Source organism: Cryptomeria japonica, chromosome 11 (genome assembly GCF_030272615.1).
Source record: "Cryptomeria japonica chromosome 11, Sugi_1.0, whole genome shotgun sequence".
Taxonomy (NCBI): domain Eukaryota; kingdom Viridiplantae; phylum Streptophyta; class Pinopsida; order Cupressales; family Cupressaceae; genus Cryptomeria; species Cryptomeria japonica.
Window position 1 is genome coordinate 509,350,670 of NC_081415.1, and position 144,179 is coordinate 509,494,848.

At 36.2% G+C, this 144,179-nt stretch overlaps 1 protein-coding gene across 4 annotated transcripts; it reads right to left on the minus strand.

Annotated features, from left to right (window-relative positions):
* Nucleotides 1-31,350: 31,350 nt before the first annotated feature.
* LOC131034297 (plant-specific TFIIB-related protein PTF2) lies at nt 31,351-115,158 on the minus strand. 4 transcript variants are annotated; one of them, XM_057965856.2, is made up of 14 exons: nt 114,756-115,158; nt 92,920-93,120; nt 92,316-92,390; nt 91,362-91,421; nt 75,647-75,748; nt 65,417-65,458; nt 65,178-65,258; nt 63,410-63,499; nt 55,669-56,267; nt 54,600-54,831; nt 32,836-32,955; nt 32,475-32,662; nt 31,652-31,850; nt 31,351-31,563 (listed from the first exon to the last, which is right to left on the minus strand). In XM_057965856.2, exons 1-12 carry the CDS (start codon nt 115,020-115,022, stop codon nt 32,594-32,596), a joined length of 1,938 nt encoding a protein of 645 aa, XP_057821839.2. In that variant the 5' UTR covers nt 115,023-115,158; the 3' UTR covers nt 31,351-31,563; nt 31,652-31,850; nt 32,475-32,593. The 4 variants fall into 4 exon arrangements, with proteins under 4 accessions (XP_057821839.2, XP_057821784.2, XP_057821910.2 ...); XM_057965801.2 differs by having other exon boundaries at nt 31,351-31,850; XM_057965927.2 differs by lacking the exon at nt 75,647-75,748 and having other exon boundaries at nt 31,351-31,850.
* Nucleotides 115,159-144,179: the final 29,021 nt, after the last annotated feature.

Consider the following 144,179-nt stretch of genomic DNA (forward strand, 5'->3'; position numbering starts at 1 on the left):
TATCCTTATAAGGATCCTAGACACTACCACATATAACAGTCCTAGATAGTGATGAAAACCTTGTTTGGAGGTAGAGTTTGGTGTTTGAAACATTATTTTGAGGTCATTTAAAGAGGGATGGGATTTCCTTATCATGTTCTTGTAATTTAGAAACCATGTTATGACTCCAATAGGTTGTTGGGAGAATAGATTAATGTTTTGTGCTCTCATTGAGAAGTGAGACCAAATAATTTTTTCTTTATCCTAAAACTCCTATTTTCCCTTACCTCTGCATCAGTACCATTGGTGCCACGAGAATCCCCCTCACCCTCTTGACCACTATAGTTGTTGTCGTAATTGCACTCACCAAGCTAGCTAATATGTATCGACTACGATGCCTTCTCCTAACCCACCATGCTATGTATGCATCAGTCAACACTAGATCTACCACTCCTTCTCTAGGATCCCATGCCATGGCCGCCAGTTGTGTCCACTCGACAATCAATCCCTCTTTTTCTAATGATTGCCCAAACTATGCCATTATCTCCTTAGTCACCCGCTAAAACTTGTGCTCTAGCTTGAGGACATCCTGCACAAAACCAAATTGACACTAGACCCTATTTGGTCTAAATCACTCTCTGACATACTCTCATCCACTGATAATAACATAGGGGTAATTACATATGGAATATGATGCGGATCCTTGACCCAAACTGCCATGCCCATGTAGGGCTTCCATGTGATACTGTCGGCATCTATCTTGTCCAAAATGGCCCTCCAATGGTCTATGTCCTTTGTCTCATCATAATAGTGTCCATCGCGGTAGTTATGTACAATCGGTTTCTCCGTACTCCTATCTAACCTACCTATTGGTTGAGTAATGATTATCTATTCCCCGACCCAAACTTCTTGTAGTGTGACATAACCAAAATTGCGACCTCAGTGATAACATATGTCATGCAACTCCCAAAATAACTCTTCCAAAACTAAGGTACCCCAAGGCATCAATCAACTTGCATTGACTACATCTATGACGACTTGGATCATCCCCAAAATACTGATAGTTTGCCTTTGTCTAGTAAAATGAAGTCGTTGACTAGTGCACATAACATAGAAATAAATATGCCTATCAGGTGGTGCCTGTCTCGAAGCCTGATATAGTGGTATTTGTCCATGGCATAGCTCCACACTAGCTCCAACCAGCCTCTATCTCACATCATTTGGGGGTTCTCTTTCAATGATGACCCATACTCCTCTAATCAATAGTCTCAAAATTTGGTATATGTCCTCCCCGATGACAATTATCTCTCTTGTAGGCAGGTGAAAAGTGGTAGTGTCATTCCTCCATCTCTCAATCAATGTTGTCACCATCACCATATGCGTCATAATATGGGGTATTTGTGCCAAGTATTCCAATCCAATGGCATCAATCCTCACCCACTCTATAGCCTTGAATTGCTCCACTACCCATAACATCACAAATTGCCTCCACTGCACCCAAGAAAATCACCATGTTAGCGTTTCCTCCCTTTTATTTTCTTCAATTCCCCATTTCTCCCATAGCAATTATTCACATCATTTTTTCCAACGTTCCTGCCATTCCTCTCTTGTCCTTTCAATTTTCAATAGGATTGTATTCCCGCTAGATTTCATTTTTTGCCCTCCCTTGACCTGCAAGAATGCAATCTTTCCAAACTTTAACCTGCGAGACTCTATTCCCGCATTCAACCCATGCACTCCCACCAATGTAGGAGTGTGCTTCTAACCCTTTCATTTGCTAACCTAAATCTTCCCAACCCTACTCCCTTACGCAAGCAATGGGAATTCATTCTCAGCGCTTCGACATGCACGAACCTGCAAGAATGTTATTTTTCCCCTTCTAAGGCTCATAAATGCGAAAAATTAAATACAAAGCTAGGGTTTCTTCAGACTCACCTAGTGATCCAATTGTCAGTGTCGTCTGACACTGGCCACAAAGTTAGCATAGTGCCTCAGAGCCTATCTTGTTGCTATCTCATCCGCTAATGTCAAAGCTCTAGAACGCACTATAAAGCTCTAAGATCTCTCATTTTCTCTCCAATTCTCTCTAGCACACGATAAAATTGAATAGTAAATTTTCAAATTTTCTAATATAGGTCCTTTTAAAACCCTATTTTCACTGTCACAATCCCTTTAGAACCATTTTCTTTGCCACTTCTTTCTACGGGCTCCTTTTTGAGTAACATTTTTGCTTCTTGCCTTCGTTCTGCATTGTCTTTCTTCCTGTCCTCTAGGCAAGTTTTCTTTTGAGCAGCCACCTAGTCCTCTGTTTTCTATGCACCCTGTCGAGGGGGAATCCTCTCGCTTATCCTCCGTCTTCTTTTCCCTTCATTGTCATCAATCCTATCTAGGTCATCTTGTCGTTCTTTTTCTTCTAGTCTTTAGCGTCTCATTTTCTTTGCATTAACGCTATTCTAGCACCATTGCAAAGAGGGGGAAAATGTAGACACTTACCTTTGGTTAATTAATTTAATCAAATTTATTTCCCTTAGCTACCTATATTAATTAAATACTCAATATTATTTAATTATTTATGGCATCCCCTTTGGCTAAATTAATTTAATTAATCGAACCATGTCCAATTAATTGATTAATCTTTTAATCAATTAATTACCCTATCCTTCTTCTACTATATTAAATAATTTGATTATTTTATTTAGTTCATGTCACCCTTCTTGCTTGAAAATTTTGTAAACTTGTGAGGTTTACAAAATGGCGGTTTCAGCCACAATATGTGAGATTGAATCTCTCCTAATTATAAGGGAAGGCTCCCCCTTTGCTTATTACTCTAACTTTCTTAGAACAAAATTCTACTTACTAATCCTATTCTAAGTTTGGGTGTTACGCCATCTTATTCTCTTTCTTCTAGAATAGATATTTATCCTTTTCTCTCTTTCAAAAAGGATATTACAATTTAGAGAAATAATGATTTAAACAACTTTTAAGTTCCTAAGAAATCACCTAGGATAATATATATGAAATTTACAAATAAAGAAGCAAAGTTTCTATGAAAGCACAAAGTCTTCCGTTGCTTCTTGAGATGAGAAAGTAATGATGAAGCTCATAGTCTTCAACACACTATTATCTTATCAACTTTTTTTCAATAACTTTTGTAGCCCAAAGAAATCTTTCTCTAAAATACCAAAATAAAGCTCAAAGTCTTTATAATGCTATTTTGCATACAAATTTATAAGTTGAAACTTAAGTTCATATAATTGCCACAAGATAAAAAAAAGTAAAGCTCAAAGTCCTTATGATGCTATCCTCCAACAAGTTCTATTCTACTAATTTCAAAATGTAGCACAAAGTCTACACAACCAAATTTATTCTAGTATTTCACAATATTCATGCAAGACTACTTTGACTCAATCAATTTAGTTACCATAACAAGAATGACATAATAACACTCTCACCATAGAACACAATGAACTCAACACAAAGTTTGAGCACCAAAGATGCTATCTTTATTGATTGAATTAGCAAAATCACAAATGAACTTAAAGTTTCACTTTGCTTTACACTTCAATAGAGTCTAGTTGCATAAAGATAAAAGATGAAGATTACAAAGATCACCCTCATATATATAGGAGAGGGACTATGAGAAAAATCAGGAAAAAAACAACTAACTGCGACTAAGTCAAAAGTAGAGTTTGATTTGATTTAGGACTTGTGCAATCCTACATGCAAAACTGTGTATATAAAATGACAATTGAAGTGTCAAATGCCAACTACAAAAATGTACCTATAGCTAGAAAGCATGAAAAATGATTATGTGTTTGGATCTCCATCTTGAGCATCATCATCTCCATTTTTCTTCAAGAAATATTCAAACTTTAAGAGGGTAGTTTGTACTTTTGAGTCCTCTAGTTCATCATCATGGTCTAAGATGACTTAAGCTCGTGTGATTGAATATGCCAAACTGGAGTAGTTTTCTTTGGATTTCTTCAAGATAGATCCTAGAGTATCCAAGATAACTTTTCTATCAATTTGTCAATTGATGAGAGAGTGAATTTTTACTCTCAACCTCGGCCTAAACAAGTGAGTTGAACTCTTGTATGGATGGATCTAGGGGTATCAATTTGTGAATTTGATCAAGTAAATCACAAGGAAGTTTACAAATTTGTCAATGATTCTTTTTATTGTCTTCTCACCTAGGCCTTTTTCTTCCTCTAGATCTTCAATTAGCCACTCTAGAACCTTCATGCAACACTTTAGCAACTCCTTGTACTAAACATACATTGTCCTAGAGGGAATCACATCATTGTCAACCAAAAAATCTAGAGAGAAATCTCTGAGTTTTGTCCAGGCATCAAAATTCTTTTCACATGTAGTCATTTCCTCCAAGAATACATTTAATGTTGTATTCAATTTAGATTGAACACTTTGCATATTGTTAATCAACTTAGAAGTAGAACTCAAAAAGGTGGGTTCCTTGATTAAGCATCTTGTCCATCCATTCACCTATTGGTCTTCCTTGTGAGGTAACCCGCTCAACTTGTTTTATAACATGCTCATCAACCAATGAAGTCATTAGCTCAATTACTTCTGCAGTAGAATATTTTTCCTACTGTTTTCCTTTACTTGTTCCTACAATGAACTTGTATTTGGGAGCTTTAGCCAAAGCAACATGATCTTTCATGTTCTTTTCTCTTAGTTCTAACCTTTTTCCAATAGGTCCAACAATATCATCCTTTGACCCAGTAGTAAATGGTTTCAAGTGGATTCCTTTTTGCATCAACCAAACATTTGTCTTTGCAAGAATCCTTTGAAATCTGGTTCTTATGGAAACCACCTCCTTTCGAGACCATCATATAAGAGGAAGATGAGTCTTGACAATCTTCCTGCTTTCATACATAGGATTTGGGATATTACTGTGATCAACCAAGTCATCGGGAACTTCTGCCAAGTTGAGATTGGTTATTTGTTCTTTGGTGAGGCGATAAAAATCAAGTTTATTGACATCTTCCTTAGTTCTGCAATTTTTCCAGATGTCCTCAATTCTATGAACATGAGTATAACTCCTTTTCAAAAAAAATTTCATACCTCTATAGTAAAAAACACTCCTAAACTTGAATTGTTTCATTGTCACTCTTCTCATTTCATCTTCCATACCTATTTCTTTGAAAACTAAATTGATAGAGTACCTTACAATAGATAATGAAAATGTAAAACCTATTTTATGAGAGACTAATTATTTCTAATGTACCACCACCATTTGCCTTGCCAACTCCATTAGAAAAATCTTGTTAGATGGATACCCTGGGAGCATGAAAGGTTGATCATCATAACATACTATCCTTAGATAGGCGAAGGTGGGAAACTACAAGAACACACATCCATATTGATTCACAAATTCTAAGGCTTCATTATAAACTATTCTTTTGAAGGCCCTTGTCAAATATGCACATATAGGAGCCAAAGAAGACATCATTAACTCTTCTAAAATGATGTAAACTTTCCTTAAGAGTTAAGTGGGAATAGTGTTTCCCAACTAGGACTTGTCGTCTGTCTCCTTTTGAAGATAAACCTATGAAATTCATCATAGTGGCAACAACATACACCATGTAGGAAGTCATATATAACTTCAAAGTGGTAGATAACTTAATGAGCTTCTCACACAAGGCATCACTGATCTTATTACCATTGAAGATCTTCTTTTTGTTTTGTGTAATGATGCGAATATACTGGTACATCCACTCAAAATATCTATTGGAAGTAGGAAGTCACTTTACTCTATTGAGAAGAGTAATCAAGTTATTCACTTCCTCCTTAAGTCACTTTGAGGGAAGGTGTTGGGCCATCCAGCAATTGTAGGCCTAAAAGTCTTCAACCAATTATTATTAATGTTCCTTCTACACTTATCTAAATGTTTCTCATAATAGGCCTCAACAGATTTTATATCTATATCTGCATATTGCCCTATACTTGGACACTTGAACAAAGAATCAAAGAAATCCTCATTCAACATGATCACCTTCTTGCCATATGCATATTTCATACTTCGACTTACAGGATCAAAATGATTAGTCACTACAAGCACAAACTTTGGATTCTGAGTTGGCATACGAAACGTTGCAACCACATGAATACTACTATTAATGGAGGGTTCCATTAAATAGTAGTATGGAGGATTCTCAACTTGCCCCAGAAACTCATCAATATCCACGTGGCTTATTTTAGTGTCTCTAATATTTGTAATGTTTAATGCCACTATAGATGGTGGAAAGAGTGGATAGGGGTCTTGTTTCTTAAACTTCATCATCTTCTTTCCTGGAGATGGTTCTGACATCTATAAATAGTTTGAACTGCACCAAAGTTCAAAAAGGTCCTCTAGAATTAGATGAAAATATCACCATTGAAAAACATCTTCAATACTGATAAATCTTCAACATTGTTACATTTTGATACTTAGAAAATTTTTTGTATCAAATGTAAATTGGGTCTATAGACCCGACCTACACTTGAAAAACTAGGGAAAAACATATAATTAAGTGCAAATCAAGTTCACAGGCTTGATTTACACCCAAAGTGAGAAGGTATGGATAATTGTGTAAATCTATGGAAAATATAATTCATGTGGTTTGGGTCAATAGGCCTGAACAACGCATGGAAAGAGATGTGATTGGGTGTAGTTTAGGTCTATGGACCCGAACCACACCATTTTGTGATTCAAACTTGGGAAAATTTTTACTAGTGTAGTTTGGGTCCATAGATCTGAACTCCACTAGTAAACACAAACTATGGTATTGTTTGGGTCTATGGACCTGAACTACACCAGTGATTTGGTGATCATGTAATTTGGGTCCATTGGCTCAAACTACGCCTTAACATAGTGTGATGGAAATCGATGTGGATAGGGTCTATCAACCCATACTATACAAAAAAACAATGACATGTCATGTAGGTCGGATCGATAAACCCTATCTACATGATACAATAGTAAACACAAATAATAATGGAACAAAAAATGGTTCAAGTTTATGGACCCGAACCACACCATAATGCAATGCATTAAGGTGTGATTCAAAGTCATGTGCTATGATCATACCTTAACAAGGATCATTTACAAGGTGCAAAAAGAAAGGGAAAGTTCGTCGCCACAAACCTGAACTTAAAATCAAACCCTATACTTAAAGCAGAAACCGAAACAAAGAAAAAATTAAAAGGAAAGAAAAGTGACATACTTGGATGAAACAACAACTTAAGAACAAATGAGAATGAAGAAAATCAATGAGATTTGCCTCCCAATCCGAATGATAAGGTGAAAAAGAAACAAAAATGCTTATAAGATGGATTCTAAGGGGAAAACGAGTCCTATTAAAACTTAAACTTGGAAACATAAATGACCAATACGTGCATATCAAATGAGTGTATTTCGAGTTCACAAGCCTGATTTACACATAAAGGTGTATTTTGGGTATGTGAACTCGAAATGCACTTATATTGACTAATAGGTGTATGGTCAGGTTTAAAACCCGAAAATGCACCTAAATGATAAAAATAAAAAAAATAACTTTAAAATGATGCCAGAGATGAATAATCGCTCTGAATAAAAAATGAGCTTAGAGTTTATGGGCCACAATTTGGACAAAGATTGTTGGGGCCATCCCAAAATTTCATTTGTGCTAAAATTGGCATAACAGTTGGCTCTGACTGGGGAACTATTTTTCTGATCAGTCCTTGAAATGATTGAAAAGTAGTGGAATCCCAAAACTCTAAGTGCCTTAATTTGTTCCATTGGGCCACAAAGTCAAGAAAAGATAAAAGACACAAAATAAAAGACAATACAAATATTTACAAGGGTTATTTCACAACTTCATTGAGTGAACAATTTGAGATGTTGTCCAGTATGAGGTAGCGTGAACGTGGTCCTAGCATCATATGCAAGGAGATAATTGTTATTGCCACAAACTTGATGAATTGAGAATGGATCAGTCCAAAGGGAATCAAACTTCCCATGCATGCCTTTAGGTTCTTGTTGCTTGTGCCAAAGAAGGACAAGATCACCAACCTTGAATTCTCTTTGCTTTTCTCTCTTGTCAAAGAGAGGCTTAACTTGCTTTTGATGTTCCTCACTCTGATCCACCACCTGTGCACATTGTTCCTCCAATTGAGTAAGGAACATGATCCTTTTATCAATGGAACTTTCATAGGTCATGTCTTCAATAGCCTTTGGCAACCTTAAGACAGACAATTCAATAGTAATTGGAATTTCAGCATTCAACCCATACAATAGCTGAAATAGAGACATACCAATGGCCCACTTAGGTGTAATATAGTCTACCCACAAAGCATTATACAATGCCTTGTGTCATAATCATTGATTTTCATCAACCAATTTCTTGATAATGGAGACTAGGTTCTTATTGCTAGATTTTGTCTAACCATTGCCTTGCGGGTAATAATCAGATGAATGAGCAAGAGTAATGCCATATTAAAAAAAAAATGAGTTACTTCCTAACAAGAAAAAGTGGCGTCTTTATTTGCTACAATTTTCTGTGGGACACCAAACTTGTAGATAATATTCTCTTTGAGGAAATAACATACCACCTCTGAAGTAGCATGCTTCACCAAAATAGCCTCCACCCACTTGGTGAAGTAATCTATTGCGGTGAGAACATATGTATGACCAACACTTCAGGAGGGATTGATGGCACCAATGAAATCAATTCCCTATTTCTTGAAAGGTTCTTCAATTACAACTGGCTTCAAAGAAAGGGCCGCCAACTTTTGCTTTTCGACAAACTATTGACAAAAATTGCACTTTCACACCCACTTGTACGCATCCTGAAAAAGTGTGGGCCAATAATATCTAGCCATAAGAATCTTGTGAGTTGTTACAAGCACTAAGACAATGTCCACCATAGGAAAAGTTGTGGAAAAACTCCAACAATTTCCCCTGTTGTGCTTTATCAACACACCTTAAAAAAGTACCATTAATATTCCTTTTATACAAACAATTATCCCAAAGGACAAAATTTGCAACCTTAAGCTTAATGTTCCTCTTTTTTTTTTTTTTTAATTCAAATGATGAGGGAATTCTCTATATGTGAGAAAATATGCAATATTGGAGTGCCATTAATTAGTGGTGCTAACAAAGAGAACTTGAGGAAAAGATACATAAGTTTCACCTTCTTCTTCATTAGGTCTATTTTCAGCCATAAGCTGACATAAACCCTTTCTGCAAACAAGATTTGTGGGCTTGATCTATAGATCATACTCTTGGATATTGGCAATCCAATTACCTCTCTTGGCACCAAATTCTTGTTGAGTCAGAATTGACTTGACAACTGTATCAAGGACCAAAACAACAGTATGAGAGTTAAGGATGTAGAACCTGAAATACTTTGCTATCTTAACCACAAAAAAATCATGATTTTCCATTTGTGAGTACTTTTGTTCATGAAACTTCAATGGATAAATCATGAAAGCAATAGGGGATTCAATCCCCTCTTCATTTTTCTACATCAAAATGGTGGACATGATATGCTCTGAAGCATAACTATACGTTGAAGGTTGGTTTTACTTTAGGACTCCAATAGAAAGTGGATTTACCTTTCATCATATCTATGATACAATGAGTCTTTTCTGTAAAGTCAAGAATAAACCTGCACAGGAAATTCACTTTCCCAAAGAAAGAATGAACAATTGATTTGCTAGTAGGTAAATAAAGATTTTGAATTGACTTGACCCTTTTGCATCAATCTTAATTCATTCTTTGGAAACAATGTGCCTAAGGTGTTTTCCTTCTATTACCCCAAAGACTGACTTCTTGGGATTGAGGGAAATACCATCCTTCTAGTTTCTCTCCAATATTTATTACAAATGATAAAGATGATTCTCACGATCCTTGGAGAAAACCATGAGATTGCCCAAGTACACAACAATAAATCTACCAAGGATCCCTCAAAAGTCTAAGTCCATGGCCCTCTAGAAAGCAGCCACTACATTAATTATCCAAAAAGACATTCTACAATATGCAAATGTACTCCATGGAGTTGCAAATGTAGTTTTGTGTTGATCTACTTAGATAATTGTGGGTGGGCCCTACTATTCTATGGCCCCCTACTATTCCCAAGGGTCGGGACTCACCTCAATTTGATTATAACCAAAGAAACCATCCAACATGGACATCATCTGGAATCATGTGACTGTTCGTAGTACTTGATCCATTACTGACAAAGGGTAATTATCCTTAAGTGAGAATTGTCTGAGATTCATGAAATCTACACAAATATAAATTTCTCCATTCTTCTTAGACACTAGAACTATGTTTGCTATCCATGTTGAATGGTGGATATGAAAGATAATTCATGCATTTAACATCTTTTGAATCTTATAAAGAATTAAACTTGAAATATTTAGGTTATACTGTCATTGCTTCTGCCTAAATGGCCCTGCACCTATCTTGATGGGAATGCCATGTTGCAACTCCTTCGATTGAAAGATTTGAGGTCATCATATGAATATGCCAATACATCAATGTACTAATGTAATAATTAATTGAACTAGTCTCTTTCTTCTAGAGTGCAACTGTTACCAATATTCATAAATTTTGAATCATCTTCTGATCCAATATTATATTTATTGTATCCCATAGAAGATTCATCCACCTGTTGTTGCCTTTTAATGTAGTGATCATTTTTATCAAACAAATTTTCAAGTGAAACCAAACCTCTAGGGATTTTATTCCCCTTCAGTTGCAAGAATTCTTCACCCTACTCAAAACTTTGATTTGATGTTGAATCATAAGAAGAAAAATTACTACCTTCAAAGTAAAAACTATTAAAGTCATCTTTAACTTCAAAAAAATTAATGATGTGTTTATCATCATTAAAAATCTGCCAATGATCCCAATTATTAGGAACGCTTGGCCCTGAGACTAACTCAATAGTATATTTATCTTAGCTGAAATCCTTATGGGGAATTAGGAGAGAGGTGAATGTTGCAAGAGAATCAGCCCTATCATTTAATTCCATGGGAAATACTAAGATATTGAATGCATCGAATGTTTCAATGCTATCCCATACCAAATTTTAGTAATGCTTGAGCCCGTCATTCCTTGTTTGATATATTTTCCTTACCTGACACACCACTAGCTCAACATCACCTTGTGCATGTAGATACTTTATACCTTCCTTGTTTGCAACTTCAATTCCTAACAACAAAGATTCATATTTTGTTATGTTGTTAGTATGTTATCCTCAATTTCAGCTTGCTCAGACAGTGGGATAACGCCTACAAATTTTATCCAATTTGTAGCTTATATGCTTTATGTATGTTTTTCAAGGTAATTTGTGTCACTTACCATGTGTGATTTTCCATCTTGGAAGCTTCATTTAAATTATATTGGTCTTTTGTGTGTCTTGTAAATTCTAAGTGTCTAGGTGCGATTTGGGTTTATAAACCCGAATTACACCATTTAGTCTTCCCAGTGTAAATCGGGTCTACAAACCCGAATTGCACCTCCTCCTTGCACCACTCATCTATTCATGCACATAAGTGCACTACGGGTTTATAAACCCAAAATACACCTATTAATTATACGTGACCATTAATCATACCACAGTTTTATCGATTGTATTCGTTTTACCCAAAATCATGGAGTAGTGGGTTTTCAAACCTGAGCTCTATTGAAACAAGGGTGTTTAGGTTTTACAAACCCTAAATCACTATTATTATCATTGCCTTACACCTTTCAGTGTTTCTAAAGTTGGTAGACCCTAACTACACCATGTTATTGGTGTTGTTCTAGCCTACAAACCCAAATGTCACCCATACATTGCCTCACGAACAACACCTTTTGGTGATGTTTGGGTCCATAGATTCGAACCAAACCTAATGTTTGGTGTAGTTCCGTCCTATGGGCCAAACAAAACCAAATGTTTTTGTCATTTCTTATGGCATTTTTCAATGTTGGTCATGCCTTCAGACCTAGCCTATACCATGGTCTTATCAATTTCGGTGTTGATTGGGTTTGTGGACCCAAACTACACCCATATCAATAAACTTTGTTAAAGTGTAGTTCGGACCTAAGTCCTATTTACACAATAATACCTATACTTATAAAGTGTAGTTTGGGTCTATAGACCTGATCTACACTATATCACTTTTTCATGTTCAAGTGTAAATCGGGTCTATTGACTTGAATTACACTAAATGCACACACATGTAAATAGGGTTAGTAGACCCCATTTACACTTGTTCTCCCATGATACAATGGGGGTCTTGGAAACCCTAATGATACCAAATTTGGCATATGTAATGCATGGTCCTCTTCAATACAAATGATCAGGATGGTTGATGAATTTATCCTTACAAGTGTTTATGTTTTCCTAATGCCACAGTGTTATTCTAAAGTCATAATCATCTCCACGGAAAAGAAAATGAACTTCAAGGAGCAAGACTCATATCCGGTCTTCCCCACTATCCTCAATGGCATCAAACATTGTGAACCGTAGATGATTCTGAAATACAGGCTACCTTGCAAGAATATAAAGAATTTCTGAAGAAGGATGATGATGATAAAAATGTGTCTCTGGACACTTAGTCATTTTTATTCATCTCTAGTGTAATGGCATTTTGTAATATCAATCAATACTTCAAGTGTCATTTTGTATATACAGTTTTGCATGTAACAACAACACAAGTCCAAAGTCAAATTCCTATGTTGTTGACTTAGTAATAATTAGTTGAGTTTTTCCTAATTTTTCTCATTGCTCCTCATTGTTAAAGATGAGGATCCTTTTTTTATGCAACAAAACTCTACCAAAGTGAAAATCAAAGTGAGACTTTGTATTCAAATTGTGATTTTGCAAGCTCAATCAAAATAAGGAGACAAATTTTGGCTTTCACAATTTGTGTTGGAATCATCTTTGTTTATGACATAGATGTTCTTATGTCATTTATGTTATATTCTTGAAGAGGTTCAGTTGAGCAGTGTGAGTTGTGATATATTGAAGAGTGGTTTGAATTTACTAAGTAGATTTTGTGTTACTTTGTGAATTTGAAAGTATGATTTGTGTGTGGATAAACATTCAAAGACTTTGTGCTTTGCTTTGTTACTCTTGGAGAAAATTATAAAATTGCATTCAAGTAGCAACATAAAGACTTTGTACTTCATTTGTTATTTGAGAAGTTTTACTTAAAAAGAGTCATTTGTGAAAGGTTGATAGGATAGTGGTAAAAAAAAGACTTTGATCTTCATTGCTACTTTCCCATCCCATAAGTTATTTTTAGAAAAAGAAGCAACAAGAAGCTTTGTACTCTTATGGACACTTTGTTTCTTAATTAGTATAGATTGTCAAATTACTACAAGTGAGAATTGTTTTCAATCTAAGAAAATAAACCCATTCTAGATAGAGAACTAGGAAAATACTTTGAAAAAAGAGAGTTGAAGTAAATGTAACATCATGGATTAGTGTAAAGTTAACAGGCTGAATAATATTAAATATAGTTTGTAATAGAAAGGGGGAGCCTTCCCTTATAAATAGGAGAGACCGTATCTTGCCTTCTGAGAGATATTGTCTTGCATACTACGATGAAACTCACATTTTGTAAACCTCCCCGAGTTTACAAAATTTTCACCCAACATAGTATTAGCAAAATGCAACTTTAAAGAGTAAGAAAAACCTTCTCCTTGGAGAGAAATATGAAAAATGTCTGCTCCAGATCTGATAGAAGCACAATTGTCTTCAAACTCAAGTATCTAAACATCATTATTACTATCTTCAGTGTTCTTATCTGAAGAAATTTCAACTTGATCAACAGTAGAACCTTGAACTTCTAGATCAATCATTTCAAAGGATTCAATAGATTCAGAAATTTGACCTCTGCTATCATCATTGCACGATGACTAAAGATATTCATTTGCATCTGCAAAATTTTTACTATCTAAAACATTTGAAGATTCGGAGCCTTTGGGTACCTCATAAACTTCTGACCAGTCTTGAGCAAATTTTGAGACCTCATCAATATGTAAACAATAATTTTCCATTCCAACAGACTCAAAGAGGATTTGAGAATGAGGATCATCAGTCTTTAACATTGTATACTTAGTCTCTTTCTCAGGAATAAGTTTCTACATGACCCCTTTAACAAGAATCTTAGCTTGAGACATATCCATGTTAAGCTCACCTCCTACATCTTTGCAGAAATTGGATCCTAATAACATCCTGTAGGAGGCAGGAACATCTACGACCAAGACTCTCATCTCGATCCATTTATCTGGAAAAGATGCGAATGCAAACTGTACATATTTAATTTGCCCACAAGAAACACTTGTTTATTTTCCATAGAATAAAAATTACCAAAAGGTTTGGTTAGAGTTAATCTTAAGGCAATGTTGGATGGCATAACATTATTTGATGCTCCAGAATCAATTACACAATTACTCAACTTAAAACCATTAATCAATATGGAAATATAGAAAGGATCTACTTTTCTTGGAATGGATGAAGGAATAGTAATGAGGTTATTTGGAAGATTATTGGGCTCAAAAGAAGAAGTAGAAGGTATACTCTAGGAATAATTGGTAATAGGACGAGTATCCTTATTTTTAACAAATCTAACCAACCTATTGAACTTGTTTGGGTTGCCTTGTAGGTATTCTACCTTAGACATTTAATATTAGCATGGTAATTTATGTCAAAAGCTTGATTAGTAGTGCTTGACGAAGTTAATTCAGTCAACAAGGAAGAATTCTTGGACTTATTCAAGTCTTTCTAGATCTTACTAGCAAAAATAAGACCATCTTCAAATTCAATTGCTAGAGTTTGTGCATGTGCCAAATCTCTCATAGGTGCTCTTCTTAACAAGAAATTCACTTTTGGTAGTCAAGAGTTAGCATAGAAACATTTAAGATTCTCACCAGTTGGTTGAGAAATGGTCGGAATGCAATTCTTCAACTTATTAAAATTTACGATGAAATCATGCATACTCATGAGGTTCCTTCTTCATTTGTGTAAGTTGAGCCAAGAGAGCATGCGCATCTTCAACTAGCTTGAACGTTGCCTCAAATTGAGTTTTGAGCGTGTCCCAATTTGTGATGGTTTGAGGTGCCAAGTGATAGAACCAATTGATAGAATCACCTTGTAATGTCTCAATGAATAACCTCATTGAAACATCTTCATGTTCAACACCAAGAACACCGCATGTAATGTAAAAGACAACAATATGCTCATCTGGGTGTTGTTTTCCATCTCCATAGAACTTTGGAATATTCTTCCTGGAACCTTGTGGAAGTGGATGGAGTGGAAGAGGCATATTAAGAGGGCCAAATATTTGCCCCCATGGACCTCGAGTACCTTTACCACCTGGAGAAACCATGATTACTGGTTGCGCTAGTTGAAATGGTAGGATTACAAACCTCTGTACCTATGTTAACACCAAGAGTCTTGAAGCACTAGAAATTTCACTTGGCATAGGAGACCTCAAATTAGGTGGTGGAAAACTTATTGTACGTCGAAGAAGAGTTCTTTCTCTAGTTGAAAGATAATCAAAGTTATTCTTTGACAATATTTCAAACACAAGATTAACAACAGCATGATTATGTCTGCCATGAGTATAATTCAGATCAGCTAGGTTAGAAGTTTTTGGAACAAGTATGAACAAAAGATTTTAATAGAACAAATAATAAGAAAACCAGTTTGCTGCAACCAATATCTTGAAGTGCTTGATTGTATGTTCTCCCCAACAGAGTTGTCAAAAACCATTACTTTAAAATTTTGTAAAGTTGTAAGGTTTACAAAATGGTGGTTTTAGCCACAAAATGTAAGATTGAATCTCTCCTAATTATAAGGGAATGCTCCCCCTTTGATTATTACTTAACTTTGTTAAAACAAATTCTATTTACTAATCCTATTCTAAGCTTGGATGTTACACCATCTCATCCTCTTTCTTCAGAATATATGTTTATCCTTTTCTCTCTTTTCGGAAAAGATATTACAATTTAGAGCAATAATGATTTAAACAACTTCTAAGTTACTATGAAATCACTTAGGAGCATCTATATGAAATTTACAAATAAAGAAACAAAGTTTCTATGAAAGCACAAAGTCTTCTGTTGCTTTCTGGGATGAGAAAATAATGATGAAGCTCATAGTATTTAGCACACTATTATCTTATCAACCTTTTTCCAGTAACTATCGTCAAACTCAAGTATCCAAACATCATTATTACTATCTTCATTGTTCTTATTTGAAGAACTTTGAACTTGATCAATGGTAGAACCTTGAACTTCCAGATCAATCATTTCAAAAGATTCATTAGATTTTGAATTGGACCTCCACTATCATCATTGCCTAATGAAAAAATATCTTCATCTGCATCTGCAAACTTTTCACTCTCTGAAACATTTAAAGATTCAGAGCCTTCAGATACCTCAAAAATTTCTAATCAGTCTTGAGCAAATTCTGAGACCTCATCAATAAGTAAATAGTAATTTCCCATTCTAGTAGACTTGAAGAGGATTTGAGAATGAGGATCATCAGTCTTTACCATTGTATACTTAGTCTCTAACAAGAATCTTAGCAACCTCTAGATTTTGCCTCAATTCTTGTGCCCCTAGTCAATTTGACCAAAAAAATTAATTACTACAATTTTGATGAAATAATAGTCGATCTTCAGGTTTTTTAGATGCTACAGATGTGATGACAAACTCCATTTGAGCCCAATGTGCACTGAAAAATTAACCTATATTAAATTCATTTAAGCATACATACAAGAACTTGACAAAAAAACTATGATACAATGTAGGAGTAAATATTGCACTCTGATACCATGTAGAAGTTGATGATCAACCACATGAACCAAGATTCATCTACAAGCAAAATGTATCTGTCACACAAAATAGATCAAGCAAAGATTATATGCTCTATAACAACCTAAGAGTTCTATATTATTATACATGCAACATTGGAGATACAATCACAATGAATGAATGAATCCTTATAAACTATGATTGAATCTCTAAGTGCAAAATCTAATGCTAGAATTAGAACTAAAGCAATGCAAAGTGGGAGCTAAATTAAGCTCAACTACATCTAGAAAAGCAAACTCTAGATAAGAAAAAAAACCTAAGTTTAGATTGTTCAAGTGAAAAAAAAATTAAGAACCAAAATAATTAATAATTAGATAATTGTCCTAATTACTCCAATAGTGGCATCTTCATGCTTAGGCGTGGATTTTAGAAACTTGACATTTGTTGCATTGTAAGCTCTATAAATACAAGTGTTTACTAAAGGAGTTGTGTGTGAGGAGAGAGATTCATAGGGGTTATGCTACCGAATTTTCTCTAGGAATCAAATAAAAGGTAAATCTCCATGTAAAAGCCTAGAGCTTGAATAATGTATTGTAACTATGTTGTTGATGAATAATACATTGCCTCTATGTTTTTGGAGAGGATTTTTTACTTGAAAGGATTTTCCCACGTAAATCTATATTCTTGTTTTTTTGTCTCATCTTTCATGTTTAATGATTTTATGCTTTAAATGCATATGCATGCCAGTGAAACTACTTGGTTTGAAAAGATCTATTAATTACAATTACTTTCCTTTAGGGATTAATTGTGGGAAATTAATTATGCTTGATTTTACAAACAAACATAAGATACTAGATGCACACACTAATCTTAGATGGATTTTTGGGAAGCCCCATTTCCCTTAATTTAATATTAGAGCTTCATTCTAGGATTTGCATGTGGATCCATGTGAGTTGCATGAACTTGCATGAACTCGCATGTTCTTGCATGTTAATGCATATAAGGATTCCTGGTGTTTTGGGTGCTAGGTATTTTTTCATTGAAGGTTTCTTAGTCTATCAAGCTTGAGAGAATCTAAAGGAGTCAATTGATGATTGATCATTTGGTGAATGGAAGTCTTAAAATTGTTCTTGTTATATTTGTTGGTACAATTATTGTAGTCATTGAAAATTGTTCAACACTTGCTACTAAAATTTTCACTGATTATTCCTATTAATTAATTAAATAATTTTATTATTTAATTAAGCTAACACTAATCCTTTGATTCAAATTCAAAAATTGACTTTCCCTCCATCATAAATTAATTTTTTTTTAATGATCTAATTATCTTAATTTCTTCCGACTTTAATTTACTATTTTTCATTATTTAATCAATTTTCTTTTTCACAAATAATTAAGTAATCTTATTATTTAATTATTATAATTTTTTTCTTAATTAAATCATTTTTCTTCCACTTTCTAAATATTAAATCATCATCTTAATTTTTTAATTATCTAGCTAAATGTTCTATAATTAAAATCAATTCTTTAATTTTTTTAATTTTTTTTTTTTAAATTAAATTCTTCTAAAAATAAATAATTTTTTTATTTTATTTATTTATCTCATGCACAATTAAATAATTTTTAATTACTTAAAGCTAATTTATTCTTCACTTCCACCTCTCAACTACCACTCACTTCAAGTTCAATTGATCAATCAATTATCTATCTCCATCATGCAATGAGTGATCTATGAATTAATTATTCTCATAAAATATTAACCATTGATCTTCCATCTTTTTCATCAGATATCCACCTGTAAAGGGGAAAATTAGGTGACTTGGCAATTTGCAACAATGAAGGAGAAATCACCAAATCACCTATTTTCGCTTGGGAGAGATGATGCCTTTACATTCAAAAGATGGAGTAAATCCACTAGATTCAGTCACTAATCAAATTAAGACCGAATACTAATTAGATTGATTCAAATGGAATATGTTTGAGCCTCTTTTGTAAGTTGACTAGTTGAATTAAAACTAAGTGTTGGAAATGAAGAGAAATATGAGAAAACAATGAGCTACAGATTCGGGATTTCATTGTGCACCTGGATCTGAGAATTTTGAGATGATTTGGAGTTGCTCTGTGAAATCTACCAAAAGTAGCAGGGGCCATGTGTCCGGACCAGGATGCACATCCTCTTGGCCCTCTGAACTTTTTGTGTGTCGAAAAGGGTTCTTCTATCTTTGCAAATAAAGCTTAATTCCAAATGTACAACTCCGCACCTGCTTCCTGCACACAAAAGAAAAGGGAAATGTGTTGGGAATAGGGGCTTGCCTTTAGGTCAAACCCCAGTTTTGGAATTAACCAAGTGGTTGAAATAATGTAATTAAAATGACTGAAAGTAGAAATCTTCCTCTTTGAGGGGATGTTGAATTGACTGAAAATGAAATGCTTATACCTCCTTGTGAAGTTTTGCTTGTCTCCACATGGAATTATGACTTCATGAATTAGAATGATGATCTCCTCTTCAATGCTTGAAATCTTGACTCTATTGCTACTCCAAAGCTTGAAGGAAGACTAAAAATGTTGAATTGCTCTTGAATGTTTGAATTTATGAAGACCTCTTGAATTTTCCTCTTCTTCCTTTCTCTTTTTCTCCATCAAATGAAAGGGGAAATCCCTCTTATATACTTGCCAGTAGGATGAATTAATTAATTATCCGACCTAAGCCAACATAGAGGGGTGTTTCCCGCCCAAATTTGAGATGGGCCAAGGGGTCCAATTTAGGTCACCTTTAGGGAGGACCATGGTGCCACACCTTGGTCCTGCCCTATTTTGGGGCAAGATCAAGGTGGAAATGTGGTGCACCTTTGATTTGAATGGTGTTTTTGACATGTGTGAGCATAATTAGATCTTCGATCAAGCCAAGGGGCACAAACACTAAGGCGAAGACCCAAATATGATAAAAAATTGTGAGGGGTGCAATTTTAGGATGCTACATTTATCCCCCACTTTAGTGGGAGTATCAGCTTACGTAAATGCTCGCGGTAAAGTACAAGGAATTCAAATTGAAAGACTTTCACCATGTTAAAGAGGCAAGATACATCGAGCTCCTAATGGACTTTAGGATCTTATGACTTCAATGATAAGGTAAAAGGGAAGATCAAGAGAGAGAAAGAGAGAACCATGACTACAACTAGTAAGGTTCTCTTACTATGAGTCATGAAAAAAACACCAAAAATTACAAAGCAAAGACAAAGTCCGCTAAGTAACTTTAAGTATCAAGAGAGAGAATCATGAGCGAAGTGTATGTCCCCACATTAAAGCAATTGCACATGCCTTGTCGGGAGAAATTGTTTTAAGGTTGGATATACCCCAAAAGACAAGCACATTATTGCAATAATTTAGCCCCCAAGAGAGGATAAATCAAAGGATAATGAACATGAAGCACAAAACACAAGGTGGTTTCACCTAAATTTGGAGTCAGTATTCTTTTTTATGATAACCCATGTGTATATGTGTGTGTGTGTGTGTGTGTGTGTGTGTGTGTGTGTGTGTGTGTGTGTGTGTGTGTGTGTGTGTGTGTGCATATAATTTTCCCATCCCCCAAAGAAAGGAAACCACCATGGAAGAAGGGAACAAATGTGTCTTTTGATTCAACATGGAACAAACCAAAAGAGATCTCAATGATTTGCATCGTCTTCAAGTAGACAACACTAGGGGTTAAAAATAGAAGAATAGGGGAACAAATAAAAGAATGTCACAAATAAGCAAGAGAGGAGAGAGAAAGAGAATTTATGGTGCTAATGAAGCTAATCAAGTACGTCATCCTCCCCTTGAATTTGTTGATCATTATTTTGGGAAGGTGGGCAACACGCAAGAGGAGCCACATTGAGCACAATAGATGGAGCTATCATAAGCTCCAAACAAGGACCATGCTCTAATGATGAGTCAGTTTGTTTGTTGCTTTTGAAAATTTTGTAGATAAATCATTGTCAACATCAACATATTCATATTCATCATCAAAAATATCAGGATCAACATTTTCACCTATTTCTTCACCAAGATTAATAAGAATGGGAGCTCTAATAGGAATAGAACTCAAGAACCATCATTTGTTTTAAGCATTTTGCGTCTTGGAGAATCAAGTTGAACATCTTGTTTAGGAGAAAATGGAATCATGTCAATAGTTGGTGTTTCGAGAGAAGAAATGATTTGAGAAGCAACTTCATGAGCTTTGGAACGACGCCTTCGTCGGTGTTCTCTTGCACAATGGTTTTGTCTAGTTTTTGTTGAAGGTTTACGTTCATCAAGTATAGGATTTGTCTCTTCTTTTAGGGAAGGATGAATGGGCTGAGGTCTTTTAGGTTGGACAATAGGAGAGGATGATCGTTTCTCTCTATAAGATGAAGGAGGAGGAACCACACCATATAAAGGATGAATGGGAGGTGTAGGAAGGAGACCGGGTCCAAAATGAGGAGGAGGGATAGGTCTAACCCTTAGGAGGAATAGATTGATGTTTAGGAGGAAGAGCTTTTCCACCTTTGGGAGGAAGAGTGGACTCATTCATAGGAGAAGGAAAAGATTCTTCCTTAGGAAAAAGAATATCACTTTCCTTAGGAGGAAAGATAATCTTATCCTTAGAAGGAGAAGTACTAGATTTCTCCTTAGGAAGAAGATTATTTATTTCCTTAGGAGGAAGAATAATCTTATCCTCAAGAAGGGGTGTATGGTCATCAAGAGGAAGGATAATTATTGGATTTCTAGGTTTAATCAAGGATAAAATTATTTCATTTTTCCAATTTTGATGTGATCTAAAGAGAGCATCACTTCTAGGTTGAAGAGGCTGGAATTGTTCAGACCAAAAGTAATCAAGACAAACATCTCCATTCCCTACTACAGTTTGATACATGCTATGATTGACAATTATGATTTTATCATTATGCGGAAATTTCAAACACTTATGAACAGTAGAAGTGACCGCTTTCATGGAAGAGAGCCAATGATGTCCTAACTTCACATGAAATTGATCAGATGTAGGAATGATAGCAAATTGAACATCTAAGCATTTAGTGTTGACATCAATAGGAAGTGTGATAGAACCAATAGCATAACAAGAAAAGCCATCAAAGACTCTAACCACGATATCAGTATCATCATGTATCACTTGATGCAATTGCAAAGTATAAATAAATTCTTCATTTATCACATTAACCATGCAAGCAGGATCAATAAGCACCCCTCTAGCAGGTATACCTTTGATTTTTGCACTTATGTGTAATGGGCCATCAGGTGCTTTAATGGTCTCACTAGGATCAAATGTGATGCAAAAGTCCTTAGGAGGTTCTTGTTGATCTACAAGGTCCACCACATTGTTAGATTCAAGGACGACATCATCGGGAGAGAAAGAAAGATGGTCAGTCTCAATCACATTAGTGGAATGGGATGGTAAACGATCAACGAAAACCTGAAGGTTTTGATTAGGAGGAGCTACAAATTTGTTTCCTTTATCATTCACACCCGCCACATATATGGTATTGTTATCAATCAATTCTTGAATCTTACTTCTCAATGAAAAACATTTTTTAGTATCATAACTAGGCTGATGATGGTATTGACAAAACGATTTAGAATCGAAGTAAGGTAAAGTTGTCTTAGATGGATCAATTGGTTTGATTTGGGAAAGTTTTAACACATTCCTTTGTATAAACTGAGACATAATGCTATGTAAAGATTCAATTAAAGGAGTGAATTATTTTTCTCTTTTAAAGTATTTAGACAAAGGAGGCACACTTGTAGTGGCTACCAGTTGATTGATTGTTGTTGTTGTCATCGAATTTGATGAATCCTTTGTTTGGTTTTAACTTCACAAATGGTTGTTGAGTACTATCACCCTTATCACTCGGAGACATGGAAGAAGATTGCTTCATTTGACTTATAGTCAGTTGATAATTGTGAAGTACTGCCCACAACTGTGGAAAGGAAGTAAAATCAATTAAGAGAAGTTTATCCCTAATATCTTTTTGTAAATTAGCAATAAAAATATTTTGAATATCTTGGTCAGGCATAGGAAAAGAAATATGAGAATACAAATGCTTATATCAACCAATAAATCAGTCACTTTTTCTTTAACGCCTTGTTTACAATGCATCAAATCAATCAAAGTAACTTTAGGACCAATGTTATTGTGAAATTGTTGAATAAAAGCATTAGCCAATTGTTGAAAAAAAGTAATAGAATAAGGAGGCAAAGAAAAATACCATTGTAAATCTCTATCCATTAATGTTCTAGTAAACAATTTCACTAACAATCTTTGATCATGAGCAAAGTCACTGCACAAAGTTTGGAATGTTTTCACATGAGTTAAGGGATCACCTTTTCCATTATAAAGTTCCAATTGAGGGACTTCTACATGTTTAGGAGGGACAACTCTAACAATGTCATTAGATAATGGGCTTGCTACATCAAATGTGGGCACATTATACTTCGATTGATTCATAGAAGCTATTTGTTGTTGTAAGGAAGACATCATTTGGGCTAGACTATTGATTGTAGCTTTGGTAGAAGGATTGAAATTAGACATGTTGGATTGAGAGGGAGGAGTAACATTGTTGAATGAAGGAAGAGATTGAGAATAAGGAGGTGGGACACTATGATAAGTATGTAATGGAGAAGGTTGGGTAACATATGGAAGACTCATAGGAGGAATGAAGGAATTGTGATTGGAGTTGCCCCCTTGACTAACATTTATATGTGGTGAGTGTGATTGGGTAACAAGGGGAACACTCATGATAGGAGGAATGAAAAAAGGGGTATTGCCCCCATGACTAACATTTGTAGGTATGACATTTTGTGTAGAGATAGCCATGACGTTTGATGTGAAGGTAGGAACACTAGTCATGGGAGTTGTCAAAGGAATAGAATGGTTAACGTGAGTAGGAGGTTGTGTATAACCTAGGTTTTCAGCACAACTCTTCATAGGCATGATGTTAGAATCAACAATATGAGCAATACCATGCAATATACCAACACCATGTTTATCACTTTGAATTATTCGTTTCAATCCTTCAATCAATGGAAGAGCCTCACTTTTCAGGTATTCATGACTCATCCATTGTTGAAGAAGGTCAAATTGACTGTCCATCTTTGCCAATTGGTCAACGAATACCCTAGTTAATGATTCCTCCACATCTTGAGAATTATCAAGAGGATAAATGGGGATATCTGTAGGATTGGAAGAAACACTAATATCACCATTGAAAAAGCTAGCCAAATTAGGCTCCATTTCCTTGATAATTAAACCTTGGGCAGCCTTAATTCTACAACTTCTTCTTAAAGGGATACTATAGGTAGGACTAATAGTTCTAAAATTCATGCATTAAGGGAGGGCAATTGGAAATTTGAATTTTGAAATCTAAGTTGCAAAATAACTGAATAATGCAAAATTCTAGGAAAATGATTACCCAATTAGATGAACAAATTAATTGAAAGAGGAATAATGCAATCTCCTAGGAAATTGAAAATTATCCAAAGGTGACTGAATTTAAAATTAGGGCCTAGTGAAAACGACTTCTTAATTTTAAAATTGAAAATTGAGAGGGAAAATTAAATTGAAAATTAGGGTTGTGCAAAACTAACCTCTTAATTTTAAAAAAATTGAAATCTTGAAATATTGCAGAAATCAATTTAATTTTAAAAATCAGGGTGTATTTAATTAACCACTTAATTTTAAAATTTAAATTGAAAATGTTGAAATTTAGATTTGTTTTCGACCTTAGGGTGACCTAAAATCAATAAAATTTCATAAATCTCTGGAATTGGACAGCAAAATACAGTCGAAATAGGCTTCTAAAATTTGTGGAGAAAAACTCAGGACCAGGTAGCTAGCTACCTGGTCCGACCAACATTTTAACAAATTTTTTGGGAAGCAAGATATTGTGATTTTAATGCAAATTCCAGAAGGATATGGAAATTAGAGATGTCTAGATATGTGAAATAAGGCCTTGAAAGTTGAAATAGGACACACTAAGGATGTTTAATAAAATGATTAATTGAAAGAAAGAAATAAAAAAGGGCCCTCTTAAGGTTAAGGGCCAACATTTATGAGCTTTAGATCTAATTAAATTGATAAAATGCGTAAAGGTAAATTTGAAATTGCACAAGATTAATTTAAATTTAAAAATTAGGGTTTGTTGCATAAACTGCTTAATTTTGAAAGTTTAAATTTGAAAATTTGAATTTTGAAATTGAAGCAACAATTCAAATTTGAAAATTAATTCAAGATCTACATAATCCACAAGTTCAATTTTAAAATGAAAAACTAGGGTTTTTTATTTAACCACTTAATTTAAAAAATTAAACATGTAAATGAAAACTTGAATTGTAAAATTGAAGAGTTCTCAGATCTAAAACAATCAATCCAATTTAGACAAATCACAAGCTCAATTTTGAATCTGAAAAATTAGGGTTTTTGTGAATTCAACCTCTAAATTTTTTTAAATCGCAAGGAAATTAAACTTGTAATTGAAAAGTTGAATTTAAATAACATACACTCAAATATGGAAACACAAATTAGAATTAAGGGTGTAAGGAGTCGGGTTCACCAAAATGCAATGGGGAAAATTAGGTGACTTGGCAATTTGCAACAATGAAGGAGAAATCACCAAATCACCTATTTTTGTTTGGAAGAGATGATGCCTTTACATTCAAAAGAGGGAGTAAATCCACTAGATTCAGTCACTAATCATATTAGGATTGAATACTAAGTAGATTGATTGAAATGAAATATGTTTGACCTATTTTGTAAGTTGAGTAGGTGAATTAAAACTAAGTGCTGAAAATGAAGACATATATGAGAAAATAGTGAGTTACAGATTCGGGATTTCGTCATGCACTTGGATCCGAGAAGTTTGAGATGATTCGGAGCTGCTCTACAAAATCTACCAAAAGTAGCAAGGACCGTGTGTCCGGACCAGGACACCCACCCTCTTGGTTCTCTGAACTTTCCGGGTGTCGAAAAAGGTTCTTTTGTCTCTACAAATAAAGCTTAATTCCAGAGGTACAATTGCACACCTTCTTCCTGCACATAGAAGGAAAGGGAAATGTGTTGGGAATAGGGGCTTACCTTTAGGTCAAACCCCACTTTTGGAATTAACCAAGTGGTTGAAATAATGTAATTGAAATGACTGAAAGTAGAAATCCTCCTCTTTGAGGGGATGTTGAATTGACTGAAAATGAAATACTTATACCTCCTTGTGAAGCTTTGTTTACCTCCACATGGAATTATGACTTCATGAATTAGAATGTTGATCTCCTGTTGAATGCTTGAAATCTTGACTCTATTGCTGCTCCAAAGCTTGAAGGAAGATTGAAAATGTCCAATTGCTCTTGAATGCTTGAATGCTTGAAGACCTCTTGAATTATCTTCTTCTTCCTTTCTCTTTTTCTCCATCAAGTGAGAGGGGAAATCCCTCTTATATCCTCGCCTATAGGATGAATTAATTAATTTTCCAACATAAGCCGACATAGAGGGGTGGGTGTCATGCCCTTGTGCTACCTTATTTTGGGGCAAGATCAAGGTGGTAATGTGGTGCACATTTGAGCTAAATGATGTTTTTGACATGTGTGAGCATAATCGGATCTTCGATCAGGCCAAGGGGCACAAACACTAAGGCAAAGACCCAAATGTGATCGAAAATTGCAAGGGGTGTATTTTTAGGACGATACACCACCACTGATCGATATCAAAAATCTATTAAATCAATCTTCTTTCATCAAATCATCATTACCAAGCATTATCATTACTCAGTTAGGAATCTTATCAATCTGCATTCATCAATAATAAACAATCGCATTATTCGAGCTTTCATGCGATCATGTTGCCAAAATAGTGCTAAGATGCAATTCTAAGAGCAACACTACCATACATCATGAAGGCCAAGAAGAGCAATGGAGGTAACATTGGCGCTTTCTTGAAAGGTATAATTGTTTATGTTCATTTGATTTCATGCATTGCATTTATATATTTCTCCAATTGTTTTGACATTGTGAGAAATAGTGTATTTCTAGGGTTTGTGGTTGCTTGTTTATGTTCACATTGATTTTCCATTTCTGATTTCTTACAATTGTAACATGAAATGGTGAATATAGCACCAGTCAAAACATTACAAGCGTTACAATGGCCTTTTGCATGTTTCAAATGGATTTATATCATGCATTTGTGGATGATTAAATATGTTTTGTACATTGTAGTCATTATTTTGGTGCATATGAATGTACAACTATTGTCCTTGTGTTCCCAATTAGCTATTCATTTTGATACACGTGGTCTCAATACCTAATGAATAGGCACCAATTCAAACATGAGCCAATCTCACACCATTTAAATCAAAAAATAAATGAGTACTATAGGAGTAGGTTTTTGTGCATTTGTAACCCGATGGTATAACTAAAGAAACCATCATCAAGGTTATATGCACTATCATATAATTAGTATAGGGATTATATGCAGCCAATTGTTCTTATTTAGTGAGTCTTTGAGACTAAGGCATGAAGTTGGGTTTGGTAGCAAATGTTTATCACTTGTATGTTTTGTGTGAGTTCAATACATATTAAGGTTTACCCCTAGGAACACCCTCCTAAGTTTAAGTGAGCTCAAAACATAGGAGATATAATTCACTATCATAAAGTTGACCTTCAACCCTCCACGATTTGTCGATGAGCTGATTTCACTTGCATGACAACAACCTTGACCTTGAAAGCGAGATTTTCTTCAAGTGCGTGCAATGGTTTTGGGACCTAATTGACTCTTTTAACTATCACTCACATTGTCTTGCTCCCATGCACTCATGTCTTTTCCAAACCTGATGAATTAGAAGTGTTCCATTCATTATTGGGAGAATGACAAATCCCCTTTTTGTTGTTACCCCATCATATTATATGAAACATGCCAAACCACCGCAAGCATAAGAATAAATCTAGCATACCACAAACAAAACTCTCATGACACGTCCAATATAGTTGTCAAATGCAAAACTGCTTTGAGAAGAATGCAAGCACTACCTCTTGTTTCTAGCAATCTTGCCATCATACAAAACATGATTAATTTTAGATATATTTATAATGAGTACCCATATGTTTGATGGTCATTTTGTTCATCATCTTTATGGATCAAATAAGAGAAAGAAATTAAATAGATTCAAGCAAAAGAAAATCAAACCAAACAAACCATGTATATTGCTTTAAACACCTTAAGTTCTTTTGACATCTCAAAACATATGTTTAGTTCCTACCTAGAACTATAGCAATCGCATTGTTTTTAATATGTTATTATTGTGTATGTTTTTAACAATTACGTTACAAAAAAATTTCATATGCAAAAAAATATTAATTTTCCTGAAGTTTAGATTCAATTTTTTTTAAATAAACAGGTTTAAAAAATTATTTATTTTTAATTTCACTAGCTAAAATCATTCAAGTTATGAATCATTAAAATAATATAATTGGTTCAAAAAATAATCATTTATTTTTATTTATAGTTATATTAAAAAAAAATCATTAGTTTATATTTAAACATACAAAATATGAATCAGTTATTTTCTTTTATTTTAATAATATTTTATGAACGCAGTTAGCCTTTTTTATCTTATCTGTTGCTTGGTTTGATCTTTGTCAACTCAGGCAAGAAACTTTTAATTTTGCTATTGTATACGATGAAATTTGAAAGATTGAAACTATTGCAAAACCATAAAAGATCCAACCACATAAAATCCTAGTTCCACAAACAAGATTCCACCATACACCAATGAAGAGCCTATAACATGCAAATCACAACAAAAATAGAAAGATTATACCATTCACATGTTTAGTAGAGTTTAATCTCCATTATTTTCTATCTCCATTGATCTTGTTTGATGTATTTGCTCTCACATTTTGTATCGTGCACAAGAGTTCAACAAAAAACGGATTGTGGTTGTGAAGCCACTTAATCACAAGAAGGCTTGATTGCATATGTCATTAAGATTGTAAAAGGATAAGAGTATCTTTTTATTTAGAAGACACCTTAAGAAATAGAGGGATAAGAGTAAGAGGTAAACGGATAAATGGTCAGCTAGGATTAAATAGGTAGAAGAAACAATAAAATATAAAAGGGGTAGAGGAAAATTAAGAGATAAATGACAAATGTTATGGATGGAAAAAGCTAATGAATTAATTAAATAAATGAAGATCTATTTAATTAATAAAAAAAATGGAATCAATTAAATAAATAAAAATTTAAATAAATAAATAAAAATATTTATTTAAATAGAGAAAAACTAGAAGAGGATAAATGAATTAATTAAATAAATAAAATATTTATTTAATTAGGACGAGTGAGCTATGTTGTTAAAACTACTTTATTTTATTAATTTGAATTATATTTTCGCCACCTTTGGGCCAAGCCAGTTGAGCCTTGCCTCATGCTTCACAGGCTGCTTATTTATTTCTTAGATGGCGACCCTAGAGTTCCTGAAACTGTGATGCATATTTTTTTTGAATGTTTGTTTGCTAAGGAGGTGTAGAAGATGTTGGCATTTCTATTAATACAAAAATCATTAATTGGGAATGTGTGGTGATATATATGTCAGGTCTTTCAAAAAAATGCTAATGTCTTTTGGTCTGTGCTCTCATCTATAATATTGTGGTCAATTTGGAAATTTAGAAATAACGATTTTTTTAGTGGCATTGAAAGATTGCTTACGGAGTCTCTTAGAGACTTATATTTCACAATGTCTCTTGGCAGGTTACGATTGTCATGAAGATTTCAAGGAAGAAATTTGAGCAGCTGGTTGGGGATGGACAGGTTAGGAAGTTTTCGTGGGAGCTTTTACACAGCTATACTCGGAAGAGATCCACAGAGGAAAGAAATGTGTTTGAGGTTGGGCTATCCAATTTCATTGCAGAGCTTGATGAGAAGAGGAAGACCCCAGTTGCTGTTGCAGCAGTGAACATTCCAAAGGCCATCCCTCTCCCTGAATTTGCAAGAAAGAAACAGATTTGGATGAAGGACAGCATGGGTGGATTGCATGGATGGATGCTGAAGAGGGCAACACTCTTCTTGAGTAATCCCAGTACTAGATGTTGACATCACTCCTTTTGAGTACTCTCTCTTGTAATCTAATTTTGTTCATGGCAGCCATATGGACTGAGACATTATGTTGAGAAATTCGATTTTGACTACTCAGTTGAGCTTTGAGTATATGCTTTGTAATTACTGATATACTGTGTATAGACAGTTAATCTACTTCTACTCCTCCATTATCTTTAATATAGAAAATATATATATGAATTATTGGTCTAGCTCCTTGTCTAACAAAATAAAAATAAAAATTTATATACGCAGTTCATAACTCAAGAATCTTTTGAAACTGGTGAATTATGCAGCGAATCCTCTGCTTTTTCATGCTGTAACTATCTTGTTTCTCTGGTTTTTCTTGGATGCCAAGACTATCTCTTCCAATTCTCTGACTTAGTGCAACAAAAATCATGTTGTCGCTATTTTTCTGTCATGGTTTCTGAACATTAGCATTGCTAGTGTCTTACTGTTTAATACAAATGTTTTTGGGATCCACTGACAACAAAATAAATGTGCAAACTGTAAATATCCATCACTGCCTCTCTCTGAAGATGGCCTTACCACAGGCTTTAGTGAACAGCCACTACTTGTGCACAATATGCAAGGTCATCTATCATTATCTAAATCACCATTGCTTTGCTTAGAGCTGACTAAGTTCTTTCTAGGTATGGTAGAGTTTTGGTGCATTGATTGAACTTGAGACTGATATGAACACTAGAAACATAACCATTGGCCATTTTGAATAATTTGCACTCCATAGCATTCTTAGCCAGTATCAATTACTATTGTGCCTTAATACACGGCTCCTACAGTGATTAATCTACAACTTTTACTTTTGTATTCATAACATAAAAGTGTGTTGAAAACAAATTAGGCTTAAAGCCATCATGTCACGACTCTTATTTGTCCTTAATTATGTATTGTATATAGTTTTGTGAGCAGGCCATTATTTGTTAGCATTATATGAGCCACACACCCTCACAGTCTTCTTATGCCCATTGATATTCTGTCTTCCCATCCATATTCCCTCTCGGACCATCCTGAGATCATAAATTATTCTTAACTCTCTGTTTCCAGTGCACTCGACAGAAAAAACTTAAGTGCACGTCCTTTAGTGGAGACCCTTCCTTGATATGCATACAGATTTGGATTATCAATTAAATTATTGTTAAGAAAAATGGCCAGTATCGTATACGAGTGATCTAGTAAGAGTGGTATCTTGTCTACTTAGTGGTTTCCCTAAAGTAAAGCTTATCAATGTGACCATGAAATTATTATTTGTTTGCAGAAACACCTCCATCAAAAGACCATTCTACAAAGCAGTTAGAAATTCAGTTTTAACTGTTTCGCATAAGAAACTTTTCTATTATTTGGACCAAGATCATTGACATTTGGCTACTTCAACAATGGATGTGATCGAGTACTTGTCAACACACAATGCAAGTGTTTTTCAATTACCATGTTATTGACAGATAAAATCTAGCAATAAATATTTTGCAGCTCAATTAAAAGGATCATATTGCATCCATTTTGACCACAACATTATGTTGTTCCAAGATTCTCAACACCAAAGAGTAGTATAGTGCAGAGCAAGAGGGATCCACAAATAAAAGTACCAGTGATTCAACAACCAAAATCAGAATTGAATCATCACAATTCCTCCGAAGGCTTTTTCATATATCCTCTTTGCTTCCTGTTTACATGTGATTAGACATGTTGAAAAAAAAATCACAATGAAAGGACTAATACAAGACTCCAAAATGCTATGATGTAAACACTACCTCATGATGTACAATCTAAACATGAAAAGGGATCTTCCCAAGCACTCGTAGTTACTGTAAAGAAAGATATAAGATATATGGCAACGCTCCCATTAGCTATGATGATGGGTTCGCAGTAGATATTCTGGCAATGCTCCCATTATAGCTATGATGATGGGTTTGCACTTGCAGTGGATATTCTGAGCCCAATACAGAATACCTGCATCACAATGGCATAAATGATAAAATGTAGCATTATTCAAATTTCAAAATCCATTTACTAAGTCTAATGAATTGCAAAATGCTTTAATATTACTATGGGTGTAATGATGTGTTATATTTGAAATAGTGTCGAAGACTTGAAACAATGGTATTACAATTAAAACACCATGTTTGTTGTACAGGGAGAAGAAGTAGAACAAAAGAAGATCTCAAATTCATAGGGGCATTAAAGTAGAGAGAGTTTTGTTAGAGATTGAAGGGAGGTGCTCGTCAGAAATAGTCATAGAAAATATTAGGTTTTTTCAGTTTTTACTTATTTGGCCCTTCGAATATGATGTCTATAATAGAGGAATTGATTCCTCATTGCATGTTGCATACTGCTACTTTGTTTGAAAAAATATCAGGATCAAATTTTATACAAATGCCCCAGGAACGCAAATAGATTTTTGTCAGAAATAAATATGAGGCGATGACAGTAATCAAGTTTCTGATGGAAAATCCAAGATTTAACATTAGCATAACCCAAAACTATATGGGCAAGAGGTTAGAAAATATAATAAGTGAATGCCAACAAATGAGTTTTTTAGCAAGTGAAAGAGAGGTTTTCAGTAATGTGACATACCAGCAAACATCTCGAGAAGACAAAACTCCAGCCTCAAAAAATAACCTCGTATAGAGAGGCAACTGCAGCTGCTAAAATATTGAGCTTCTTGTGCAGTATAGATTGCCGATTAACAAGCATCAAAGCCCAGCCATACTTATCCATGGATAAGCATTCCCATCCTTTTGAAGCATGGACATCAAAGCAACCTAACATAATAAGATGATTAACAGCAAGAGTATTAAGTACAATATTCTAAATACACTGAGAAATAAAGAGCACACAAAGGGGATAGGCATTTGCATCATAAAGGATCAGGTAATGTCAATGGAGTGTTAGAGATAAAACCCTATATCAAGGAAAGTATATTTTAAGTATTCACCTCTCCTTTACTACGGAAATACTGCTGCAGATCATCATCAGATATAACTTCATCCGATTTGAATACATGCAGATCTAGCAGAGCACTATAGTGGCCATCTTCAATTTGATTCTCATCTGCCTACATGTGCAACACAAATATGAGAAAATTTAAACTGAATTTAACAAGCAATCAACAAATTATACTTTAAAGGTGCCAAAACAACGAAAAAAAAATTGAAAAAAAAACTGTCTTGGTAAATTGAGCATGCTCAATGTCCATAAACAGCTCAACAAGACAAAATTTACATCTTCTCTGAAAAGGGTAGGCTCCAACAGCTGATCGGATTTGTTTTTTATTTTTTAGAGTAGGTTTTATTAACATGTAAAAATATGCAAACACTGAAGTATTAAAATGCTTTAAATCTAGCAAAACTTATAAATCACACACATATTTAGCAGAGCACAAAGATTAATTGACTTAAGTGATTTAAAAGGAAAATATTATAAAGTCACTTTATAAAAGTCTTTTAAATGTTATATTTGGTTGGAAATTAAAAGTATCTTCAAGAAAGTTATATGGGAAAATATAAAAGGTGATTTGAAAGCTCATTTGCATATGTTGGATTTTCATTTCTATTTTGTGGAGACTTGAAGCTTTCAAGGAGAGAAAACCCTATGATGGACTCCCTTGGGAATTGATTTTGGTACTGAGATATCTACCCAAGCTGATTACAGGTGGAATCAAACAGGTTTCACACAGGATCATAAGCAATTGAAGTTGGGATAAATTTTTGAAGGTTTGCAGGCAAAAAAAATTTTATTATTTCTCCGATTTTGAGTTAAGATTTATCATATTGATTGAATTTTGAAAGCCATTTCCAGTGATTTCCAGGAGAAGAATCTTGGACACCATTGCATGTGAATATGCTAAATCGATATGCCAAAGGATGCTAGGCATAGGTTTTAAAAATGACAGTGCAGAATGTTAGAATTGTTAAGTGGCTAAGAAACCATGTCTAGCGTAAGAATTGGGGGCAGATTCAAGGCATTGGGCGCACTATTTGTTGTTCGACTTCACCTTATTAGGTTGACGTGAGAACAAGTTTGAGTTATTGCTGGACATGGGTCTGTATTTATTTTGCTGTTGGGAATACTTTTACATGGCTGGAGTAAGAATTATAGCAGCAAGGAGAAGGGTGTGGAACTTATAATAGCTGATTATGAGCATCGGGCGATAACTTGAAGACTCAAAAATTAGCTTAAGGCTTGGCGTTAGGGTTTGGTTGAAGTAGAGTTTGCAAATTCTGCAAGTACTCTCTGAGTTCCTGAGTACTCTCTGTTTTTTTTTGCTGGGCGAGTTTTCACCAGTTTAACTTGCATTTTTATAGATGCAAAAAAACATGGGTAAAAATGTCGATGCAAGTAAAACATTGGTTAAAATGCATTTTTCACATGTTTTTGCTATAAAACCATGCATTTCTTCTTTCAAGATGCCAATTTTTAATTTAATACATTTTGTAATTGAATTTAACAAAAATATATGTTTCTTTAAGAGATTTTAATTTTTAGTACTTTCTGAGTTGCCGAGTTTTTGCTGAGTTTTTGTCGAGTTGAAAATTTTGGGCTTGCCAAGCATTCTCCGAGTCTTTGTCTACACGCTATTAGTTGATGGATTGTGACCTCAAACAAATGTTGGCTGTATAATCAAGTCAGAAATTGTATCGCTGTTATTATTTAGTATGAACAAGAAGTTTGTAAACCTCTTAATGATAAATGGTAATCTTTGGAATAGATAGCAAATTTTGATGTATTATTTAAAATACTTTATGAATGATGAACGTATTGAAGACTTGTTCCAAATCATGAGAAACATTTACCAAACATATTGCAATCAGAAAATTCCTTAATCAATGTGCACATGAATTGTTTGATGGAATGCCCATGCTATAAAATTGTGAAAAGTGGCACAATTTTGGCATAGGAAATTGACTCAAGTCAAATAATCCACTGGATCAGTCGCAGATTGAAAAGGAAACTTCTCTTGCAGATTTGTTTGCTGAAAGAGCTACATGCAACCTAAGTCACAGGATATGGCGATTTTCATGGATGAGGTTCGAATTTAATTGAATTTCAAACTTCTATAAAAAAAATCGAATTTCCTCTATAAAGCACTGCTATCCGCCTCTAAACACAACTCAGCTGGTCGTGGGTATTCTTTGTATATTCTTTGTATATGCTTTGTATCAATTGGGTCATGGGTGTCTGCAACTGCTGGGTCGCCCTCGGATTTTGTCCAACAAGGGTCGCTATTCTGATAATTTATTAGAAGTATACATATATTTAAAAATAAACAAAATTATAGAAGGCGAATTTTATCCGAATTTTTTTTCGAATTTTTCCCTTGTCGAATTTCATCTGAATTTCATGGCTGTCGAATTCGAATTCGAATTCGAACCTTGTGACTTAGCATGCAACATGGGTGATAGGGATGATCAACAAAATCCTAGTATTATACAAATTTTAAATTAGCCAGCTAGAGTACAATGATAGTTGCTTTAGTTGATCACTCAGACAATGCAAAATAATAATGGCAATAATGGAAACAACGTCAACCAAAGAGAGGGAATTAAGACTAATATTCTGATTAACAACTCCAAAGCAGCTAACAACTCCAAGACCTCTAATGCTTGATTTCTCAAAAACACCACCAAGGTAAAAAGTAAGAGAGCAAAAAGAGGCTAAAGGTTTTGTAGATTATTTAAGGGTGTATCAATCATTGGGTGATGAATTTCATATAGCCATGTCCTTAGCCAATTTTTGCCAAGAAAAGTACAAGAATAGACCTAGAGGGGAAAAAGGACAAGGGCCTAACAAGGAGCTGCAACAAAGAGTGGGTAAGTTGACCATTCATACTCAGATAAATACTTCCAATTTAACCTTGTGATAGAGACAAAAGCCATTAGCCATACTTCATCTCGATGGAGAAGCTCATGAGTGGTGGTATTGTGCATTGGTGACCTTGGGATATGAAAGTATCACCTCATATTCTGATTTACACAAAGGTTGATAAAAAGGACCTTGTGCTACATTTTTAGAGAGCTCACACAATTGAGAGAGATGAGATCAATTGACTCCTACATATTTGAGTTCAAAAAACTCTCAATCATGGTCACAAGGGTTTTTGAGCACAGGTTAATTATTTTATTTATGGAAGGCTTGACAAAAACACCTTGTGGTTGGTTCAAAGCGTTTGATCCAAATACCTACAGGACACCATCAAGAGGGCTCAGAATATGGAGAGTTCATAAATCTAGGAAAGACCTACACCATGTAGTGTATGAAACTTTTCCAAAGAGTATGACATATTTGTTAGAGATTGAAGGAAATAAGGCACAAGTGCAAAAGTAAATGAATTTGTTAAACACATGAACTCCAAATGCAAGTCAAGAAACAAATGGAGGAAAACAATACGATATAAGTTTTGAGCAAATGAGCATTCTGAAATGGTAAATGAATAATATTAATAAAGGGAAATGAATTACATATAGGCAATTACATTACGATGTTTCCAAAAGAAACAATCAATAACAAAAAATTGGAATAGAAACTATCTAACTAAACTAACTATTAATTAATGACCATTAAATAACAATTAATTACTCTAATACCCTCCTTTAATGGTCATCTTATCAACTACACCAAGTTGCCCCCTAAATTTTACAAACTTGTCCGGGCTCAGAGACTTGGTGAGAATGTTTGCAGTCTGGTCCACAATTGGAACATACTACAAGACCACAATTCCATCGTCAACAAGCTGGTGAATGAAGTGCCAACGAAGCTCTACATGTTTGGTTCGCTTGTGGAAGATTGGATTCTTGGGAAGTTTTAGCATCCCTTGCTTGTCATAGTACAAGGTTGAAGGCCCTGCTTGAGACATTTCCATGATGGAAGCATCCTTCGAAGCAAAATTGCCTCACATGCTAACAGTTCCCCGATACTTTGCTTCTGTCTAGGAAAGAGCTCCTGCTTGCTGCTTCTTATTGGTCCATGTGTCTACACTCGTGCCAAGACCAAAGACACATCCAAAAGTAGACTTTTTGTCGTCAACAAAACTTGTCCAATCTAAGTCTATTAAACTAATCAACCAAAGATCTTTGCTTATGCTGTATAGAATGCCAAAGTTAGGTGTTCCTTTCACATATCTCATTACACACTTCGATGCAACCCAATGTTTTGCTTTAGGGGCTGTCATGAAACGAGATATGTAGCTCACGACATAACTAAGATCAGGTCTAGTGGTTGTAAGGTAGATAAGGCTACCGACTAGTTGTGTGAATGTCGACTCATTCACCACGGGTGAATATGATTGGCTGATAGTTTCAGCCCTTTCTCCATAGGTGTACATGAAGGTTTGCAGTCTTGCATCCTGAACTTCTCCAACAAACTCTTGGCATGCTTCGAATGAGAGATGAAAATGCTGCCACCTATTTGCCAAACCTCTACATTGAGACGAAATTGCAGAAGTCCCAAATCTGTCATATCAAATGCTTGACACGAGTTCTATTTAATTTGTTCAAGCAAGTGTTCTCCACTGCCAGTAATTATGATATCATCAACATAGATGACAAGAAAAATGGTGTCATTACCAGCACACTTGACATACAAATTGGGATCCAAAGGACTTCTCTGAAAGCCTTGTTCAACCAAGTATTAATCAATTTTAATGTACCATGTTGTTGACGTGTATTTTGTACACTATCATACACAGAATAAAATACCTAAAGGCATCTTATCCTCTCTTGAATAAAGTCTCTAACTGCTGAAGATTCGCATGAAGGATCAGTTAGGATGACTCCAATGTTCTGGTTAGTAGGGTCTCTACGTGTGGATAAACTCCAGTGGTATGATGTGATTTGCTGGAATCACAAGGGGACTTACATCTGATGATTGAACTTCTGATCTGCTTTGCTGGAACACAGGCTCTTACTGGCTTAGATTTGAAAAAATGGAAAAGGATGAGGGCGAAGAGAAGATCTAATCCTAATACTAAGAATGTAGGAGCAATGATTTGATTTTTGATGAAACTCTAACTAGGTCTTGTTTTGACATCAATGGACCATCTCCACAAGGCTAGTGCGATCTTCTAAGGGAAGCTTTATGATGTTCAAATCATCACCGCAGGCATAGACACCATCAAGTTGATGCATATCAATGAAGAAGCGACAAATTGAAATTGAGCTTAAGCTGAATGATTCCAGTTGACTACACAAGGCAAGTCTGCAATCAACAAACTGCTAGTAGTATGGATATACGAATTCCACCATTAATCAATCGCATTTCCTCCATTCATCTAATCATCTACCATCTAGGATTGAAGACTCAACAAGAAACCATGCAAATTGCAAGAAACGACACACTTCACCATTACTTCAATGAAAATGGAGTTTGTTTACAATCAATGGCAACAATTTCTTGCCTTGTCCTCCTATTCTACTCTAATTACTATTCTATCAATTTCTAACTACTCTCTATCTACTAACTGCTTTCTATTATTTACAACTCTCTCTCCTTAGCCTTTACAAATGAAATGCCAGGGCTTATATAGTGCCCACAATACAATTTGATGGCTTAGATCAATTCAAGATCAATGGCCAAGATTCAACAATGAAAACCCTAATTAGGGTTTGTTACAACCATTACATAACATTTAATGCTTGACCAATGATAGAATTGTATTGCTTGGACACATGTCCCTTCTAGAAAAATCGACCAATGGATAGCCGAGGTAGGTACATCGGAGTTTGTGCCACCTTCCATGAGTTAAGTACATTGAATCTGGACATGCTGAGGTGGACCTCACTGATTGGAGAAATGATGACTAGGACGCCACCTCATTTGACACTTGTAACTTGGTAGATATTCAACTTGATGTTGTTGAGAAGCTTGCTTTAATTAATTCATCTGGAACTATTTATTTCTTCAACGAGCCCTTGTTCTAACTCCTTGTGTCCTTGATGTGCAGGATGATGATGTACCTCGCCTTGGAACGCTAGATTGAAAGAGGTCGCCCCTGTCCTGGCTTGATCGTCCCGGCGAAGATCGTCCTTGATTCGGCTTGATTTTCCTTGATGAGATCTCCATTTGATGCCTACACAACATTTCAAAATTAGTAACATGATTTTGCAATGAATAACTAGATTAGAGATTAAATTTAGGAAACTTCATAATAAATCCTTGAGTTATCATTTCCTAAACGACGATTGAGCTATTAGAATTCAAGATTTCAAAATTTAAGGCTATGACGATCAAAATTCGAAATTAAAACAAGGGATCTTGTCATACCTTACTTGAGAGTTAACACTAGAATGCAAAATAAAGGAATTCGCCTAGGCAAAAATCAAAATTTGATGGCTTCAACGTGATCTTGAAGGATAATGAACGTCCTCTTTGTCAATTCGCTACCCTTGGGGATATCTTTGATGTGTTCTTCAATGTCCTTGGCAAGCTCGCCTAACTTGAAACTCGAACTCCTTTGATAATGCTTGCATCTTCCCTTTGAAATTCGCTCCTCCTCTTGAATGATAATTTCGCACTTCCTTTGTATACTTCAAATCGCATATGAAAGAGGATGCTTGAATAATGATTTAAAAATGAAATAAACACCTCCTTTTATAAGCGCTCACCTCTCACAATTACCTCTAGGCCGACTTTGATAAAATGAGGCAATTAAAACGATTTTAAATAAATAATAATGGCCGACCTTGACAAAATAAACCCAAGCGCTCAATAATTAATTAACTTTATGCCTTTATAATTAATTTTTTGATTTTTAATAGGCAAAATTAATTAATAAATGTTATGCGTTATTTTTAAATGCCACTTAATTAAATTTTCAAAACCTATCGAATTTAGCATTTAAAATAAATTCAATTGTTTGTTTTGGAGCCAAAATGGGAAGATGAAAAAATACAAACCTCATCGCCCTGGTCCCTGACTGAGGGACAGGAGCGATCCATCATCTTGGTCTTGATTCTCGCAATTTTAACGTTCAAAGTCTTCATCTCCACGTTGAATTTGCCACTTTCGTTGGGTCCTTCGAGCTTGAGTGTCTTGCTTATGTGAACAAATGCCTTTTATGACCATTATCGCCCTGGTCCCTTGGAGAGGGACAGGAGCGATCCTAGTGTTTTCTCCCTGACCTTTGTAACTTCGAACTTCAATCTTCATTGTAAAGGATAAACAATGCTATTCTTTCATTCCACGCTTGTCCTACTTGACTTCCACAAGGCGTATGGATGTTTGAAGGATCATCGCCCTGGTCCCTTGGAGAGGGACAGGAGCGAACTTGAAGCCCTAGTCAAAATGCGTCATCTTTCAACCTTGGTTCCTCGTTCATTGCCTCTTAAATAATGTCCTTGATCTTGTGTGTCCTTGCATTGTCATGATTTTGAAGGAACATGAGTGTTTTAATAAAAATCGCCTTGGTCCTTGTCCAAAGGATAGGAGCGATATAGCCTCTTTGGCTCAATTGATAATCTTTCGACGCTTGAAACCTTTGTATATCATCCCCTTAAGACACCTTAGACCCTTTACCACCTCGCATAATCTTTTCTTAACGTGATTTTTGAGAGATTTGGCCACTATGATAAATATCGCTCTGGTCCCTTGGAGAGGGACAGAAGCGAACTTGAATGTCTTGGACTTGTCCTTGCTTCCATTAATTTGCCACCGTTTTCATCGTGTAAAATAAAGTCCTTTTGATCCCCTTGGATACTTGAAACGTGATCAACTTTCAAAATCTAGGCCTTTATGGAAATTTCGCTCTGGTCCCTGCCTGAGGGACAGGAGCGAACTTAGGTATTTAAGTGCAAATCCTTCATTTTGGCGGTCCTTGTAACTTTGTGCTTGATTGAGATGCTTCGAAACGCCTTTGCCACCCTTCACCTTGACTTGAAGTGGTCCTGAACTTAAGTGGAAGGCAAGATAATCAAAATTTCGCCCTGGTCCCTTGGTGAGGGACAGGAGCGATCTTGCTCTTGTAGGCTTCATCTCACCTTGCTAACTTCAAAATTTATCTTCATTGGTCTTGTTGTACCTCCTTTCATTCACCTTTGGCTTGGAATTCACTGTAACTTGGCAAGAAATTTGTCTAAGGTAAAAATCGCTCTGGTCCCTGACTGAGGGACAGGAGCGAACTTAGGCATTTGGGTCCCTTGTTGACGTTTCATAATCTTCAATTTGTCTTCAATGGGTTCAATTCACCTCCTTTCTTGCCTTCAAACCTAAAACTTGCTTGATCTTCGCCTAAAACATGCCTTATGAAGAACTTCGCTCTGGTCCCTGGGAGAGGGACGAGAGCTACAAATGGATTTCGCCCTGGTCCCTGACTGAGGAACAGGAGCGATTTTTGCATTTTGGGTCATTCTCCTTCACGACGGCACTTCAAGTTATATTCATTTGATAAAACACATCTCCTTGGACCTCTTTAAATCATCAAGTTGTTAAAATCCTGCAAGGACAAAGTAATATTTGATTTTGAGCTCCGGTCCTTCACTGATGGACAGGAGCGATTTTGCTCCCTGAGGCATTTCCGTGTTCGTGAAATTCTTCAATTTATATTCAACGGAAAGATCGCGCCTTTCTTTATCACTTCCAATTCGAAACTCATCTTGATCCTGTAGGGACAGTAAGATTTTTGAAAACGAGCTCCGGTCCTTCACTGAGGGATAGGAGCGATTTTGCTCATACAGGCCAAAATATCAAGATTTCACAAGTTTAATCACTTCACAAGGCAAAAACAAATCATTTCCAATGCCCAGGATCAAAAATCAAAAAACTCAAAATTTGGTCAAAATTACTCAATTGGACAAAATTCTTATTTCATCATCAACACTTAGACAAATTTAGACTCTGCACTCAAAATTCCAATTGAAAATAGACCATTCTAGCGAATTTACTTCATTCAAAATTTGCATCCTACAAAAGGAAGCTCAAAAAAGCTCTCAAGACTGACTGGATTCTGGCCTAAAAACGTCAAAATGAAAAACCTTAAGGCTTGACCCTAATCCAGACAACTGACAAACTAAACCAAAACCCTAAAAAGCAAAGCGAAAACGAGCAAAATGAGCAAAAAACATGGGTCCCCATTTGCAATGGGGCGATGTGTGAAAACGTCACAACACATGCCTTGGGGGCTTGTTTTAGGCCATAAAGAGTCTTTACCAATCTGTATACATGGTGCTCTTTTCCTGTAACCTTCAAACCTTGAGGTTGCGTCATGTAGATCTCTTCCTTCAAATCACCATTGAGGAAGGCACTCTTTATGTCCATCCGATGGACTTTCCAGCCAAACTATGCTACAATGGCTAGAACTAGTCAAATGGTGCTCATCTTTGTTGTGGGAGCAAAGATTTCCTCGTAATCAACTCCTTTTTGTGAGAAGCCTTTAGCCACCAACTGAGCTTTGTATTTATCAAGTGTTCCATCAGCTTTGTACTTCACTTTATAGATCCATTTGCAGCCAATGGGTTTCTTCCTAGGTAGAAGATCTAGCAGAACCCAAGTGTTATTCTTCAAAAGACTATGATGTTCAACTTCCATAGCCTTTTCCCATTCAAGGATTCCTTTTGCCTCTGACAAGTTTGGGGCTCATAAACACTCTGAATATTGGCCATAAGAGCAAAGTTGACTGTGTTCTTCTTTTTGCTCTTGCCTCTAGAAGATCTACCCTCGACTAGCTCATCATCGCAAACATCACCAATAAACTTTTCCAACCACTTAGGACGGAGAGCAGAACCATCTACTTCCAAATTAGGTGTAGCAACATGACTTGGGCTGCCTGGAATTAATTCATCTGGATGCTGATCCAAGTTATCCCGACAAAACTCTAGTGGTACAATATCATGCCTTGATGATTCTGCAACTTCAAGTTCAAAATCATCAAAATCCATCCCTTCAGGTGAAGCTAATGGAAGCCTAACACCTATATCTGTTTTTTGTAGAGGTTGATCTTCAGGTCACTAGACGGGAGAAGTGAGTTGAAAGGGCCCACTACCTTCATCGAAAACCACATCTCTACTGAATGTGAGATGGTCAATGTCCACATCAATCAGCCAATAGGCCTTATGATTATCAATGTAACCTATAAGAATAAACTTCTGACTCTTGGAATCCATTTGTGTTCACTTTGCATCAAGAATCAAAGTACATGCAATCGAACCAAAAACCCTAAGGTGGCTGATTTTTGGTTTCCTCCCAAACCAAACTTCTTCAGAAATCATCTTCTTAATGGCCTATGTGGGAGACCAATTTAGAAGGTATACTGCAGTGTAGACTTCTTCAGCCCAAAATTTCTTAGGCACATTCTTGTTTTCAATCATACACCAATCCATCTTTGTTTATAGTTTGGTTCCTCCACTCAACAACACCATTTTTCTGAGGAATATAGGGTGTGGTAGATTGACGCTTGGTATCATGTTTAGCACAAAAGTTCGTGAATTAAGTGGAATAGAATTCACCCCCGTTATCTAACCTAAGAGTTACAATTTGATGACCTGACTCTTTTTCAGCCAATGCCTTAAAATTTTGAAATTCATTAAAGACATCTGATTTTGCTTTTAGAAAAAACACCCACATTTTTCTACAGAAATCATCTACGAACAAAAGAAAATACCTAGCACCAATGGCCAATGCCATATTCACGGTCCACAATCATCTACATGAACCAGCTGTAATACCTTGGATGCTCTCCAAGCGTGTCCATCAAAGAATGGAGTTTGATGTTGCTTCCTTGCTTGGCAAACTCCGCACACACCATGTGTCTATTGTTGAATCTTAGGTAAGCCTTCTACCAGATTCTCTTGAGCCAATTATGAGAGATATGATATGTTGAGGTTCCCTACCTTTGATGCCAAAGAGTACTTATGAAAGAACTCTTCACAACCAGTAACCTCTTGAGACTAGCCAGTATCAATCAGCTAGTACAATCCATGATCTTCAAGGCCAACAACAATTGTCTTTTTGGACTCCTTATTAGTAGTGTGGCACTTGTGTGCATTGAAGATGACATCCAACTTTGGGCAATGTCACATCATCTAACTAATAGACAACAGATTAAGCTCCATGCCCAAAACATAGTATACGTTGAGGAATATGAGATTCCTCCAACCAGATTTTATTTAAACATTTCTCTTGCTGACAATTGTATACTCTTCACCTCCTCCAAAAATCACTGAATCAAAGCAAGCCGTGTACTTCATGAATCGATCTCTTCTTTGCGTGAAATGTCAAGAAGCTCCAAAATCAATGTACCAAGCAAAGGATTTAACTTAATCTGTTGGTCTTTTGCCCATAAAAGAGTGAAAAGCAAACTCCTTCTACTTAGTGAGCTCTGCAACATGGGCCTTCTGCTGAGACCCTCTTTGGTTGGATTGCTCATCAGCCAACCATTTGCGGCACCGCTTCATGTGGCCAAGCTTACCACAATAGTGACATGTGACAACCTTCTTGGAGCTACTCTCAGGTTTTCTCTCCTTTTGGTTGAAAGGACTTGCCTTTGCCTTTTCCTTTTTCCTTGGCTTTGGAAGTGAAGGCTTGTTCTGCAGTTCATGATTCACTAATGATCTTGAACTATTGTTTCCACCTTTCTTGTTGCAAAAGTTTGTGGCACAATTCAGAAAACTTGAGGTCAACATTTGTGAATGTAATGTTGAGCATCTCAATAAAATATTCACATGAGCATGGTAAACTCTTGATAGTGATTAACAACATATCTTCTTCCTCCCATCTTGCGACCAATAGCTTACAGTCGATCGCATACATCCTTGATCTTCATAAGATACTCCTACAAAGACATTTTATCATCCATCATTATTGAAAACAACAACTTCTTCAGAAAGAACGCTTGGATCTTGTCTGAAGTCTCATGGAGATCCTTTAGATGTGGCCATATCTTTGAAGCTGACATGTCAGACGACACTTGTGGAAGCATATCGCCGGTGACTAACAACTTGATAAGCATTACCACTTTCGGTTGTGCTTATCAAACTTGACCTCGTCTTTTCCTATTGTCGAGGGACGAGCAGCCTTACCCAAAACAATCTAGTCTAAACACCAGTATTTAAAGATTGTGAGCATTCACTGTTTCCACGTATGTAATTTTTGCCGTTGAAGCACTAATTATTTTCAACACGATGTTGGTCAATGATGCCATCCCGCATGCTTTCTGATGCACAACATTTGAGGTAACTAATTGCAGCAACATGCCTTCACAAATTTTGAGGCAAAAAAATCCTAATTTTATCACACAAAATAGTCAAAAACTTTGCACAAACTTTGAGGCATAGATCCCAAGGCACAGATCTTGAGGCACTTGTCAGAAAAAAAACCCTGACTTTTATATAAAAAATCAATGAAAAAATCTTGGAAAATTAAAAATCCTTTTGCAAAAATCGGCAAACCCTTGGTCACAGTTATAGAGACCCAAAAACCTAGGGTCGCAAAAAATAAAAAAACCCTCGTTAGTTGCTCAAAAGAAAACCCTTGTCAATCGTGCAGAAAAAAAAACATCTCATTTGCAGGTAACCAAAAAAACAAAAAAAAAAAAATCATGAGCAACATAGGCCAAAAATTGCGAAATACTTCCAATCGCGATACAAACCAAACACAATGCTGCAATTTGTGCATCCACGGACTTGCATTTTGTAGAAAAATCGAACAGAAAAAAGATCAGAAACCCCATGTCCAAGAAAACACAAATTTCAAAAGAAAAACACGGAAAAGTTAGGCGAATGAAACATGTGATCTTGAAGAAAAAAAAACACGATTTTTCACTACTAGAAACCCTCAAAAGAAAAAAATAAAAGGTGCATTTTTTTATTTTTATTTTACGAAACCCTGTGTGATGCTCCAACAAGCCCTCACAATCAAAAGTGAAAAACCTTGATTGAAGTTTTGATTTGCCTGAAAAACGAATTTGTAGACAAAAAAAAGGAAGAATTTTTTTTTTGGATTTTCCACGAATTTTTATGACTGAAAAAAATTCGCCAAAAACTATTTGGCTTTGATACCATGAAATGGTAAATGCATAATATTAATGAAGAGAAATGAATTACATATGGGCAATAAATTTATGATGTTTCTAAAGGAAACAATCGATAACAAAAACCTAGAATAGAAGCCATCTAACTAAACTAACTATTAACTAATGACCATTAAATAGCAATTAATTACTCTAATACATTCAAGAGAGAAGACTTATATAGAGGGTGAACTACTCATGGCACATCTAATAAAGAAAGGAACTTGCAAGGAACATATAATAAATTGAATCCAAATAAGATTGGTCCTTGTATTATTTTGTTCAAGTTTTCAAGAAAATGTGTGAAATCAGGTTGCAAAAAGGTACGGCTATCTCATCAATATTAAAAAAAATTGGTATTTATTCCTATCACACATAAATTTCAAAATAAAGCATGCAAGAGCATGGAGAGGTGGATTGGGTGATTGACATTCCAAAAAGAGTAGCGATAAAAAATTGCATAGATTTTGGATATGCACATTACAACGAATACCCAATAGAACAAGTACAAAGAATATCTCATTTGTTGCAAGGGTAAGGAAAGAAAAGGAGACTCATGGACTTCGGAAGTTAAAGTAAGCTGACTTGGGTGGCCTATCCAATTTTTAATGTACTCTTAGATTTAACCTATGTATTAAAATTTTTGTTACCTAGGATTCCTAATTAGGAGAATCTTGAGGGTCGAGTAATCTTGCAACACCTAAAAATATGTTTGGCATGTAAGGTCTATGCATGCATTTCTTTGTTTTTATTGTTATGTTTTGTGTGTATGTTTTTTGCAAGCATGTGTTTGTTGGTCTATAGAGAATTCTAGTGTGAAATTGGCCCAACGCATTAAGTTAAAAAGTTCATCATTGTGGTATGATATCCGCCAAATTCAGTTTTCTCCATCACATTTGCATTTCTTTTGGCCAAAATCAATGGTTTAGTGCATATTTCTGGTCACGTTGAAAATGCTGTAAGTTGCTACCGTTGAAACATATCATGATGTTACTAGTTAATGATTGGTTAGATTAAAAGCACATTGAACGTTACAGCAGTTACCTAGGAAGATGAGCCACCTTGAGCATGATAACAATTTTCATCTTGCAAACCATATCAAGTGCTGGGGTAGTGTTTTGCTAGAGTGTATATATACACCTCAAATTAGACGACAAAGGGTTGGCATTGGATATTTGGACGGTATAGTATTGGAGTTTGGCTTCAACAAAATATGTTGCAGGAAAGTAGTTCATGCATAGATCAGCGTGAGGGATTGACGTTTAGAGACAATGGGTTGAAGTTGATGGTCGTCATTCTTTTTGATTAATGTCCCGAGAATTCTTTGAACATCCATATTGTCATGTGCAACAAATGAATAGCATCATTTTGTAATGATATTTTTTGATCAAAATGGTGATAATTCTTTGAAATCTCATGTAATTTTTCCATTGTCTAGCCTACACATCTATTAATTGATTGTTCATTTTACCAAGGCAAAGCAAATCATCAAAGCAAAAATGATATTACTTCCTATTGTATGAACCTGAAGTTCTGTTGCCAACTCCAAAATACTTCATTTTATCATCTGCTCCTCTATTTTCAAACTTCTCAATGATACTTTCGACCACCCTAAGCTCATCTTCAGCATGGAGAACTGATTGTTGGCTTCAAAACCAAGTATAAGCAAGAAAACAAGCTTCTGCATCTTCATGGCTGAATGTGACAATTTTTGCAATATTGCTAGTAAAAAGCTGATGTAATGTCCCCTTCTTGAAATAGGATTTAATAATAAATTAAAATATCAAAAAAATAAAAAATAAAAAATAAATATAATATAATTATAAAATATAAATTTAATTAAGTTTAATGAAAGGTCAAAGGGCATGAAATAAAGAGTTGTGACTATTGGAGGATTCAAGGTATAAAAGGAGTGAATCAATCATCAACTTGGAAAGAAATGGAGGAAAATACAAGTGACTTTAGGAAGTATAAAATAAATAATTATTTTCAAAATACAGCAATTAAGGATGAATAGTTGTGACTATTTCAAAAGGTAGAAATAGTGAAAAGGTGGGTCTCCCTCCCAATTTTAAGATATAAAAGGGAGATCAAATCATTTGGAGGGGTATCAATTCAGATCACAACAGTTCAAAGCAGAAATTCAGAATGACACTCAGCAATAGGAATCCAAGAGATTTCGAAAATAATATTTTATTCTCAAAAGGCAGCAATGAAGGGTGGTGACTCTTTCACCAATAAAATATTAAGGAGAGATCATTACAAGGATTCAATCATCTTTCTATCAATTCAGCAATCATTCAATCATCACTCACCAATACATCAAATCAGTGATTACTAAATAATCACTCATGAATCCATCAACGGAAATCATTCAATCATCCAACAATCATCAATGGAGATTCACCAATTAAGAAAATCATCATCAAATATCAATACATTCAACTAAATATACAATTCAGAAATCAATCAACAATCATTTTAGAATATCGAATTGCAATCATCTACAGTCAATAAAATAACTCAATTGATCAATTCAAGGCAGAATTCCAGAAATTCACTCAGCAGTACATATAATTCAAATATTATTCAAGGGATTGATTTTAAATCCATCAAGACATGTTATTTAGCAATAGTCTAGCAAACATACCAAGTTATCAATTTTGAATTCTAGTTAGTACTTGCGAATCGGACAGGGTCCGAGCCAATGGAGTGAGCTAAGGTTTGGAAGGAAAGGGTCTTTTCCTACCCTTTGGCGAGCTAGGGACGGGATCCTTGGTATTGTCACCGGACAAGGTCTAGGCTCACGGGGTGAGCTAGCATTTAGAGGGATGAGGTCTTTTGTCCTACCTTTGACAAACTAGGGATAGGGTGCTTGATTTTGTCACTGTTGAGATAGGGATGGGGTCTTTTAGCTGACTAGATTTGCAAAGTATTTATGGGGAATTCACAACGTGATCAACTTGGGTATTTGTTGTGCGAATCGCACACCTATCCCCGTCTTGGACAGGGACCCCCCAGTTTGTGCCTTTCTGTCCTACCCTAAAATTTGGCTAAGTCTGGAATATCCTGATCTTGAAATTTGGCTAACTCTGAAAACTGAGGAAACCTCCAAAAACTAGAATTTGCAATGTAACTCCTGGAGGTCTGAAACCACTCTCAAACATCCTAAAAGTATATATGGAATATAACTTCTTTCTTATACTTAAATGTTATATTCCATATGCTCAATTCCGGACCCAGCAGCCAAAAGTTGAAAAGTTAAAAGTTGCCAAACGACCTTCAAGGTCCGAGATTCACTTTAAACATCATTTTTGGACCCTAGGGCCGAAATTTCTAGATATGACAAAATCGCAAAAAGTGTTTCAAGGTCCGAAAAACACTTTCAGTGTCCATTTTCGGACCCTGGGGCGAAATGTTTTAAAAACGCGATTTTGCAAAAACGCCTCCAGCTCCGAAATCACTTAAGTCCTTCTTTTCAGACCCCTGGGTTTAAAAGCGCGAAGTTTTAAAAAGGATGCACTAGGTCCGAAAACTGGCGAAAGTGCCTTCAGGTCCGAATTTCACTTAAAGCACCAATTTCGGACCCTAGGGCCGAAATTCGAAGTTTCTTCTAAATTTAAAAAACACGTTTCAGATCCGAAATTCGCCAAAAGCGCTTCAAGCCCCGAAAAACACTTAAACGCCCAATTTCGGACCCTACCTCCGAAGTTCACATTAAAATCGCGAAATTTCCAAACGCGCTTTTAGGTCCGAAATCTGGGTAAATTCGCCAAAAGACGTTTAGCGTCCAAAACTCCGAAGTTCATTTTAAAATCTCGAAAACTCAGAAATTTGTAAAAACGCCTTCAAACTCCGATTTTGTAAACATGTTTAAGTCCGAAGTTCACTTATATTGCAAAAGGTGGTTTAGCTCCGAAAATGAGAGTTCGCCAAAAACGTGAAAAGCTCCGAAAACACTTTAGATGCTCATTTTCGGACCTTGGGGAGAAAACTAAAACGTGAAGAGTTGCAAAGTGGCCCTTAGGTCCGAATTTGCCTTTAAAATTTGCGAAATATATGCAAGCTCTGAAATTTGCAAAAGGATGGCAAAGGTCCGAAATTCGCCTTGAGTCCTCAAAATCGAACCCATGAGCCAAAAGTGAAAGGTTTTGAAAATTCACAAAAAGTTTAAATACTCCGAATTTGCAAAAACGTCCAAAAGGGTCCGAAGTTTTTGCAAATTTCAAAGGTGCCCTCCGTTCTCCGAAATTTACCAGAAAAGCATGAGAGTTAGAATTTTAAAATCTGCAGAAGTTCTCCAAACCTCCAGAATCGCGCCATAAACCCATTTAAAACGTCCAAGACTCCAAAGGTAAAATCACGCAGAAGTAAAAGACCAAGGATCAGATTTCACAATCGAAGAGAAGGATAAGCATTTTCAAGATACATCTCACAAAGAGCTTCTCAAGTCAGACGTCGTAATTAAATGTAATGTTTGTTAAATTAAATTATTTAACTTTTCAAATTAATTTAATTAAGTGCAATTGGTTGATCGCAGGACGTCATCGAAGAACCAGGAGAAAGACCTGAAACGCAAATCGAGGAAGGATTGCAATTCAAGGCCAGGCGCTGAAGATTGGAAAAGAAAAGATGCAGGAGCGCAAGAGCAACCGAGCATTGGGAACCGTGCCGTTGAACATAGATGAAGCCCACTGGCGAAATTGAAGGCAAAAGGCAAAGAACACTCAGTCTACGCATTCTCAAGAAAAGGAGACACAGATGGATTTAATTCAAGGAATTCAATTCCTAAAAAGCTGAAATTGCTTTATTGTAAACTGCCTATGGCTCCCGTGCAGGATATTTTTGTGGATAACTATTCCCAACCACCAAGAAGATTGGATAGACCTGAATTAAAGCCAAATAGTGGCAAGTAGTTGAGATAGTTGCTGGTTGGATAACTGAGAATTAATTCGGCATGGGTCAAAGCTGTCAGCTTCTGGAAGACAGATCAGGGCCCTTGGATGCAGTCCATCCTGGCCTCTGATTCAAAATTGTAATATCTATAAAAGGCAGAGGCCTTTCTTTTGTAAAGGGTTAGAGATGGTTAGAGATTGTTAGAGATTGTTAGATTGTTAGATAGTGAGATGGTTAGATAGTTAGATTTTAGAGTTAGAATAGGTTAGATCTTACCAATAGCATAGAGATGCTGCAGAAATTGTTGTAATAGGCAGTTGAGATCAATATATAAGCATTGATTTGGTGTTTATTGTCTTGTTTTCATCCTGTTTGCATGGTTTCTTTCAGCATTCTAGATAGATCTTTCTATTTTGGGTGTGCAGGGGTTTGATAGATTCAGGCTCATACCACTGAGGATAGGCTGATTGTGTATCCTTTTGTGTGGTTAACCTGAGCCTTCGATTGTGCTTAGTTCAATTGCAGGTGTCCGTCTGAGCTGTGCCAGAATTGGGTGCTTAGCCGTGCGTCTCCAATCTGAAAATTTTCCAAGTTCCTTTGAAGATTGCACCGTTCCTGCAAGGTTGTGAGCCATTCTGGCCAAGCAGGAATTGGTTATGTTGAATCTGTCTACCCGCATACCCGTGTTGTTAGTTTTAGATCTCCTAAACCTTTCCTTTTGCTCTTTATTGCATAATTCAAGAATCATAGCAGACTAGCTTGTTGCAAATCGTAAGTCCCCTTGTGTTTCCAGCATAAACACATCAAGCCACTGAGAGATCCCGCAGTCAAGACCTGACAAAAGAAACCTTGAGGTAGTCTCCTTTGATCAAACTTAGAAAACAGCATTAGAGACTTCCTTATCTCAAGAGAGAGTAGGATAATCAGTCGGCTATTCTACTCTGCGTTGGCCGTATGGAGTTTGCAGCAATGCGATTTCAGACACGTCAACAGTATTGTGCAATGATGTATTAACTTGAATATATTTATATATATATTGTAGTCCTTGATAAAAATATTATATCTTGAGTGAATTCTATTATTTTAAAGAATATCCCAAAAGAGGGGCATTACAATTGGTATCGGAGCTTTGATCCTACCAGCCTGCAGGGTAATGATAAAACAATGGATGCACTCTACTCTCAACATCAAAATTGGAATACATGGATGACTACAAACCTTCATCACCTATGGCTGCAACATGTTGGTTCTCATGAGTCATGGGTATTGCAGCTCAACATCATTTTCACCTATACGCTAGAGCCACATAAAGGATTCTAGTAAAGTCACGTCACCACCATCCCATGGCCTTAGAAGCTAGACCTTCAGCAAAAAGAAGAGCTTCATAATCACAAGTGCTCACATCAAGACAATAAGCAGCCAGCATACATCATTATTAGATGTGTGGATATACTTTTTAACATCTAAATCTAAGCATGATTTAAACCACAACTCAAACCATCAATGCAAAAGCGAACACTACAAGGCACTTCAAGTGAAGAACCAAGCTCTTCAAATTGTCCCTCTGTTTCAAGCTTATTTTGGCAACTTGTTGCGCTATATCCATTGCTGAAATCAGACTGGTAACACTTTACCTCTTCTTCCTAATTCACTTGAACAATCTTTATATGCATCCTCTTTGTTTTACAATCAGCATGAGAGTGATTGCATGTCTTGTACCAAAGAAATCGGCTCTCATGATCACCATTTCACAATCATCAAGAACAAGTTCTTCCAACTCAAAATTAGTCATTGCACTTTCATTCATACACTTTATGTAGAATAGAATCATTCATTTCATCTGCATGTGTACAAATACATATATAGGGATCCTAGTATCTCTAAGAAAACATCCTAGTTTGGGATGGCTTGACGAGAAGCAATCTTAGGCAGGGCGGACTATTATGTCCCCTTTTTGAAATAGGATTCAATAATAAAATAAAATATAAAAAAATAAAAATAAAATAAAATATAAATTTAATTAAGTTTAATGAATGGTCAAAGGGCATGAAATAAAGAGTTATGGCTATTGGAGGATTAAAGGTATAAAAGGAGTGAATCAATCGCCAACTTGGAAAGGAATGGAAAAAAATATAAGTGACTTTATGAAATATAAAATAAATAATTATTTTCAAAAGACAGCTATTAAGGATGAGTATTTGTGACTCTTTCAAAGGGTAGAAATAGTGAAAAGGTGTGACTCCCTTCCAATTTTAAGATATAAAAAGGAGATCAAATCATTTGGAGGGGCATCAGTTCAGATCACAAAATTCAAAGCAGAAATTCAGAATGACACTCAGCAATAAAGGAATCCAAGAGATTTGGAAAATAATTTATTATTCTCAAAAGGCAGCAGTGAAGGGTGGTGACTCCTTCACCAATAAAATATTAAGGAGAGATCATTCCAAGGATTCAATCATCTCTCTACCAATTCAGCAATCATTCTATCATCACTCACATCAAATCAGCAATTACTAATAATCTCATGAATTCATCAAAAGAAATCATTCAATCATCCAAAAATCATCAATGGAGATTCATCAAATCAGAAATTCATCATCAAATATCAATTCATTCAACTATATATACAAATTCAGAAATCAATCACAATCATTTTAGAATATCAAATTACAATCATCTACAATCAATAAAATAATTCAATTCATCAATTCAAGGCAGAATTCCATAAATGCACTCAGTAATACATATTATTTCAGAAATCCATTCAAGAATTATTCCTAAGAACACTCAAATATTTCTCAAGGAATTGATTGGTAATTCCATTAGTAAATATTATTTAGCAATAGGCAAATACACCAAGTTGTCGATTTTGATTTCTAGTTAGTACTTGTGAACCGGATGGGGTCCTTGGTATTGTCACCAGATGGGGTCTGGGCTCACGGGATGAGCTAGGGTTTGGAGGGACGAGGTCTTTTTCCTACCACTGACAAACTAGGGATGAGGTCCTTGGTTTTGTCACTGTTGAGTTGGGGACAGGGTATTTTAGCTCAGCAGATTTGCAAGGTATTTACAGGTTCATGATTTGATCAACTTGGGTATTGTACAGGGATTTTTTGACTTGAGTATATTTATATAGATTGCAATTTTTTTATAAAACTATTATATCTTGAGTGAATTCTATTATTTTAAAGAATATCCCCAAAATGGAGACATTACAGCTGAAGAGAGGTAGAGAAGGCCATGAAAATGATGGAAGAGATCAAAAGCAGTACAGATGGAAAATGACCATGTTGAAGCATGTTAAGTATTAATCGATTTCTCTTGATAATACTGAAAAACTGAAACTCCTTTTACATCTCTTTGCATAGATTTTAAATTTTCTGTAATTAACTAGAACACAATTCTAAAATTCCTTCTGTTCTATCTCCTTCCATTGTAAATACCATTTTGTTTTAGTAATCACTCGTTTATTGTATCTTAGATTGTCTCATACACATTTCGCACTCTTTCATATCATTATCATTTACCCTGTTGGAATGCTACCACTTGAATATATCCTAATATTAGCTACAAACTGGGGAGCACTCTCATTTATCTAAAAAATTAAATTAACTAACTACACCATTACAAAAAATTTGCAATTTTCTTGCCAGTCCTGGGTGAAACAGAAACAAGAAATTGTCAAAAAGCACAAGAACATCAGGGCATGCCATGAGTAGAGCAATAACAAGAAATCATCAAAAAGCAAAAAATTAACAAGGCATACACATTCTTCTTTATACAACATCACAAAATTTAATAATACATACCTCATGGAGGAGAAGACACTCTATTATGTAGTCTTCCCAATCAATCCCACTTTTCTCATTCTTCCTTTTTCTTTTCTTTGATAATAATGACAAAGCACTTGTTTGTCTCAATTTATCTTTTATTTGTTCTTCATAACTTTGTCCAGCATTATCCTTCCAACACAAATATTTGCTAATTGACTTCTTCACTTCATTTATGCGTAACTTGGCAGCATTTATTTTATCACATCTCCTGCATGTTAAGAATTGTTCAAAATAAGTATTAATTTTGAAAACTGATGAGGAATCAAGAGATTAGATTAATATGCCTGCATTGGGTGGAAGCATAGTTTGTTATTGCAAGTTCAAACATTATGATGGGGAATGGCAAAAACAATCTTGCATACAAACAAGATATCAACATAATGTACTGCAAAGAATATGGATAAAGTATGAATTGAATTCAATAGAATGTAAACTGCCATACATGGTTAGGATGGGCAGTAACAGAAACCAATAATTGAGTGCAGTCTTTTTACAATCATTTTAAGGTTTGGACTCTTGAGTCTTGACAATCTTTTTTATCTCTGAATCAAGAACATTGTTTTTTACAGAATTGTTATATTCTATATTGAGTAAATTTCCCAGTTCTCTACACCTTTTTGCATGTGAAACATATTTCAGAAAATCTGAGAGTTTCTTAACATTCCCAACAGTTTTCTATAGGGAAATCTTGAATCCAGCCTTGATCATAGAAAGGACTTTCCTAAATGTAATTCAAACAAGGAACAACAAAAAGTCATATTTGTTAGGTTCTCGTGATAAGCATTTGATGAAATTGATAAACCCTGCTATTTGTACTAACATTTATGATTTATTGTTAACATGTTGACTCCAAAGGCTTTATACACCTGAAGTATTTTCAATTTTTTGCTAAATGCCACACTAACCATTAGACCACCCCTACTTTCTTGTCTTAGCTTAGTTGTGTTGTATTCAACAAGTCCTTATTTCTTACAAGTTACAAATAAAAGGGAATAGATATCCAATGAAGATCCAGGAGACCTGTTTAAAGTATTATTGCACTGACCTTGCACGGGCCTCTACACTCGCCACAAAAGATGGTGGCAGGGCATCCGAATCTTCTTGTGTATTCAAAAGCTGCTGCATTGAAATCTTTTCCTGTGGAAGAGTAGATCTACCAGGATATTTGACTAGGGTATTATGCTCACATCCTTGACTCTGTACCATAATATTTTGCTGCCTCCTCTTGATATTATCTTCATTGGTAAGCACTTTTTCTCGTGTCAAAGGAAGTTCTTGTAGAAACTGACCATAAATACTAGCTAAGGACTTTGCTGACAATTTAGATTCAAATGTATCTTTGAACATACTAGTGTCATTTGTATCACCAGTACGTAAGCATGGCCGTGAGTGTTGCTCATCCATTTGAGGATTGCCAGTCATGTCTACATGCATTCCATATTGTGCCTTTTCCAAGCTCAACATTGAATGTTTTTCTATAGCTAAATCCTTGGATGTTGTACAAGGCCGAATTGGTGACAATTTGACTTCAAAAGAAAGTGATACAGTTTTGTCAGTCCCAATTCTTGCCCTCTTTGGGCATTCTTTATCCTTAGAAATGCTTTCCTTCCCCCTGGATTTTGCATTCGCCTTTATCTCCATATACTGCAAAAGAAATAAATTAGAAAATGACAAGAATTCTATTTCATTATGTCTAGTTGAAAAATATCTAAGTAGGCCATGTCTAAGATTTAATTAGTGATTGTAGTAAGAAATTGATGTCGCAATTTAGAAAATGATCAAATTTGGCTTGCCTGAAGAAAAAATATATATAATTGAATTGTGAAAACAACTCTTGGAAAACAAATAGCATAAAATTCAAAAAATATTTTCAACTATGCAAACTGAGTGTGATAATCTGATAATCTTATATTTACTGTTTTCTGAACAAATTACTTATGAAACAAAGATTGATATTTACTGTTTTCCTACAAATCTGGACTAGAATGGTTTTGACCACACCCTAAAACTATTAGAAACACTTTTGGCAACATTTCTAAACATCACACCAATTGTAAAAATTGATGAAAATGACTAAAAATTGGTATACGTGAAGCATATTCTTGCAAATAAATTGTGAGATCTATTCATCACTAACTTAGTAGGGAAGTTGAAAACTAAGGAGATTTTCCGATGGAAGGCCCATGGGAACAGAGAACACTAGCACAGATGGAAAGACTTTTAACCACAAATAGCTCACTAACGCCAATAAACCCATCTGCAAGGTTATTCCTTGAGAGGATTTCTAGAATATGGCTCCTTCTTGGAGTCTGTTTGGAAGGTTTCATGATGGAAAAATGAGAAGCCACCTTCTTTACTAGACTAAAAAAAATAATATGTGAGATTCCAAGAACCCCAGGAATCATGTTTCCCAAGAATTGGAGATAAAATATGTCAAAACACTTACAATAGGTTAGTTCTGCACCTGACCTTTGTATTCATGGCAAGATTAAAATAAAGTAGATTTAGTGATAATGCTTGTGATCATATAAGCAGACATCTATAATTTATGATGATGTATTCCAATAAATCTTTTTCAGCAGGGATCCTAACATTTCCTTGAAATTATCACAAGTTTTCAAAATCTTAACCCATATATCATGACATCACTGCTAATATACAATAAATTAGTTTTTCTGTCTATGTACGCATCAAACTCATGGTTTATTTCTCCGTCTTTGGAACTTTTATAAATGGACCATACACCTTGAGCAGTGAAGCTAGCAGTTAAGTTCCAACAGCCATTATGGAAGAGCTGTTAGGTCTGTTGCCAAGGGGCACCAATAATTATTGCTGCTGTTATTTCAAAAATGAACGTAGTTATCTTCAATTAGGAAGACACTTGGTATAATTAGGTTTGAAAGCCTTGTGAATAGGGAACACAACATAATTAAGGGAGCATATATCAAAGACATGAAAAAATCTGCACTCCTACAAATACTATCATATACTGTCAGGGAATCTAATTACATATGAACAAGACAAAGGAAATGTTTATAATAGCTTGACAAGAAAACCACAGTAACTTCCAAACGTATCCTAAATACCTTTTTCCTCTTATCAAATAAGTACTTGGTCCTCCACGAATAGCATATATAAACTGTACTAAAAGTAACATTGTTCAGTGATCTATTACAAGTTGTGATGAATGTACCCTGATATCAATTTTAATCAACACCCCACAACATAGTTAAAGCAGCATTGGTCAGAGGCGAGAAAAACATATGCATTCCTACAAATATTATACTATGTTGTCATGGAATCTGGGATGTACAAAGAATAACCTAATTGCATGTGAAGAAGACAAAATGTTTTTACATATTTCTGTAAGAGCTCTCCAAGAAAACTACATTATCTTCCCGATTTTGTTGTTTATAACTAGGTAAGAGGGTTCGGATTGCCTTAAGGCAACATCCGAACCCTCATAGGACTGGGTCCTATCCATAAGGCAACGAGCCCCCCACATAGGAATGGGTCCTATTCATAAGGCAACGTGCCCCCCACATAGGACTGGGTCCTATCCTAAAAGATAACGTGCCCCAAGGATAAGCCCAGCCCTATCCTAAATACCCCACGCTACAACAAATATTGGCGCCCAAATTAAAGGAGGCCGACTTGCAATAAAACAATGTTAAAGATGCATATAAAGATAAGACACCTTGCAATTCATATCAATAAATGTAATCAGTGAAATAGCTCTGCAATTGAAGGTGTGAAATAAAGGAGAAGATTGGGCGAACCTGTTCGAGAAGATAGAAGGCATTTAGTATCCCTTGATGAAGACTTGATGTATTTAGAAGGGCAAATCTGATATGATAAAAGGGATCAGATCTGCAGAGTCCAGCTAAGTATTGTATTTGTGCAATTAAGAGAGAATATATAATCTGACCTGTGGGTCTTTAATGCTGGGTTTTTCCTCCTTGGAGGTTTTCCCAGGGTATTTGCGTTTGTCTCTTGTTTATTTGTTTCATTTCTGAGTTTACTGAATTATGGTGTAACAAAATATCACAAATCTGATTAACAAACCAAGGGCATAATGAAAAGACAAAATTACTGATCTAGGGCACAAAATTAACATGGTATCAGAGCTAGGTTATACTAACCCTCAAATTTCAGTAAGCTCTTACCTTCAGGTTTCTGTTCATCCTTTATTAAATGACAGGGGAGAAGTTAGAGGACATCATCGGGTCCTCATCAAGGAGTCATTCTTTAATTCATTGTGGAGATTCGAGTGAAGAACCTCCTTTCAGATTTTCAGATCTCTGGAATACAAAGTGCATACTGTGGAGTTATTACCTTATTCAAACCTTCAGAGTTGTTGATTTTCAGAATTGGTCTAAACCCTAGATTGCTAACTGTGCTAAGGCACATCAAGAGGAGATTGCGAATTATGGCTCTTGAAGATAGACTGCAAAGATAGTTTCTTTTGGGAAGCCTTCGGTTTTAGTGTCAAAGTTATCTAAACGCCAACAGGTGCATTTTCCTTAATTCTTTATTAACTTTGTGATGAGAGACTTTATAACTTTGTCAATTTGTTTGCATAGGGTTTCTTTGTCAAGTTGTAATTGTTGATAAAATTAAATGTTAAATTGGCCTTAAGGCCTTCAACATTTAATTATATATTAGTTAAGTCATAAACCAATTATAAGTGAATCGGTTTATTAGAAACCATCAGGACTCTTGAGAGTAAAGAGTCACAACTTCTCAGGAAGTCGTTTAGTATTATATATCAATATGATACGATGTCATTTGAACAAAGATTGATCATTAATTAATAGATGCAGCGAATGTAACAGGAGTTCAATCAAGTTCCTACAGCAATAAAGATAGAGTCGTGGTTCAACCAAATCTGCAGTTCAATCAGAATACGTCTAGGATTAAGAGACAGTCTGTAACACACGGAAGGATCAATAAATCAAATAATTATCTGTGCATACATCCATGATAGATTGAACCACATTCATCATCGGTGGTATACATTCAAGGGAAAGTGAACATTGACTATTCTCTGCTTGCTGTCTAGTCACTTTTCGTGGGAACGTTGGAATAGTAAAACAGCATAAACTGTATACTCCACTGATAAAATTAAAGAAAACTATATTCCTCCGTCTGATCACAAAATCAACAGCAAGTTGATGAGGTTGTTGTCTTTGACCATGAGCATGAGAGGAAAAAGACAACAAGAACATTTGAAGGAGGTCTATGACAGACAATATATGCTATGAACAAATGTTCCCATATAGAAATATAATAAATGCCCCTCTCACCTGCCATACAAAAGAAGATAGTCAAATTTATATCAGTAATACATAAAACAAGATAGATGTTAATTCTGATCCATAAATTTAACAGTAATAATAAGGGTTTCATTTGGGTTTGTGTTTACTTAGTTTTGTAAAACCGTGTTGGTTTGTGTGAAAGGAAAAAAATATTCTCTTTAAATTAACCCGCGTTGGGCCAATCATGTCTTGAGGTTCCCTGTGACAGGTGTTTATCCTTGTAGGTCTGCAAGCAAGTTTTTACCTGTGTTATCCCGAGTTAGCATCCTTATATCATCCCTGTCGCATTTAAGCTCATTAAATGTTGTGACAAATGCAGTGTCAGTTATCTGTTAAAATAACTGCATGACAAGTTTCTTTCAGTTAAATGGTTATGATGATGCTCTTTCCTACATAGTAAAAGTTAGAATGTATTGTTGATTTCCTAGGATTTTCGATAACATTTATTGGCAATCTTGTTGATGGAATTTATACCCATCTTATCTCAACAATTGTGCTATGGGTCCACCTTATTGAAAGATAGATGGACAGGATCCTTGAGATTAATATGAAAGATTGATTGTGCAGGAGGAGCACCTCCTTCTGAGATGGTATACTCTAACCCATGTTGATTGATTACCTTTTATTATGAGTTTGAGCATGTAATTTTGTTCTTGAATCAAGCATTTTCAATTTCATCATAGAGTATGATTTCCTATCCGGGAGTACAGGAAATTAATTGGATCTTTCAGTGGCTTGGAATACTTCTAAAACAGGGCATACTAAATCTTCAAGAGAAATTATTGGGATGAGCATACACTCAAAGGAAGTTCAAGTACCTTGGAAGCTGTGATTAGACACAGCTGCTGCTAAGAGGGAGTTCCAGCTATTTTGGTATATCTTAAGGGGTTATGAGATTCAGGTGTGCAGATTGAAGAAGGCCATGTATGGCCTCTAACAGGACTCTCGTGCTTGGTATGAAAGAATACTTGTTAAGTTTAGAATTTTGTAAAATGATGCTGACTCTACCTTAAGTCATCCAATGATGAAATGCAAATTATAGTTCGATATGTGTAAAGATGAACTTATCATTAGATGTAAGAAAGAACTAGCTTCAGAATTTGAAATGAAGGACTTAAGTTGAATGCATTATTTTCTAGGTCTAGAAGTATGGCAAAGGTCTAACGAAATTTTCTAAGTCAAGGAAAGTATACTATTGATATTTTGAAAAGATTTAGAATGATGGATTGTAAACCCATGTCTACTCCTATGGAATCTAATTTAAAGAAGTTAAGTGTTTTTGCAGCTAACTTTGATTTTGCAGATCCATCAGAGTACAGGCAATTGATTGGATCACTGATGTATCTAGTTAACACTAAACCAGTCATATGTCTTGCAGTGAATGCTCTCAGTCAGTTTATGAGCTCGCCCAAACATGTTTATCGTGTTGCAGCCAAGCACATCCCAAGATACTTGCAAGGCACAATTGATTATGGACTGAAGCTGCTTAAGTTTAGATTAGTCAAGAAGTGTTACGGGCAAGGAAAACTCTTCAAGCATTCACCCACTGCGATCTCTTGGACCTACAGGGACAGTCTTCAGTGGCATTAAGTAGATAAATACATTGTTGCAAGTGTTGCATCAAGAGAAGCAGTGTGGTTTCTCAAAATTCTTGTTGTGCTATTTTGATTTATTATCAAGGTTATATATTGATACCTAACAATTCAGTGTTTTATGGCAGGTCAATCCTGTGTTGCAGATGTTCTCTTGAAGCTTGAGATAGACTTGGAGCTATGAAGAACACCGCCTTGATTGAGAGAGAGTCTCAACCTCTGTGATACATTGTGTTGTATCATCCTCTGCAAGTGATGAAAAGTGGATCCAGTTTATACTTGTGTGCGCGCTGGAAGACTATGTTATGTAGTTCCATTCTATGCTTGTGTGCAAGATGGAAGACTACAATATTCTGATTATGTCTATTCTATTTCTTGCTTGTGTGCAAGATGGAAGATTATGGTGTTACATTCTTCTTTGAGAGAAGATTGAGGCAGTACAAGGTGGATATTATGGAATACTTGCTCTGATACTCTCTCAAGAGTATTTGAAGTTGTCAGCTAAGTTTGGATTACAACTTAAACATTGCATGTATTACTTAGGGCTGGGCCCTAATCTTATAACCTGGTTGTAAGATTATCACTTCATTCGGGATATGGTGCAAAGAGGCACCATTTAGCTAAATTATATTAGCACAGATGAACAGGTTGCAGATATTCTTACCAAACCCTTATCCAGAATGAAGTTCGAATACTTCAAGAGACAGACTTGGTATTGTGGAAAGTGAAACCCTGGTTGAGAGGGAGTTTCAATCTCAGTGACTCTACCTGCAGCATTTTGATCATTCTTTGCTTGTGTGCAAGAATGAGAAGTATCCAATCTATGCTTGTATGCTAGATGGAAAATTGTAATAATGTAAAGACCCACTTGTGTATTACACTTTCTATGCTTGTGTGCTAGAACCATCCTATGCTCGTGTGCTAGGTGGAAGATGTAATTCTATGCTTGTGTGCTAGATCCATTCTATGCTTGTGTGCTAGATGGAACTCTAAAGGTTCAGATTTTGTATTCTCTTCTTCCCTAGTTAAGAGGGAGTGTTGTTTATAACTAAGTAAGAGGGTTCGGATTGCCTTAAGGCAACATCCGAACCCTCATAGGACTGGGTCCTATCCATAAGGCAACGTGCCCCCCACATAGGACTGGGTCCTATCCTAAAAGATAACGTGCCCCAAGGATAAGCCCAGCCCTATCCTAAATACCCCACGCTACAACAAATATTGGCGCCCAAATTAAAGGAGGCCGACTTGCAATAAAACAATGTTAAAGATGCATATAAAGATAAGACACCTTGCAATTCATATCAATAAATGCAATCAGCGAAATAGCTCTGCAATTGAAGGTGTGAAATAAAGGAGAAGATTGGGCGAACCTGTTCGAGAAGATAGAAGGCATTTAGTATCCCTTGATGAAGACTTGATGTATTTAGAAGGGCAAATCTGATATGATAAAAGGGATCAGATCTGAAGAGTCCAGCTAAGTATTGTATTTGTGCAATTAAGAGAGAATATATAATCTGACCTGTGGGTCTTTAATGCTGGGTTTTTCCTCCTTGGAGGTTTTCCCAGGGTATTTGCGTTTGTCTCTTGTTTACTTGTTTCATTTCTGAGTTTACTGAATTATGGTGTAACAAAATATCACAAATCTGATTAACAAACCAAGGGCATAATTAAAAAACATAAAATTACTGATCTAGGGCACAAAATTAACAGATTTATCCTAAGTTGTCCTTCACTCATTTCTGTCAAATAAAGAGATCACAAGCCAGAGTAGTCTGACTTGAACAATGGATTTTTTTATATTTGAATGATTAAATCAATTTAAAAATATAGAAGAAATGCTTTATCCCAGGGATGGAAAGGAGAAGGACCAATATACCTGCAACAGAAAGAATGCATGCCTTACAACAGTTTTTGTTGTGATATCCTTCCCCCAAGGTAAGCTCTGCCCAACTCGAACTAAGGACTCCTAAACAGAATTCAACATTAGAACATTCAAAGTCCTTCTATAATCAGATTTTATTGTCAGTAGCTAGAAAACTAATTATAACAATATGGACATTCAGTAGTTTTCATTATAGATTTACTCTTTCAAACAGTTCGATATTGTACAATTAGAATGCAACAAAAGATTAAACTATAGTTTCAGTTGCAAGATAGACAACACAACTTCTTGTCTTCAAATTTATTAAGTAGTTCTTTCGATGGAGGATCCTTCACTCGCCTGGCATCTTACTTATATGTTGGTTTGGGATGCTTACTTTCTTTGCTCATGCTTTTGTTATATTTTTCTAGTTACTTTCATAGGATATGATATCCTCTTACTCTAGTTCTTCAAATAAAGGATTTTAGAACTCAATGTAGATCCAAAACAATTCTTTGAAGTTGACAGGAGTTACACAAGTAAATATCATTTAAAAAGGTTTGCCACTAAATTCCCTTAGTAGTGGCTGAGATGTAAATAAAATTCATTGTCACAGCAAAATAAACAATCTAATTCCCAAAAAGATGCCTTGTGTTATTGTTTTAATATATCTTTCAAGACAACTCAAACCAGAATAATATGTGAGATAAAACCTCTGTTCAAATTATCAAGGGAAGCTACCTGAGATCTAAGCTAACCCTAGACACTAAGCTTTAAGCAAAATATGCAATTATTAACAACAAACAAAATTCTTTTGGGGCATTTTGCAAAAATAAAATAACAACCTGCTCATCTTTTTCCCTCAGATATGAGCAAAACACTAGTGACTGATTTTGTTTCACAAGAGAGATTTTATAGATTATAAGAAACAAAGAATCTACTCTAAATGAGACCAACAATCTTTTGGTTCCCTTTGGAACCAAGGGGCATTGTTGGGTTCTTCTGATCCAAGAGTGCTTTGAGTGTGTGTATAGGTCTTATAAGTTATATCTTGTTTTAGTTTTATATTACTTTATTATGATTAAACATTATATTTATATTGTATTGTTTGTGGATAGTTGGAGTCAGGAAGTTATTGTTCTTGGGAGGTTACATGTTGGAGTTATAAGGAATGTCTTTATAAGCCCATGATCTTGCCTTGTATTAAAAATCCTCATATAATATAATTTTTTGATTGCTGTGTGTTCATATATTTGTCAAGATGTGAGTGTTTCATATTAGTGTTCAAATCTTGTGCACTTCTAGTTCCAAACACTATCCACCACTAAAAGCCAGATACACAAGCCATATATGTTACGTATCTATCCTATGCATTCAGCAAAATTCTTGTTTTTCCTTGCATCAAAAGAGCAATATACCTCCATAACACAACAATAATTCTGAGATTGCAGTTATAGAATAGATGCTCTGCAATGCAAGGAGATTTGGATGCTGACAGGCATAATTAGGGTCTGTGTATGTCCTCCAGAAATTTTGACTAGGAAAAAGCACCACAAAAATATGCTAAACAAGAAAATCGAACTTTCTTAATATCCAGATCTTTTACTAGCATAGGCACAATCAGTGACCAAGTGAAATGGAATTTTGTGACACTTGTACCAACCAAAGAGTGCACTAAAAGAAAATTGCAGAAATAGGTGTTACACGGGTACAGAATAGTTTGTGGTGCAAGAAAAGTGAAATTAAGGTTGATGTAACTTTTTCATATAGCAAAATTATCAACCTGAATTTCTTTGTATCGTAGCTTGCAAGTGTGCATTGGGACATTTAATTCTTTAGAAATGTCTTCAAGTCCAACATTGACCTGTTGCACACATACAAAAATGGCAAGATATCTGAGCTATTCTTTAAAATTTCAAATATCTCAAATATAATAGGTCACAAATAGAAATGGACAAATCCTCCAGATTATAGCTACGATTCCAGTAAAGAAACTTTTTCTCAACGGGTCAAAACTATCACCTCATTAACCTCAGCAATAAATGCCAATATAGCAGCCACTATCTGCAATGTATTGAAAAAATAACATTAGTAAAAATTTGGAGCTAAGTAAATCAAGCATTATCTTTCTACAAGCATTCCAAAAACAAAGAAAAAAGGAACCTACAATAATATCCTTGAATGACCATTTATAATCAATAGCACTATAGCAACATGGATGATACAGCAAGGGAATGTATGTGTATACCTTCTCACACATCCTTAAAAGAAAGTAGAAATAAATTAAATCTGATATGCATCACTGATCAGAAAATTGTCTTATTTATAAGACGTCAAAAATTTCTAATATTTAGCCAATGCTTATGTAACATTCAAGAACAATCACCAAGAACAACATTCATCATGAAGATACAATCGATATCCCCCCATTAAGGGGCAAAGAGAGAAACTAGGAAGCCTCCCCCCAATCCCACCACACACAATGAATAACCTCCTACAAAAAGGTATCTAAAGGCAAAACATGATCCAATGCTTACAAACAACTTGTATCCCCTTAAGAAGAAACAAAACCAAGTACAAATGCAAGAATCTTCCCATTTAGGATACAAATTGAAAGATGGAAGCATGAGGAAGTATGATGGGGTCTCTGAAAAATTGCTTCGGTGTCCCATTGTCCATGAAAAATGAAGATGTCACAATCCAACCAGGTACATGCACAATCAAAGAAGAAAGTGACAAACTGAAACTCTACAGAAACTAATGTTCAACAAATTCCAAAGACAAATATGGTTTGACAACAAGAGTGCAATGGCTATCATCAAAGATGAGAGTTAACCCCTCAATTGTGTCCTCCAAATATGAAGTACAATGATGGTCCTAATGAATAGGAATGGTTTAAGTTTCAATCAAAGACTCTACACAAGACTCTAAAGAAGAATTGGGAACCTCTAAAGCAACCTTGTCCTCATCTTCTAAAGTTTCAAAGTACTCCAAAGAATCTAACAATCATAGAGAATCCCTTTTGAAAAGTGAAGAGGCACATTACAATCTGAAACAGGATCTTCTGGGAATGGTTGAGCATTAGGATCTCCATATAACTCCCAAATATGATTAGTATTGCAAATGAAGCCTTTCCAAAAAGAAATAACCTCTACAGGTGTTAGGATATCCAAGTAATCAATCACGATGCCATACGGTCAAAAAACTAAATAAATAATACTTGGACTGAATCTAGAAAATGTGCATGGGAACAATAACAGAGCTCCTCAATACCTTTCCAACGTCGCAATAATAGTGAGGATTGAAGATGGTGGCTAAAAGTTATGAGCTCGAGAGCCCAAAAGTGGGAAGTCTACTTCAGTCTACAATAAAAAATTCTTGCAACAAAATCTAGCAAAATGACCTGCACCACTATGAAGAGGAAGGACCCAACTTTCCGACAATATCTCGTTTATGAAAAAACAACTCCTTGGCGAAAAGTTATGCCCATTTGAAAATGGGCCCAATTTGGGCACTAGAGGGCCAAATAGCTAAGCCCTTGGGGGCTAGCGACAAATCTCCAATATGACTGTAGATGCACTATGTGAAAAAATCAAACGTTGCCCACAAGGGCAACAAAGCAACCGATAGGCGATGGCCCGGTGGCTAGAAGCGTCGCTTAGGATCTAACTCCAACTCGAGCAGTTCACAATGGAATCAAGGTGAGCACTACATAGAAGCCGCACAAACAAAACAAACCACAAAATCTACATGCCACCTCAAACAAAAAATCTTGGATTTTTTATAAAAAAAAAGTTGCAACCACATACCATATAAAACAAAGGTCACTAACGAAGTATGATTTGAGCATGTACATATGCAATATTGATGCCAATTACGCAAAAAAAAAATCACAAAAAAAAGTTGAGATGCACAAAATATTCCAGTGAACGAGGAAGGGATTTTTCTTGATGTTGACCGTATGATCCGTAAAGTACAGCCATGTATAGATACGTATGAAAATGCCAACAGTGCAAAAAATATCTAGTGCCCTTCAAAATAATCTCAAATTTTGATGACTTGGCAGGCATTCCTAGGGTTTTTGGGCCTTCTGAACACAATGTAAGGGTATGTTTCATCCCAATTTACTCTGAAAAATCAGCTACCTCTCGAATCTAAGCAACTTCCCAAACTTCAAACACTTATAACTTTGGCAAAATTGTCAAATTCAAACAAAATGAAAGACAATCTTAACTTTCTCAACCATCCTAGATTCAATGGTGAACTCATATCACCTCCAACACGTGCCAAAAATAGCCAACAATAAAAAATCTTTCATTTGGCAATAGCTCTACCCTCAGAACTAAGAAGGGTATTGCATGGCCATGGCTTTGATACCATGTTGAAGCTGCAAACTTCATGATCACTAGCAAAAACAAAGATGCCCTTCACAAGAGAGTATGCAAGATAATAAGCTTGCTTGACTATTAAGATATGAGATATGTCACAAATGTGCAATCACCTTGATTATATAGGCAAGCTGTGATGTAGTATGAGAATCCACCATTGATAAAAACATTAAATGCCTAATGCAAATATTGAATGCCTAGATAACTAAAAGTAAATAAGGGTTACATGATCCCTTTATAACTAGCTTCTAGAATGCCACCTATAACCTTGGTTAACATGTGAATAGGTCCCCACTAATGAACAGTTAGGAAATAACCTTATTCACACTAGCAATTTAGTGGGGTTAAGTACATGAGCAAATATTAAAGCAACTCATTGGCAATACTACCATCTAGTGTTAATATAACATACATGAAATAATAGCTTTTGCCAATAAGACTATCTAAAGCATATAGGATTAGTACATTGGCATCATAATCATCAAAATAAGAAGATTAACATTGCTGATAACAAGTGTTAATGTAAATAAGAATTGTTGTGACACCCCACAAAGGTGACAAATAACATATACCCAACTATGAAATGATAATGTAATACCTTGATGGGATGAATAGGAAGGCTGGTGCAGGTCCAAAAATGCACTGAAAACACACTGCTACAAGTCTAGCCAGCAAAGAAGATACCCATAAATCTCACCAACACACATCTGACAGACACCCAAGATGCAACTTCACTTGTAGCACTCAAAAATCACTTCAAAACTTGCCCAAACATGAATACTGGAAAGATATATCAAATTGTCATAATAGAACAGAACACACACTGAAGAGTGTTGATTACTGAAATTTGTCTAAGTCAGAAAACTTATGAGTTTGTCCAAAACTAGAATTTGCATTGTAACTCCTAAAGATCTAAAACCATCTCAAACATCCTGACAATATACATGAAATATAACTTAAAGTGGAAGAAACTTATATATAAATGTTTACTTCACGTATGGCTACCTTCTTATACTTAAATGTTGATTTCATGATAACTCCAGTATGGCTTAAATTGGAGTGGATTGTCTTCAAACAAGCGAGGCACCTTAAATCAGCAAATAAAGAACACAAAATGGGCAATATTTGGGCTAGGAATCCTCGCGCCTTCCTCCAGGCTGCACATTAATGGGATGTCCAAGCCTCAAACAACAATCTACATTCATTAAATGGCATGGCCTTGCAATGTTGAAACAAGTGACTCTAAACATAAACCCCTACAGTTGCCCTCTCATTTCAACAAACTTGAGCAAAATGTAGAATAATGAAAGCAATCATAAACACATCAAAACTCTCCATCTTTGCAACCTCCAAAACTGAAACTCTAATTTGACGCACAATTTTAATCTTTAGATGGAATTACCAAAAGACCAACTAGAGGGGCTTTCCTCCCTGTTGACGTGTATTTTGTACACAATCAAACACAGAATAAAATACCCAAGGGTACCTTATCCTCTCTTGAATAAAGCCTTTGATTGTTGAAGATATCGCGAAAAAGGATCAATCAGGATGACTCCAAGGTTCTTGTATGTAGGATCTCTACGTGTGGATAAGCTCTCTGTGGTATGATGTGATTTGTTGGAATCACAAGGGGACTTACATTTGATGATTGAACGTCTGATCTGCTTTGAATATTGCTGGAACACAGGCTCTTACTAGCTTTGATTTGAAAAAAGGAAAAAAGATGAGGGCGAGGAAAGGATCTAATCCTAACACTAAGAATGTAAGAGCAATGAATGATCTTTGATGAAATTCTAACTAGGTCTTGTTTTGACATCACAGAAACATCTCCACAAGGTTAGTGCGATCTTCAAAGGAAAGCTTTATGATGTTCAAATCATCACTGCAGGCATAGACACCATCAGGTTGATGCATATCAATGAAGAAGCGACAATTTAAGTTAAGCTTAAGCTGAATGATTCCAATTGACTACACAAGGCAAGTCTGCAATCAACAAACTGCTAGTAGTATGGATATACGAATTCCACCATCAATCAAGCACATTTCTTCCACTCATCTAATAACACGAAATCAAATACGAGAAGTATAGAGACCATGCAAATTGTCGAATCGACCCATAAATTTCACCATTTCTTCAATGAAGTTACAAGTCTTTTACAACAACATCTTGGCAACAATCTTTGCCTTCTCTCTCTACTCTACTCTAATTAGTATTCTAATACTTCCAACTGCTTACTAACTCCCTCTAACTATTGCCTTTTACAAAATGAAATGCCAGGGCTTATATAGTGCCCTCAATACAATTCGATGGCTTAGATCAATTCGAGATCAATGGCCAAGATTTTACAATGAAAACCCTAATTAGGGTTTATTACAACCATTACATAACATTTAATGCTTGACCAATGATAAAATTGTATTGCTTGGACACATGTCCTCTCTAGAAAAATCGACCAATGGATAGCCGGGGTAGGTACATCGGAGTTTGTGCCACCTTCCATGAGTTAGGTACATTGAATCTGGAAATCCTGAGGTGGACCACACTGACTGGAGAAGTGATGACTAGGATGCCACCTCGTCTGACACTTGTAACTTGGTAAATATTCAACTTGATGTTGTTGAGAAGCTAGCTTTAATTAATTCATCTGGTACTATCTGCTTCTTCAACGAACCCTTGTTCTAACTTCTTGTGTCCTTGATGTGCAGGATGATTGATGTACCTCGCCTTGGAATACTGGATTGGAGAAGTCGCCCTTGATGACGTTAGTCCAAAGAAGGCCGTCCTTGTCGATGCTAGACTGGATCGAAGAAGGTCGTCCTTGTCCTTGCTTGATCGTCCTTGATCTGGCTTGATTTTCCTTGAGGAGAGTCTTCCGACTTGTAGATCTTTCGAGCTTGGAGTCGCCATCTTGATACCTACACAACATTTCAAAATTAGTAATATATCTTGAAATCTAAAAATTAAACTTTAAAAGGAAGATTCAAGATTTTAATTAGGAAACTTCATGATAAATCTTGAGTTATCATTTCCTAATTTAGGATTTTCAAAGCAAAATTTAAATCTTCAAAAATGGTGCCAAGGTGATTACGCCATACCTCCACTTGGGAATTAATTCTAAAAAATGATGCAAAAATAGGAGAATTCGCTAGGCAAAATGTAGATCAAGACTCCCTTTAGCAAAATGCGCCCCCTTTAGTCTTCACAAGCATCAACTCCACCACCTCTAGCCTTCAACACCTTCAAAACATCTGGAATTTATCCTCCAATCTAGCAAGAAATACGCCTCTCTAATAGCCTTCAAGATGAATTTCGCCTTCCTTAGTCTCCACACTTGGTAGAAATTTGCTCCACTCCAGCTAGATTTCGCACTTCTTCTTTGCCCTTCCAAATCGCATTTGAAATGATGAGTGAATGATGGATTAAAATCGCTCAACACACCTCTCTTATATAGGCGCTCACCATTTCATTATCCATAGGCCGACTTGGTAAAATAGAACCAAAAATAAACAAAATTAATAAAAGGAGAAGGCCGACTTGCCCCAAAACATTAAAATGATACCTTAAGCGCTCCCATTTTGAATTTTAATTTAATAATTAATTTTGAAATGCCTCAATTAATAAAAAAAAAAACGATTTTCCAAGGCTCAAAATTAATTATTAAATGCCAATGTGTTTTTTATTTAATGCCAATTTCATTTTAATTTTTTTTTAAATATTTCGAAGCCTTTGGAAGAAGACTTTTTCATCGTTGCACAATCTTGCCTTAGCGTGGTTTTGGAGGAACATTATTGGTTTTACAAAAATCGCCCTAGTCCCTTGGAGAGGGACAGGAGCGCCTTCTAGTTCATGGTACAAACTCTTGATCATATCAACCTCGAATTACTTTCTAGACGTAGAACATCACTCCCCACTTCATCTTGAGTCCTGGCAACAAGAAATAGCATTTCAAAATGTTAGGCACTTAGGCATTTTGGAAGATTTCGCTCTGGTCCCTTGGAGAGGGACAGGAGCGATTTTGCAACTATGAGCTTACTTGTGTCTTGCTAGCCTTCGAAATTATCTTCATTGTACCAATCACGCCCCTTTTCATTCATTTCAAACATAAAACTTGCTTTGCCTTTGCCCGAAGTTTGTCTTGTGAGAAAATCGCTCTAGTCCCTTAGAGAGGGACAGGAGCGCCTAGTGCAACTTGGGTTGATTCTCTCCTTTGTGGCCTGTTCAAGTTATATTCAACGGGCAAAACATACTTCTTTTGACCTCTTCAAATCGCGAAATCACTTAAATCTTGCAAGGATAATGCAAATTTGGAATTCAAGCTCCGGTCCTTCAGTGAGGGATGGGAGCACTTTTTCATTTTTAAGCCAATTCGTCCTTTGCTAGTCTTCCAAATTATCTTCAATGGATGAATCTTGCCCTCTTTCATTCATTTCAATCATGCAACTTGCCTTGCCTTTGCAAGAAATTTGTATTTTTAGAAAATAGGGACGGTCCTTCAGTGAGGGACGGGAGCACTTTTGGAAAAGTGGGACGGTCCTTCAGTGAGGGACGGGAGCACTTTTGACATCTTGGCGTACCCTTTTGTTCTTTAAATCTCTCAATTGCGTCCAAGGCATAAAACATCCTTCGTTCTTCCCATCCAAGTCAAGTTTAGCCATAAAATATCAAACAAATAGGAGAAACTTGAAAAAGTGGCACGGTCCTCCAGTGAGGGACGGGAGCACTTTTTGTCATTTGGGTTGATTTACTCCTTTGTAGACTGCTTAAATTATATTCAATGGACAAAACATGCCCTCCTTGATCTCTTCCAATCATAAAATTGTCTTGATCCTGCAAGAACAGTGCAAATTTGAAATTCAAGCTCCGGTCCTTCAGTGAGGCACAGGAGCGAATTTTGTCTTCTAGGCCAAAATGCTTCACTTTTTATCTCGAAATTCCTTTGCTAGGGAAGATTTCACCTTACTTCATGCTATGAATAAAAGTTAATGTCCAAAAAAGGTCTAAAAATTGTGCACATAAAGAAAAGCGCTCTGGTCCTTCAGTGAGGGACAGGAGCGAATTTGACCTTCTAGGCAAAAACTTCATCATTTCATTGTCTTGTCTGGATGCTCTATCATGCTCATTTCGTCCTTCACCATGCCTTTGATGTTCCAATTTGACCAAACAAGGTCAGGAATGACTCAAATAAGCCTTTTCGCCCTGGACCCTTGGTGAGGGACAGGAGCGCTTCGCCTTGGTCCCTTGGAGAGGGACAAGAGCGAAATTCGCTCTGGATCCTCAGTGAAGGACAGGAGCGAAAATTGACTTTTCAAACTCTCTATCAGGATAATTTTTATGGAATATAACATTTAAGTATAAGTTCTTATACTTTAAGTTATATTCCATATATACTTTCAGGATGTTTGAGAGTGGTTTCGGACCTCCAGGGGTTATATTGCAAAATCTAGTTTTTTGAGGTTTTTCAGTTTCCAGACTTAGTCAAATTTTAGGATCAGGACATTCCAGACTTAGCCAAATTTCAGGATCAGGACTTTCAGACTTAGCCAAATTTTCAGGATCAGGACTTCAGACTTAGCCAAATTTTCAGGATCAGGACTTCACTCCAGCAGGACCTGCTATCCTATTGATCTCCCCGACAGCACTCAAAATGCAAAGGCTAACTAACAAAACCCTAAAAGACCCAAAAACAAACCCTAAAAAGCAAAAAAGCAAGGGTCCCCATTTGCAATGGGGCGATGTGTGAAAACGTCACAACACTCCCCAAAACCAGTTCCTCCAAGAGAGTTTTCGTCCTCCAGACATTTTTTTGGAACAACCCTGGTTCATTCCAACAGCATAACAATTTCATTCACAAAAGCTATCTCAATTTTAAATTATAATAATTCCTTTTTTTCCTCACAAAGACATTTTTGGAGAATTTATATTACTTTTCATGAGAAAAGACCCCCAAGCCAAAGCACCCAACTTAGAATACAACATAACACCTTTCCAACAAGTTATTTTAATAAGTTGTCCTTTTAATGTTTCTCAACATCAGACAACATTTGTGAAATATTAATTAATAAATCAATAACTCACCCAAGTTGCGAAAAGCACCCAAACAACATCGGAATTCAATTTTGACCACACCATGATGAAACTAAAATAGTAGGAAGATGATTGGCACCAACTTGGCAACTTACAAAAAATATACATGCTCTCTAAGGAGAACAACCCAAGAGTCAAAAAACATTTTTGAAAGTGTCATTGTAATCCACACTGCTAATTGAACTCACTTCCATAAATAGAAATCTTGAATTATTGAACCTATCTTTGTAGTACCCTTCACATAACCAATTAGCTTACGGGAACTCAAGAAATAGGCTACCTGACACCAAACTAACTAGACTTGAGAAAGGGACATTACATCAAATTTTGGCCTTTGAACAATTGTTTCTAGAGTTTCAAGCCCCCTGGACACAATGGTAGACTCTAAATTGCACCAAAGAACATTGGAATGCATGCTACCTGCAAGCAAAGACCACAAAGAATGCACACAAAAACCCACCTTATTTAGTGTATAGGTGCCCAATATGGATGAGATAAAAGAACACCCTGAACCTTTACGAGACAATGGTGATATAAAAATGCTCCACTATTCACTTGAAATCACCTCCACTCAAAATCACTCCAACCCTCGTGCCCTCAAAAACCAGAAAATAGACTAATTCAAGGACAGCATGGCGCTAATACCATATTAGATTGTTTAATAAACAAATAATAACCAAAACTTAAAGTTTACATGTGAACACTAAAGCAAATGCATGATAAACAAAGAACATAATGTTGTCAAAACAGAAGTTGCAGGTTTAAATACTAAAAACAGTCCTATGAGAGATTTCAAATAGATTCATTTATATTTATCCAAGAGACTCCAATGGTTTATCTTTACACAATCTAATTGTCTTGTCTGTGGACATCTGTGGCAGCAAACTTTGTCTTTTTTTAAGAGTTTTGTGGCAAATTCTAAGATTTCCCAGTGATTTGTATTAACATTCATTCATCTCCAGCAGTAAGTCTTCATCATTCTCAGTAGGGTTTATGTGGGAGAATTTCTCAATCAACTTTTGGCAGGAGTGTCTGTTTTGGCAGTCTTTTCATTTTCAAGAAACCTGCCTTGACTTTCAGTAAGACTTTTATCCATAGTTACACAGAGTCTCCTGACGAGAGGATGTGGGGTCATAGTTCCACAGAGTCTCCTGACGAGAGGATGTGGGGTTGCGAGGATGAGTTTCTTTATTATAGTTTCTTCAACAAGATGCAGCATTGAATACAACTTCAAGCTGCCAGTGTATTCATCTGAGACCTGACCATATGCGGAGTATTCCTTGATGGAGTGTCACTTAATTTCCACTGCTCCCATGAGGCAACAGAAGCATGTCTTCCCAGTCCATTCTTCTCCAGGTGTCATCCATCTACCAGTTTCACCTAAGTTGGTGTAGGTTGGTCCTATTCTGAGTTAGAGGCCTTTTCATTTTCACTTACTGTTTGATCCCAGATAAGCTTTTCGGTTTTCTACACAGGTCAGGTTTAACTATATGAGGTAGTACTTGCATTTCAACCCAAGCTGAATAGAACACATAGCTTTTCTGAACTCCTCTCACATACCCTCTGACTTCATTGTTTGTACATGGACACACATGCAAACTGATGTCCACCTAGCAAAGAATTTTTTTCTCTGCCTCATCCATGTATCTTTCATTGTGCTCAATTCTTCTTCCATTACTGTTTTGGGCCATTGGATAACACGTGCAGCTTATAGTTGGAAGGTGTCTACAATAATGATTAAATAGTAAAAACAGACTAAAAACTTTTGTATATTCTTACTGGAAGGGAGTGACGTCCTGTTGTCAAAAACCACTGAAAAGCACACTGCAATAGGAATCGTCCATGTTTCAACATTTTACTTGTCTTTTCAAGATCAACATCCTGCACAAAGAAAATTGGTTATATATCCTAGCTCTTAATAAATAAACAAATCTTGAAAAATGTCAGACAACAAGTTAGAATCCTTATTTTTTACACCTAGGGACAGTTTCTTATATCATTAAAAAGAAAAGATATTTAACCAATGGATTCAACTCGACAATCTGCAAGAAAATTAAATCCGGATAGCTTAAGTAGTTCAGAATATTAATCATGGAAAATTGAGGATAAACAATATTCTGGAGGCATTCTTTTCAATTATCTTTTGTGCTTACAAATCCATGAGTTAGCTTATAGAAAACTCTGTTCTCATAGATCATGGAACTATGGGCCCCTATTGTATACTTTGGGATAAAAGGGATATCATATCATATTTTGGTATCGTTAAAGGACATAGTGGAGCTATATTTTGGTCTAAATCAAGGAAATTTTTTATGGACCATCAGTTACTTATCTCTGTCTTACTTCAATGGAATTCTTTTATATTCTACGTCATCAACCTTAATTTGTCAGTCCTTTTATTTTGGCAAAAAGTAATGATTACAAAAACAAATTTCCATTAATGCACAATGCATGTTGCCATATGTTCTTCTAAATAATAGTAAATTAAACTTCAGCTTTCTTTTTTTTGGAAAACATATTAGGCAAAAAAGTCAACGCCAAAAAGTGAACAGTTGGAACCTCTAACTCACTCTAAATATAGAAGACAATTTTTAGAGCTAAAAGGAACTCTGTATCTCTTACAGGTTTCTGCTCATTTATTTTGATGACTTTTGTAGACACATTTGAGCTTCAGTACTAAAGTCTAGTAATCAAGTGCTTAAGAGGATAAAAGAGTTTAAATCTTATCTTAAAAATACAAATTAGAAATTTCATCAAAACCAATGTTTCTCCAAGCTCCAAAGAGGTAAATACAACACCAAAATATTACCTGGGCTGTTGACGACAATGGGGAGACAGGTGACAACTATTAAAAAATTATATAAAATTTAATATTTGAACTAAAAGAAACTAAAATCTATTTTTAGTAATACTAATAAGTAATAAATTGATTCAGATTCAAAGATTAATGAAATGTTCACCACTAATTTTTCATTTTAATTTTTGTTTTGCTGATGTAAAGTTTAGCATGCAATGTTTTGCCAATACAAAGGAATTGCAAGCAATTTTCTGATTTGATTGTTTCCCAAACATTCAAAGCACACATATCTCTATGAAAAGCAACTTGAACATCATCCAAACTGAGATACAAGAACAAAACTTACTGTTGTTGATTAAAATGAGAATTCTCTCTCAATTTCTCATTACAAGTCAATGCTTGACAAGAGAGTATAAGCATGAAATACTTTCAAGATAGTAAGTCCACTTGCTGTCTTGGGACTGATACATCTATAAATCACCATCAAAAGGGCTCAAACAAGTAGTCACAGGTCTTCCATGAAGATTTAATCAAATCACCATTCATAAACTACACAAACAGCCTTTGAGAACACTCAGAAAGAGTACCTAGAAATCTGCTACAAGCCAAAGCATCACACGGTGATTTCTTGGAAATTTACAAGTCATCCTATACTTTCCCAAAACAGTCCCAATCAACTCCAAACAACTAACACCATCCAAGCACCTCAATTGCAATTAGTAAGAAACAAACAAAATGCAAATTTGAGCCTCCAAGTTCCCACGTGCCTAGCAAGGAAGTGATGCTTCTCCCTAGGAGGGCAATTTTCAGCATTAATTCATTCCATCATAAAAATGAGCATAATAGGTGCCCGCCAATAATGTAATCAATGAACCAATGCCCAAAATGATATCTTTCTCACCTACTGAGTAATGAACAAAACTGAGTTTTCTAGTTTCTCTAAAAAAGAAAACCAGCACACTGAAAAAGCTTCCAAACACCTCAAAACTCAAACAGCACTCACAAAAAGAACACACCTCTTCATTTTTTTCAATCCCAAATCATCAACTACAAGCTAAAATCATCAAAAACTAAGAGACTTATCACACCAATAAGCTAGGGTGGATGTTTCACCATCGAAACCAGCAAAACTGTAGAGGGTTTTCGTCCTCAACCAGCAAAAGAAGAACTCTCAGAGCTCATTCCAGCAGCATCTCATTGAGTTGTCAATTCTAAATAATCAAAATGAGAGCCAACTCTCATATTTATAGTGGAGGGAAGAATTAGGGCAACCACTTTAAATTTGAAAACCTTTCCTTCACTTTTCACTTATTAAAAGAATATAATATTTCCTCTCCTTGGCGTCCCATTTTGATCAAATGATGTTTTAAAGAAAAAAAAGTCGAATTCCATTGTCAACCTTAGGAGGGAGTTTTGACCGAGGTGGGTGAGGAGAATGTGGTGCAAATAGTTACAAATAATGCAGTAAATTATGTTGATGCAGGTACTGAGAGGAAGAAAGGTATGCAAAAAATGATTACAACACTAAAGTAAGTGGGGGAGATGATGCAAAACTTTCTTACAATCCTTAAGCAGCTATAGAAAGAGAAACACATTCAATAACATGCATAAAATATTACCACCATAATGCATAAATATACGTGAGAAAACCCTTTCAGGAGAAGAAAAACCCCACACTCTAAAAGCATAACCATTTTGTATTTCTAGCAAACAAAACAGTGTATGATACAAATCTCAAAGCCAAGCTCTTTTTCAGTAGTATACAATCAATCAGTTGGATTTTGGATGAATTCCAACATTATCACAGTAGCTGCAAAAAAACTTCAAATGCAAACTACAAACAACTACTACAGTTTATGTATTTTTACATTGCATAAGGAGAGAGCCCAAGATGGATGCCAAGAACCATGTGGCATGAATCTGGCAGTTGTAAGAATCTCCTTGACATCCATGATACTTGCATGCATGCAACCATCTTGCATGAATAGCACCATCATAAGTTGTAACTGCTAATTCCAATGCCCTCCTTGCATGCAAAAGATACCCTCAACATGCAAAGCACTTGCATGCAGCATAGGTGCAAACCTCTCATAATGATCAGTATTCATATAATCTGTCATAACTTCCTCTTACACGATCATAAGTCATCATACATTAGTGTTGTAAGATTTTGTCATAAGTTGTCATAAAATCTATTATATGCTGACACATGGCACCATCATAGCTGCATAGTGTGGTCCACCAAGTAGGACGCCTACGTCCACATATGTTGCTTATGTGTCATTACAATCTCCAAGTAGGAGACCACCTTACTGATAAGTCCCACTAAATGGCATAACATTATTAGACAATAAAATGAATGATTAATTAATAAATTAAAAAAGCCCAGACTTGGAAAGGTTGACACATTAATCTCAACATCCTCCCACTTGTTGAAGATCTTTCAAGATCCAAAAGCAAATCAACCACAAGGTTTGTAGGCCCATGGAATTGGAAAACTATCTAAACTTCTATGTGCTCAAAATTTTTGTCAATGCCTTTGTAATGTCCCCCACACATTTTTTTCAATTTTTACACACAATACATTCACCCATTAGCGTTAGCATGATAAAATGTAGAGAGCAATACAAATTGGCGGTTGGACCAGCCACTTCCACTTTTCAGTGGGATAGAGAAAATTGGAATTTAACAACTGATTGGCGGTGTAACCAACCAATTACGAATCCAAAATGACTGAAGTAAACCAGACAATCACTCAACCACTTATTCAGCGGAAGGGCTGAAAATAATAATAACTATCCACTCAACCGCTTATTCAATGGGAGGACAAAAGTACAATGAAATAAGATAAGCGGCGAAGCCAGCATCTTCCACTTATTCAGTGGATGTTGTGAAACAATTCAGAAATAAGATAGCTGTTAGTACTACTAATCAGCATTACAATACATAAACATGGATTTCCAAATCAAGAGATATCGTTGTCCAAGCTGCAAATAATGTTCAATGCACTTCACAAGCTACAAGAGACTCACTACCCAAAAACAACCCCACTCCAAAAATTTTAAATCTGATATACTTTTCCATGAAACTGAAAAACACAGACCAGCAACATCAAATTACACTAAACTACTCACAACTCCTCCAAAACTCAACAAAAAGGCACGAAACTGAATGCAAATGAATTCTAGGAAGGAGGCGACCTAGCCAAGACCAACAAACAGCTGCAAACTTGCTCAAAAAATTAATGCACGCCTCCCAAGACAACTTCAGACATGGTACAGCCTGGACATTAGGGCAATTTGCAATATAAAATCCAAAGCTTCAAATTACCCTCTGAAAATTGTCATAAGAGATCACCTAGGCCTAAGGGAGATTATTAGAGAGTACCCAGATGCAACAAAAATTCACCCTTAGACTTATTATGAAAAAACCAATTCAGCTCTATAAACGACATGCAACCTGAAAACTCACAAACACCCCAAATTACATTAGAAAACATCAAATGTCACTACAACAATGAACTCCATCTGTTCTTCGCTATAAAGAAGAGTCTCACAATCTCAACTAGTTGCTATTTCTCAAGCAAGAAGCCAAGAACAAGCTAGGAGGTATACATTCCTCGAAGCAATCATTCTGAATTTCGGTAACACTTCGTTGCAAATAATCATGGATACCAAAAACAAGAGCCCAACACTCTTATTTATAACTTTTTGAAGCTCCAAATTCAAATTCAACTCCCTCCAAATTGTCATCAAATGAAATGAAATTACATCCAATTTGGATGCCCGAGCAAAAATAATATTTTACTCTAATTAAAGTCATGTAATTTCTTCAAAGGGGACGCCCACTTAAGACAAAATAATACTTGATTCATCAAATCAACCCCCTCAAGGTAGCAAATATACTTTATGAAATATTCATATAGTGAGTTATGGCGTCCAAGGAAATTAAGTGAGTTATGGCGTTCAAGGAAATTAAGTGAATTATTTCATAAAATTAACATATTTCTTCCTAAGGCTTCCATCATGCCTTATAAATAATTCACTTGTAAAATATTTTCCTCAACCATGAATTCGCCTAACATAAGCTCAGACTTGCCAAAATAGCTCCAAAAATGCTAGAAGACCAACTGCTCAAACTGACTTGCCGGAAATAGCCATCTAAACAACCCTGTTGAATCCTTGCTAAAAATAGCATTGCTAAGAATAGCACTTACTAAAAATAGCATACTGCTAAAAATAGTGTGTCCAAATGCATTTTAACCACATTCTGAGCAGTCATTGCAACTTACTAAAAATAGTAAGTTTGGAAAAGTCCTTGGATCCAGTTGCATGTCATACCATCACAAAGCTCTCTCAAAACCAAAAAAAACCCAAAGAAATGAATTGCCCTCTCCTCCACTTACTAAAAATAGTAAGTTTACTAAACTCCACTACTTGCTATGTAGGTACCATCATTGCGAGGCTTTCTGAAAACCCAATAGGAATCCAGAACCAAAACTGGAAAACTCCAACATGCAAGCCACCAAAAACGCCGAAACATTCCCCTAGAGGTAGGAAACCCTAATTTCTGCTCCCGACTAGCCTATGGGTCTCTAGGATAGGCTAACGGCCAACTGAACTGGTCACTGCTGAGAAGGGGACATTACAACCTTCGCAACTTTTGTCAAAATATCAACCTTCTCCAATTTTACCTTCCCATCCTCCACCATATCACAAACAAAATGACACTAAAGATCAATGTGCTTTTTTCTAGAATGGAAAGTAGGATTCTTTGCTAAGAAGGTGACAGTCTAAATGTCACAATAGATAGTAATTATCCCTACATCAAATCCAATATCAAAATACACCTATCTAATCCCAATGGCTTCCTTACAAGCATGACTAGCTGCCATATACTCTACTTCTATCGTGGACAAAGAGACTTTGCTTACTTATCCAACTAATTGCACCATTAAACATCATGAATACATATCAACTAGTGGATCTTTTATTGTCAATGTCAACCTGCCCAATTCGAATCCTCATATACACGAATGCACACCAAATGCAAAGGTCTAATAGTATAACCATGAAAACACAAGCAATGCTCGAAAGTAATGTACCACTCAAATATTTGAACACCCTTAATTGCATCTCAATACACCCATCCAAGATTAGCCACATATAGACTCAAGACTCCCACTGCATGGGCAATGTCTAGTCTACAGACCATAGCATACATAAGACTATCAATTGCACTCGCATATGCTACAGTAGCCATGTCCTTCACCTCAATAGGAGATTTTGGTCAATCCTCCACAAATAGCTTCATTCCTTGTACAACAAGAACTACCATGGATCTACAAGCTAACTTGCTAAATCTTTCCAGCACTAAATTCACATGCTTACTTTGGCTTAACTAAAGCTTATTGTTAGCCCCATTCCTAGAATCTACTTAGCTACACATGAATCTTTCATTTCAAATAGTGCTAACAACTGAGACTTCAAGTCAAAATTCAAAGATTTACCATTCCCAAAGAACAACATATCATCCACATACAATGCAGTAATGAGAATGTGACCATTATCAATTTTGAAATACACAAGATGGCCAGATTTAGATCTTTGAAATTCAAAACTTGACATATAGGCATCAAACTTTCTATCCACATCCTAGGAGACCATTTCAGACCATACAAAGACTCTTTCAACTTGCAAACCAAATTTTCTTTACCTTTTACCACGATATGCTCTAGCTGTGACATAGATTTCCTCCAAATTACCATGAAGGAATAATGTCTTCACATCCAGCTGCTCAACTTCTAAGTCATAAGCTATAACAAATGATATCAAGAACTGAATGGATGTCAACTTTGCAATCGGAGAGAATAATTTCTCATAATCAATTCCCTCCACCTATGCATACCCTTTTGCAACCACTCATGCTTTATTCTTCTCAACATTGCCATCAGGACCAAACTTTTCTTGAATACCCATTCACAATTAACAAGTTTTCGCCCTTCAAGAAAAGTTATTAGACCCCATGTATTATTTTATTTTAATGAAGCCACCTCTTCATCCATGGGCTTTCACCCAAGAATCTAAATTACTAATACCCTATCACGCATAACCTCTTTGACAATCCTAGTCATCAATGTTAGCAATTAAATCAAAAATACAATTAAAATCTAACAATGAATAACCAGACATTTTTTGTTGTCACCTTATTCTTGTAGACCTCCTCAAAGATTGAGGTTGAGGTTCTTCATCTTCTTCTCAACTTTCAAAGCTGCTAAAGCTCTCCTCACCATCGGATCCAACAAGAGTACTTATTTCATCGATGTAGGTTGAATTTGAACAACATCATTTTTCACCTGTTCTTTCTTTGGCTACAATTCAACTGAGGAAGGTTTCATCTCTCTAAAAAAAAATAGTTTTATACAAAACCTTCTCGGCCACTGGATCCCAAAGCTTGTACCCTTTCACAACAACACGATAGCCAATGAAAATAAACTTAACAGCCCAAAAGACACTCTATCCTCTCTTGAATAAAATCACCACGTATACTAAGATTGCAAAGAAGATCATAAGGCGATTCCAATGTTTTTATCACAAAATAGTGAATTTAATGTTGGATATAGCTCATTTGGTGATGTATACTGGTAATCCGACGAAGACTTGGGAATTTCTTCACAATGAAAACTTTCAGCTATGAAAACTCTTTATTATTTTCTTTGGAATTTTCAATTTTGGACTTCAAAAAAGATCAAAAAGGAAAAGGATTCAGGAATTCTATACTATTCCTAAGAATTTAAGAGGCGGTAATGATTCGGTGAATCTAAACAACGCTTTGGTTCGCCAACTTAAACAATTAAACAAAGTGGGGGCAATCTTCAAGGATTGTGCTTATAATTTTCATACTAAAAATAATACCATCAAAATGAACAATATTATTCAAAAGTAGAAGTTAAACATCCACAAAATATGCTCAGGCTAACTTTGCACAATGAACAAAAATCATTTGTTCATCAAAAGTATGAGCAATGATTTACCAACCAATACTATCAAATCTTGCATTCATTTAACAACTTTATAAAGCAATTTCTATTTTATGTTGAAGAAAATATAAAACCATGCAACCACATGATAACATAGAGATTCAAAGCAATGCAAATGAACTTTATTATCTTAATAATCTTATGCAACAATTTCACCAATCTCTCAAATGAGAGAAGAGGGGTTTATATAGAGTCTTGAAAATGAACGAAAGGCCTAGGTCAAATAGAGATCAACGACCGAGATTGAAACATAGATACCCTGAATAGGGTTTACAAGAGTTATCCAATAAGAGCAAACAAAAGAAATACATGTGGCACAGGGAGCTTTCTTCTAGAAGAATGCATCCTTATCCCTTTTCTATGGTGACATCTTCGATGAACTTGGACACAAGAGGATTAACCTCTTCCATTGAGACATGTTACAGCATGTTTATCTTGAATTCGATCATGTCCAAGTCATCAGCATAGGTGGCAAAAGCATTCTCCCAATCCAATCCTTGTTTCTAAAAGGCATCCTTGATGGAAAAGGTGACTGCATTAGTCAAATTTTTCTTAAGGATCGGTTCTGTGAAAGTGAAAAAATTCTCTTGAGCTTTGATCTTCAGATTTTCCACTTTCATTTCATTTTCTCAAGTCACTTCCTTTCCAAGCACATCAGCGGCCACAAGGAAAATCTTATTCTGAATTTCTTTAATCAGGTCTTCAATTTTGACACCATCAACCTTTACCCTCTGCAAAACTTCATTTCTTGCTATCAATGCCCAATAGCATGTATTTTATCGTCAATATACCCAGCTACAATTGCATGTCCATCTATCAATTCTTGTTTGGGAATTCCTTTTGACACCTTCAAACATGGGATTATTTTATCCTGAATATTTTGAAGATCATCCCACATTTCTACCATATCTTGAACTCTAGATGGCAATGAAGAAGTTTGCCCATGTGCCAATATCAATTCCTCTACAAACATGACAACTTCACTATTAATGTTTGCCATCCATTCCTTAGCTTCTTTAGTTGTCACCTTCATTTCTTCAAAATCTTCAACTATTTCCTGTGGAAGAGACAAAAACGGGGGAATCGCTGCATCTCCATGAGCAATAGGATTGGTCAAGTGCTGGATATAATTCCTTAGCTGCTAATTTTTTTTTTAAATTTCTCTTTCTTTCCTATTTTTATCCAATCTTTTCTTGATTGTCATGACTGAATTATCCAGTTCTTGAACTTCCTACTTCTTAGTAGTTGGGCCCAAGTTGATAGTTGTTATTTCATACTCTTCGGGAGTAATATCTTCTTTTGCCTTATCAACTTTTGGCACAACCACTTGAACTGAATGAATTCCAGTATCGTCTCTCTAGATCAAGGAATACTTCTTGTTTGTTTTCTTTATTGGAACCTTTTCTAATTTGGCTAGGAAATCTATTGTGTCATCTTCTTGTTGAATTTCCACAGGTGCCTTTACTTTCATCCTCTCTTTTAGCCAATCAGGAATTGTGGGTTGCTCAATGCCTTCATCTTCTTGATTGTTCTCATCACCTAGATTATCCTCAACTCCCCGAAGAGCGGAAATCATTCCCTCCCGAAATTCTCCATCCGCGATATCCATTTGATCATTTTCTAATTCTATTATTTCCATATCTGAAGCAAATGGTTTCTCTTGAACCTCCTATTGAATTGATTTCACATTTCTTTATTCACGAATTGGGGAAAGGGTTTTCATCTCACCTAGTGGTTCATTCTCAATAATTGATATACTATTCAAATTTCTAAATGTGGGACTGATGGAAGAATGAGGTTGACCTGATTTTAGATTCTTTCAAGCAGCTCCTTCATTTACAATTCTCTTTCCTTTTGATTTTGCAGAGCACTCAATTGCTTCCTTTCTCTTCCTTGAATTTATGCTTTCTGGTGGCTCAGCGCTTTGGGATGCTTCATCATTATTGGAATAATATGACTCCATAAGGCCCATCAAATTGCAAGTAAGAGGCATATTTCTTCGTTGCAGCTCTTCGACTTGTTGATCAGCCCACCATTGTGTATATTTAACAACTGGCCTCATTAGGATGGCCAAATCTGCTAGCTCAAGATCAGACCATCTCATTGTGGAAAGTGGTTTGTTCTCATCATATCTTGGTTGTGTGTATTCTCCATCATCTTCTAACTAGTCAAGCATGTGGAAAAGTTCAGTTGTCCTAATCAAATTCACAGGTAGTCTTGACCACAATCTCTTTTTGATGTCAAATCCATCCACTGCATTGGCCCAAAAGTCTTCAAGATCCATCCTATGTATTTTCTCCATTCACTAATCCAATATGGTTATGAGGATCAAAATTAGCTCTAGAACGATAGAAGATAAATGGATACCACTACATCTTTATCCTTGCATTTTCTATTGAACAAGATTCTACAATTTTTCCAATAAAAAATGGAAAAGAAATTTTAGTATTGTGTTTTGTTCTCTGGAAGCCTTCATATGTCTCTAACTGTCTCAGAACTTCAAGCAATATCATTTTGTTGGTGGGATAAATTGGAAGTCTGTAAGGACATCCAGTAAATCCCTGAACTCTCAAATATGTGAATATTAGATATTGAATAAACCATGATCCAAATCTGCTTATTAAGTCTTTGGCTTCTTGAGTCAACCTCTAATGAGTTCCTCCTTGCAATATCCTAGTGATATACATCAAGAATGCATCATTTACTTGCTTGAAATGGGACTTCTCATGGAACTGCAGTTGTGACTAACAATCATGTGCCTTGATTTCATTTTCACCATTTCCCACTATACCTCTACAAATTAATCTTGTGTAATTATAATTTCTAGCAATTAGGTAAATAATATAAGAACTCGTGTAGAAAGACTTTGTTCTTCCCAAGTTTCTCAATTTTTCATCTATAGCATTACTGATTATCCTTGCCCAATTGAATATTTTAACTCCTGTAGTAATTTCATCAATGAAATAATACATCCAGGTTTCAAATGGTGTACCTTGAGGATTGCCCATTACTCTATTGAGTAGCAAGATGATATCTCCATAATCTTCTTTAAAATTTGTGTGAAGAAGTTTCTTTGGCATCTTTTTGTAAGTAGGCCTTGATTTCTCCAACCATGACTTGTTGATAGTTGTTCCACAAGGTTCGATTTGTTCTTCATAGAGTCTTGTGGTTTCTTCTTTGGTTTTGAATGTGGTTGTATGGTAGTTGGGAATCCTGAATGCTTATTGGATAGCAAGTTCTTCAAGATATGCCAACACTCTTCCATCAGGTGCAATATTATGCCTGTCCTGGGCATTGTAGTGTATGGCACATTCTACAATTAATTCACTACATTCTACTGCCAGTGGAAATCCAACTGCCTAGACAATGCTATTTCTCATCATCCACCTAGCAATTGTTGTAGGTAGATACCCATCATGTCCATACATTCTTCTCTTGAAGTCCTTGAAATCAACATGGCCAAAGTTGGTGTCTCCAACCTTTCTTGAAGTGATTTTAGATTCTAGTTGTGTTCCTTTGCTGGCAAACTTCATTTGAACTTTTCTTGAAAGTCCTCCTTGAGTGGTCATCTATTGCCTAAAAAAGACAAAGAAATTAAATTAATATCACTCTCAACATGTAAATTCTAAATCTTTTGGATTTTATTTTTGATTTCAAACTCATTTGTCTCAACTTTTCACCTTCAACTTGTCATAAATTTAAAATTTTGTTGAAAAATCAAACTATGTATGAAGAGAATCTGCTCGACACTTGGTAAAATTTTGTAAAAATTATCCTTTGAGACAAAAATGATGAAAAATCAGTCTATTGCTCAAATTCTGGACTGAAACTACAAAATTTGATGGAAAATTTGTCTCTTCTTCTGAAAGAAGATGAAAACCTTTGACTAGTTCTTTCTTCTACTTAGAAATTTTTTCTTGTTCCTCTTCAAATATTTTCTTTTTTCTTGAACTTGATGGAGAGAGCTCTTCAATTTTGAACTTGAGAAGTAATGAAAGTGAAATGAAACGTTGAAGTGAATATAAGGCTAGGAAGTTTAAACTTCTTTCGCATCTTTACGTTTTTTGTGGATTCAACAAATTTGGTCTCTTTCTCATCCTTCCTTGTTTTTCTCTCCTAAAGACGGCGACTTCATCCTTCTAAAAGATCTCTCTTCCTTAGCGCCACTTTATACTTAGCCAATTTTATCTTTATCTTGTCCATGTAAGCTAATGTGTTGGCAAGGAAACTTGCCTAGATTCTCTCTTCTTGGGCGAACTTGGCATGAGTTGAAAAATTTTCTTGGTGTTGGGCGAATTTCTCCTTGACTTTCATACTTGGCCAAACTTTTACCTATCCAACTAGGGAAGACTTGGCCATTGGTTAGGACATTCTTCTTGTCTTGGCAGAATTTACTTGTTGTTGAGCCATTTTGGCTAAGTGTAGAGTGGAGTTTATGAATTGCTAGGACATTTTTCTTGGTGCCTTGGGCGGAGTTCATGTGTTGGCAAGACATTCCTCTCTCCATGATGGGACTTCATGATGCAACAAGACATTTCCTTTTAGACATGATGGACTTCATGATGTCTCAAGACATTTCCTTTCTTGAGATGGTGGACTTCATGTGTTGCCAAGCCATTGTTGCTAAATGTTGGGTAGAGTTCATCATGTCTCAAGACATTGCTTTCTCCATGATGGGAGGAGTTCACCATGTCTCGGGATGTTGCTTTCTCCATGATGGGAGGAGTTCACCATGTCTCAGGATGTTGCTTTCTCCATGATTCAAGACATTTCATCTTTGCCATAAACACTTAGTGGAATTTCTTGCTCATCGTCATGTTCATCTAGAACTTTCTAGATTGATGCTTTGTCTAGAGATTTTTTCTTTCTTTTTCCATCTTGGAGATACAAACTTTTCATTTTGAAGACAGGAACCTTGTTGCCATGACCTAAATGAACCAATCCTAGGTCAGTTTTCAAAACAGCTGAAAAAAGCAAAAGCGAAAAGCAAAAAAGTTGCTTCCCGAATTGGTCCCAAAGTGCCAAAAATGAAAAAACAAAATCCCACAAAAATAGGAAGTTGTCAGAATTGGCCCTAAGCAGTTGTGTTTTTTGTCCTTTGGTTTGCCTTAGCACTTCTGAGATGTCAAAATGCTCATTTGATCATAAATGGTCCAATTAACCTGAGGACTTCAAGAAAACTCTTTGAAAACCCCTAACTCTATACTCGCAAAAATTGGTGGCTTTAAAACCCTAAAAAGCAAAAAAAAAAAGGGTGTCCCCATTTGCAATAGGGCGATGTATGAAAAAAGCTCACAACAAGTACCCATCTACAAATACAATGCAATACAATCTTTCACAATGGAGAAAAGGATAAAACCCAATGGGACAAAACTCTTATTAAAAGAAACATGAAAACAAAATGCTCTCAATGAAGAATGAGAAACACAAAACCCCATGTGAAGAAAATGTCCCTGCCCTATGACGGAAGAAGAGAGACCATGCAACCCCCTCCAATGTAGATTCTTGACACTAAATCCCAAAGATGATCCAATCTCACCAAACAACAATCCTCCCCTTAGGAAGAAACAAAACCATGACAGTATGCAAGATCTCTTCCCATTCCTAAAAGGAATATGCAAGAAGAAGGATGAAGTGTGATGCCTTTGAATCTTGCTCAAGTGTCTTCATGTTCATGTCAAAGTTGCCACCATCTAATCAACAGTTCTAGGCCATGCTAACAAAGATGATAATCTAGAATCTCCTTAAAACGAATGTAGAGCATAATCCAAAGACAAAAATACCTCCTCTGAAGATAGAGAGACCTCCTCCAAATGCTGCTCAAAAGTATCCACACTCATGTCAAACTGTGAGGAATGATCATGTAGAGAATGAATAAGAGGAATCGAGTGTTCCCTCATAACAACAAAAGAAGATGAGTATCATCAATGTCGTCCCCCAATCTGAAATGTAGGACTCCACAAGCAGACTTGCAATGTTTGTCAAGTAGTCATCCCAAGTAGTGACATCTGGAAGACAATGAATATCTTGTTGCACTAAATCACAAGTAGCCATATCTATAGCAACACAAGAATCATCAAATCCAACAATAGATGGTGGAGATGAAATCTCAATGCATGTCACTGGACTACATTTTTCATCCCCCAATGATGTTGTGCCCACACAAGATTCTTAAGTGTGAACATCTAATGTATCAGTTGATGTTGGAATGCATGAAGTCTTTGAAAGAGAAGTGGAAGAAATACTTAGCCAATAATTTAGCATTTCTAATGTATCTTCATCATACCGAATATTATCACAATCATCTAAGGGAATTAACATATCCAAAACAAGACCATTCGGAAGTGAATCACTATTTAGATCTCCAAATATGCTCTAAATTTGCTTTTAGAATGCTAAAAACTTGTCATTCGACATTTTCTAGTGTTTGAGGATTTCAAAGAAAGTCAATGCTCAACTTTGTGTTTTAAACATTAAAAAGAGATACTACAGCCTTTTGGAAAAGAGTACTTGGGGAGGGGTTTAAAGAAACCAAAACTATTTAATATCCCCAAACCCCAAAAATTTTCAATTGGAATTTAAGCCTCGAAAAAGGAAACACATCATTAGAAGTATTGTGAAAGAGACATGATGTGATAGGAGCCTGGCGTGGAATTTTTTTTTAGATAGAAAGCAGCTCAAAAGGTAAAATTTGAGGTTTCCAAAAGCAAACAGGACTCTACAAATCAATGTCTAATTCATTTGTTGGTATTTAAACTTTTAAAAAGGTATCAGTAACTTTTGGGGCAACATAGAAGTGAAATGGTGAAAACTCAGAGTTGTCCTAATGCAATTAGGACTGTATACATTCTGCCGCACAGCCCTTTTGGTGGAGTTTAAAATTAAGAAAAAGGCATTGCCCAATTTTAGGAGTGATGTGGGGTGTTTGGGGAAATGCGTTGGATATAGAAAGGGAAGTTTGTATTATACAAGCAACGCAAAAAGGAGTAAGGAGCTCACAAAATATTTTTTTGAAAAGGTCAAGTGAATTGCAATTAAATTTCAGTTTTCTAGCTATTAAAATTGCAAAAATTGTATCTAGTTCTACATTGAGCATTTGGCCAATAGAGGCTTGGTGTTATGTTAAGTTCTGGTGTTGTCAAAATACAAAAAAGTTTACATCATTATGATTTATCAACATATCAGTTATATTTTGCTGTAAATTTGTTTAATTTATACATATTCTGATTAAATATTTTATTTGGAAAGAATTTATATATTTATATTAATTTATAATTTTGTAAGGCCATTCCAAAAGTTGTACCAAACCTGAGTCAAAAAATAGATTGGCAAATCACAATACACAATGCACATAGTTGTACTGAAATTAACAAACTTAACTCCAAACTCAAAGTTCTCAACTCCTGTCTACACGATGAGTATAGACCAATATACAAAAGGAAGGAGGCTGTTTCCACAATTCAAGAAAAGTTCACTAAAAAGCTTGTGACAATAATCTTTGATCAAAAGTCACTTATAGGTATTTGTTATCAAGAACAGAAAATCTCTGTTTATTTCTAGTGCAGAAATGAAAATGCATTTTAAGTACATTGTTGTAAAGCAAATATAAACCAATTCTAAGTAACATTTGTAATGAGGAAGCAGGCCCAAGTACTTACAGAAAATAGTGAGAAGGAAGTAATTACTCGCTCCAAGAAAATGAATAAATCCACATCTGGCTGCACAAATTTTCAAAATGAAATGACAAAATAAATAGAGGTTAAATATCTTAATCTTCACATTAATGTCATTTGCCAAACAAAACGAAGGTATTCTTTGATGTGGATGTAAAGATGTAAAAGCACACATAAATATATATCAAATTATCCATTTTGTGTTTAGAAAATGGTTACTAACAAAGTCAGTGGATTTAATAGGTTCAATAGTTTAAAGTTTCAACCAATGGGCAGTCAAAAATTCAGTTAAGCGGAATAAAAAACTTAGGTCCCAGAGGTAATGTATCTACTATCTACCTAAGGAAATAAGGCCTCAATCGTCTTTAAGCTCTCCATAATAAGGCTTATTTCTACTAAACCTCCTAAATATATTAGATGTCGTTGAGAAAAAATATATATCAAATGCCAATATCAGGAATTTCCTGATCCTGTTCCTGACAATATATAATTGTAAACAATAAAAAAAGATGACACCGAGATCTTTTCTATCAAGATTCCACTCCTACTAATAGATATTGCTAAAAACATATTGAATTTTTAAACACGGAAGAACAAACCCAACGAGGAGATCACGACACTTCTCTTTTCTGCATTTGTAGATGATTCAGCCAACTCAAGAATTTATCTTGGGAATTTCATTTGTATTTAATATCAAAAATTTGACCACTTTGCCGGATGTCAACAACCCAATGCTGCATTGTTTGGTATACTAGCTCTCATTCCTCACCATTATGTCTGGTCTTCTATTTATGTCGGTTCATTTTGCATTAGAATTATTAACATAGCACTAAAATTATAAAATATTCTTCAGACTTGCTATTCTAATGAATTAGCTGATTTTACTCAATAATCATGTTCCACCAAAATTAACATGTATTATAGAAAATAGTCACTCACCAATTTGATATCTAAAAACTTGAGCACTCTGTTGTACATTCGCCCCAGTTCACTGACATTACAATTAATGATGACCTGCATAAAACACATAAAATCCAAATAAATACTGGATCGAATTGCTAAAAGAGATGTCAAAAGATTCAAATGACTTCTCCAAGTCTTGACTTGAATTCATATAATATAACATAATGGAACTAAATTGTTTATAAGGCCACAAGAAATACCTAAAGAAACCTTCATTTTGATTATCAATTTATGCTGATGTTAAATTTTTATTAACTAATCAAGCTCAATGCATGTTAGTTTCTGATACTGCCAGAAATTTCAATTTAGAAATATAAACAATCATTTTGTTCCAAGGAAGGTTCTGATTAACAATCTTGATTTTTAGCCGACTAAACTGCATACATCACTACATAGGAGAATAAAAAAGTTCATTACAGATCACTCTTATGTGTTTTGTAATTCCTTTTTTAACAGCAAACCAATATCAAAATCAGAGGAATACAAAGAAAAAACATAATAAATCGATTGCCAGAAAACTAAAAGAAATAGCGATTGTGAAGCAACTTCAACATAAAGTTCCAAAATGGCTTTTACATACCGCAACCTCTATTATTGTCAAAGGAAGATGACTTTGTCGAACAATCACATAGATACAAGCACCAATTAGAATTTCAAACCATCTTCCTGCACCCCATTGCCCCTGTGTGAGCTTTTCCACCATATATTTAACCTCATTCACTCTTTCTGCAGGTAATCTCAATAATGATGTGAACTCCATCAATTTCTTCAAAGCAATCGCCTGGAAAGAAAGAATAAACTTAATTAGAAGCATTTCACCATTACTTGTTGCTCAGGAATTTTTACAGAGTTGATTCTAAAAATACCTACCTAAACTAATTATATGATGCAAAGAAAACCGTACATAAGCTGCTTTTGCATTCTAGATTCTGGTTATTCAATGAAGGGATAGGGCCTAGGATTAGTTCATTGCATAGCAGAAAAAATTGTTTGGGGAAAAAAAACAGCAAACCAAAAGTATAAGATTTTTTAAAACAATTGGGAAAACATCGGATTTTAAAAAATAAAAATAAATTGTAGAAAAAGAGACAAAAACTGCTTTTTTTTAACTTAAGCATATTTCCATAGCATAGAGATATAGAGAGCAAATAAAATAGAGTTTAACCCATGAATTGTAGAAAATAGATTTGTGTTGTCTATATTCATATTGCTGATTACATAGGCAAATATTCAGTTAACTTTTTAAGAGGGCAGCCACCAAATATGTAACATCCCACTTGTGCCCTAAATATTTTGATGTTGTTTTATGCACTGATACTTGTTGCTTGATATTGTTGAATGGTAATTCGCAATGCACTTGTTGATGATTTGGCTTTAATCATTATGATATATGAATTGATTACTTCTTTTATCAATAACTGCAATGATAGAGTTATGCCAAAATTTCAGACTAACTACATGAATTTGACCTCGTGTATGCAGGAAGGTCGTCATCCTCTGAGAAGGGAGGGAAACTATCATCAGGTCGGGAGATAATAGAAGAAGGGCCTAATGCCATTTGGAACCCTAACCTATAAGTTGAGACTTGTTGAGTTGTGATAGTATTGTTACCATCAACCCAGTGTTTATCCAGTTAACCCTATTGGTTAGTCTAGGTGATTAGGTGTAACATCCTTGTCTTGGATTATGGTATTCATTTAAAACAACTGAACAATAATTAAGGTATTTTATTCTAACTCTATATGCTCTTTATGATATATGAAAACTTTCATAAAGTCATTTGAATATTATAATTAAAATATAATTTTACGTATACATATCTATATATATAGGTAAATATATGTGCACATACATAGTTAAAAGGGAACACACACACACGTATATAAAACTAAAGGTTTATTTTTAATCTTTCTCACATAAACAATCGCATGGCTTAGTAAAGCATGCCACGAATATGAGAGCTATGCTCCACGAACAAGTCCTTATTATAACGTAGCTCCACTTTGAAAAAAGTTTATCAAGCTCATATTGTGAGCCAATCGGCTTAAAGCTGATGTAAATGATTTAAATCTCTTACTCAAACTTTGATTTAGTTGTTCACTGCCTTCAAGAAGGAAGGACAGGAATATAGCATCGTAGGCAAAATGTAATGAAATAAGAACTCAAATTACTTTGAAATTAGCATAAATGCATACAACCGTCTCATTAAAAGCAAATAGAAGGGAGTTTTGAAATCCGTAGTTATATACGGTGAATGAAGACTCTTTGTAAAAGATGGGAATTCTTTTGGAAGAGAATTTATCGAACTTGAATACTATTTTGCTTTGTCAAAAATTGGAAGTATTGCATTGTGGCTCCAGTTAGCAAGCTAAGCCGTGACAATACCTAGCCGGCTGTAGCTCCTCACTTCATAAGGAGGGACTCTGCCTGAGATTCAGCTAGCGGGCTATTCCAAGTCACGTACTTATTAAACATAGGCTGTTTAAAGAGTTTAAAATCTCATGCATTCAATTGTGAAAGAAAACAGATACGTATCATTCTTTTAAATGAAAGCTTTCATCTCTTTTAGCTGAAAGAGTAGGGTTGGAATTAATGAATAAGAAATGAAGGAAGCCATACGACATGTATAAGTTGGATGCATGCACAATTCAATGCAATAGTGCTTCTAAGGAGTCCAAGAAGAAGGCTCTAGATTCTTCATCCTCGCTATCAGATCGAGCTATGAAGAGGATTGTTGCTTCTACATCTGATGGTCATGCTTCTGGGTACCTGTTGTGACCATTTCACACATCGCCCCATCGCAAATGGGGACCCCCTCTTTTTGCTTGTCTTTTGTTCGTTTTCGCTTTCGTCTTTAGGATTTTGTTAGTCAGTTAGTTGTCTGGATTTAGGGTCAAGCCTTAGGGTTTTTATTTTTGTCTTTTCAGGCCAAAATCCAATCGTTTTTGAGAGCTTTTGAGCTTCCTTTTCTAGGATGCAAATTTTGAATGCAATGAATTCGCCAGAATGGTCTAATGTTCAATTGGAATGTTGATGCAGAGCTTAAATTTGTCTAAGTGTTGAGAGTGAAGTGTGAATTTTTGTCCGATTGAATATTTTGACTAAATTTTGACTTTTTTTATTTTTGATCCTGGGCATTGGAAATGATTTGTTTTTGCCTTGTGAAGTGTTAAAATGTGAAAAATCATGTTATTTTGGCCTGTAGGAGCAAAATCGCTCCTGTCCCTCAGTGAAGGACGGGAGCTCATTTTCAGATATCTCACTATTCCTGCAGAGTCAAGACGAATTTCAAATTGGAAGTGATGGAGAACGGCGAGATCTTTCCATTGAATATAAATTGAAGATTTTCATGAGCACCGAAACGCCTCTAGGAGGAAAATCGCTCCTGTCCCTCAGTGAAGGACCGGAGCTACAAATCAAATTTTGCCTTGTCCTTGCAAGATTTCGTTGACTTGATGATTTGAAGAGGTCCAAAGGAAGATGCTTTACCAAATGAATATAATTTGAAGTGCTAACACAAAGGAGAATGGTCCAAAATGCAAAGTTCGCTCCTATCCCTCTCCAAGGGACCAAGGCGAAGTACCTTATAGCTCCTGTCCCTCAGGAAGGGACCAGAGCGATGTCCTTCATTGGGCAAAATCCAAGCAAAAATCAAGACAAGTTTACGTCCAAAGGCAAGGGAGAGCGTGAGATGAACTCATTGAATACAAATTGAAGATTTTTAAACGTCCACAAGGGTCCCAAAATGCCCAGTTCGCTCCTGTCCCTCAGGAAGGGACCAGAGCGATTTTTTGTTATAATTAATTTTCTTGCCAAGTTGCAGACGATATCATGGCATGGATGAATGGAGTGGAGCATGACGAATCCGTTGAATATAAATTTGGAACCTGACAAAATGAAATGAAGGCCACAAGAGATGGATCGCTCCTGTCCCTCTCCAAGGGACCAGGGCGATACAATGGTTATATTGCCTTTTACTTAAGTTTGAAATCGATCTAAGTCAAGACGAAGGGTGGCAAGAACATCTTAAGGCATCTTCATCGAGCACAAGCACTTAAAGGTCATCACAATGAAGAAATTTGCACCCTAAGACCTAGTTCGCTCCTGTCCCTCAGGAAGGGACCAGGGCGATGTTGGATATATTGGCCATTTCATGCAAGATTTACGTAAGATCAAGGGTTTGCAAGGTCTTAGAGGGTCCATGGTGCCTTTTGAAGGTGATACACAAAGATTTTGAACGTAAAATGATCACCAAAATGAACATAGGGACCATATCGCTCCTGTCCCTCTCCAAGGGACCAGGGCGATTTGCCTTGGACTCTTCGTTTTGTTTCGAGTTCATGCCAAGTCGAATACTCCACAAGATCATACAAGGTTCGAGACATCGTTTGAAGATCACATGCAAGAGTCTTGAACGTCCAAACATCGTCAAACATGCTAAAAAGCTCACATCGCTCCTGTCCTTTGGACAAGGACCAAGGCGATCCCATCAAAAGCACTCATAATCCTTCACAGTCAAGGCAAGGCGAGGATGAACAAGCTAAAGGACGGCGTTTGGAAGACATCACAACGAAGATTGAAGTTTAAAGTTGCCAAGATTAAGGAGAAAGACATGGATCGCTCCTGTCCCTCTCCAAGGGACAAGGGCGATGATCCCTCTAAATGTCCAAACACCACATGCAAACAAATGGAATGAGCATAGAAGGAACGAACAAAGATGTTATTCGCTCTACAATGAAGGATCGAAGATCAAAAATGCGAGGTCTACGTGAAAACATGGAGAACGCTCCTATCCTTTGGACAAGGACCAGGGCGATGAACACCCAAAGGCACTTATGCGCACATGCAAGGCAATCAAATTCGAAGGACCCATCAAAATGATCGATATTTAACGTGGAAGGGAAGGAGATGAATGTTGAAAACATGACAAAATCATGGATCGCTCCTGTCCCTCTCCAAGGGACCAGGGCGATGAGGTACGTCCCTTTCGTTTTCATAATTTTGGCGCCAAATAAACATTTCAAATTTCCCTTAAATGCTAAGTTCGATAAAATTGAAAATCCTATTTAAATTAGCATTTAATATGGCGTTGATCATTTATTAATTATTTTGCCTTTATTAAAAAATCGAAATTTATAAATTAAAACGAAAGGCATTTAATTAATCATTAATTAATTAATAAAAAAATCGAATTGGAGCGCTCATATATGGAGGTCGGCCTTGTTATTTAATTAAAAAATCATTTAAAAATCGTTTGAAATTGTTATATTTTACCAAGTCGGCCTTAGTAAATGGAGAGATGCAAGCGCTATATATATAGGGGGGTGAAAACTATTATTTTCACATCATTATTTTATCCTTCTACATGCGAATTGAGGAAAGCGAAGATAGTGCGAAGTGTGTTTGAAGAGGTGCGAATTCGATCCAAGGTGGCGTAAGCAATCAAAGGTGGTGCGATACTTAAAGACCTTCATTTGAGCGAATTTGCTAAGAGTTGAAGACCACGTTAAAGGCGAATTTGAAGATCACATTGAAGACAAAGGTGGCGAAATTAATATCTTGAGGAGATAACGTTGAAGATCATCTATACCTCAATTTTGCCTAGGCGATCTTTTGTTTTTTTGCATTCTAGAGTTAGCTCTCTATTGAGGTATGGCGATTTGATTTCATTGTTTTATTTGTTCATCGTCATATTTTAAGTTTTGAAATTTTGAATTTTGAATTTCAGTAAGCTCAGTCGTTTTTAGGAAATGATAACTCTAAAGTCTTATCATGAGGTTTCCTAAAAACTTTATCTCTCTAATCAACGTTGTTCATTGCAAAATATGGTTCTCATAATGAAATGGTGTGTAGGTATGGCGACCTCAAAGGCGGGAGCATCCACCAGCCGCTCGGCTCTCATGAAAGAAGATCAGAAGACCGAAGAAGTGGAGACCAAGATCGTGTCGAAGTGGAGCAACATTGGAGATACAAACTTGGGGAACTTTAGCACGAAGAAGTTTCGAGAGGTCCCTTACATTGGCAAGCCATCACCTGTCGCCCGGAGAATAATAGAGAGTGGCATCATCAAGGCGGCCGGTTTTTCTCCAGCTATTCAGTGCCACGAGTTGATGATCGAGTGTGCCCGTCACTACAATCCACAGTCCAGGACAATTGTGTCCAATGAGGGAAACACTTTGGCGTACCTTTCAGAGGAAGCTATAAGTGAAGCTTTCCATCTTCCAGAGCACAGGGACATGATATATAAGAGCATTGAAGGAGCCAGATCAGTGTACGATGATGATCCAGATGCTTGCCTAAGCATAATCAACAAGAACTGGCTACTCAAGAAGTCGTCCCCGTCTAAGCAAGGTACCGAACACACCGCACCGGATTGATTTCCAGGAGGAGTACAGAGATTTGATTACTATGCTCAACCGAGTTACAGGAGCACCTCATGCCTTCTATTTTGAGAAGTGGATGTTTTACTTCATCCAGGTGATTGTTCAAGGAAAGGGTACGATACATTGGGCTAGGATAATTAGCCATTGCTTAGACGTACAGTTGAGGAGACTCAGGGCTACTAAGTCCTTCCACATGAGTTCATACGTCATCTATGCTTTGATCGGGAGTGTTGAGTACGCAGGACTACCACACAGAGGAGTGATTGGAAGAGGACCCAGTGAGGTCAGAGCTTGTGAATCCTACGCCTACTTGCATCATCCGCCAGGGAAAAACTACAAGTTAGTTAATGATACTTTCACGATGAACATCACAAGGACGTTGCAAGGAGGGATTCACAATAGATTATCTCAGGATGCCCAGGAATTCATCAAGAGGTACGGTGCTTGGTTCATTCAGTTTCCCAAGTTCACTTACATTAGAGTGCATGGATGTCCTTTACCTCCATACATGTTGCCGAGGTATCCGACAGACAGAATTGTGTTACTTGAGGTAACAAGGCAGTTGGCAGCATATGTGAAGGCATTCAGACACAGACATCAGAATGGAGTTCAGGTACCTATTATTTTGGGTAATTCAGTTGAGGTATGTCCTAATGTCTTAGCCATGGATGACGCAGAGAAGGAGTTAGCCTTGTATTCTTTTTCATCTTTTGCTTGGAGAAATAGTTTTGATCCACATGGACATTTAGAGGAGACGGTCGGTAGAAGATTTAAGCATGAGCACCAGATTGAAGATTTTATGATGAATCTCTTAGATGATCTTGAAGTGAAATGAAAGATACATTCTAGATTGCCTTTGGATTTCATCAGGAAATGCAGGATTTACAGAGTGGCCGACCAAGCTCAGGACAATGGCAGGCACATCCAGTCTTCCTATGATAGAGAAAGCAAAACAATAAGGTTGGATTGGAATGAGCCCGAGGTCGTGGATTTAGATGATTTGACGGCACCAGTCTTGTCTTGTACTCGCAGATGGGTAGACGTTCAGCATCAGAAGTTGAGAGAACAAGGCATAGCTATGTCTTTTACTTTGGAAGAGAAACCAGCCGAAGGTGGAGCTAGTGTGAGTGAAGGCAATCCTAATCCTAGAAATTCAGGTGAAGGTAACCTTCGATGTGCCAATGAGGGTAATCTCCATCCAAGAGGTTCGAAGAGAAAAGAAAGGTCAAAAAAGAAAGAGTCTTCCAAGAAAAAAGCAAGGTGCCAACAAAGATCAAACACCAGGTACTTCTTCCAGACCGGAGAATAGAACAATTCGAGTGGAAGAGTCCATGGAGTCTATGGTACAGAATGACAGGCAGGAGGAAGGACAGGCACAGCATGTTTCATCAGATGGATCTCTCCAAGACTATGATTTAGATGAAGATAATGAAATGACATCTCCTCCCAGAGAAGAAGAAATAGTACATAAAGAAATTCAAGTTCAAGAAACAAGATCGAATATTCCAGATTGGTTGAAGGAAAGATTAACCAAGGTGATCGTAGTAGAGGACGAGGACAGTGCAATTGATTTAGAGAGCCTTGTTGGACGTTCACATGTGATAACAGAGAAGAAGAAGGCTACAAAGATGTCCAAGATGATTCGAGATGAGACTGGATCCAGAAAACTGCAGATAGCTACACCGGCAGCAGACAAATATGAGGGTGAGATCCTAGCAGAGGATTATGATATACAGACTATTGAGTTAGGACCATCCACAGCAGAGCAGACAATGGATGATGCTACTGACACATTTGAGGCATTGAAGGACAAGCTTAGAGAAGAAGTGGAAAAGAATAGAAAGCTTGAGAGAGAGAGAGGTGCATGGAGGACATATTTCAGTCACATCAATGAACCTTTGGGACGTCAGGATCCAGTTAGATCACCAGTGCAGGCATTGCCCCTTCAATCGATCAATGAAGCAAAAAGATTCAGGAACCTGGTCCAGCGTACATGTAGTTGGATGGATAGATCTCATACAGTGGCCATAGAGTTTGTTACAAGGATGACGAAGATTATTCATCAGGCTATCCAAGTTCCTGAGATAATCCACAGATTGATGGTAACAGTAGCTGCATTTGCCCATACCAAGGACGTTATCATCCCTGTCTTGAAAGTAATAAGACATACATCCAGAAGAATTTTAGCGCAGGAGAGGATCTTGGAGGGTGATTCTCACAGTTTATTTCAGTGGTCAACCTTACTCCATATAAAGAGTGTTCTCTTCGAGGACATCAGTGTTAGATGTGGCCAACTTGAGGAAGTGATCAATCCGATCCAGGACAGAGTATTTGAGGTACTTCGTACCATTCTTGGCAGAGGGATCGAGGTCGAGACAGATGTGGATATGCAAGAATTTGAGGATAGAATCAAGATCATCTTTCGCAAGGACGCAGATGTTACAGATGAGCAGTATGATCAGATGTTTGCCACCATGCTCCTGATTGATAGAACGAAGGAACTTGAACCTACTTGGGACGCAGCTCTTCTAGATGCATTCGATCAGGTCATCCACTTAGAAGAGAGTATCAAGAATCTTCCCGAGATTCCAATCACAGAAATCGAAGGAATCGTGACAAAATTCATTGCATATGCTAAGAAAGAAAATTGGAAAGGGAATAAGATTCTAGATGAAAGGTTGTTACAGATGACATGACATCTTATTTCTCATTGGTTGATACCTCCTAGGTTTTTGTGCCGAATTTAATATTTGGCTATGTATTTAATATTGTTCAGTAAAAAGGAGGTCATTTGTAACAAACCCTAATTAGGGTTTAGGTGTCATGATCTTGTCCGTTGATTTACTTTCAATCTGGACCTTTCATTGTAACTGGGGATGCTATTTATACCCCCATTTTTCATTTCAATAAGAAGGAGATAATAGAGTAATAGTCAGATAATAGTCAATAGTTGATGTAAGAGAGATTAGAGTTAGAAGCAATTTTATTTTGTAGCAAGATTGAGTCTTGAAGAGAGAAATTCAAGCAATTGTTGTACATGATGACTTGGAAATCAATAAAATATTGAAGTTATGGTGTTTTGTTGCAAATTTCTTGAGTTATCTTCATGGTTGTTTGATACACTTGAATCGTGCTCAATCGAAGTAGTTTGTTAATTTGAAAGACTAAGTGTGAGATTTGATATTTGGTAGGATTCGTAATCCAAACCACTAGCTTCTTGCTGATTGTAGGAACGCCTTGTGTGGTCGACTGGAGAACACTTTGAGTCCTTAATCTTCAATTATCATTGTGTCTTGGATATGTACCTTCGTAGTAGTGTCCTTGATCTTTGATGTATTGAGTATCATTTTATTACCTTAGAAGATCGCACTAATTTCAATTAAGTTGTTATCTTATGGCAAAATTGAAATTGGTTGAATCTTGCCAAGTCTCGTCCATACTAAGTCATTCATAGGGTTAGGCTAGATTAGACCTCTTTAAACCCTATCTTTTTTGCTATTTTTTGAAAGTTCCTTTTAGTTTAGTAAAATCTTCGAGCTTTAGAATGCGTAAGACCCCTTGGAGGAAACAGCAAATCACATCATACCACTAAAAAGCTTGTCCACACGTAGAGACCCTACTAAAAGAACCTTGGAGTCTACCTAACTGATCCTTTTTGCAGATCTTCAGCAGTTAGAGACTATTTTCTCAAGAGAGGATAAGATGCCTATTGGTATTTTATTCTGTGTATGATTGTGTATAAAATACACGTCAACAGTACCTAAGGGTACAAATGCTTTGGAGAAGGAAATGTTATGGCACCAAAGACTTGGTCACATTGGTGAGAAGGGTCTCAAAACCTTAAAAAATAAATGCCTCATTAAGGGGCTTGATGATTGTAATCTAGAGTTCAATTTTTGCAAACACTACATTTATGGTAAACAAAACCATGTTCAATTTTACTCTAGTTCTCACAAATCTTTTGGATTGTTGGGCTTGATACATTCTGATGTTTTGGGTCCTATTAATGTTCCTCAAATTTCAAAATCTATGTAATTTGTTTCATTCATTCATGACTACAGTAGAAAGACGTTTATTTTCTCAGAAGTAAATTTGGAGTCTTTAGTCGATTTAAAGAGTTTAAGGCTCTTCTTGAAAATTAGAATAGTAGAAAGATTAATTGTTTGAGAATTGACAATGGTGGTGACTTTTGCTCGACGAATTCGACAAATTCTATAAGGACCGTGGGATTGGAGGCATAAGACAACTACATACACCCCTCAACAGAATGGAATTTTAGAGTGGATGAACAAGACGTTGATCAAGAGGGCTAGAAGTATGCTTAGTGGTGTTGGCCTCGAACAAAAGTTTTCAGCTGAAGCTAAAGCCAATTCCTGCTATTGGTAAACAGATCTCTTACATCGGCACTTGTTGATAAGACACCTATGGAGGTGTGGTCAGGAAAGAAGCCTTCTATGAGACATCTAAGAGTATTTGGTTGCGAAGCTTATGCTCATGTTCCAAGTGAAAAAAGATCTCAGTTGGAGAACAAGGCTGTTAAGTGTATCTTTATCGACTATGTTGTCGGTGTAAAAGGGTACAAGCTTTAAGATCTAGTCACAGAGAAGGTTCTCTATAGTACAAGTGTCAATTTCAAAGAGAAGAAACCTTCCATTGTTGAGCTACAACCAGAAAGAGGAGAAACAAAATAAGGAGGTAGTTTAGACTCCTTCTACCCCTATGAAGAAGAACTATGAGCTCCCAATGGACTTGTTGATGAGGAGAGCTCTAGCAGCTCTGAAAGTTCAAAATAAGATGAAGAACCTCAACCGTAGCCCTTGATGTCTACAAGAATTAGGCAGAAATCAGATAGGTTTGGTTATTCATTGTAAGATTTTGTGATAAACCAGGATTTATCACCTTATGTAAATTGGTTAAATAATGTTAATATACTAAAAGTAGAAATAAATCACTAAATACCATTTATTTATGTTAAATCATTTATTTATGTTGAATCGTTTATTTATGTTGAATCATTTATCTATGTTAAATCATTCATTTTATAAAAGTTAAAATATAAATAAATGATTAGAATATTAATATATTTAATATGTGAAACAATATAGAAAAAAGTATTATTAATTTAAAAGGATTGATGAAGAAGAAATATGGAAGTGAAGCGGTGTCATGGTATAAGGGAAGACACCATGGTAGCCCCCCCTACGGGAAGTGGTGGGACGGGGGTCGCAGCCTGGGCTGCGACCACCGTCACGCCCCTTCCTGCGGAAGGGACCCCGTGGTGGGTCGCGACCCTCCCCTCCACGGGGTATAAAGGACGGCCTCCGTGGAGCACAAAGGGGTAACAAGGGGAAGCAAAAAGGACTACAGGCAAACAGCGGACTCCCATCTGCAAACAACAATTGCAGATTGTGAACGTCAACAACAAGCTGCGATCTGCGTACAGGTAAGAGAGGTTAAGGGTCATAAGATATATATGTGTGTGGACGTGTGTACCACACACACACATATATATTAGTGCATATTTATGAATACATATATCACTAATGTTTATTTATATGAATGTAGCAATAAAGATAGGTACGCATGTAGAAAATGTATGTATATCTAGGATCATTACAAAGGTTAAAGAATATGTAAATATAGACGTAAATTATGGAAAGGAAAATAGTAATGAATTGTAAAATGTAATATAAATGTGATTATATGATGGAGGCTATAGGGAGGAAATTCCCCTAGCCTAATGGAGGGATTATGATAATCCCTGGTAGGCAGTATATACTGAATATCTATATGCATATATGTTATGGCTTGGTTGACAAAGTTCATCCAAGAAGAGACGGATCTGGCCGGTCCTCTCTGGTAGACTTGGATGATGAGATGCATCATCCAAGGCAAGGAATTGATCATATATGATGGTCTTCCTTGGTATGGCTTGGGTGTAAGAAATTACATCCAAGACAGGAATCGAATTAACCTTCGATTTCCTGGATGGTTTGGGTGTAAGAAATTACATCCAAGACAGGAATTGAATTAACCTTCAATTTCTTGGATGGCTTGGGTGTAAGAAATTACATCCAAGACAGGAATCGAATTAACCTTCGATTTCCTGGTATGGCTTGGAACCAAGATGGGTTACAAGAAGGCGAGCTTCACAGCCGCCTAAGGACATGTCCCAGTGCTGCACTCGTATCCTTTTTAAGAATTGAGATTAGTGTTAATTAAGTAATTGAACTTTAATTGCAAATTACATTAGTTGTGTATATATTTTTGTTGTGTTCTAACAATCTGTTTTGTAGGACAATGATCTCTAACTAGTAGGGACATTACAGATTCCAATTGTATTTTTTCCTTAATTGCTAATGCTAGTGAGCCTAGGACTATTAGAGAACCTATGGGTATAGACAAGGCAAATTTCTAGATGGAAGCCATGAATGATAAGATGACATCGTTGAAGGACGTAAGCCCGTGGGATGCAAATGGGTGTTGAAGAAAAAGTTGGGTCTTGATGGCAATGTTGAGAAGCATAAAGCATGGTTGGTCACGAAGGGTTATTCCCAGGTTGAGGGAATAGATTATAATGAGATTTTCTCTCCCATGGCAAAGCTAACATCTATTTGATTCTTGTTATCACTTGCTACAGTTCATGATTGGGAAATCCAGCAAATGGATGTGAAGACAACATTCCTTCATAATGATTTGGAGAAATAAATTTATGTCACATATAGAGAATTTTGTGGTGAAATGTAAAGAAAATCTTGTTTGCAAGTTGAAAGAGTCTTTGTATGGTCTAAAGCAATCTCCTAGGATGTGGTGCCTGTTGTGACATTTTCACATATTGCCCCATTGAAAATATGGACCCCAACTTTTTTGTTGGTTAGCGTTAGTTGTCTTAGTTTAGTCATCTAGCTTAGTAGTAGTTTCTTAAGCTGCTAGCTTCTCGCTTGAGGGAGGATGCAGTGCAACTTCTAGGTCAGGTCTCTCTCTAGGTTGGAATGAAGTCATAGAAACTCTCAAAAGCTTGAGTGATGAATGGAGATCAAAATGCATCAATACGATGATGCTTCATAGGATAGCCTACAAATCACGTCAAGTGGCTAGGCAAGTGGACTTCCTCATGTCATAGCACAGAAGTGGAGGAAAGTCAATGAAAGTGAAGAGCCTAATGAAGATATGTTAAGGCTAAGGGTTGAAGTTAGCAAAACTGACCAAGGAAGGATTCATTCCTCACATCGCCAAGTCCATGGCCAAGCAAGAAGGTGATGATTTTGCCCTTATGATGCATGAATTGAGAAAGGAAGAAGTAGTTATGATATTTGATCCAGCAAGAGGAGAAGTTGATGAAAAAGGGGGAGAAACGAACTTGAAGTGAGTATAATCAGGTCTGAAATCTGGTGCAGGAGCACCTAGGCTACCATCAAGCCTCTATGAGGCAAATTTTGAATCTTTTGTGTTTTGAAGTATGAAAGTTGTAAATAAGGTCTTTTAAGACCAAATGTGACGTAATAAGGTCATTAAGACCAAAGAAGCAATAGTCTGGAAAAAAACATGATTAATCGTGTATGATCAGGGATCGCGAGGGCAGCCAATTTTTTCCCCAAAATAATCGCAATTCGTAATAAAATCGTTGACCATCTGATGGTCAACGATTTTTCGTGTTCAAATCGTGATAGAATCCAGTTATGATTGTCCAAAATCGCAAAAAAAAGAGTCGCTGCAAAGTCCATGAAAAAAAACAAGCGGAACCATAAAAAATTCGTTGGAATAGGGTTTTAAAAAATGATGGTAGCGATTGAAGGTCGACGTTGCAGATGAATTGGTCATTCAAACAATTCAAATACCGCTGCTGCAGAAGTGTTTGACCCCCCAGACCTGCCAGACACGTTCTTCTCCCGACCATTTTCGTGAAACATGGGTATTCTATTAACTTTAGGTTTTGTTTTTAAGTTGTATTATTTAAATAAAATTTCATTTATATTTTGTTTCAAACAAGTTGTTTTTTATTTTGTTTTTTATTTAAACTATAAATTTCAATACGTTATTTATATATTTATATTTTAACGAATACGTTATTTAACAAGATAAAATATTTAAATTAAATATTTAATTATAATATATTTATCATTTAATATATAAAGTTTAATGTATTTAGTATTTATATATTAATAATATTTAAATTAAAAAATTTAACATATTTATATTACATTGTTACTCGATGTATTACATCCTTTTCATTAAATTCATGGTGGAATGTGTTGTTTCTTCTACATATTGCATGGTTTCTTGTTGTATCCTCATGTTAGATAGATGGAAGCTATTGTGGATGATCAATGGTGAAATTCATGTGTTCATACTACTTGTATTTTGCTCATTGCTAAATACTATGTGTGGCCAACTGAACTCTTTAAGCTTAACTTCAATAGCTACTCACCCATTGATATGCAACCCATGGATGGTGTATATGTTGTTGGTGGTGATTTGAATATCATAAGATTACCTTAGAAGACTGCACTAGCTTTGTGGAGTTGTTCTTTGCATGGCAAAGCAAAGTTTAGTAGAATTTCACTAAGTCGTTCATAGCCTCTTATATTCCTAGGATTAGACTAGCTTCCTAAACCCTCAACCTTTTTATTTTTTTGAAAGTTAAGTGAATTTCCATGTTCCAGCAGCATTTGAACATTCAGGTTCATATCACATCACATTCGCTGAGACTATCCAAGAGCACATCAAGACCTGACATTCGGAACCTTGGAGTCATCCCATTTGATCACGCAATTTAGCATTTGGGAGGATTTTATTCAAGACACGATAGAATACTTAGTATTTTATTTTGTGTTGCATGATGTCATAAAAAAGACATCAACAGTACCAAAAGTTTGATACCTATGTGTTGAGTTTGGGATTTCAGATGTCTAAATCTAGTCATTGTATTTATTTCAAAACTAATAATGGTCACATTCTCGTTATTGCATTATATGTGGATGGTATGTTACTCTTTTGGAATGGATATTTGATTTCTGATTTCAAGTCTCAATTGTTCGCACAATTTGAGACAAAAGATCTAGGTGCAGCTAGATTCATTCTAGGAATGGAGATCGGAAGAGATAAAGCTAACAGAAAACTTTGGTTGAGCCAAAGTAAGTATGTGAATTCAATGTTGGAGAAATTCAACATGACAACTTGTAGATCTATGATAGTTATTGTTGCATTGGGAATGAAGTTATCTATGAAGGATTGTCCAAAATCTCATACTGAGGTGGAGTACATGGTCAGTGTACCATTTGTGAGTGTTGTTGGCAATCTTATGTATGTTATGTTTTGTACAGAACTAGACATTGCCCAAGCATTGGAAGTCTTGTGTCAATATATGGCTAATCCTAAACGGGCGCTTTAGGTTGCAATTAAGAGTGTTCAGATATTTGAGGGGTACTCCCAAGTATTCCTTGTGTTATCATGGTTATCCTATTGGAACTCGGTATTTTGTGAGTATTTGTGGATATATGGATTCAAATTGGGCTAGTGGCATTTATAGCAGAAGATCCACCAATGGTTATGTCTTTATGGTGGTACTATTAGTTGGATGAGTAAGCGGCAAGTTGTGGTCGTTTTGTCCACGACGGGCGTAGAGTATATGGCAGTTACTCATACTTGTAAGGAAGCCATTTGGCTTAGGCAATTGCGTTAAGATATTGGGTTTAATGCAAGATTGATTACTATTTGTTGTAATAGTCAGAGTGCTATTTGCTTAGCAAAAATTCCAACTATCCATGCCAAAACAAAGCACATTGATGTTCAGTTTTAGTTTGTTTGATATATGGTAGAGGATGGGAAGGTAAGATTGGAGAAGGTTGACACTTCAACCAGATACAATGACAAAACCAGTGAGCACAAATTAGTTTAGATTGTGTTCAAATTGTATGGGCCTCATGGCCCCTAGCAATTAAATTATGGTGTAGATACTCCCTTTGCTCTTGCAAGGTGTTCAACAAGTGGGAGAATGTTAGGAAAATGGTGTCTCAACCTTGCATTTACATAAAGTTACTATTTATAGTAAGTTTTCATTTGAGTACGAATTAGTTTGAAATTTTCTACAAAGCTTTGAATTGGCTAGATAAGTATGCCGATAAATTTCGTTGCAAGATCACATCAAGATTTGAAGATATTAAGGTTTTTGCATTTGAAAGTTGCGAATGAAAGTTTTGGAGTCAATTTTGAGGGCCTTAGAGGCTCTAAAACAGCCCAAAAGTGGTTGTAATCAATGTAGCGGGCTACAGCTTGATAGAATGCTTTATGAGCTTTCCGACACTTAAAATAGTTCTTCAATCAGACACCTGATTCAAAAGTTATGAACTCCGGTAGTTGGGTCTCCTAAATAGGAAATATAAAAAGGTGTTGGACACATAAATGAGTTGTAAACAGGGGTTACACGTGTTGGTGTGTGTTTTGACACACCATAGGGCATCTTAGATTGGAGATAAGTTGGGTGCCACTTTTTGGGTGGTTTGAGCTCATGGTTTGGTAATACCGTTTGACGGTTTCATGTACTGTATCTCCTATATATTAGGTGTGTGAGATGGAGGTTGTGTGTAAGAGTCTTATAGCTATTGAGTTACCTTCAAATCTTTAGATGGTGATACTCCTGTGAGAAGCTTTCTCTGCAAGTATATTGTATTATGTTGTTGATTTCTAAATAATATATTGAGTGGATTTTGGAGTGTGAGGTTTTTCTCCTGAAAGGATTTTCCCCACGATATATCTTGTGTTTATTGTTAATCTATTTGCATGTTGTATATCTCCTTCTCTAGGTGTTTCTTATTATGTAATAGTTTAAGATTTGAAAGAATATTTTTGTTATCTTCCCCACTATATTAGTGTTAGGAAGCATTTTTCACACCTTAGCTTCCTTTCAAAGACTTGAACTTGGCACGACTTGGCATGCCAAAGAAAACCACCTCCCTTCAACTAATTATAAATTTTCATAATTAGTTTTGATGTCAACTTTGCAATTAGACACAAACACAACAGTAATTTGGGTAAGTATTAAATATACTTGCTTTTTGAAAAGTCAAAGTCAGGAATATTTGGTAATTTGGGAAAAACATTGTAAATATAGTGTTTGTGCCAATCTGCCCCAAAATTTGGCAGCTATTTGCTCATATTTCCTATTAGATATCAAGGATGCCTACACAAAGATAGTTATCTTAGCAATTTCAGCTATAAATTATTGACAATGCAATCCTAGTCCAACAAACCATGGTCTAGTGGTGAGGTAAAGAAAATGCCTAAATGATGACCTAGGTTTAAACCTTGTTGGGCATTCCTCTAATAAATGCGCTGCATTAAGCTAGCCTCACTAGCAGGAAGCTAAAGGCAAGTCCCCTGCAACCACTAATTCTTGAAACATATTGTGAAATCAGGATGTAATAATTATAGGGTGCATTTAATGATGACCTATGTTTGCAACTCTTAAACATTTGTTCAAGCTGATTCAAATCCTTCAACAACAATAATGCAACCAATAGTTTTGACAAACATGTTATAACAAATTCGTTGAAGCTTATTTAGACACAGTCCATACTTCCAACAAGCATGTGGCAAGGTTATGGCATAACAATCATGTTGCCCATTTAAGCATGACTCGTGTTTATCTTAAGAATGTAGATAAGCTTTAATCATATCATTGCGTCCAAAATAGGTAACCAATAATTCCAGCAAGAGGAGATCAGCTATAGGCCTAGTGTGAACCATATTTAGAAATCTTATGGAAATAGTCAAGACTCAAAAGTTAACCATATAACATAGGGACACGTATTCATGATAAAAGGGGACATGAGGCCTTTTTTAGGAGGCAATATGAAATAGCAATCAAAAAAAAATGTGGAGACCTTAAAAAATATAAAAGAAATTTCAAATATTCATAAGATAAAGCATTCACAATATTCATTATATAACCATTTTATGAAACATTAGAGATGAATTCAGAACTTACGTGTCAACATACAAACTCACAAAATTTCTATGTCTAATAATTTGAGTTTTCACTACCAAGATGCATATAAAACAAAAGAAAAAAGCCAAAAGGCAACAACTACAAAATGACAAAAAGTAGACAACTAGATCTAGTATTGCAATGCCTTTGCCTCATCTTCTCCTAAATCAAAATTAGACTTGGAATCAAGTAACTACCAATATGAGAAAAAAATTCATCTAATAATCCCCAACAATCCCCCCTATCCCTCCTCCTCATCAATCTATGTGGCATATACGAGATCAACATCCCACAATAAAGATAAAATTTGTTAATACTCAAGAGTTTATCAATCCTTAAGTCACAAAGCACTATGCACAACCACCATCTTCTCCATGCATCTAGAGGGAAGTCTATTCCTATTGACAGTTGACTAACTAAATGAAGTTATATGTAGACTAACTCTAGGAGAACGAATTACTGCCACATGAGACAAGGTGTTCATAGTGTTGGACCATTGCATTACAATAGGCCTCATATGCTTCTCATATGATCCGAAATCAGGATCACTACAATGAATTGCACGCTTCATCTACTCAAGCATGTCTTCAAGCATCTTGTACATCCCATTAAGGCTAGAAGACTCTATATAAACATATCCAATGATCCATACAACATGGGAAATGAAGGAGCAAACATATTTGCAAACAAAAAATTTAAAAAGGAGTAAGATTCAAACGAGAAAAAATGAATACTAATACGAATAAATAATTTACAAGTTATAAACACTAATAAATTAATAATTTAATGTTATAATCAGCAGTATTTTACCTCACAATGGACCACCAATCATCATCAAGAAACTTTTGTAAAGACCCAAACTAAATGCATAAAAGACAAAACAGACCCAAAAATACTCCAGCAACAAATCATTCATTGTTTTGAATTTAATTCAAATACACACAAAGCATTGACTACACTAGATTGATACAACTCATTGATTGCACCTAGCATGCAAATCCGAATGCCTTAATGATCATTGACATTCTGCAACAAATCTAAACACTCTAATGGTGGATGCCACTCTGTATGATCGTGCTATCACTCTACACCATGAAGCATTTCCAACTGCCTCCATCCCAAAGAAATCAAGACCACAAACTACTTCCTTAGAGTCTCTATCCCCAGGAAATCAAGTTGACATGCTTGAAGGGCTCTATGTCCAAACACCACAAGTTGTGACATCACAAATCTAAGAATAAAGTTGATTCTTTTTTTTATGAAAATTATGAGTTTGTTATTCTTTTCCTCACAATACTTCCTATATACTCTATGATTCCTCAATCATGGGCAAACCAATCTCAATCAATGGCAATTAACTAACACATTCATCCTTATTTAACTAACCCTAACTAATATGCAGCGTCTCATGTTCAACTAGCTCTCACTAACTCATTCACCCTGTCTCCTTATTTAACTAACCTTAACTATTCTTACATCATCGATCCACTCACTCAATGCTACTCTAAGTTGCCTATTCAAAAAGGGACATTGTAATGTTTGCTTCGCACTTCGTAAGCTTTGTTCACCTCTGGTCATATACCTCACTTTGGATTAACCATCATTAATTGTAAAGGCTCCTACACCTCAAGCATCCTCTCTTAAAAAATAAAATAGTTGTCATATCTAGTTTCCACTAGTTTAAGGAACTTTTTCAACAAAAAAATATTAAAGAGAGCAAATGAGGTGTGGTAGTTGCAAATAAACTTTTGTCTCACTTTTTGCCACCACTCCCTTCACCCAAACTATCTTCCCTACAACTTTTAAGGTGTCAAATGCATAAACAAAAGAAAGGGTCCAAAATATGCTCATAAGCACTCTCCACCATCATGTTAGCTAATTTACACACATGTTGAATTGTTGTACAACATTTGAGACCTTAACTTCCTCTACAACATCCATCAAAATCTAAATTGAAAGTTTGCATCCTTCCACTTTCTTGGACAATCAATAGCTCTAAGAAAATAAAAGTCAATTTGCACATGTGAAAATGATATTGATGAGTGGTTGATATCTAATATTGGTCTACTCATCAATGATAATAGAACATTCTATCCTTAACTAAGTTTACCTCATGTCCTATATCAACAAACTAACCTTAGAGTACTTTCTATCAAGTAGATTGGTGTGTAATTTATGTTCTCCAAGGGGGGCATGTGAAGGACCAGCAATATTTGCTTTTTTCAAAATTTGTTTGAGATAAAGCGAACGTGCCACACGAAATGGGATGGCATATGCAAAGAAAATTTTGGCAACTAAAGAATCTACCACTTGCAGTGATTTCACATTCAATATCATTGCAATTGTCTCTATCCTCTTGCTAGTCTTCCTCTCTCCTTTTGTAGAAAGCTCCCTACTAGCAATCATGGATGGCATAGAAGATAATATAGAATTGCATCCCCTTAGATCTTGTTTCACCCTTCATAAAAGATCAATTTATCTCTGCCTTATCAACTATGGTTATCTTTGCAAAAAAGATAATCCCTTATCTAGTAATGCCCAAGAGGTGACTAGACAGTTTAGTGTAGCTCCCTCTGAAATATTTGTTGCACAAATGACAAAAATAAATTTTACTCGACCCTGAATTCATTTTTTTATCTTTGTCTCAAGCAGCTACAAATTGCATAAGAGGTTTAATTGGTTTGAATTGAGTCTTTACATTAATTCTTATAAGGACAGAAGGACCTTCAAACATGTTTATGTGGCTTTCCCACATCACACCCACACCCACTCCCTGAACAACCCAACTCAAAGCTCTTCTTTGTACCATGCTAGATCTAACATTTTCATCTTTACCACTACCCTCACTATAGCTCATTTTGTTGTTTGAGAGAAAAATAGTACAAAGAGCTAATTTAAAATGAAAAAAAACAATTGCTCTTGAAACTTGAAAGTTTTTTTTTTTATCTGCAAATATAAAAACAAAGACACCCTACCTCTGGTGCTGCCTTCTTCTCACCAATAATGCTGATGCCCTCCTTGTCACTAATCATGTTGGATGTCAAATCTGAAATGTTCAAATGTCTGACTAAATTTTTTATTTTCTACCTTTAAGTTCAACTGCCTGCTGCTGCTGCTCTTTTTGGCAGCTGCTTTTTTGTGTTTGAAAGTTTGGTCAATGGGAATAAAATTGGGCTGTTTTTGGCTTATGAAAGTGGTGTGGAGACCCACAAGAGCCCCCAACACTCTGTTTGTTTGTTTTTCTTAATCAAACTTGGGCCATTTTTATTTCCTTTTCTATCCAGGGATGGTTGACCCTCCCCGGACGTTTCCTGACATTTTTGACACATTTGGGTGTGTTTCCTATCAGAGGGCAAGGTTAGGGGATGGATTAGGGATGTTTCCAAGCATCTCCATAACATCCCAGGTACACATCCCCTTACAAATCCTTCCACCACTATAAGGCAATCCATAATTTCAGCAAACATGTGGCAAGGTTAGGTTACAACGACCACAGGTTACATTCAACTGTGCTCTATGTTAAAATCTTACGAGGTCAAGCTTATGCCATACAGAAGAATACTTTTTATGGTCCTTTTTTTGTTGAACTAATTAATTTAACACAAACATTTTAGAAAATTAGATTCAACAATTAGAAAAACTTCCGAGAAAAAAATCATCAAAATTATATTTGAAATATATAAATAGACCCTAAAACACCGCAATATGAATGAGTACGAGTCCGTGACCTTGTCAATGTCCCTGTACCCGCACTTTTTTTGCTAAATTTATATATAAAATATAGCCAAACCCTTATTAATGTATTCAAATCTAATATAATGATACCCCAGTCCCCGCACCGATACCAAAGTAGCATGAAATAGACGTGTTTCTAATTTTTTTGTTAACTGAAAAGATTCACCTGCCATTACTACATTTGCAAAAAAAAAGATCAATTTCCCTGCCAGTATCCTCCCTAGTTTTAATTTAAAAAACAAAATTACTGGACAGATGAGCACCCGAAATAATAAATTATTAAAAAAAAAGGAAACTGAAAAACATTCATACTTGTTTCCTTTCATGATAATCGTATTCTCCGGCGCTGTGAACCCAGCGGCCATTACGCCTGGTTGAATAAAGACGGGAAGCGCGGGCGCCGGTGTCTGTAGCGGACACAAAATTTCCGAAGCCTTCTCCTGTTGCGGCGTCCCACGCCGCCGTGAAAGCTGAATCTTCCTTTACACACCCACACGACTCACAAACCACAATCCCCGTAATGACATCCGTTGTCACTGCTTTCTCTCCGCACCTGTCACATTGCAATGTCTCTTCCATTCTGCACACGTTTTCGACAGATTGCGAGGAGGCTCTTTATCGGGCACTCCCCTTCGGCTATGGACGGAGATTTGAGCTCAATCTCAGTTTGTCCCACATTACCAAAAGATAAAGTTTTCAATGTTTTTTAAGCTCATTTAAGCAACCTCTAAACGTCGGGTTAAATTTATAGGTGGCCGTTAAAGCATTCTCTTAAAATTGGAGGCAAATCGTTTCACCAAAGTTATAGAGATTTTTGCGGTCTCATCTGAATTTTTAGTATTTCTAGGTTTTATCAAATTTTCAATAGCATAAATAAAATTAAAAATTAGTTCATGGATCAAGAACTATTAATGTTACTATGAATGAAAGATTTTAATTAGGTTATGGATTAAGAATTATTTCATGTTATTTTTCTAATTATTATAGATTTTTTTAAATTATTGTTATTTTTCATGAATTTTTTTAAATTGTGAATAAAAAAATTTAATAGTTAAGTATTTTTGGGGTTTTATTATTCTTTTATTGTTAATGAAAACATTTTAATAGCATTCATAACATTAAATTATTTATTAATAGTCATTTAATTTGTAGATCTTGATTAATAAATATTGTAGATGTATGATATCTCATATATAAATACTATTTTTCAAAATGTTATGGAAAATTATTTTGTCATTGAAGAAATATTATGAATTTCTCGGAATGAGGAGAAAAGTGCAGTTAGATTGATGGATAGAAATAATTATTGATTATAATATTGTAATCATGAAATTTGTATATTTATAATATTTAATGCAGGTTTTTTGTTTATTTTAGAATCATTGGTGTCAATCCTTGGCATGTTGTGTTGTCATTGATGTTATGTTAATGATGAGATTTATGAAAGTATAATAATCAGATGTGTTTGTGATATGTCAACAGAGATAATATCATATTAAGATGAGGATTACAAGTATTAAGACGAGGATTACAAGTATTAAGATAAGGATTAGAAGTATTGTGATGAAGTGGATATGTTGTTGATGGTCTTGTGCATGCTACAAGTTGTTTTATCTCTCTTGTTGTTCTTGAGTGAAAAAATGGTGCAACAAGGATGTTTTCATCTCTATGGGTTGGTGAAGTGTGAAAATGTAGAAAAGTGCTTTGAAGAATGTCTGGGAGAATGCTCTACATTGCTTTGTGCTTATAGATATGGTCTTGTTGTTTGGGAGTTAGCTTGTATGTGTTGTGGACATTATACTCCTATCTTTTCAAGTCTATGGTGTTGTTGTGATTTATTTTCATAAATGCAGTATGTTGGCAATTTAGTTGCTTGTCAAGACTAGTCCAGAAAATGCTTCTCAGTTCTCCACGTTATTGTTTATGCTTTAACAACTTGGCAAAACATTCTTGTATTGCTTGTGCACTACTTCGGCTCAATTTTCAAATAATGAAGTGTATCACAAGTATATTTGACAATGCTCCATCTCATGATTGTGTAGTTTTTCCTTCTAATTATACAGAACTAAGTATATGTTTAACCTTGTGCTAGCTTGTTTTGGCACAATATCAAAGAAGTATATGGAAATGTAGTTGAATGTCCAAGGAATGTTTTTATGTGGTTCACATGACAATAGATGATCTTTTTGGTGTTGCATATTATTTGGAATTAGTTTTTAGGTTGATTTTTGGTTGTCTAGCCAACATACCCTATTCTCTTATTTGTGTTATGCATTTGGGGGTATGCGTTAGCATTAGAGGTTATGATGAGTTGTCTTTGGGCTTTGCTATGTATCAATATGAGCCACATTGTGTAAATACTTTTGGATTTTGTATTTTTCGGCCAGCTAGTTAAATGCTACATGTTGTACCCTGATTTTGACTTGAGAAGATGTGCGCCAATATGTTTGATGTTTGGAGTTACGTAGAAAGATTCAATAAGTTATTTTATGTTTGCCCTATCTCCTAGTTTGGATTGATTTCGCCGCAATATGTTGTTGAGGCTGACTTGTTAGGGTCATCACTTGTCTCCTATTTTGGTCAACTTGCTTTAATGTTTTCCTTGCTTATATATATATATATATATATATATATATATATCTGTGTGTCTGTGTGTGTGTGTGTGTGTGTGTGTGTGTGTGTGTGTGTAGAAGGTTGTATCAATTGCAATGCATGTGGAGTGTGGAGATGCAAAGCGTGGTATAGTAAAAGTGTGTGGTGGAGGTTTCGGAGCTAAGTTGGTTGAGGCCATGAATCAAGAGAAGCTACATTCTTAAGATATTTCTAGAGGCTGTGAGATGAAACCTTATTCTATTTAATTCAATTTTTCATGTATCTTGAGCTCTAAGATAGTGGATCTCTTCGACAAGTCCTTGTATCTTGCTATAAGTTAGTGAACCTTTTCAACAAGTCCTTCAAGGAGCAATACGATTCCTTAGGTAGCAAGCCTTAAAACAAATTGTAATCTTATTCTTATTAGGGAGGCTTTTCTCACCTTGTTTTATTGCTTGTTGGGTTTTTCATGTAAATATGGTGTTCTCTCATGAATTGGTGTTCATTGTTGTAATTTTATTGTTGTTAATCTGTTTAAGAGTTTTTTAATTATGCTAAAGGGTTTAAGTTTTGAATATTTGATTCCCCCTCCCTCCCCCCACTTTCAGTATTTGAGTGTGTTCATCAATAATATATTTATATATTGACAAATGATTTAATCTAGTGTGAAGTTAGATCTATTCTCCTAATTTTTACCTATTCTTATACATATACAACCTCATGTATATATTCGCACTTTATCCATATATTTACACATTTTAATACATTTATTCAAACCATTGATTTAAAATGTCTATTTGCATTCATAGCTCTTTATATGTGTTATCCACTTAATTTTATTATTCTCATGTTCAAAATTATTTTCACATATCGGGGGTCAACCTATACCCATAGTTGATCCCTACCTTGTCAAAATTTAAATTTGAATTTAGTCTTGTTGTCCATCCTACTAGCTTCTATGATTCAAACAACAACATGTTTATGTAATTGCATGATATATGCTTCTACTTAAAATCATTAATTTGCACTTGTTTCACATCTTCTTACCTTCAACTATCTCCTATCATCCTAGATGCATTCAAGTCTCATAATGGATAACCAACACTTGATTTTAGTGCACTAAAATAAATTTGCAAATTTATTCTAGGGAATTGCTTATTGTCTGTTAATAGTTTTCCTATTGAGACCAACTTGTGTGATTAAGTAGAATGTGATCTTGATGCACACGTGGCTAGCCAAGATGTTAACCTTACTATGTATGCATGTCAAACCCCCTAATTTTAGAAAAATAATTTTCTTAAATATCGTGAGACATTAGTGTAACATAGAAATCATGTAATATCTTGGATCCATAATGAATCCTTTTAATGGTTTATCCTTCAATTCATCCAACCCTAACCTTGTCACTTTTATGCCCACTATCATTATTAAAATTGGTGTTATTATTACCTCCACTCTTCCAACTTGCATACCCATTGGCTTTGTTCTCTTATATAGCTTATCCCATGTCACATTTTCCCTTTTGTTACCTTCATTCCCTCTAATACTCCAACCGTATATAACCATGTCACTTTTCTATCCACCAATACTACACCCCCCACTCACATAGCTCAATTTATTTTCCCACCTCAACACATGATTAACACTTTTCACAATATATACATCCCATTCACTATTGTTCTATACTTATAACATGTAACTCAATTTAATTCAACCACTATTCAAAGACTTCTAATACCACTCGTGTTCCTAATGCTACATTGGATAAAATACTATAACAAATAGTAAATCTAGAGAATAAAATAAAGGATAGCAAGAAATCCTCCAAATTGAAAGCCTAAATAAATATTGACACAATTGTATATATGTTGCTACAATGATGTATGCCTCATTGATCAAAAATGAAAAACTAGAAAGGAGACCCTAACATTCATTTACATTGGCATGTAATAACATTTTTATGATGACACAATCATAACTAAGTTTCTACCATGAACCCTAAAGGGAATCCTGGTTTTATTCATTATCTTTTGATGTTATGAAATGCTTCGATGATCTTTCTACCACATCCCTAGAGCTCTTGTATAAACATTGGATTAAATATTATTGTTAATGACCTTGATAATGTTGAGAAAGTGTTAGATTAATTGAGTACTCTAGTGCTTAAGCTTACTTAGGTCATATTCCTTTTCAGTGTCTCAAGTCATATGATGAGGACACATGTCATGATATAGTTCTATCAATATAATTTATCATTATTATTTATTGATATATTTAGATGATCAATGTAATTAATCTTTTTAAATTAATTATCTTTTTGCCTCCATAACTTTTTTCTTTTCTCTCACTTTGTGACAACTATTTTATTGCAGGTGATCTTTGGGTGTTGCGAGGTTGAGGGATCAACTCCAACATGGTATTAGAGCTCCAAATTTGCAATTCCTTGTCCACATTTTAGAGATTTGGTTTTTTTTTCAACCTCGTGGAGTCTAACTAATCAAACTATTCTGCTTAGAAGGGCCAAAAAGTCCTAAAAACAATGCCAAAATCTACAAAGTTGAAATTTTCACAAATTTTTTTCTACACACCTTTTTGGATTCTTTATAATGTGTTTTGGGCATCATATTTGTCTGTTAGTGGTAGATATTTAATTCTATACATTTTTTGGAGGGATGGTTCTCAATTTCTACTATTTGTTTAGCGTCATTTCTAAGTTTTTTGGCAAATTGTGGTAGCGGATCTAGTTAGTTTTTGCTATGAGTCTTTATGGTGACGTAGATCTAGCTTTTTTGCATTGGAATGTGTGTTAAACAACATTTGTTTAATAATTGGTGATTTATCATCCCTGTATCAAAGGTAGCATTTATATTGTTCACATGAATATATTTGATCCATTAACTGCACCAATTTCTTTGTTAGGCTCAAGCCCTTCTCCAAGTAATTCTATTGTTTTTCTAGCAGTGAAGCGTGGATTTTTATGAAGTCATTTTTTTTATAAATAGTGACAAGCTTTTTAAAATTTTCAATCAATTACTATGGTTGGCCGATTTATTTAATGTAATATATTACCTTGGAGACCAAGCTATTTAGGCAGGGGCTTTATTGTTTGATTGCTTCTTTTGTTGCGAGGTTGATTTAGCTTTTTTTTGTTATTGGTATGTGTATTAAGTGGCGTTTATTTTAGAATTGTTGATTTTGCATTCTCTAATCAAAGACAACCTTTCTATGGTTCACATGCATGTATCTGTTCCATTAACTAGACTATTTTTTTGTTTGGCTCAAGTCCTTTCGCAAGTACTATTATTTTCATGGTAGAGTGTTGTGAAGTTTATGATGTCATTTTTTATAAATACTGACAATTGTTTTTATTTTTATTGGTTCTTGTGATTTGGTGACTTGTTTGCATGTAATTTATTACCTTGGTGACCAGGCTATTTTAGGCAAGGTCTTTATTGTTCACTGATTTCTCTTTATATATTATGAAGGCCTTTTATGTGGCATTCAACTCTTTTCTAGTGTTGTAGACTTTTTTCATAGCAAAGGTTTCTAGTTGTCGATTGCATGTTATTTGTTGGTGACTTGGACTTCTTTGTTCGCTTTTCAAATCCATTTCCAAGTGATGGTTCTTAATCTACAATGATTTGTTTGTTCAAGTGTTTTGTATGTAATTTTGGAGGACAAACTACATGGTTTTTATTATCATCAACCTATTTTTTTCCGTCCTTTGGTGTGATAATTTGAAGTTTCCCTATTTGTGCATGCTTTCGTTGCTTGGCCATTCTTTTATATATTTTGTTCCTAGTGGGATTATTCTTGTGGTCAGTATTTTCGTTTACTAGTAGACTAAGTATTTTTTTACATGGGTGAGTGAAGTTTTTCATGCAGGGCCAATGAAGTGTTCATACATCAACTTCCAGATATTATTCTTGATGATCTTCTTGGATTGATTTGTAATAGTTTCTTTCTCGTCATCTTGTTTATGTTCTTGGCATATTATTCCTTACGTGCATGGTGCTACTATTTTCCGGACTATATTTTTTTTGGCCACTCCAAATTTCCATGGAAATTTGAAGCATTTTTGGTGGCATTACAAAGTTTTCAATGACCTTGATCCACTTTCTATTTGTTTTTGTAGTGGGATTTTTTATATTTGGTTCACGCTAATTATGTGTGCATGTTTGCTTCTATGAATACTTGATGATAGTTACTCCTTCACTACAAAAATAAATCCCATGGTCAAATGGCAAACCCTTTTCCATTTTTGGGCATATATTTTCTTTTTTGGTGAGGATTTGTATTTTTCAACAAGTTTGATTTTTTCTACTTGCATTGCTTTTCCAATGAAGTAGTCATTTTTTGCTAGCAATGCCCTTGGTTCCTAGTCCCTTTCATCATTCTACAGGGTTTTTTTTTCTTTTTATCATAACTTGGGCACCTGGTGTTAGATTTTCAAATCTAAGATATCATTGAAAATTTGGTTTCACACACTTTTTAGTGTTCTAGGTGGTTTTTTGAGATTTTGTTGTTGGTACATTATACGATCCTTTGCAGTTATTTGTGCCTTCTTTTTCACACCTAAGTTGGTATATTTTAACCATTTCCTTTATTTTTTATGATTCTTATAGATCACTCAAAGCTCTTCATAGCAATACATGAACTTTTTCCATATTTGTCCCAACATATTGTCCTCTTTAGACATCGTAGGCATCTTTTGAATGTACTTCTTTATTTCTAAATGCATTAAGATAAAGTGCCACTTGTATATGGTGAAAATGGATAACAATAATAACAATATTGAAAGGCTAAATGAATTCAACCACAAGACCCTAGCCTAACAATCAATAATGATCCACCATAACATATGAAGATTACCTAAGACAATGCAAATCACATGAAATCACAAAGATTATACCATCACATGTCCAATAGGGTTTTGATCTCCATTCTTCCTATCTCCATTGATCTTGCTTGATATATTTGCTCTCAGATTTTATATGCACAAGAGCTCAACAAAGAACGGAATGTGGTTGCAAGTAGGATCGTAGTGTAGTCAATTAATCAAGTCATTAGGGTTTGATAATGGAGAAAGCATCTCCTTATATAGAAGACACTATATGAAATGGAGGGATAAGATTGAGAGGTGTAAAAGGAGGTCGGCTATGATTAGAGGGTAGGTAGAAGAAATAATAAAATAATGAAAGGGGTAGGTAGTGTATGAATTAAGAGATGAATGACATGTGTCATGGGTAGAAAAGGCTAATGAATTAATTAAATAAATAAAGATTTATTTAATTAATAGAAGAAGTAGGATAATTAAATAAATAAAAAATATTTATTTAATTTAGGAAAAGGATAATTTAAATAAATAAATGTATTTATTTAAATGAGAAATAAGGCTAGAAGAGGATAAATGAATTAATTAAATAAATAAGGATTTATTTAATTAATAGAAGAATTAGGCTTAGATAATTAAATAAATAAAATATTTATTTAATTAGACTGGACAATTTTAGGTGTCTACATTTTGCCCCTCTTTGAGACAATGCGGCTTGTCGCGTTGTTTCAAAGAAGATAAGATGAACTGATACAGAATTGCCCCAGAATGGGAATGATATGCCCCCTCGAGAGATTGGATGAAAATGTCTAAAAAGATCGCAAACAATCTCTCGATAAGAAAGAAAGGCTAGAATGGACTGACCGAATAAAGTAACAAAGTCACGGGATAACGAAGACTGACTCAGGAAATGAAGGCACGGGCTAGGGTAGGCTATAAGATAGACCACGGGGGAAAATACATCCTTATTGTCATCTACACATCCACAAGAGCATATTGCAGAGCGAAAATAGAGCAGGAGCAGTCAGCAGCGATGGCTTTCACTCACAGATTCGACCGCGTTCGCCGTTTCGAGAGGCCAGCAGAGGCAAGAGAGCCGGTAAGTACCACCAAACCTCCTCGTACTTTGACGCATTTAATTTTGTCATTAATGCATGTCGAATAGGGTAATAAATGCGCTTAGACTAGGGTCCAAAAAGTGTCAAAAAACGTTTAGGAGCGTCTGCGTTGGTGCCAGGCGCGTCTGTGCTGGATAGGCGCGTCTGTGTTTGTGCCAGGCGCGTCTATGTCTGGACCCGCGTCTGTGTCAAATGCGGCCGCGTCTGTGCTGTTCAGGCGCGTTTGTGCCAAGAAGGCACGTCTATGTCAAATAGGTGCGTCTATGCAGAGCATATGCACGTCTGTGTCAGGCAGGTGCGTCTATGTTTTTCAGGCGCGTCTGTGCAGTTTTTTAGCACGTTTATGTCATGTAAGCGTGTTTGTATTTGAAAAGTATGAATTTGCATCTTCTAGGTCAAATCGGCAATTCTGTGATGAACATACGTTGTCGATTGGATAAGCTGCTGAGAGGATACACTCAAGCAGGTCCTCTAGGAAGACTAGGATAGATCAAGGCACTTTGTGATGAACAGTGAGTACCAAGATAGAGTACTTTGTGATGAACAGGGAGTACCGAAATATGAGCAGCACTTTGTGATGAACAGGGAGTGCAAATGTGAGTAACACTTTGTGATGAACAGGGAGTATCACACACGTAGTACTTTGTGATGAATAGGGAGTACCACTAGGATAAATAGCAACACTTTGTAATGAACAGTGAGTGTCACTAGGGTAGATAGCCATATGCATTTAGATAGCGAGTAGCATTTTGTGATAAACAGTGAATGCCACTATAACTGACATGAGTGATTTGCTTGACTACAGGCGTATTTGCCTATGCTGGAGTCACGGGAGAGATTCCCATCGACTCAGCGGTTGCGACCTGAGTTGTCGCTCGAGGATAGAGCTGCCATCAAGGAGATGGGTTTGAGACATGTGTTGTATGTGCCTGAGTTTCAGGCGAACATGGGATTGCTGACTGCGCTAGCGGAGAGATGGCACTCTGAGACGTGCACATTTCATCTGCCGATGGGTGAGCTAACAGTCACCCTGGAGGATGTATACAGGATTCTGCGGGTGCCGATCGATGGGGAGCTAATCCCATACGATCGAGATAGAGACAGGGAGGCGTTGAGACGGGTATTTCAGGACCCTGGATTGGAGATGAGGGCAGGACACGTGGCCTGGGACACCATGACAGCCACAGGGTTAGCATTGTCGGCAGTGATCGGAGGAGCTATCAGTGGTTTCCTATGTCCAGATAGGGCGACACAGGGATTGGCTGTGGGCTGGGGGGAGCACTGGAGACGCTGATGACACAGCATACCAGATATGCCTGGGGACCGTGTGTGCTGGCACACTTGTACTACGAGCTGCATCAGTTTGTTTATCATGGATCAGTGGGATTGGGCTACGGAGTGACATTGCTGCAAGTATGGGCCTACGAGCATCTACCGGTTACCCGACCGATACACTTAAGGGGCAGAGGTTATGGACGCAACTTTGTACATTTGTATGACATGATTACATCACAGTCGCGGATTGGCAAGCTAGAGTACTGGCGGCGAGTGATTGATGACATTGATGAGGTCATATGGCGACCTTATCTGGGCTGCGAGCAGTGGGAGGATGACGCAGTTGAGCTACCGTACACCTTTCAGAGCAGGTACCTGATTGGGCGGACGCCCTATGTGCTAGAGAGGCAGTTGGTAGACAGGATCGGCCGACAGTTTGGTCGGATTCAGAGGATGTCGTGGGGCTCAGGCATGTATGCCCGCACAGTCAGAGATCAGGCATAGTTTGGGCCGCTACTGTCATATAATCAGGCAGTGACTCAGCTGGTGGAGATGATACCTCTACCTTGGGACATGTGGCCTGAGATCGAGGATGCCAGGATGGATGCAGAGTATACAACATATTGGGGAGAGCATCCCTTCCCCCGATTGACAGATCCAGGAGAGGCACTGGAGGGAGATGGTGGTGGTGACAAGGATGATGGTGGAGGGGATGGGGGTTGAGGCCCATGGAGGAGGAGAGGAGTAGTTGGAGAGAGGCGAGTTGCTCCTCGGAGGGAGGGTGGAGAGGAGAGACAGGCTTGGGTGGTGAGGGGTCGCGGTGGATTGCCTTTACAGGTGCCAGCAGCACAGGGTCCCAGGCAAGTGCAGATATAGGGACAGGGACAGAGACAGGTACCAGTACAGGTACCAGTATAGGCACAGGGGCAGGCACCCACAGAGGAGGAGCCACAGGCAGGGGCAGAGGGGGTTGACCCAGTGGAGGCTGAGCTGCTGGATCTGAGGGAGATCTGCCAGGGCCAGGCATATGAGATTCAGGATCTGGAGAGGGAGAGGGATCGGCTTAGGACCAGGCTCAGGGATACTGAGCGAGAGCGAGATCAGGCTATCCAGCGCTACACAGAGGCTGAGACAGCACTGAGTGCTGGGAGGCAAGCAGCAGAGGACACAGGGGCCGGATATGCCTATGTCCTGCGGGCAGGAGAGGAGATAGCCTACTGGAGGGACCTCTACTATGGTGCAGTGCCAACAGATCAGTGGGCGAGGAGCTTCCATAGACCGTCACGTACAGCGACAGCTACAGGAGGGAGTCGGAGGAGACAGGCATCGAGTGGTGGGGTCATGGGTCCTCCACCACCACCAGATAGAGGAGACAAGAGGGATGATCCTGGGGCGGGTCCTTCAGGGGCTTAGATTCCACCGAGGCCAGGCGGCTCTGAGGGAGGGAGTTCACCATAGCCTTAGAGGGCTCCCTATGTATCAGTTCTGTACCATTTTTGTATTGTAGACACTTGCGGGTGATTGTAGCCATATGATTTTGACATCATTGTATTATGACACTTTATGATTATATATGAGATGATTCATCTTTGCGGCAGCTATATGCATGTGTACCTATGTGATGAGATGTTCTTATGTGATGCTTTATGCTATGGATGCAAATATTTATGTACTGCAATATTTTTGTTCTTTTATGTTTTAAAATGTTATGCAAATGCAAATGTAAATATATGAAGTGCAGATGAATATGATAATGCAAATGTAAATTGTGCTAACAGGTGTTGTATGCAGGATGTGATGCAGTTGTGATATCTATATGTATGTATGAAATGCTTATATGTGGTAATGTAGGTGAAACTACATGAAATGCAAATGTTTTTGGTGTGTCATTATACTCAGTCATGTGATAGCAGGCTACGCAGACTCGAGAAGGACGATGGAAGTCAATCAAGAAAGGGGGATGGAAGACAGAAGACATGAAAGTGAAAGAGCTTCTTGTGCGTTATCATCATTGAGCTTTATTATGGCAAAATAGGTTATGACAATCGAGGCATATGTTCGACCCAGAAAGTCATTGTACCTGTTTGCATGGAGATAAGACAGTCACAAACAAGGAATGCCCCAGTTAATACTAGACTCACAGTGTCCTCATATCCTTGGACAAGTCATAGCATTACTAAGAGACAATCCACAGACAGCAAAAGAAAATGGGTGACGATACCCCATCCTCGCCTTTCTAGTCAAAGACATCCTGGAGATAGAATCTCTAGTCAAAGACATCCCGAAAAAGCTAAAAGACATGTCACCAAAAAAGATGAAATCAAAAGAAAACCAAGACTCGACACCAACATCCACTGTAGTCCTCAAGTTTAGTGTCTCTTGTCACTTGTATAAGTCTTATTTGATTGTGGTCACAATGTTCACTTTCACAAAAAGGATAGATAGCACTGAACCATAATGTTGTCTGAGTCTGTTGAAAGATTTGATTTATTGAGGCCCATTGTTGTTGTTGTTGTCTCATCTGAAACTGACTGAATCCATGAAACTGATACTTTATTGCGAAGAAGACTGAACTTTATTGTGGATCTGTGATGCAGATGTTGCTTTATTGCGGATTGTGCACGAATAGACTGAAGAAAGCTGGAAGAAACTTTACTCCTTGAAACATGTGATGTTCTCAGTTCCACACCCATCACTAGACGTAGGATTTTGCCTTAGTCACAGATAGGATCTGATTTATTATGGACGGAAAGGGAGGTTTAGGAATGTTTATTATGAATGGCTAACCAATCTTGGGTAGATCGATAACAAGCCATGATGGGAATGGGTAAGTTTATTATGAACGAATAGGCTGTGAGTGTGTGCAAAGTGAAATGATGAAAGAGAATCCTAAAGGAGGGAGGAGCAATGTCTCTACGCATGGCGCTAGTGACCCAGTTTTCACCATGGTACTTGCCCAGGGCGCCACCGAAGTGGTTTTCACCGTTGGACGAAATTATTTCTCTTTACTTTTTTTCAATTTTTTCAATGTTTTTGTGTCGCAAGGCGCCTGTTTGCCAGGTTTTCACCAAGTAACGATTTTTTTGTTTTATAATTTTATTTTATTTTTGTATTTTTGAAATTTTTGATTTTTTTGTATATTAAATTTATTTATTTATTTATTTTTTTGTATTTTTGAATTAGGATACTCTGAAGAGCTATGTGTAAAACCTGCGAAGGTGCATGCTGTTGATAGGATCCTCCAAAGGTTCACCTTCTGTAGTTGAGAGCTGATATGCACCAGATCCATATGCTGCTGTAATAATGTAAGGACCAAGCCAGTTTGGTTCGAACTTGCCCTTCTTCTCTCTGTCTTGTTGATTTTTAGGATTTTCTCTAAGAACCAAGTCACCTACCTCAAATGTGCGAGGCTTGACCTTGTGATTGTAGCTACGACTCATTCGTTGTTCGTAAGCCTTGAGATGATTAAAAACAATTTGTCTTCATTCATCCAATAATTCCAGCTCTTGTAAGCGAGAGACCCTGTAGTCTGCATCACTGATGATGTTTTGCAAAGAGACCCGTAAAGAGGGTAACTCGACCTCGATAGGCAAGATGGCTTCAGAACCATAGACTAGTGAATAAGGTGTAGCTCCTGTAGGTGTACGGACGCTTGTACGGTAGGCCCAAAGTGCTGGATTAAGTTGAATATGCCAATTACGACTAGCATCGTCGACTGTCTTCTTTAGGATTTTAAGGATTGTTTTGTTAGACGCCTCAGCTTGGCCATTACCTTGGGGGTGATATGGTGTGGAGAAATGATGAGAGATATGGAAGCGGTCACAGAGTTCACGAACATCCTGATTTTTGAAGGGACGCCCATTATCAGTGATAATGGAAACTGGAATACCGTATCGGCAAATGATATAGTTAAGGATGAATGTAGCAATCTGTTTTCCAGTAACTTGTGTGAGAGGCACGGCTTCGATCCATTTTGTAAAATACTCTGTGGCAGTGATAATGAATTTATGACCATTGGAAGAAGGAGGGTGAATCTTGCCTATGAGATCGAGTCCCCATTGACAAAAGGGCCAAGGAGACGCAAGTGGTTGAAGTTCCTGTGCTAGCGCATGTATGAGGTCTCCATGAATTTGACATTGTTTACATTTCTTGACAAACTGATATGAGTCTTTCTCCATATTGGGCCAGTAATATCCAGTCCTGATGAGTTTCTTGGCCAAGGTAGGACCACTAGCATGTGGACCACATATCCCTTCATGCACTTCCCGTAACGCAATTTGAGCTTCGTCGCTTTCTAGACATCTAAGAAGAGTGCCATCTAGACCTCGCCGGTATAGGATATCAGCTAAAATGACATATCGAGAGGATTGGCGAATGAAAGTGCGACATTGGTTATTTGATAGATCAGGAGGTAAAGTATTGTCACGTAGGTATGTGAAAATGGAACCATATAACTGGGATTCGGGACCGACAACGCATATCATCTCAGTAGGCATTATCTCATATGAAGGGACCAAAAGGTTATCCACCAAGAACTCATAGCGGGTCTCGTTTGGAGGTAAATCGATTAATGAAGCAATTGTAGCCATGGCATCTGCAGCTCGATTTTGCTCTCTTGGTATCTGCTCAAAGTGTATCTTTGTGAAATGTTGTTTCAGACCATCCACCATTTGTTTATAAGGCATTAACTTTTCATCTTTTGTCTGGTAATCGTCAGTTGCTTGACGGATGACAAGTTGGGAGTCCCCAAAAACACGAAGTTCTTGGATCTTCCATTGAACTGCAATTCGTAATCCTGTTGTTAATGCCTCATATTCCGCTATATTATTAGTGCAAGGAAATGATAAGCAGTATGATTTTGGTATAGAATCCCCTTGAGGAGTTACAAAGAGGATGCCAGCTCCTGCCCCATGCTGTGTGTATGAGCCATCGAAGTACAGTTGCCATGGCTTTGCATGTGACATTGTCAAAATGGATTCATCTGGAAATTCTGAACTTAAAGGAACATCATCTATCATGGGAGCATCTGCTAATTGATCTGCGATGGCTTGTCCTTTTATTGCTTTTCTGTCCACATACTCGATGTCAAATTCACTCAGTATCATTACCTATTTGGCCAGTCGCCCAGTAAGCGTTGCCTTATTGAGAAGGTATTTCAACGGATCTATCCTTACAACTAACTTTGTCTTATGAGTAAGCATGTAATGTCGTAATTTCTGTGAAGCAAAGACCACAGCAAGACATGCGCGCTCAATTGGTGTGTAGTTTAGCTCGTATCCCACCAATGTGCGATTGATATAGTATACTACTTTTTCCTTGCCTTCAGCGATTTGTTGCGCTAAGAGTGCCCCCAGTGCTGTTGGAGTAGCCGATATGTATAGTAACAGTGGTTGATCTAGAACTGTGGCATCAGAACTAGCGGATTTAGAAGATAATCTTTGAGCGTCTGGAAAGCCTGTTGACAGTTGTCATCCCATTTGAATTTGATGTTTTTATGTAGCAGGTGCTGAAAAGGATTACACTTATCTGCCAGTTGTGCTATGAATCTTCAGATGGACTGGAGTCTGCCTTGTAAGGATCGAAGTTGACTGATATTTCTTGGTGGTTGCATTTCCAAGATAGCTTTGACTTTTGCTGGATCCGCTTTGATTCCTCTTTTGGATACAATGAATCCTAGGAGCTTCCCGGAGGTTACTCCAAAGACACATTTCTTAGGGTTTAATCTTACTTTGTATTTTTCCAACCGATCAAAGGCAACTGAAAGTATGTCCAAATGTGTATTTTTGTCTATTGATTTGACCAAGAGATCGTCAACATAATCTTCTACAGTTACATGCATGAGATCATGAAAGATAGTAGTCATGGCTCTTTGATATGTAGCACCTGCATTTTTTAGCCCGAAAGGCATGACATTCCAGCAGAAAGTTCCCCACGGACAAGTAAATGATGTTTTGTGTTGATCCTCGGGTGCAATCCTTATCTGATTATAACCAGAGAATCCATCCATTGATGATAGCATTTCATGACCTGCTGTGAGATCAACAATCAAGTCAATGTTTGGTAATGGGAAGTCATCCTTGGGACAAGCTTTGTTGATGTCTCTAAAATCTATGCAAATTTTGATGCTGCGATCTGGTTTACAGACAGGTACCAAGTTAGAGATCCATTCCGGATAATCAATTGGGCGTATGAATCCGACATCGAGTAATTTCTCAAGTTTTGCTTTGACTAGTAATGCCACTTGTGGATGCACTTTTCTTAATTTCTGTTTTACTAGTTTTGCCCCCGGTTTGACTATCAGATGATGCATTACCAAATCCGGATCTAATCCAGGCATATCAACATATGACCAGGCGAAGTTGATTTGTCGCTCTTTGAAGAAACTTATGAATTTTGACCTTTCAGACTCTGTCAATGATTGAGCTAGGAATATGTTGTGTGGAACCTCTTCTGTACCGATGTTTGTTTTGATAGTCTCCTCTACCAACATGGATGATTTTTCCTCATATGATGCTGGGAGAATGTCGAGCCTTCCATCTTCGGGCGCCTCGGAGAGGTTTTCACCCTCAGATACGTCCTTTCTTTTTACTTTTTTGGGGTCAGATAGCGCCACAACGTGGTTTTCGCCATAAGACCCTTGATTTGTTCTTATTTTCACATTTTTGCGACTGGAAGGTCCAACGCCCTCACCAAAATATGCCACGCTATTGAGTTCTATGGTGTATCCCGCTTTATGGTCTGCAGGGGGAAGATCGTTTCGTATGCCTAAATAGTCAATAAAAGCTTCATCGTTTTGAAATGTATCCAACTGTGCAGGTCCTTCATGATCCCAGTCAATGAGTTGGTGGTGAACAAGGGGAAGGTCATTAATGTCTTCGAAGTTAGCGGGGCTAAGAGTGAAGATGTGGTTATATTCGGGTATGTCAAGGTAATCATCGAGGTCATCGATGACACTCTCCTCATCAGTCTCGATCACGAGCGAATCCAAATTATCATCACTAGTAGCGCATTCCGGAACAGGTGTTCTCATCCTATGTGATTTCAACCTAGAACCTTGAGACAAGGACTGTGTAGACTCCTCATGGGTTGTTTCTTGACCAACTCTGAATTTGTTATAAAACTCCTCCTCTTCTGTGGGTTCACCTGGCTCTCTGAATGTCTCGGTGAGCTCGTAGTCACTGGAAGACTTGTCGGAACCCCATTCCCATTCGTTCGAATCTGTGGAATAGCAATTCCCTTGTTGAATTTTGGCAGCTTTGATTTGTAAGGCTTCTTCTGTCCTTTGGGTGTGGACCTTGGAAGTTAAGAAACCAAGTCCTTTCGAGCGTTCCTTCTTGAGAGTCAATTCAGGTTGCAAAGGTTCAATGATGCCTTCCTTTCGTAACCCTAGAGGGCTTTTTCCATCATACCCGAATTTTTGTAGAATTTTGAAGCCTTTGCCATATTTCTCACATGGTAGATTGACGTGATCTTGTGTTTCCTCTTCATTATCTTTGAAAAGCATTTGGTATAAACCTTCCTCTTCTAGTTCACCCCATCTTTGAAAGATAGTAGGGTCCCATTTGAGCGTCATGATGGAGATTTGCTTGCTAAGATGTGGTCTTCCATATTCTTTTGGGGAACTCATGACTTGTCTTAAGTACATGGTCTGATTTAAAGTGTATTCCCCCATGCCTTTGTCCTGAAACTTGCCTTTAAGCTCACCTTGTTTTGATGTCGAAGGTTTTAATGACTCGGGATCAATGTATGCCGACAAAGGAACCGCCTCACGATTACTAGGAATGATGGTCTCAGTCTTTGATTTTAGGTTATTGCAATATATGAATGGATTAGGATCACCGTTAACTGTTACTTCCACTCCATTATGAGGAAACTTGATGCATTGGTGATATGTAGATGGGACTACCCTCATTTCATGGATCCAAGGACGTCCTAACAATATGTTATAAGTGAGATTTAATTCTAGGACTTGACAGACCACATCCTTTGTAACTGGCCCAACTCTGAGAGGTAAGATGACTGTGCCCTTGGATGAATGCTCTTCGTCATCATATGCCTTGATGGTGATTTTATTTGTAGAATTCACAGCTTTATCAGAATATCCCAATTGTGTGATAGTGCTTAATGTGCAAATGTTTCGACCTGCTCCTCCATCTATCAGGACTCGTTTTATTCGATGTTTGTGTATGAAGGCTTCAATGTGTAAGGGTGCATTATGCGGCTGACTTACAGAGGCGTCATCAGCTTCCATGAATGTAAGTGAATGTGGAATGGAAAGGTATCCCACCATGGCTTGAAACTGGTCCACGTTTAGATCAGTAGGAACAACAGTATCTCTCAAGATTTTGTCAAGAATGGCTTTATGTGCAGGAGATATGCGTAATAGTTCAAGGATTGAAATGAGCACGGGTGTCTTCCCTAACTGTTCTACAAGGTCATACTCAGGTTTGGTTGATGAAGAAGCTGTGTTTTTAGTTGGAGCACCTTGCAAAGTGATTTTGCCTCGACGAGTTGTAACATGACATTCAAAGGTAGGTTCGGAAGAAGATCCAACACCTTTTAAGACAATCTTGGGTCTCTGGGTAGAATTCTCAGATGCTTTGTCCTTAATGATAATGGTAGAGACATAATTGTCCATTGAAATGTGATTAATAGTTGAATCATAATTGTAAGATGCTCTGGTATAGTTGGTTTGATCCTCTATGGCTTTAGCTTTTCCCTTGTCATGTTTTGGGAATGGTTCCTTAAACATCTCATGTTCTTGATTAGACGAATGTCCCTCAATCTCAATGTCACCTCTATCAATGAGATCCTGTATGATGTTCTTCAGTCGATGACAATTTCCTATCTTATGACCCTTGCTCTTATGAAATTCACAATACTCATCATCATTCCACCAATTTGGTTTAACCTTTGGTTCATATGGCGGGAAATCTGGAATTGTGATCACCTTGTTTGCCACTAACTTCTTGAAAACTGACTCAAGTGGTTCTCCCAAAGGAGTGTACTTCCTTCGTGACCTGGAAGTTGTTTGAGTATTCACTTGATTGTTTGTAGAACTTGATCTTGAAAAGATGACTTTGGGTCGCACTGTGTTGGCATCGACAACACCATCATTGACTGTGTTCTTGTTTTTATTCCAAAATCTTGGCTTGTCTTTTCCTTTAAAGTCATCTTTGTTTTCCTTGAATATTTTAATGACTCCTTGTTCAATTAGGACCTTTTCTGTCGCTAAGCCTTTTTCAATGACGTCCTTGAAGGTGGACAAACAAGCTTTCCTTAAGTCATAACCAATGTCTTTGTTAACATTTTGGGTGAACATCTCTACCATTTGTTTTTGTGGAATCTCACAAGAGCATCTGCTGGCTAGATTTCTTCATCTTTGTAAAAATGATGCAAAAGATTCTCCCTCTTTTTGCTTGGTGTTGCACAAAGTAGTGACTGATATGTCTGTCTCTATATTGTAGGAGAAATGTTGAATAAATGCCTCTGCTAGGTCACCCCATGACTTAATACCAGGTGGAAGTTGGGAGAACCATTCCATAGCTTGATCACTTAAGCTTTGTGGGATTAATCTCATCAAATATGTCTCTTCTGCTGCTACCTCAATGCAGGCTGTGAAAAACTGTCTTATGTGCGCCTTAGGATCCCCTTTTCCTCTATACTTGTCAAATTTAGGCGTCACAAAGTGTGTAGGAAAAGGAGGCATTGGAATGCTCTTGTCAAATGGATAAGGACATATGTCTCTCATTGTGTATGTGGGCTTCGGTGTATTTATGTCCTCCATTTTCTTTTGTAAGTCCCTGATTTGTTGCTCCAAATTGCCCTTAGGTGGAGATCGACTTCTTGGACCATACCCCATGCTTGAGGCACCAATTGGAGGAGGAACATGTTGCATATATGGATGATATTGATCATACACATGTTCATATGGAGAAGGTCTATAATGATGCTGTGTATATGGACCACTTGGTATGGATTCATGTTGAGGAACACCATATCTATTTTGTGCATGTATACCATATTCTACAGGCATGTCATGTTCTATTGTGTTGCCCCCAAATTTGACATGAGGTTTCCTTGTGTCCAAATTTTGAGCATGCCTTGGAATATCCCATTGCTTTGGTGGTTGATCCTTGGCATTGGTATGTGATTGAGCATATTTTTCTCCATAAGACTTCCATAATGGTCTGCGAAGGTGAGTATCATATGTTTGACCAGGTGTATGTGGGACCTCTGGTTTTTGAAGCAAAGTTGATGGTGATTCAGGTACCATATGTGGTCCTCTACTTCCTCCACTATTAGGTCTCCTTTGATCCATATTGGAGTGAGGTTGTTGCAAAGGTCTATGTTCCATTATTTGAGACATGTCAAAATCATGAGGTATCTTGGCTCCACTTTGTGCCATCATTTGTAAGAAGTATTGTCTATCCCTCCTCATTATTTCCTCAACCAATCGATTGAAATGGGGATTCATGATGGATTCTTCCACATCTGCTGAATGTACTGAAAAGTTGTCCACATTGTCATTTTGCGTGGCATTGTTGTTTGTAGTGTCCATGTTCTCAACATTTGGAATGTTTCTATAGACATCCATGTCAGGTAATGTAGTATGATCAAAATTGAAAAAGATCTCATTGTCATACTCATAAGAACTCATGTTTGCGGACTCTTGAGCCTCTTTAGTTTCTCTCCTAGATTTTTGAAGACGGGTTTCAACCATGAACTAGGTATTGACCAAGATGTGTGAGACTAGATGAAAAATAGAAAGAGTATGGAAGACCAAGAGTTGAATGGAATGTAAATGAATCTGAAGTGTACTTGCAATGTCCAAAGTGTAAGACCAAGTATGTATGTAGTAGAGTAGGTGTGACTTCCAAAGAGAGGATAGTTTCTCTTGATGAGGTAAGTTGACCTTGACCCTAAGTAAAACCAAATGAGACCCAAAGGTAAGAAACCTTGATGAGGGACCACTTAGCAAAGTGTTGTTGTATGTAGTGTGTTGACAAAGTATAGTGAGGACAAGCAAGTGACCTTTTGACTCAAGTTTAGACAATTGTGAATGTAAAGTGAGGTGTGAAGCAATGATGGACTTTGTGAGACCCAAAGACAGGTTGAATGCTAAATGAAACCCTGGAGAAATGACCTAGGAATCTCAAGAATTCTGAAACTGACTGTGTTTGTTTGCTGGACTGTAACAGTTTTTCAATTCTGGACATAGACGTGCCTGTATACTTCATAGATGCGGTTTTCCGACACAGGCGCTGCTCTGTTTAACACAGACGCGCTTCTAAGATTCTTTTGTTAATGTTTGCTGGACTATAACAGTTTTTCAATTTTGGACACAGACGTGCCTGTATACTTCACAGACGCGGTTTCCAGACGCAGACGCTTCTCTGCTTAACACAGACGCGCCTCTGAGATTTTTTTTGTTTGCCAAATGCAATGTTGACTGTTGGAACACAGATGCGATTATGTCCTTCATAGACGTGACTAGACAACACAGACGCTATTATGCCCGACACAGACGCGTTTCTGCAAATTTTGTGCAATTTTTCCAATCTGTGAAGTTGTTTTGTTGTGATCAAATCTGACTGTTTGACTGATTTTCGTGACAAGAGGACACAGTGTTGATGAAGACCCAATGTTTGCTAGTGTCTAGACTGAAAATGACTCAAAGAAAAGTGTGTTGTTTGACGTAAAAATGTTTTGCATACACTTGAAGACACAAAAGACACAATGTTTTGTTGTTTGGTTTTGAATGTTTTCAATGTTTAACATAAGTCAAGCACAATTCTTATGGCTGGCTAAGACAATAGTTGTTGATCCCACATGGGGTTTTACCCCCGAGGCTATGCTATTCAGAGCGGATACTTAGATGCTTGACCTCACTGGCTCCACCCTCGGCACTCACTTCTCGGGTCAGCCAAGCATCAGTCCCCATGAAAACTCCCCATGGCGAACTTTGTATCTCTACTAAGAACTGTATGTGTGTGGGCCGCTACCAGAGGTCCGACCTCCTGCCCCAACAACTAGAAGGATTTGGGCCTCTAAAACAAAATGGTGCTAGTAAGGGCATCCGCTCGTGTGGCCATACATGCGGCACTTTCAGCTCTATAAATACAAAAGGCTCCCAGCCGGTAGGGGTTACGCCCTACAACTGATCAAATAAATTTGATCAAACGGGTTTATGGGGAGACATAGTGTCGGTATGAACTAATCAGCACACGTTATTCATAGTTTTCACCATGAATACATTTGATTATAGTGGTTCGGATGAAGTGGGTTTTCCTCGCTACCACTTGGGTCGTCCTATTCTCACTAGTAGTCCTAATGACCACACGGGAAGACAGGCCCTTTAAAGATTAAACAAAAAGAGCCTATTGCTCAAGACACAAAAGACAATGATTCAATTTTAGTGCACCAATGGAAGTGTTTGCTAGTCTATGAAAACAAGGCACACAATAAAAATCCAAAAAACCCTTGCCAAGGACCTGCACCAAAGATTTGTTAGTAGTTTGGGTTGTTTGAAATAATCACCCCTTCCTTCAAGCACACAAGTTAGGTAAATTTTTAAAACCCAAAAGACTTTGTGAAAATAGGGGCCTTCAACCAAACGATTTTGCTTCCAAGACAAGCTGCACCAATTTTGTTAGCTAGATCTGAAAATGTTAGTCCAAAAATAGACCAGATCTGAAACCCTAAATGCGAAATCCGAAAATTGAATCAATGAAAAATGTGAAATTTCAAAACTGGTGAACACAGATGCGGTTACCCTCTACACAGACGCGCCTTCATGACATAGACGCGGTTCTGTGAATCACAGACGCTGATAAAAAAACACAGACGCACTTCCCAGACGCAGACGCGGATTAAAGCGACACAGACACGTTTTAGTAACACAGACGCGCCTTTCGGAAACCTGCAAAATAAAATTTTGTCGGAAACACGGACGCGATCTAAGATGTTGCAGACGCGCCAGAAAATAAAAAACGCGATCCGAAAGTTCGCAGACGCGGAAATGTCGAAAATATTGTCGGAAATGTCAGATCTGCAACTTCAAAATACAAAATCTGCAACAAGATGTTAAATGAAAAAAGGGACAACAATTCCACCAGGCGTGCCAAAATGTATATGGTGAAAATGGATAACAATAATAACAATATTGAAAGGCTAAATGAATTCGACCACAAGACCCTAGCCTAACAATCAATAATGATCCACCATAACATATGAAGATTACCTAAGACAATGCAAATCACATGAAATCACAAAGATTATACCATCACATGTCCAATAGGGTGTTGATCTCCATTCTTCCTATCTCCATTGATCTTGCTTGATATATTTGCTCTCAGATTTTATATGCACAAGAGCTCAACAAAGAACAGAATGTGGTTGCAAGTAGGATCGTAGTGTAGTCAATTGATCAAGTCATTAGGGTTTGATAATGGAGAAAGCATCTCCTTATATAGAAGACACTATATGAAATGGAGGGATAAGATTGAGAGGTGTAAAAGGAGGTCGTCTATGATTAGAGGGTAGGTAGAAGAAATAATAAAATAATGAAAGGGGTGGGTAGTGTATGAATTAAGAGATGAATGACATGTGTCATGGGTAGAAAAGGCTAATGAATTAATTAAATAAATAAAGATTTATTTAATTAATAGAAGAAGTAGGATAATTAAATAAATAAAAATATTTATTTAATTTAGGAAAAGGATAATTTAAATAAACAAATGTATTTATTTAAATGAGAAATAAGGCTAGAAGAGGATAAATGAATTAATTAAATAAATAAGGATTTGTTTAATTAATAGAAGAATGAGGCTTAGATAATTAAATAAATAAAATATTTATTTAATTAGACTGGACAATTTTAGGTGTCTACACCACTATTGTTCATGCTTTTTGAATATTTCACACATCTTGTTGTACCCTATTTTGTACATGAATTGTATTGTGAAGTGTCACGTTGTTATGGCTTATTTTGTAAATGCATTGTATTATAAAGTATGATGGAGGGACACTTACTTGAGTTGTGCAGTGCCTTAGTTCACCATCACAACTTTGTATTTAGTGAGTGTCCTTCGATGACAACAATGAATCCTAGTGATTCTTGCCTCATGTGTGTGTGCCTTGGTTTGCACATGTTTAGCTATTTCTTTTACTTCATGCATTACATGGTGAAACATAATGTTAATGGACCTATCATGAATCTCCATTTTCAACAATATGGGGAGGAGAGGGGGGAGGGGAGGGGGGTGGGGGGGGCGGTGTTCTACTAATTCTAATATTTCTACTAATGCTTCCTTGGGTTTTCCTTAGAATGCTCTATGTATATCCTATGTACTAGGAAAATGCAGTAGCTTGTTACCCATGTATTTCAAATGAGATGGGACATTTACCATGTGGACACTCTTGCATTTCTATTTTGTGGAGTTGACCTTCCATCCTCATTTAATCAATTTTTCAGAGTATTGGCACCTATTTTTTTACTTTCAATATATCTTGTTAGTTGAGTAGTGATTTTGGGGTCACTATTGCAAATTCATGTGTCATTGGTATCTTTGATTGTCATGTGTTTTCATTTTGTTTTCCATCTGGTCATTGTTCTAGTGGTGTTTTTGTGGGAACTCAACCAATATTTTTTCATCTTAGTCCTAATCTTCAAACTATTTGCACCTTTGTTTTTAACTTATAGTATTTTGTGGTAGTTGAGTAGTGTCTTTGGGGTCATTTGTACAAATTCATGTGACATCTATATCTTCAATTATTAGGTGTCTACTTTTGTTTTCCATCTAGTCATTGTTGGAGTATTATAATTGGGTGCACTCATGTAAATTTGTTGTCTTCTTCGTCTTGATCATTATATTTTTTAGAGGAGGTTCTATAGCACTATTACAATCATCTTTTGACAATTGTTTACAACTTCTTTGTGCATCATTAATGTTCTTCATGTTACTATTATTTTTAGGGACATTGTTACTATTCAAAGAGGAGTTTTATTTCATATTGTTTACTTCTATTCTTTATTTGTGAGAGATATTTTTATTTTTCATAGGCACATCATTGAGCTTTAGTTATCAGGATGCATCTCTTGCATTTCATGCATTTACATTTTGAGGTTTTACCTACTCTCGATGTTACACTTTAGAGAGGGTGTTAAAGTAATCGAGTACTCTAGTGCTTAAGATTACCTGGGTCATGTTCCTTTCAAGGCCTCAATTCCTATCATGATGACACATGTAATGATTTATTTTTATGATCACCTAAGATTTTCTTAATGTTGCTTCATTTAGCTTTTATGTTTCCTTTATAAGCTTTCAGTGTATCATTATTCTTCATTGATTCCTTTAAATAATAAATACCATTCATTATTTTGGATTAATCATCTTTTGACCTCCATATATTTTTGCGCTTCTCTCTCTTTGTGATAATTTTTTTTATTGTAGGTGACATTTGGGAACTAGGGGGTTGAGGGATCAAATCCAATAGACATGTGTAATGAACATTGCATCCTAATATTAATAACTCTCTATTGTTTGTTGATTGGTTATGATCCTTATAAAAATAATATCACATTATGACAATTATTATCATCACAAGTTTACTTGTTTATTGTGCACATTAAAAGAACGTCTTATCACATAAGATGTTTAAGTGCATTTATTAAAATTTATTTGTCATAGAAGAATTTGTGATGCATGCAAGAGCATCTAAAAGTGGATTTACATTTTTTACCAACTTATGAAATATCATAAAGAATCCTACAATAGAGATAATGAATCCTTATTGGAGTGCCCAACTTGAGGATTTATATGTGATAGATTATGATAGCTTATGAAATATACAAGGTTCATGTTATTTTTAGCTATGGATATTATTAGAATTTAGGAATTAAATTTTAAACATATGATTTAGCTGCTAGCTCTTGGTTATATTTACTCATACTTTTGAATTTCTCATTCAATAATTTCATCTATTGGGTTCTCCATATATTGGGTGTTTGAGATGAAGATTGAATAGTCAGTTTGTAGGTATAGTTATGCAAAAGGAATTAATCCATAGATGTTAATGGTGATTCATCTTATGAAGAATCCTTAGATTGTATTTAGTATATTCCATGTTTTCACCTTTTCCTTGATGTTATTTAGTTTTTTAGTCAAATAAGATATAGGGGTGCCAGCGAAAGGCATACTCCACCACTCTTTAACCAAGTCTTTGAATTTAGATGGGAAGCCCACATTACCTCGTATCTAAAAGGGAAAGGGTATTTAAGAACTCCTCTCCAATTCAAAATACTGGCATTATGGTTTGAATCAGTTATGGGAACACCAATCAGGGCATATATTTAGTATGATGTTCCAACCAATTGATATTAAGAATCTGTCAAGCTTTACCCAAGCATGATTATTTCCTTGCAAACTAGTTGACAAAGTAAATCAGAAACCTTGAAGATTAATATCCATTAAACCATAATTGGAGATGAAGTTAGTATGATCCACCATGCTAACAAGTAAGTCCTCATCCATGCCTCCTACTTTCTTAGAGGGAAGTAGAAAGACATTGAAATTGTTTCCAAGCATCCATTTATCCAAAGGTCTACAATTCCTAGAATAAGAAAAGAGTACCAATTTTGTTTTCTATCATGCCTTGAGTTAGGAGCATAGATGTTAACAAGGTTACATTTAATAAAAAAAATTAGATCCTCAAAAGTTATAGCCAACTTATTTTTGCAACTGAAATCAGTAACCCCTTTAACTCTAGAGAAATTCCACAGCATAGCTATACTCCTTAAAGCCCCTTCTATTGAGCTAACAAAAATCCACACTAAACATATGTTTTAATAATATTAGTCAAAGTAATATTATCATCTTACTTTCATGGATGAGGATAATATCTAACTTCTGACCTAGAATATGCGACTCTTAATGATGTGTTGTAAAAGGACTATTAAATCCTCTAATGTTTCAATAAATAATATTCATAAGGACTAAGAGAAAATAATTAAGCCAAGTCTTTTGCTAATAAAATAGGGGATGAACCCCTGCCCAAAGGCTATTTTTATTCTATTTTTTTCCCTAAAAAGGTTTTTTGGGGTTTGTTGTTTTCCTTAGGCAACATCATAGGTTGCATCACAAGCTCTTGTGTCTCTTTGTGAATATCCACCTTGTTGAATCCTTCCTCCTACATCTAATTTTTTCTTCTTTTTGATTTTTCATTCACTCGACTCCATTCTTCTTATTTGTTTTCATCTAGCTTCTTTAGAGGGGTGCAAGACTTTGCCTTAGCACCAAGCCTAAGAAGTGATAAGAAAACTTCAAAAGTCTTACTACCTTGAGAATTGACAACTCTTCTAGGTTGGACACTTTGTATTTTAGAGGGGGGTAGAAAAGAGGAACTAGTATTTCCTACTTCTATTTCTTCATCCTCTAGATACTAAGCAATAATGTTTTTAGCTTCTAAAAATACTATTGGTTAATAGTTTTTGTTCTCTCCAAAAGGTGACAATATTGACCCTCAGCCCAGACAAGAGAACAAACTATTAACAATAGTTGGAGAACTTGCAATTATTTCTACAACTTTCCTCTGAATTTTAAGAGGTACGATTCCCTCTTATGATATAGTTTTGGTTTTTATGGGTATACTTTTAAGTATAAAGTAGGAAAGCTAAGACTTTTAACCCAAAAGTCTTAAAGGAGAAGAAAGAGAGGAAGAAATAGCATACAAATAATGGAAAAACTTTTTCATCTTATCATCAATGAATGTCACTATTATTCAAAGATAAGCACTATATAACAGTGATTAATGGAAGATCCACAAAATGTTTTAACAACTCAAAGTATGAAAATTCAAAAAAAAAGCACCCACATAAGAAGAATGAAAATTCATCCATTGTAGCACAAACTATAGTCACGTCAAATAACCTATTCAAAAACTTCTTTACTTGAGATCAAAGCAACAAAATTAACTAAATCCAAAATTTTCAGAAAACAACACAAAGTTTGCCTTTCCATAAAACCTCCCCCCCCTCTATCTACTTTCTATACCTTTTTATAACTAAAATCCATTTGTTATTTCAAAGTAACAGTTTCTAGGAGGGTAACGATCTTGAAAATGATTGTTTCAAAGATTTCCCTAGATAAAGCAGAACTCACCAATAGGTATTATTAACATTAAACCCATATCATAAATAATTTTAATTCTCTATTCCTTCATCAAGTATTAGATTCTTGCCTGTAATTTGAATTTTGATCATCTCGGCCTTCATTTCTTCTTCAATCAACACCCAAATAATTGCTACAAATTCTTCCTCATCCCATCTCCATTCTCGAGCAAAATCAATCAGACTGAAAAGCATGTAATCCTGCATGTCTTCAACATTAGGTTGTATCACTGGAGCTTTCCCTTTGAGCACCATCTTCCTTTGTTGTCTGAAGAGTTAATTACTAGGGTTTCTTCTCACATTCATTTCTTCTTGTAATCATTGTTCGTGATTTTCAACTTGCTCCGCAATTTGACTTAATAAGGTAATTGTCTTTTTTGTATCTTGCAAAATCAATCCATCCTTTCCATGTAAGGGCATGCAACCATTGGATAATATTCCCTTGCTTGCTTTCCGACCAATTTACGTCAGGATCAACAATTGATAATTGATCATCACAAGGCAAAACCATTATGACAAAGGAAACTCATGATAGCATGTGTTACTTTGGCTATCTTTAAAGAATGGTTTATTAAATTTCATCTGTTAAAGGTGACGATATAAAAATCTATGACTCAGGCCGCCACCTTTATATGCCTTTAGTCGTTTAATCAACCATTAATGAGGGTACTTGCAAATTTTCATTTTATTTGTCCCTTGGGAGACATGAAATATACGACAACTGGTTGACTTGGGAGCTTACGAAGCACGAAACAAGAGATTTTAAATTCTCCGATAATCGACATCGGTCTATAAGGTAGTTTCGGTCATCAAGAAGAAACAATAATTTTGAATAGTGCAGATTTTTTATTGCTATTTGATCGCCGCATTGCGGTATCAGATCAAATTAGAACACAGGAACTTTGAAACCCGGTTTTGAGGTATTAAGTTTTTACTGATTAAGGTGCAACTCATAAAACAAAAGCGAGCATTTGTGAAATTTCAAAATAAAAATATAATGGAAGTACTATTAACAAATACAATATTAAAATTGATGATAAGATCAACCTTTGACAATGTTTCTTCTACTCGTGGCAATTTTGTAACAATTTCATTTTGAGGAGTCTTTATTTGACAACCTAGATGTGATTTTTATCTAGGTTTCCTTTGTCTCCTTTTTTTGACATATGTATTTTAGAACTATTATTCACTATATGAACAAAGCTAGTTCTATTATCCCATGAAAAATCCCTTTACTCTAACATAATAAGGGGAGGATCTATTTTTGTGTCTTTAACAAAGTTATCCTTGCTAATGTTTTTTCTCAACTCTTTCCTTCATTAAGATAGGGGGTTTTGTCTCTTTGAAATCACTTCTACTTTTCCTTAAGGGTTTGAGGAGATTTTTCCTTTGAATCTTTTTTATATTTTGGTAATTTTTTGTCGAAATAGCTTAGGTGATTATATCTACGAGATAACTAATAGTAGGCCATAACATTCTTATATTCAATAGGCTGATTCCATGTCCCAAAATGAGTTTTCATATTGATATAGGAGGAGGATAACATGGAATTAACTACAACATTCACACAAATTCTAGCAAAAACAAAATGAGACTTATGATTTTGACTTTATCAACTACTAACAGGTGACCAAAAGAGTCTTGAAAATTTTGATAACTCTAAAACTCTAAAGACAAGCTCAGGAGGCAAATCCAAGTTGGGGCTATAGACCTTAGGCGTGGAGAAGGGTCAAAGATTTTATTCCACT

Coding starts and splice junctions, on each gene's coding strand:
- LOC131034297 (XM_057965856.2), bottom strand. CDS start 115,022: ATGGAAGAGACATTGCAATGTGACAGGTGCGGAGAGAAAGCAGTGACA. Junction 93,121..114,755: donor ATTATCATGAAAGGAAACAA/GTATGAATGTTT, acceptor CTTTCTTTCCAG/GCGATTGCTTTGAAGAAATT. Junction 65,259..65,416: donor TTATTGCTGAGGTTAATGAG/GTGATAGTTTTG, acceptor TGTGTGCAACAG/GTCAATGTTGGACTTGAAGA.